This window comes from Coregonus clupeaformis, chromosome 26 (genome assembly GCF_020615455.1).
Source record: "Coregonus clupeaformis isolate EN_2021a chromosome 26, ASM2061545v1, whole genome shotgun sequence".
Taxonomy (NCBI): Eukaryota; Metazoa; Chordata; class Actinopteri; order Salmoniformes; family Salmonidae; genus Coregonus; species Coregonus clupeaformis.
Genome location: NC_059217.1, coordinates 35029492 through 35173279, shown reverse-complemented (window position 1 = coordinate 35173279; position 143788 = coordinate 35029492). Strand labels below are relative to the sequence as shown.

At 44.4% G+C, this 143788-nt stretch overlaps 5 protein-coding genes, 8 non-coding genes and 2 pseudogenes across 13 annotated transcripts in view; 4 read left to right on the top strand and 11 right to left on the bottom strand.

Annotated features, from left to right (window-relative positions):
- Positions 1-13524: 13524 nt before the first annotated feature.
- LOC121540952 lies at positions 13525-13687 on the bottom strand. Its single transcript, XR_005995600.2, has one exon. It is a non-coding gene; the product is annotated as a U1 spliceosomal RNA (small nuclear RNA).
- Positions 13688-15292: 1605 nt separating this feature from the next.
- Positions 15293-15456, bottom strand: LOC121540940. The gene has a single exon (XR_005995589.2). It is a non-coding gene; the product is annotated as a U1 spliceosomal RNA (small nuclear RNA).
- A 1606-nt stretch (positions 15457-17062) lies between these two features.
- On the bottom strand, positions 17063-17226 carry LOC121541061. The gene has a single exon (XR_005995702.2). It is a non-coding gene; the product is annotated as a U1 spliceosomal RNA (small nuclear RNA).
- Positions 17227-18830: 1604 nt separating this feature from the next.
- Positions 18831-18994, bottom strand: LOC121541049. The gene has a single exon (XR_005995691.2). It is a non-coding gene; the product is annotated as a U1 spliceosomal RNA (small nuclear RNA).
- Positions 18995-20597: 1603 nt separating this feature from the next.
- Positions 20598-20760, bottom strand: LOC121565408. The gene has a single exon (XR_006000538.2). It is a non-coding gene; the product is annotated as a U1 spliceosomal RNA (small nuclear RNA).
- Positions 20761-22365: 1605 nt separating this feature from the next.
- On the bottom strand, positions 22366-22529 carry LOC121565401. Its single transcript, XR_006000533.2, has one exon. It is a non-coding gene; the product is annotated as a U1 spliceosomal RNA (small nuclear RNA).
- Positions 22530-24137: 1608 nt separating this feature from the next.
- LOC123481972 lies at positions 24138-24299 on the bottom strand. Its single transcript, XR_006657485.1, has one exon. It is a non-coding gene; the product is annotated as a U1 spliceosomal RNA (small nuclear RNA).
- A 1603-nt stretch (positions 24300-25902) lies between these two features.
- LOC121541038 lies at positions 25903-26066 on the bottom strand. Its single transcript, XR_005995680.1, has one exon. It is a non-coding gene; the product is annotated as a U1 spliceosomal RNA (small nuclear RNA).
- A 1608-nt stretch (positions 26067-27674) lies between these two features.
- On the bottom strand, positions 27675-27797 carry LOC121540975 (annotated as a pseudogene).
- LOC121539979 lies at positions 27781-31432 on the top strand. The gene is made up of 8 exons (XM_045207628.1): positions 27781-28498; positions 28579-28948; positions 29101-29188; positions 29275-29519; positions 29694-30056; positions 30201-30391; positions 30483-30819; positions 30977-31432. The coding sequence occupies exons 1-8, from the start codon at positions 28239-28241 to the stop codon at positions 31208-31210; spliced, it is 2088 nt and encodes a 695-aa protein (XP_045063563.1). The 5' UTR covers positions 27781-28238; the 3' UTR covers positions 31211-31432.
- Positions 31433-38086: 6654 nt separating this feature from the next.
- LOC121540986 lies at positions 38087-38209 on the top strand (annotated as a pseudogene).
- Positions 38210-38962: 753 nt separating this feature from the next.
- LOC121540692 (aquaporin-9-like) lies at positions 38963-55722 on the top strand. Its single transcript, XM_041849726.2, has 6 exons — positions 38963-39238; positions 40056-40182; positions 41504-41641; positions 42709-42827; positions 53415-53632; positions 54697-55722. Exons 1-6 carry the CDS (start codon positions 39137-39139, stop codon positions 54905-54907), a joined length of 915 nt encoding a protein of 304 aa, XP_041705660.1. The 5' UTR covers positions 38963-39136; the 3' UTR covers positions 54908-55722.
- Positions 55723-73844: 18122 nt separating this feature from the next.
- Positions 73845-103466, bottom strand: LOC121540691 (disintegrin and metalloproteinase domain-containing protein 10-like). The gene is made up of 16 exons (XM_041849725.2): positions 103052-103466; positions 99901-100054; positions 92553-92671; positions 88516-88674; positions 85517-85617; positions 84513-84662; positions 84110-84202; positions 83633-83816; positions 82243-82406; positions 81728-81911; positions 81361-81511; positions 80380-80563; positions 79867-79978; positions 76804-77024; positions 75556-75682; positions 73845-74831 (listed from the first exon to the last, which is right to left on the bottom strand). The coding sequence occupies exons 1-16, from the start codon at positions 103116-103118 to the stop codon at positions 74611-74613; spliced, it is 2391 nt and encodes a 796-aa protein (XP_041705659.1). The 5' UTR covers positions 103119-103466; the 3' UTR covers positions 73845-74610.
- An 86-nt stretch (positions 103467-103552) lies between these two features.
- Positions 103553-130040, bottom strand: fan1 (FANCD2 and FANCI associated nuclease 1). Its single transcript, XM_041849724.2, has 14 exons — positions 129794-130040; positions 126132-127682; positions 125736-125876; positions 125077-125284; positions 119478-119711; positions 113934-114065; positions 113348-113456; positions 107132-107251; positions 106274-106438; positions 105789-105954; positions 105086-105189; positions 104679-104873; positions 104119-104247; positions 103553-103904 (listed from the first exon to the last, which is right to left on the bottom strand). Exons 2-14 carry the CDS (start codon positions 127555-127557, stop codon positions 103767-103769), a joined length of 3267 nt encoding a protein of 1088 aa, XP_041705658.1. The 5' UTR covers positions 127558-127682; positions 129794-130040; the 3' UTR covers positions 103553-103766.
- A 7957-nt stretch (positions 130041-137997) lies between these two features.
- LOC121540689 (amyloid-beta A4 precursor protein-binding family A member 2) overlaps positions 137998-143788 on the top strand; it is a 13455-nt gene continuing 7664 nt past the window's right edge. Inside the window, exons 1-5 of the mRNA XM_041849722.1 lie at positions 137998-138034; positions 138213-138348; positions 140185-140330; positions 140855-140941; positions 142807-142992. Coding sequence (XP_041705656.1) covers positions 138213-138348; positions 140185-140330; positions 140855-140941; positions 142807-142992 — 555 coding nt within the window. The 5' untranslated portion in view covers positions 137998-138034. The remainder of the gene's footprint in view (positions 138035-138212; positions 138349-140184; positions 140331-140854; positions 140942-142806; positions 142993-143788) is intronic.

Sequence of the window (143788 nt, the reverse complement as noted above, 5' to 3'; positions counted from 1 at the left end):
GCCCGTATCCTTAAAGATTCTGAGAATCCTCTCAGAGAGCTCCTAACTTAACCTAAAATTCCTTGCCAGGAGTTTTAGCTTAGAAGTGATTCCAGAACATTTTCAGTGAACTCTGAGCCAGGAATGGATGAAAAATCCTATCTTAGTGAGGAGGTGTGGTTGACCCTGTTGCTAGGTATGAGTCATCATTTCAAAAGCCGTGATTGGTTGATCCTACAAGTTTGATGAAAATGAACTTTTGGTGATAATGAGCAAAGGATGTACCCTCAAATCAATAAACATAATTATACACTCTAATCTTATGCAGACTATAATTGTAAATAATATTTCACATTCAAGAAAATATCTGGAAAATGAATAGTAAGCTGTAGGGGTTATAGCCTAACATTAGAATCTAAAATATGTGAAAACTTAAGCTCATTACACCCTGTTCAAATAATGATTTGTGTCTCATTTGCTCATATTAATATCCTAGCTGGCATATTTTGTACTTTCACTTCCATATGGACCCCATTGAAAACAAGATGGCCTATCTCAAGGGGCTGTCCTTAATGAAGTAGAAATTGCAACGTTACAACTCAGTGTGAACTTAACGAGGTAACACAGCTCAGCTTTTTAACAATGTCTGTGATTGCTGGCATGGTCTATTTATGAAGGCTTGTTAACAAATATCCTACAAACACAGAAAATGGAGAAAAAAAGGAATGCAAGGCGAACTGGACTGAGGAGCAAGGTTTGTTGCTGGCCCAGTTGGTGAACGAACATAAAGGTATGTTACGAGGAAAAATTTGGCCCAACTGTCACTAGCCAAGGCAAGAGGCGCGCCTGGGACACAATATCCCAAACAATCAATGCCTCTTTTCCACTGGTGGTGCGGACAGGCGTGATTGTGAGAAAAGGTGGTATGTGCTGCAGTCCAAGGCAAAAGATGAGATTGCAGCACACATAGCGGGAATCCTCACTCACAGGTGAGCAAAATACTATGGCCTACCACATAATCTGGCAATTTGCTCCCTGCTGGCAAAGTTAATTTACATGCCTAAGTACTGTGTTCATTGACTGTTTCTTTCTAGGGGGGTGGACCACCTGCAAAGCGGCTGTCCCAGGTGGCCGACACTGTCTTTCAAGTCCTGGGACACTCTGAGGTCAGTGTCACCGGGCTGCCAACAGGCATTGACACGTCAATGATGCAGGCCCTTGAAATGCAGCAAAGGTAGGACACAGGGTTATTCATATCAACAGTGTTTATTCATTGCAGAAGCCATTTCATGTGTTATCCATGCTCATTGTATTAAATTAATTTAATCAAAACAATAATTAAACTAGGCCTATGTATTTCTGTAGCATGGAGCCATCACAAGAACCGGCCCTCAAGTTTGCCGCCTGAACCATCTGCAGCTGCTACTCAGGATAGCCCGGCGGATCAAACACCATTCCCATCCGCAGCACCTGCTCCGTCAGCATCCCTGCAGGAGAGAAGATTGCAACTCACAATTGATGTGTTTGAACAACAACAAAAAAGTCCTTTCCCTTCAGGGAGGAGTACTACCTTTAAAATTGAACACCTAAAAAATAAACCATTTAGAGATTGTGTTCTGTGTCTTGCATTTAACAGTTGCAGGTGATGTGCAGTAAAACTGTAGTAGTTCTTAATACCATCACAAGTTCTCAAATGACATGGGGCTACAGCTTGCCTGAAATGTAAATTTGTGAAGTTTGCCCTGTAAGGCAGTCCACTCTGGGCTAGGTTCCCCTGTGGAATGTGAATATCTTCTTCACCACCATCCTCATCGTTGTCTCCATCCTCATCCTCATCGCCATCCTCCAGAGGTTCTGCAATCTGTCTAACCTTGCAAATATTGTGTAATATTGCACAGGCTATGATGAGTTTGCTGACTTTTTTCAGGCCTCAGCCGCACCTCTCCGTGGAGAACATGAAAGCGCCTCTTAAGCTGGCCTATGCCACGCTCCACCACCGCTCTTGTTGTCTTGTGGGCCCTACAATAGAATACAGACCTTTAATTATTTGATGGAAATATTGCACTACTTGGATGCTCTAACATATTGCTTGCATTTCATTTCCATGATTTTTGTATTGTTTGGCTTACCTGTTATAGTTTAGTTGGGGCCCTTGGCGTGGCTGGAGGTAAGGTGTAAGGAGCCATGGTTTGCATGGGTAGCCACTGTCCCCTAACAAGTTGCAATTAGCTGGCACATAGCGTCTCTCAAAAGCTGTCTGATGCCACTCTCGGAGAGCATTCTCGCATCATGTGTGGAGCCTGGCCATTTAGCCACAATGTCCAAAATCTTCCAGGCCGCATTGAACACTATTTGCACATTGATGCTGTGGAAATTCTTCCTGTTAACAAAGACAGCCTCGTCCTCTGATGGCGATTATTCTCACATGTGTTCCATCAATTACACCCACAACGCCAGGGAATCCTGCAATGTCCATAAATGCCCTTTTATGTGTGTGTAAAGTGCGGGCATCCAGCGGGAATGAAACAAATTGTGTCACAATATTAGGTTGTGACAAAGCTGTCAGTGTTTGGGTGATGACTCTGCTGACGGAGGATTGGGACAGACCCAAGTCATCACTGCTGCATTGTTGCATTTTCCCTGTTGCCAAATACCTCAGGGTTGTGATTACTTTCTTCTCCGGTGTAATAGCGTTGTGGCGTCGAGTTGGTGAAGTAATTGCATCTCTAAGGAGATCCACCACAAACATGATTCCTGCACGATCCAATCTGTAGCGTCTCAATAATTCCCTGTCATCCAGTGTTTGCAGGACATCTCTCCTGCCTCCTCTGTTGGCCATTTTGTGCAGCTGCTTAGGGTAACTCCTAAGCCACTAAAAAGTCCTCTTCCCTGCTCTTAGCAGATCTCGCCTTAGGAGCCCTTTTAAGCGCTAGGACTCTTGAGGAATAGCTTTTATATTAACTGGGATTTTCGTGTCACTTTTAGGGGAAATTCTAAGAAAACGTCATGCCTCTGAGAATTTTCTTAGAATTTGGCCGCTAGGAGCCACTTTTTGCACAAAAATTCTTTAGAGATACGGGCCCAGATCTTCTGAAAGGTCAGAGGGGTCAGCGGGAGGTCTCAACTGAACCACAAACCAAATGAAGATACTGTTCACTTACTCACCCATCCTTGAGGTAACACTGGACTAAATCAACCACTGAGTACTGTCATGATTATTTTACATATTTTACCTTTATTTTACCTGGAGGTTTTTGAGGTGTGACAGAACCTCCTTGGAAAGATGCCAGCGAGAATGTTTTCCCAAAGAGGGTTGGGATCAATTCCGATCCCATTCCATTCCAAGGATGAGAATTTTGAATTTCAGTTGACTTTTTGAATGGACTGAATTTAAAATGGAGCATAATGATCCTGATCCCAAGTGACCGTTACACATTTCTCATAACCTGTCTTTGATGATCTGAGGGAGAGAGTGTGACATAGCTCTGTTACAGTCTGATAAAGGATTGCTGTTTCAGCTGTGTGCGCGCACACACACACACACACACACACACACACACACACACACACACACACCCCAGTTCAGGAATGCAGACTACGATGAATTCCCTTACAAAGTGCTAACGATGGAATATCAGTTTCACCTCCGGTCTGTGGTGTATTTAAACTGGTAACAATGTTGAATACTATGAAGACACAACCCAAAAAACATCTGAAATACCACACTGTAATATGTTGGTCCTCGGTAGCTCAGTTAGTATAGCATGGTGCTTGCAACACCAGGATGGTGGGTTCGATTCCTGGGACCACCCTTGTGTAAAAATGTATGCACGTATGACTGTAAATTGCTTTGGATGAAAGCGTCTGCTAAATGGCTAATGTTAACATCACCTTTTGAAACATTTCAGTTTTAGTCAGGCGTTACCATTCTCCCAAGTCCTGAACGAACGTGAGGAAGCCTGGAAATGGAGGCTCTGTCTGTACCACAAGCTAAATCAATTTTAGCAACATTATCTTACATACAGAATACCTGCAGATTTCCAACACAGTATCTATATACAGTGGGGGAAAAAAGTATTTAGTCAGCCACCAATTGTGCAAGTTCTCCCACTTAACAAGATGAGAGAGGCCTGTAATTTTCATCATATGTACACGTCAACTATGACAGACAAAATGAGAAAAAAAATCCAGAAAATCACATTGTAGGATTTTAATGAATTTATTTGCAAATTATGGTGGAAAATAAGTATTTGGTCAATAACTAAAGTTTCTCAATACTTTGTTATATACCCTTTGTTGGCAATGACACAGGTCAAACGTTTTCTGTAAGTCTTCACAAGGTTTTCACACACTGTTGCTGATATGTTGGCCCATTCCTCCATGCAGATCTCCTCTAGAGCAGTGATGTTTTGGGGCTGTCGCTAAGCAACACGGACTTTCAACTCCCTCCAAAGATTTTCTATGGGGTTGAGATCTGGAGACTGGCTAGGCCACTCCAGGACCTTGAAATGCTTCTTACGAAGCCACTCCTTTGTTGCCCGGGCGGTGTGTTTGGGATCATTGTTATGCTGAAAGACCCAGCCACGTTTCATCTTCAATGCCCTTGCTGATGGAAGGAGGTTTTCACTCAAAATCTCACGATACATGGCCCCATTCATTCTTTCCTTTACACGGATCAGTCGTCCTGGTCCCTTTGCAGAAAAAACAGCCCCAAAGCATGATGTTTCCACCCCCATGCTTCACAGTAGGTATGGTGTTCTTTGGATGCAACTCAGCATTCTTTGTCCTCCAAACACGACGAGTTGAGTTTTTACCAAAAAGTCATATTTTGGTTTCATCTGACCATATGACATTCTCCCAATCCTCTTCTGGATCATCCAAATGCACTCTAGCAAACTTCAGACGGGCCTGGACATGTACTGGCTTAAGCAGGGGGACACGTCTGGCACTGCAGGATTTGAGTCCCTGGCGGCGTAGTGTGTTACTGATGGTAGGCTTTGTTACTTTGGTCCCAGCTCTCTGCAGGTCATTCACTAGGTCCCCCGTGTGGTTCTGGGATTTTTGCTCACCGTTCTTGTGATCATTTTGACCCCACGGGGTGAGATCTTGCGTGGAGCCCCAGATCGAGGGACATTATCAGTGGTCTTGTATGTCTTCCATTTCCTAATAATTGCTCCCACAGTTGATTTCTTCAAACCAAGCTGCTTACCTATTGCAGATTCAGTCTTCCCAGCCTGGTGCAGGTCTACAATTTTGTTTCTGGTGTCCTTTGACAGCTCTTTGGTCTTGGCCATAGTGGAGTTTGGAGTGTGACTGTTTGAGGTTGTGGACAGGTGTCTTTTATACTGATAACAAGTTCAAACAGGTGCCATTAATACAGGTAACGAGTGGAGGACAGAGGATCCTCTTAAAGAAGAAGTTACAGGTCTGTGAGAGCCAGAAATCTTGCTTGTTTGTAGGTGACCAAATACTTATTTTCCACCATAATTTGCAAATAAATTCATAAAAATCCTACAATGTGATTTTCTGGATTTTTCTTTCTCAATTTGTCTGTCATAGTTGACGTGTACATATGATGAAAATTACAGGCCTCTCTCATCTTTTTTAAGTGGGAGAACTTGCACAATTGGTGGCTGACTAAATACTTTTCCCCCACTGTAACTGGTATGTTGTTCTGTACAGTAGTTATATGACTGTGGTATGCTGGTGTCATTGAACTCATTGCGTCTGGTTTTGGTATTCCTTCAGGACCAATGATAAAACCTCCACCACTCAGAAGAAGGTGAACCTGGTGTTGGACAGAATCAGCCAACTGAAGTGGAAGTCTGCAGGGAACGTGGAGGAGGAGATCAGGGTGAGGTTGGATGACATGGCTCAGATGGTTGGCCGGACTGAGCTAGGGGATCTCCAGCCAGACATGACTCAGATGGTTGGTTGGACTGAGCTAGGGGATCCCCAGCCAAAACGTTTGAAAACCACTGCTCTAGTATACACAGATGGTTGAGACTGCCACATAGAAGCATTACGATCTTACTATCTTGTATGTTATACTAATGCATTCATATATTTGTAAATACCTATGTATTTCAGTGTAAAGGAAAGAAAAGTAAAGTTGGGTAACTTAATGTGTCTGTCTGTGAGGCGGGTTGTGATGAGAGTGTTGTTGGACCCGTTGTTGGACCTGTTGTAGGACCTGTTGTAGGACCTGTTGTTGGACCTGTTGTAGGACCTGTTGTTGGACCTGTTGTTGGACCTGTTGTTGGACCCGTTGTAGGACTATGCTGCTAAGGCCAAGGAGCTTCAGAAGAGAGGAGCCGAGGTGGAGAGAGAGGTGTCACAGCTGAAGACAGCTGGAGCATAAGACCATGCTACAGTACAACACAATACAGTACAACACAATACAGTACAGTACAATGCAGTACAGTACAGTACAATACAATACAGTACAATACAGTACAACACAGTACAGTACAATACAACACAGTACAGTACAATACAATACAGTACAATACAGTACAGTACAATACAGTACAGTACAGTACAGTACAGTACAGTACAATACAGTACAACACAGTACAGTACAATACAACACAGTACAACACAGTACAGTACAATACAACACAGTACAGTACAATACAATACAGTACAATACAGTACAATACAATACAGTACAATACAGTACAACACAGTACAGTACAATACAACACAGTACAGTACAATACAATACAGTACAATACAGTACAGTACAATACAGTACAATACAGTACAACACAGTACAGTACAATACAGTACAGTACAATACAACACTGTACAGTACAGTACAATACAGTACAACACAGTACAGTACAATACAGTACAGTACAATACAACACTGTACAGTACAGTACAATACAGTACAGTACAATACAGTACAGTACAATACAACACTGTACAGTACAGTACAATACAGTACAGTACAATACAGTACAATACAGTACAACACAGTACAGTACAATACAGTACAGTACAATACAACACTGTACAGTACAGTACAATACAGTACAATACAATACAGTACAGTACAATACAGTACTCCCAGCAGGAGATTTGTACTTGTTTTCTCCTTACGTACATGGAGTGACGGCCAGCTCGGACTCATTTCATCTTACTAGTACTGATTTTGCAGATGGCGTTATTTTTGGGGTGATCGTTAAATGTGGTTGTTTTACCTACTTTAGTTGAATGCACTGAGTGTGTATGTGTGTCCTGCAGCGTGGTCGGAGTCTGGCGGAGGTGTGTTACAAGGCACAGACAGACATGAAGACTGTTCAGGAGGAACTGGACAGGAGACAGGAAGAACTCTCACATTGAAATTCAAAGTCAATTAACTAATAATAATCAAGGTGGATTATGGTCCTAAACCAAATCCCGAGCTGGCCGTCACAGGCTGGCTCAGGTGGAGGCGAGCTTGAAGTCGCCATCGAGGAGGAAGAGCATTTCCACAAGTGCGTAGGGATCTAGAAGTCATTTTGGGATTTGGTTTAGGACCATAATCCACCTTGATTATTATTAGTTAATTGACTTTGAATTTCAATGTGTTGGCATGCAGAAGGTTGTGAGTTTGATCCTAGGTTGGGAAAGACAAACGCTGTTATATTTTTTTCTACTAATATTCCACCCATCTCCTGTGTATTCTAACCTCCTCTCTCCCTGCTAGAGTAACACAGTGCTGAGCCAGGAGAAGGAGGAGGAGGAGGAGGAGGAGGAGAAGGAGGAGGAGGAGAAGGAGGAGGAGGAGGAGGAGGAGGAGCAGGAGGAGGAGGAGGGGGAGGAGAAGGAGGAGGAGGAGGAGGAGGAGAGAGGAGGCCTGGGGACAGGTGAATGAGCTGATGCAGGAGAGGGAGGAACTGAGGGAACAGGTACTGGAGCTGGATGTACTACAGTACACATAATGCTCTGTACTACAGTACCCATAATGCTCTGTACTACAGTACCCATAATGATGTACTACAGAACCCATAATGATGTATGCAATACCATTAAATGCTATGTACTACAGTACACATAACAATGTACTAAAGTACCCATAATGCTCTGTACTACAGTACCCATAATGCTCTGTACTACAGTACCATAATGCTCTGTACTACAGTACCCATAATGCTCTGTACTACAGTACCCATAATGCTATGTACTACAGTACCCATAATGATGTACTACAGAGCCCATAATGATGTACTAAAGTACCCATAATGCTCTGTACTACAGTACCCATAATGATCCTTAATAAATACAAATAATGTTGTATTGCAAGACCCATAATGCTCTATACTACAGAACCCATAATGATCTACTACAATGCCCATAATCCTCTGTACAACATATCAGGGCCCATATTCATACAATGTCTCAGAGTAGGAGGACTGATCTAGGATCAATTGCCTCTTGTCCATTTAACATGATAGTAGTGTCCTGTCTCCTCACCGACCCAGGTGGAGGAGCTGGAGAGCAAGGTGGAGCAGCTGGAGAGCAAGGTGGAGCAGCTGGAGAGCAAGGTGGAGGAGCTGGAGAGCAAGGTGGAGCAGCTCAACCTCGTCATCAAGGACTCCAAAACCCTGCGGAGACAGCTGGTGAAATGCATAGAGCAACTCAAGGTGAGGTAGAGAGAGGGAGCGAAAGACAATCAGAAAAAGAAAGCTCACACATTAAGACAATTATAGACTGAATGAATTTAGGAGATATGTGAAAATGTATTCCACATACAGTGATTCGCATTGGAGTCATTTACATGACCTTGGAACATGTTTTAAAACCCACATTTTATGCAAATGTCACTTAAATATGAATCATTGTTCATGTTTAGACAATTATTGTTTACATATCATGAATGGTTATTGACAATTTTCTACTATTACGTGGGGGACTCGCTGTTTATTATCTATGCATAGTCACTTTACCCCGACCTACATGTACCTAGCCTCCTGTAGCTCAGTTGGTAGAGCATGGCGCTTGCAACGCCAGGGTTGTGGGTTCGATTCCCACGGGGGGCCAGTATGAAAAATGTATGCACTCACTAACTGTAAGTCGGTCTGGATATGAGCATCTGCTAAATATGTAAAATGTGATGTACAAATTACCTCAATTACCTTGACTAACCTGTACCCCCGCACATTGACCCGGAACCCCCTGTATATAGCCTCTCTTTATTGTGTAACTTTTTAACTTTACTTTATTTAGTAAATATTTTCTTAACTCTATTTTCTTAACTGCATTGTTGGTTAAGGGCTTGTAAGTAAGCATTTCACGGTAAGGTCTACACCTGTTGTATTCGGCGTATGTAACAAATACAATTTTATTTTATTTATTTAGAACATTTTCCAAAATTCTGTGACCCGGAATTATTATTTTTGTGTTGCTGATCATGTGATGAGTTCGCAAATCAAATGTCCACTTGTGCTGCCACTGGACAGCAAAAAACAAGTAAGTTAACGTTTATTTATTGTAATTTTAAATTTGTTTGTAGTAGGTAAGTGTTGCGTTAGATTACATACTGTAGCTACTGCAATCGTTATTTCAAATTAATTATGGTGACTTCACAGCAATCGCTAGCTAGCCGAAATGTAGCTAGCTAGCATGCTCAGCTAAATACAAATCCCCCTAGATACAGCCATGTCTCATGGTCACGTCACGAGATGTGTATTTGAAAGAGGAATATAATAATACAAATTAAATGCAGTTTCCATTCTCCCCATTTAGATTTTCTGGATCAGCACAGAAATGCCCTTATCCAGACGGTGAGACAAAGGCGTTTCCTAACAGACCTGCTAACTTTCTTTGTTGTTACTTTTAAGGTCAGAACCAAGATGCAGTGCCCTCCAGCAGGAAGAGAGGCAAGAACCAATCGTCCTCCAGCAGACAGAGAGGCAAGAACCAATCGTCCTCCAGCAGACAGAGAGGCAAGAACCAATCGTCCTCCAGCTCAGGGTCAAGCTGCACTATTCACAGCCCTGTGTAATGTTACACGTCATTGCATTGCTGGACTTCATGTATTTGTATTGTTAAAAAAAAAGTACAAATAAAAGGAAACGTATGGTTTAAACATGTCTTTTAATGTTTTATTTGATTTAGCTGTTAGTGATAATTCCTAAGTGTTAGTACAATTGTGTTTACATCATTAAGCCTTTGTGTTATAAATGACCAAAGGGGTCTGACCTGCAACAAGCCAACAGGAAACTAGAGAGAAAGGTGAAGCAGATGATGATGAGCACATATCAATGCAGAACCAGGAAGACCAGGTGAAGTGGAACACTTACGGTCGGTCAAAATAGTTACTTTAGCACTTTATTTGAACTGTACGTCATAAGTACTCCTGAGTGGCGCAGTGGTCTAAGGCACTGCATCGCAGTGCTAACTGTGCCACTAGAGATCCTGGTTCGAATCCAGGCTCTGTCGCAGCCGGCCGCTACCGGGAGGCTCATGGGCCGTGCACAATTGGCCCAGCGTCGTCCAGGGTAGGGGAGGGAATGGCCGGCAGGGATGTAGCTCAGTTGATAGAGCATGGTGTTTGCAACGCCAGGGTTGTGGGTTCGATTCCCACGGGGGGGCCAGTATAAAAAATATGTATTCACTAACTGTAAGTCGCTCTGGATAAGAGTGTCTGCTAAATGACTCAAATGTAATAAGTGTTGTATTACAGTCATAAACCTGACATTACAAATGTTTTAAGATGTCATGACATCTTTATGTCTCTGAACGTCAAGGGGCAAATTCAGATAAAGTGTTACCAGAGTTACAGGAAGACACAGGTGTAATTCACATCCATTGAGGACTTTGCATTGGCCAATACATGAACATCCTACCTATGAACACCTCTTATAGCTGACCCAGAATCTGAAGACGGACAAGTACTAATGTAGCCGATGTGAAACGTTGACGTCACCCGCTCTTGAGACCTTGAAGTAGTTGTTTCCCTTGCTCCGCAAGGACCGCAGCTTTTGTGGAACGACGGGTAACAATGCTTCGTGGGTGTGTTCAGAGGGTCCCTGGTTTGAGCCCAGGTTGGGGCAAGGAGCGGGACGGAAGCAACACTGTTACGCTAATACAGCCATTACAGACAGACTTAAAAACAACACATCAATGAATTTTTTTTTTTTTAAACGATGTACTGTAACTTCCTGTCCTCTCCATCAAGGGGCTGAAGACGTAAGTACTGATACAGCCATTACAGACACAACAATAGACGGACAAATTTACAACAACACATCATCAACTAACTGTAACCAGGGATGGAATTGAAGGATTTTGGGCACTGGGCAGCCTGGCTAGTAGACTGCGATTTTCTACTAGCCTGGATGACATTCAGGTCCAGAATTTGGGCCATGCGTTGTTCGAAAATAAAAAGAAACACTGGCCTAGTGGGCTAGTTTGGCACATTTTCGACTAGCCCGGTCTGAAAAGTACTATCTTTATTTCCATCCCTGACTGTTACCCACCCTCTCCTCTCCTAGCTGAACCAGAGGCTGAAGACTGCGAAGAGACCGATGGATGGGGCTGAGCAGGAGATAGAGCGACTGTAAAACTCGTAAAGAGGAAGTTACAGAGAGATCTGGATGAACAGATGGGAGATCAACGACCAGGTCCTCAGCCAGCTCAACGCCCTGCGCTCAGAGATGAGGTGAGTTGAGAGAAAGGTTGCGCGTTCGAATCTCATCATGGACAACTTTAGCTACTTTGCTAATAATTTAGATAGCATGTTAGCTAACCCTTCCCCTAACCCTTACACCTAACTCCTAAACTTAACCCTAACCTTAACCCCTAGCCTAGCTAACATTAGCATTAGCCACCTAGCTACCTAGCTGATGTTAGCCACAACAAATTAGAATTCGTAACATTTCATAAGTTTTGCAAATTTGCCACATATTGTACCTTTTTGTAAATTCGTAACATATTGCTGGTTTTACAAATTCGTAACATATCATATGAAATGGATTGTGGACATTCACCAATGTAATACATACCATATGAAACGTAACATATGATACTAAATGGAGTGTCTCGTAATTACGACCAGAAGAATAATACTAAATGCTCTGAGACCAGGTTGATGTTTTAATTTTTGACTTCAGTTTTTGTACCGTGCGTTATTGTCGTTTTATAATGCTTCTGGTCTTTTCCTTTTTCAGGCATAAGCAACAGAAATCGGCTCCTGAGGATCCTGAAGGATGATGATGCGGTCTATGAGGATGACATCAACTCTGACTGACTTGCTTACTTCTAGTCCCCTGTAGCTCAGTTGGTAGAGCATGGCGCTTGCAAGGCCAGGGTTGTGGGTTCGTTTCCCACGGGGGGGCCAGTATGAAAAATGTATGCACTCACTAACTGTAAGTCGCTCTAGATAAGAGCATCTGCTAAATGACAAAAATGTAAATGTTGTGACAAATTTGGTACACATGTTGCAAACAGTGTCAAGACTCAACATATGCAAGAACATTCATATCGACCACACGGTGGCGCTATAATAACATACTATGCCATTTAGCAGAAGTTTTCAACTTTTATCCAAAGCGACTTACAGTCATGTGTGCATACATTTTTACGTATGGGTGGTCCTGGGGATCGAACCCACTACCCTGGCGTTACAAGCGCCATGCTCTACCAATTGAGCTACAGAGGACCACAGGCACACGTTCATATCTCTTGATCTGTTTGACTCAAAGTGCTGAAATTTGGGCAAGCTATGTACATGCATGCATTGGACATGCGACTGAAATGTTGCAGGTAATGAGAGCGCTTGGCATGAAGCGCTAGTCTACACCCATTCAGCATGTCTCATTGATCTCTATTGTTCAAACCCATGGCAATAGCTTTCACTCTGGCAACTCAAATAGCTTCATGGTTTCCAGGGCTGAGAGTGAGACCAGGGGGGTAAAAGAGGCATTTTGGGCTAAAATGTGTTAAATAGCAATTGGAAGTTCTGGATGAAACTGGTAAAAGGAAAATGACATTAGAACATTTTAATACTTTCAAACGGTAACATCATTTAGTTTTACTTTATGATTTTCCAACATGCTGATTCTACCGTTTCAGTGGATTACGTTTCTAATTGCTGCAAATATTTCTAAAAACATGTTGTTAGTGACAATGTGTTATTGTACTTACAAAACAACACACAGCAGCAGAGACAGTTGATCATCTGGCAGAAGTGTGCCTGTTACAATGGGGACATAGCGCCTCCTACTGGATGAAATCAGGAAACGTTTACAAGGACTAACTAGGCCCGACCCTGATAAGCTTAATGAGTTTATGGTAAAGTATATAAAGTTATTGTCTTAAAAACAAGTAAATTGAACCAAACATAGCAGCATACCATTTTCATGAATTATGCTAAAATGTACAATTGACAAACAGTTGTATTTTACATCTTTTTCTAACAGTATAAATTCTTGAACCCCTGTTGCAAACACTAAAACCAGGAAGAGGCCGAACATTTCCCCACACCAATCAAGAAATTCGAGCATCAAAAAGACGAACCAGTCTTATCCACAATTTATTTTTTACAATGAAATCAGGGGAGAGCGCGAACGCAGTCCCCACTACCAGAAATTATGCAATCGAGATTTCCACATTTGGGAAATTCGCAAGGGGTCAGCACAGCCGGAGTGCAATGGCTGAGCCTCACCCTGGGTGAACCGCCTTCTTGATCACGGTATCTCCCTTGCCAGGTAAGTATGAGTTGTACACGGTCAATGTGGGATAGTCCTTCCCGTGCGAACGTTTTAGGTTCATGGTTTTAGCACCACGGCTATTGACAGAAAAACAAGTAATTTCAATGGACGTTCAGTGCTATTTTGTCTACTTGTAGATGGAGAGGTGAAAACACGTTTTAACTGTTATTTTACTCGTAAATGATGAGTGTTTCGCAATTTTCCCAGGATGCAATTCTGTAGAAATTATCGTAACAAAACATTTTTATTAAACGTCTGTCTGATAGCCGAAAGTACAATACATTATTATAAATAACCCTGAGTACAACCAAAACACACATAAAGCCAAGTGAATGGAATTTGTGATTTTATTTAGCTTTTCTCGTCTCGTGGTTCTTTTGTCTTCGAGAGATAAGCCAGACTGCAGTTCCACTATGGAACACTAGTGGGCACACTCCCCAGTCCCACACACTCACCCATACAGGCACATTGAAACAGGGACCACTGATAAAGCGTTAGAATTACAGAGTATAGTCAAAGATTACTTATAACTAAACCAAGATAGACCACAGCCTGACGTTTCCAATGGGAACTAATGAGCCACAGTGGGCAGAACAAGCAAGGAGGGGGCAGAGCCAAGCACGAGCTAGCGAGATCCTATTGGCGCGTTTCTAGCATTTTTTAGCACATTTGTACATTAATGGTTGGTTAAGACGGGACCCACGAGTGCACTTTGATAGCCTATGCAATAACTATTCAAATGACCGGTGATTTCTTGGTTCTTTGAGGTACACTGTATTTTCAGATGACAACGAAAGTATTTCGATGAAGTTTGGTGAAGAAATCTTTAATATATAAACAGTCATTTTTTCACAGAGCACATCCATAATGCAGAATGTCACATACATAATGGTACATTTTCCTCTCTAAAGTTTATATGACAATTTCTATATTTTCATCATTGTTGTTTTTGTGTGTTGCCAAGCCTTTATTTTCAAAGTGACTATTAATATTTTACCCTAAGACTTTGACATTCAAAGACGTTTGGGGCGCAGATTGCTTAGTGGTTAAGAGTGTTTTGCTAGTAACCGAAAGATCGCTGGTTCTAATCCCCGAGCTGACTAGGTGAAAAATCTGTTGATGTACCCTTGAGCAAGGCACTTAACCCTAATTGCTCCTGTAAATTGCTCTGGATAAGAGCGTCTGCTAAATGACTAAAATGTAATGTAAATATTTGCTGATGTGTCTATTCTCCCCAAAATGCCTGTCCATTTCCGTCACATCCATAACACAAGTTCTGTTGTTCTGTTACTTCAAACTGGTATTACTTAGAACTTTTTATTTTTATGTCTACACTTCCCCCATAATTAATAGCATACCATTTTCATTAATTATGCTAAAATGTACAATTGACAAACAGTTGTATTTTACTTCTTTTTCTAACAGTAGAAAACAGCACATGAATCGGATTCAGCATCGACAGACTGTTGATTCTTGAACCCCTAAACAGCAGAGCTGCTACAAACGCTAAAACCAGGAAGAGGCCGAACATTTCCCCAAACCAATCAAGAAATTCGAGCATCAAAAAGACGAACCAGTCTTATCCACAATTTATTTTTTTACAATGAAATCAGGGGAGAGCGCGAACGCAGTCCCCCACTACCAGAAATTATGCAATCGAGATTTCCACATTTGGGAAATTCGCAGGGGTCAGCACAGCCAGAGTGCAATGGCTGAGCCTCACCCTGGGTGAACCGCCTTCTTGATCACGGTATCTCCCTTGCCAGGTAAGTATGAGTTGTACACGGTCAATGTGGGATAGTCCTTCCCGTGCGAACGTTTTAGGTTCATGGTTTTAGCACCACGGCTATTGACAGAAAAACAAGTAATTTCAATGGACGTTCAGTGCTATTTTGTCTACTTGTAGATGGAGAGGTGAAAACACGTTTTAACTGTTATTTTACTCGTAAATGATGAGTGTTTCGCAATTTTCCCAGGATGCAATTCTGTAGAAATTATCGTAACAAAACATTTTTATTAAACGTCTGTCTGATAGCCGAAAGTACAATACATTATTATAAATAACCCTGAGTACAACCAAAACACACATAAAGCCAAGTGAATGGAATTTGTGATTTTATTTAGCTTTTCTCGTCTCGTGGTTCTTTTGTCTTCGAGAGATAAGCCAGACTGCAGTTCCACTATGGAACACTAGTGGGCACACTCCCCAGTCCCACACACTCACCCATACAGGCACATTGAAACAGGGACCACTGATAAAGCGTTAGAATTACAGAGTATAGTCAAAGATTACTTATAACTAAACCAAGATAGACCACAGCCTGACGTTTCCAATGGGAACTAATGAGCCACAGTGGGCAGAACAAGCAAGGAGGGGGCAGAGCCAAGCACGAGCTAGCGAGATCCTATTGGCGCGTTCTAGCATTTTTTTAGCACATTTGTACATTAATGGTTGGTTAAGACGGGACCCACGAGTGCACTTTGATAGCCTATGCAATAACTATTCAAATGACCGGTGATTTCTTGGTTCTTTGAGGTACACTGTATTTTCAGATGACAACGAAAGTATTTCGATGAAGTTTGGTGAAGAAATCTTTAATATATAAACAGTCATTTTTTCACAGAGCACATCCATAATGCAGAATGTCACATACATAATGGTACATTTTCCTCTCTAAAGTTTATATGACAATTTCTATATTTTCATCATTGTTGTTTTTGTGTGTTGCCAAGCCTTTATTTTCAAAGTGACTATTAATATTTTACCCTAAGACTTTGACATTCAAAGACGTTTGGGGCGGCAGATTGCTTAGTGGTTAAGAGTGTTTTGCTAGTAACCGAAAGATCGCTGGTTCTAATCCCCGAGCTGACTAGGTGAAAAATCTGTTGATGTACCCTTGAGCAAGGCACTTAACCCTAATTGCTCCTGTAAATTGCTCTGGATAAGAGCGTCTGCTAAATGACTAAAATGTAATGTAAATATTTGCTGATGTGTCTATTCTCCCCAAAATGCCTGTCCATTTCCGTCACATCCATAACACAAGTTCTGTTGTTCTGTTACTTCAAACTGGTATTACTTAGAACTTTTTATTTTTATGTCTACACTTCCCCCCATAATTAATAGCATACCATTTTCATTAATTATGCTAAAATGTACAATTGACAAACAGTTGTATTTTACTTCTTTTTCTAACAGTAGAAAACAGCACATGAATCGGATTCAGCATCGACAGACTGTTGATTCTTGAACCCCTAAACAGCAGAGCTGCTACAAACGCTAAAACCAGGAAGAGGCCGAACATTTCCCCAAACCAATCAAGAAATTCGAGCATCAAAAAGACGAACCAGTCTTATCCACAATTTATTTTTTTACAATGAAATCAGGGAGAGCGCGAACGCAGTCCCCCACTACCAGAAATTATGCAATCGAGATTTCCACATTTGGGAAATTCGCAGGGGTCAGCACAGCCAGAGTGCAATGGCTGAGCCTCACCCTGGGTGAACCGCCTTCTTGATCACGGTATCTCCCTTGCCAGGTAAGTATGAGTTGTACACGGTCAATGTGGGATAGTCCTTCCCGTGCGAACGTTTTAGGTTCATGGTTTTAGCACCACGGCTATTGACAGAAAAAACAAGTAATTTCAATGGACGTTCAGTGCTATTTTGTCTACTTGTAGATGGAGAGGTGAAAACACGTTTTAACTGTTATTTTACTCGTAAATGATGAGTGTTTCGCAATTTTCCCAGGATGCAATTCTGTAGAAATTATCGTAACAAAACATTTTTATTAAACGTCTGTCTGATAGCCGAAAGTACAATACATTATTATAAATAACCCTGAGTACAACCAAAACACACATAAAGCCAAGTGAATGGAATTTGTGATTTTATTTAGCTTTTCTCGTCTCGTGGTTCTTTTGTCTTCGAGAGATAAGCCAGACTGCAGTTCCACTATGGAACACTAGTGGGCACACTCCCCAGTCCCACACACTCACCCATACAGGCACATTGAAACAGGGACCACTGATAAAGCGTTAGAATTACAGAGTATAGTCAAAGATTACTTATAACTAAACCAAGATAGACCACAGCCTGACGTTTCCAATGGGAACTAATGAGCCACAGTGGGCAGAACAAGCAAGGAGGGGCAGAGCCAAGCACGAGCTAGCGAGATCCTATTGGCGCGTTCTAGCATTTTTTTAGCACATTTGTACATTAATGGTTGGTTAAGACGGGACCCACGAGTGCACTTTGATAGCCTATGCAATAACTATTCAAATGACCGGTGATTTCTTGGTTCTTTGAGGTACACTGTATTTTCAGATGACAACGAAAGTATTTCGATGAAGTTTGGTGAAGAAATCTTTAATATATAAACAGTCATTTTTTCACAGAGCACATCCATAATGCAGAATGTCACATACATAATGGTACATTTTCCTCTCTAAAGTTTATATGACAATTTCTATATTTTCATCATTGTTGTTTTTGTGTGTTGCCAAGCCTTTATTTTCAAAGTGACTATTAATATTTTACCCTAAGACTTTGACATTCAAAGACGTTTGGAGCGCAGATTGCTTAGTGGTTAAGAGTGTTTTGCTAGTAACCGAAAGATCGCTGGTTCTAATCCCCGAGCTGACTAGGTGAAAAATCTGTTGATGTACCCTTGAGCAAGGCACTTAACCCTAATTGCTCCTGTAAATTGCTCTGGATAAGAGCGTCTGCTAAATGACTAAAATGTAATGTAAATATTTGCTGATGTGTCTATTCTCCCCAAAATGCCTGTCCATTTCCGTCACATCCATAACACAAGTTCTGTTGTTCTGTTACTTCAAACTGGTATTACTTAGAACTTTTTATTTTTATGTCTACACTTCCCCCATAATTAATAGCATACCATTTTCATTAATTATGCTAAAATGTACAATTGACAAACAGTTGTATTTTACTTCTTTTTCTAACAGTAGAAAACAGCACATGAATCGGATTCAGCATCGACAGACTGTTGATTCTTGAACCCCTAAACAGCAGAGCTGCTACAAACGCTAAAACCAGGAAGAGGCCGAACATTTCCCCAAACCAATCAAGAAATTCGAGCATCAAAAAGACGAACCAGTCTTATCCACAATTTATTTTTTACAATGAAATCAGGGGAGAGCGCGAACGCAGTCCCCCACTACCAGAAATTATGCAATCGAGATTTCCACATTTGGGAAATTCGCAGGGGTCAGCACAGCCAGAGTGCAATGGCTGAGCCTCACCCTGGGTGAACCGCCTTCTTGATCACGGTATCTCCCTTGCCAGGTAAGTATGAGTTGTACACGGTCAATGTGGGATAGTCCTTCCCGTGCGAACGTTTTAGGTTCATGGTTTTAGCACCACGGCTATTGACAGAAAAACAAGTAATTTCAATGGACGTTCAGTGCTATTTTGTCTACTTGTAGATGGAGAGGTGAAAACACGTTTTAACTGTTATTTTACTCGTAAATGATGAGTGTTTCGCAATTTTCCCAGGATGCAATTCTGTAGAAATTATCGTAACAAAACATTTTTATTAAACGTCTGTCTGATAGCCGAAAGTACAATACATTATTATAAATAACCCTGAGTACAACCAAAACACACATAAAGCCAAGTGAATGGAATTTGTGATTTTATTTAGCTTTTCTCGTCTCGTGGTTCTTTTGTCTTCGAGAGATAAGCCAGACTGCAGTTCCACTATGGAACACTAGTGGGCACACTCCCCAGTCCCACACACTCACCCATACAGGCACATTGAAACAGGGACCACTGATAAAGCGTTAGAATTACAGAGTATAGTCAAAGATTACTTATAACTAAACCAAGATAGACCACAGCCTGACGTTTCCAATGGGAACTAATGAGCCACAGTGGGCAGAACAAGCAAGGAGGGGCAGAGCCAAGCACGAGCTAGCGAGATCCTATTGGCGCGTTCTAGCATTTTTTAGCACATTTGTACATTAATGGTTGGTTAAGACGGGACCCACGAGTGCACTTTGATAGCCTATGCAATAACTATTCAAATGACCGGTGATTTCTTGGTTCTTTGAGGTACACTGTATTTTCAGATGACAACGAAAGTATTTCGATGAAGTTTGGTGAAGAAATCTTTAATATATAAACAGTCATTTTTTCACAGAGCACATCCATAATGCAGAATGTCACATACATAATGGTACATTTTCCTCTCTAAAGTTTATATGACAATTTCTATATTTTCATCATTGTTGTTTTTGTGTGTTGCCAAGCCTTTATTTTCAAAGTGACTATTAATATTTTACCCTAAGACTTTGACATTCAAAGACGTTTGGGGCGGCAGATTGCTTAGTGGTTAAGAGTGTTTTGCTAGTAACCGAAAGATCGCTGGTTCTAATCCCCGAGCTGACTAGGTGAAAAATCTGTTGATGTACCCTTGAGCAAGGCACTTAACCCTAATTGCTCCTGTAAATTGCTCTGGATAAGAGCGTCTGCTAAATGACTAAAATGTAATGTAAATATTTGCTGATGTGTCTATTCTCCCCAAAATGCCTGTCCATTTCCGTCACATCCATAACACAAGTTCTGTTGTTCTGTTACTTCAAACTGGTATTACTTAGAACTTTTTATTTTTATGTCTACACTTCCCCCATAATTAATAGCATACCATTTTCATTAATTATGCTAAAATGTACAATTGACAAACAGTTGTATTTTACTTCTTTTTCTAACAGTAGAAAACAGCACATGAATCGGATTCAGCATCGACAGACTGTTGATTCTTGAACCCCTAAACAGCAGAGCTGCTACAAACGCTAAAACCAGGAAGAGGCCGAACATTTCCCCAAACCAATCAAGAAATTCGAGCATCAAAAAGACGAACCAGTCTTATCCACAATTTATTTTTTTACAATGAAATCAGGGAGAGCGCGACGCAGTCCCCCACTACCAGAAATTATGCAATCGAGATTTCCACATTTGGGAAATTCGCAGGGGTCAGCACAGCCAGAGTGCAATGGCTGAGCCTCACCCTGGGTGAACCGCCTTCTTGATCACGGTATCTCCCTTGCCAGGTAAGTATGAGTTGTACACGGTCAATGTGGGATAGTCCTTCCCGTGCGAACGTTTTAGGTTCATGGTTTTAGCACCACGGCTATTGACAGAAAAACAAGTAATTTCAATGGACGTTCAGTGCTATTTTGTCTACTTGTAGATGGAGAGGTGAAAACACGTTTTAACTGTTATTTTACTCGTAAATGATGAGTGTTTCGCAATTTTCCCAGGATGCAATTCTGTAGAAATTATCGTAACAAAACATTTTTATTAAACGTCTGTCTGATAGCCGAAAGTACAATACATTATTATAAATAACCCTGAGTACAACCAAAACACACATAAAGCCAAGTGAATGGAATTTGTGATTTTATTTAGCTTTTCTCGTCTCGTGGTTCTTTTGTCTTCGAGAGATAAGCCAGACTGCAGTTCCACTATGGAACACTAGTGGGCACACTCCCCAGTCCCACACACTCACCCATACAGGCACATTGAAACAGGGACCACTGATAAAGCGTTAGAATTACAGAGTATAGTCAAAGATTACTTATAACTAAACCAAGATAGACCACAGCCTGACGTTTCCAATGGGAACTAATGAGCCACAGTGGGCAGAACAAGCAAGGAGGGGGCAGAGCCAAGCACGAGCTAGCGAGATCCTATTGGCGCGTTCTAGCATTTTTTTAGCACATTTGTACATTAATGGTTGGTTAAGACGGGACCCACGAGTGCACTTTGATAGCCTATGCAATAACTATTCAAATGACCGGTGATTTCTTGGTTCTTTGAGGTACACTGTATTTTCAGATGACAACGAAAGTATTTCGATGAAGTTTGGTGAAGAAATCTTTAATATATAAACAGTCATTTTTCACAGAGCACATCCATAATGCAGAATGTCACATACATAATGGTACATTTTCCTCTCTAAAGTTTATATGACAATTTCTATATTTTCATCATTGTTGTTTTTGTGTGTTGCCAAGCCTTTATTTTCAAAGTGACTATTAATATTTTACCCTAAGACTTTGACATTCAAAGACGTTTGGGGGCGGCAGATTGCTTAGTGGTTAAGAGTGTTTTGCTAGTAACCGAAAGATCGCTGGTTCTAATCCCCGAGCTGACTAGGTGAAAAATCTGTTGATGTACCCTTGAGCAAGGCACTTAACCCTAATTGCTCCTGTAAATTGCTCTGGATAAGAGCGTCTGCTAAATGACTAAAATGTAATGTAAATATTTGCTGATGTGTCTATTCTCCCCAAAATGCCTGTCCATTTCCGTCACATCCATAACACAAGTTCTGTTGTTCTGTTACTTCAAACTGGTATTACTTAGAACTTTTTATTTTTATGTCTACACTTCCCCCATAATTAATAGCATACCATTTTCATTAATTATGCTAAAATGTACAATTGACAAACAGTTGTATTTTACTTCTTTTTCTAACAGTAGAAAACAGCACATGAATCGGATTCAGCATCGACAGACTGTTGATTCTTGAACCCCTAAACAGCAGAGCTGCTACAAACGCTAAAACCAGGAAGAGGCCGAACATTTCCCCAAACCAATCAAGAAATTCGAGCATCAAAAAGACGAACCAGTCTTATCCACAATTTATTTTTTACAATGAAATCAGGGGAGAGCGCGAACGCAGTCCCCCACTACCAGAAATTATGCAATCGAGATTTCCACATTTGGGAAATTCGCAGGGGTCAGCACAGCCAGAGTGCAATGGCTGAGCCTCACCCTGGGTGAACCGCCTTCTTGATCACGGTATCTCCCTTGCCAGGTAAGTATGAGTTGTACACGGTCAATGTGGGATAGTCCTTCCCGTGCGAACGTTTTAGGTTCATGGTTTTAGCACCACGGCTATTGACAGAAAAACAAGTAATTTCAATGGACGTTCAGTGCTATTTTGTCTACTTGTAGATGGAGAGGTGAAAACACGTTTTAACTGTTATTTTACTCAGTAAATGATGAGTGTTTCGCAATTTTCCCAGGATGCAATTCTGTAGAAATTATCGTAACAAAACATTTTTATTAAACGTCTGTCTGATAGCCGAAAGTACAATACATTATTATAAATAACCCTGAGTACAACCAAAACACACATAAAGCCAAGTGAATGGAATTTGTGATTTTATTTAGCTTTTCTCGTCTCGTGGTTCTTTTGTCTTCGAGAGATAAGCCAGACTGCAGTTCCACTATGGAACACTAGTGGGCACACTCCCCAGTCCCACACACTCACCCATACAGGCACATTGAAACAGGGACCACTGATAAAGCGTTAGAATTACAGAGTATAGTCAAAGATTACTTATAACTAAACCAAGATAGACCACAGCCTGACGTTTCCAATGGGAACTAATGAGCCACAGTGGGCAGAACAAGCAAGGAGGGGGCAGAGCCAAGCACGAGCTAGCGAGATCCTATTGGCGCGTTCTAGCATTTTTTTAGCACATTTGTACATTAATGGTTGGTTAAGACGGGACCCACGAGTGCACTTTGATAGCCTATGCAATAACTATTCAAATGACCGGTGATTTCTTGGTTCTTTGAGGTACACTGTATTTTCAGATGACAACGAAAGTATTTCGATGAAGTTTGGTGAAGAAATCTTTAATATATAAACAGTCATTTTTTCACAGAGCACATCCATAATGCAGAATGTCACATACATAATGGTACATTTTCCTCTCTAAAGTTTATATGACAATTTCTATATTTTCATCATTGTTGTTTTTGTGTGTTGCCAAGCCTTTATTTTCAAAGTGACTATTAATATTTTACCCTAAGACTTTGACATTCAAAGACGTTTGGGGGCGCAGATTGCTTAGTGGTTAAGAGTGTTTTGCTAGTAACCGAAAGATCGCTGGTTCTAATCCCCGAGCTGACTAGGTGAAAAATCTGTTGATGTACCCTTGAGCAAGGCACTTAACCCTAATTGCTCCTGTAAATTGCTCTGGATAAGAGCGTCTGCTAAATGACTAAAATGTAATGTAAATATTTGCTGATGTGTCTATTCTCCCCAAAATGCCTGTCCATTTCCGTCACATCCATAACACAAGTTCTGTTGTTCTGTTACTTCAAACTGGTATTACTTAGAACTTTTTATTTTTATGTCTACACTTCCCCCATAATTAATAGCATACCATTTTCATTAATTATGCTAAAATGTACAATTGACAAACAGTTGTATTTTACTTCTTTTTCTAACAGTAGAAAACAGCACATGAATCGGATTCAGCATCGACAGACTGTTGATTCTTGAACCCCTAAACAGCAGAGCTGCTACAAACGCTAAAACCAGGAAGAGGCCGAACATTTCCCCAAACCAATCAAGAAATTCGAGCATCAAAAAGACGAACCAGTCTTATCCACAATTTATTTTTTTACAATGAAATCAGGGGAGAGCGCGAACGCAGTCCCCACTACCAGAAATTATGCAATCGAGATTTCCACATTTGGGAAATTCGCGGGGGTCAGCACAGCCAGAGTGCAATGGCTGAGCCTCACCCTGGGTGAACCGCCTTCTTGATCACGGTATCTCCCTTGCCAGGTAAGTATGAGTTGTACACGGTCAATGTGGGATAGTCCTTCCCGTGCGAACGTTTTAGGTTCATGGTTTTAGCACCACGGCTATTGACAGAAAAACAAGTAATTTCAATGGACGTTCAGTGCTATTTTGTCTACTTGTAGATGGAGAGGTGAAAACACGTTTTAACTGTTATTTTACTCGTAAATGATGAGTGTTTCGCAATTTTCCCAGGATGCAATTCTGTAGAAATTATCGTAACAAAACATTTTTATTAAACGTCTGTCTGATAGCCGAAAGTACAATACATTATTATAAATAACCCTGAGTACAACCAAAACACACATAAAGCCAAGTGAATGGAATTTGTGATTTTATTTAGCTTTTCTCGTCTCGTGGTTCTTTTGTCTTCGAGAGATAAGCCAGACTGCAGTTCCACTATGGAACACTAGTGGGCACACTCCCCAGTCCCACACACTCACCCATACAGGCACATTGAAACAGGGACCACTGATAAAGCGTTAGAATTACAGAGTATAGTCAAAGATTACTTATAACTAAACCAAGATAGACCACAGCCTGACGTTTCCAATGGGAACTAATGAGCCACAGTGGGCAGAACAAGCAAGGAGGGGCAGAGCCAAGCACGAGCTAGCGAGATCCTATTGGCGCGTTCTAGCATTTTTTTAGCACATTTGTACATTAATGGTTGGTTAAGACGGGACCCACGAGTGCACTTTGATAGCCTATGCAATAACTATTCAAATGACCGGTGATTTCTTGGTTCTTTGAGGTACACTGTATTTTCAGATGACAACGAAAGTATTTCGATGAAGTTTGGTGAAGAAATCTTTAATATATAAACAGTCATTTTTCACAGAGCACATCCATAATGCAGAATGTCACATACATAATGGTACATTTTCCTCTCTAAAGTTTATATGACAATTTCTATATTTTCATCATTGTTGTTTTTGTGTGTTGCCAAGCCTTTATTTTCAAAGTGACTATTAATATTTTACCCTAAGACTTTGACATTCAAAGACGTTTGGGGCGGCAGATTGCTTAGTGGTTAAGAGTGTTTTGCTAGTAACCGAAAGATTGCTGGTTCTAATCCCCGAGCTGACTAGGTGAAAAATCTGTTGATGTACCCTTGAGCAAGGCACTTAACCCTAATTGCTCCTGTAAATTGCTCTGGATAAGAGCGTCTGCTAAATGACTAAAATGTAATGTAAATATTTGCTGATGTGTCTATTCTCCCCAAAATGCCTGTCCATTTCCGTCACATCCATAACACAAGTTCTGTTGTTCTGTTACTTCAAACTGGTATTACTTAGAACTTTTTATTTTTATGTCTACACTTCCCCCATAATTAATAGCATACCATTTTCATTAATTATGCTAAAATGTACAATTGACAAACAGTTGTATTTTACTTCTTTTTCTAACAGTAGAAAACAGCACATGAATCGGATTCAGCATCGACAGACTGTTGATTCTTGAACCCCTAAACAGCAGAGCTGCTACAAACGCTAAAACCAGGAAGAGGCCGAACATTTCCCCAAACCAATCAAGAAATTCGAGCATCAAAAAGACGAACCAGTCTTATCCACAATTTATTTTTTACAATGAAATCAGGGGAGAGCGCGAACGCAGTCCCCCACTACCAGAAATTATGCAATCGAGATTTCCACATTTGGGAAATTCGCAGGGGTCAGCACAGCCAGAGTGCAATGGCTGAGCCTCACCCTGGGTGAACCGCCTTCTTGATCACGGTATCTCCCTTGCCAGGTAAGTATGAGTTGTACACGGTCAATGTGGGATAGTCCTTCCCGTGCGAACGTTTTAGGTTCATGGTTTTAGCACCACGGCTATTGACAGAAAAACAAGTAATTTCAATGGACGTTCAGTGCTATTTTGTCTACTTGTAGATGGAGAGGTGAAAACACGTTTTAACTGTTATTTTACTCGTAAATGATGAGTGTTTCGCAATTTTCCCAGGATGCAATTCTGTAGAAATTATCGTAACAAAACATTTTTATTAAACGTCTGTCTGATAGCCGAAAGTACAATACATTATTATAAATAACCCTGAGTACAACCAAAACACACATAAAGCCAAGTGAATGGAATTTGTGATTTTATTTAGCTTTTCTCGTCTCGTGGTTCTTTTGTCTTCGAGAGATAAGCCAGACTGCAGTTCCACTATGGAACACTAGTGGGCACACTCCCCAGTCCCACACACTCACCCATACAGGCACATTGAAACAGGGACCACTGATAAAGCGTTAGAATTACAGAGTATAGTCAAAGATTACTTATAACTAAACCAAGATAGACCACAGCCTGACGTTTCCAATGGGAACTAATGAGCCACAGTGGGCAGAACAAGCAAGGAGGGGGCAGAGCCAAGCACGAGCTAGCGAGATCCTATTGGCGCGTTCTAGCATTTTTTTAGCACATTTGTACATTAATGGTTGGTTAAGACGGGACCCACGAGTGCACTTTGATAGCCTATGCAATAACTATTCAAATGACCGGTGATTTCTTGGTTCTTTGAGGTACACTGTATTTTCAGATGACAACGAAAGTATTTCGATGAAGTTTGGTGAAGAAATCTTTAATATATAAACAGTCATTTTTTCACAGAGCACATCCATAATGCAGAATGTCACATACATAATGGTACATTTTCCTCTCTAAAGTTTATATGACAATTTCTATATTTTCATCATTGTTGTTTTTTGTGTGTTGCCAAGCCTTTATTTTCAAAGTGACTATTAATATTTTACCCTAAGACTTTGACATTCAAAGACGTTTGGGGCGGCAGATTGCTTAGTGGTTAAGAGTGTTTTGCTAGTAACCGAAAGATCGCTGGTTCTAATCCCCGAGCTGACTAGGTGAAAAATCTGTTGATGTACCCTTGAGCAAGGCACTTAACCCTAATTGCTCCTGTAAATTGCTCTGGATAAGAGCGTCTGCTAAATGACTAAAATGTAATGTAAATATTTGCTGATGTGTCTATTCTCCCCAAAATGCCTGTCCATTTCCGTCACATCCATAACACAAGTTCTGTTGTTCTGTTACTTCAAACTGGTATTACTTAGAACTTTTTATTTTTATGTCTACACTTCCCCCCATAATTAATAGCATACCATTTTCATTAATTATGCTAAAATGTACAATTGACAAACAGTTGTATTTTACTTCTTTTTCTAACAGTAGAAAACAGCACATGAATCGGATTCAGCATCGACAGACTGTTGATTCTTGAACCCCTAAACAGCAGAGCTGCTACAAACGCTAAAACCAGGAAGAGGCCGAACATTTCCCCAAACCAATCAAGAAATTCGAGCATCAAAAAGACGAACCAGTCTTATCCACAATTTATTTTTTTACAATGAAATCAGGGGAGAGCGCGAACGCAGTCCCCCACTACCAGAAATTATGCAATCGAGATTTCCACATTTGGGAAATTCGCGTCGAGTCTACAGTAGCGCAACGACTGTAGACAGTTACGCGTTCTGTTTGGTCTAGAGTCTACAGTCACTGTAGACTCTAGACCAATCAGAACGCGTAACTGTTTACAGTCGCTTGCGTCACTTGAAAAAAAATCTCATTAGCAGCCTCGCAAAAATCGCATTAGCCCCGTATTTGGACCCCCCGACTTTCGCTCATTACTTTATTCGTATATCATTCATTGTCTTGGGATTTGGTGGAAGTTATCTGAGACCCTTGGAGACCTTAACCAACGTTTTTGTTTTGTGCGAATTGGTCTAGTTTTTCTCTTGATCGAGCCATTTCGGAGACCCACTGTTACGATCTTGCTGAGTTTACTGTCACTGTCAGTTTTGTATGTCAATGAAGATGGCGAGCCCAGTAATCCGCGTAATCAACCCAGATGCCCCTCCATATCGTCAGCAGGCCGTATTGGTGGCGACAAAGAGGCCCGTTACTATCGGGAGAAAAGGATGCTCTTTCCCAAACCTCCACAGGAGCTGCGGAACCAGGCTACAGCCTTGGCTCATGCAGAGAAGCTCCTTCGAGCGGAGGGTATCCACACTCCTTCGCGTCAGCTGTGCCTGGGAAAGCTGGTGAAGCTCCTTCGAGCGGAGGGTATCCACACTCCTTCGCGTCAGCTGTGCCTGGGAAAGCTGGTGATACCATTTGGCCAGTATGAAAACGCATCTTTTCACTGGCTTGTGGAAAACGATGTGGGCTACTTGAAGTAGTAAGTATATTATATTTAATACCATTGGAGGCAATGCATTTATTATACAATTTTAATGGCATGCTTATAATAAATGGCAGTATACTTGACAAGCACAGATCAGAGGAGACCACTCAACATAGGGAGGGAGAGAGAGTGAACCAGGGAGTGAAAGACTACCTCAATGAATATGCAGAGAGTTTCCCACAAGTCTGCATTCTCCTGGAGGCCAACATCGACAGGTGTATTTACGGTCAGAGAGGGTTTGAGGAAAGCACCTTTCAGGAGATGTGGACTCTCTACAGCAAGTACCCCACCCAAAAGGACAGGCCAGAGCTATTCAGTGAGGAGGAGAAGGAGATAATAAAGAAAGCATACAGTTCTGTGAGGAGGTGGCTGCACACACCAGTGACCCACATCACAAGTGTGCAGATGAAGCGGTTCAGGAAATATATTGTTGACAAGGAGCAAGTAAGTTGTATGTAATGGGAAGAGCAGAATAGCATGGTAAATTATTTTCATATTAGAGATATTTTAATCACTAAATGTTTTTGTTTGCTTTTGATAATTAAAAGCTGGTACATCATAAAATCTATATAGTTACAATACATTTTGTTGTCCAGCAACCGCAGGCAAGCACCTCCAAGTGTGATCCTTCATCATGGCCAGGGGACGACAGTGAACTGTTAGCTGCAAGCCAGGCTGTTGAAGGTAGGGGAGTTACAGAGTAAACAGACATGAAACCGTAAAAAATTTAAAAATTATACAAAACAACTTTGTTTGGAAAATTCCCACAGACACAATCAAACAGTTCGAGCCCCCTGTCCGGCCCAAGCAGCCCGAGCCGCCTGTCCGGCCCAAGAAGCTTGAACCCGCTGTCCGGCCCAAGAAGCCCGAGCCCGCTGTCCGGCCCAAACAGCCCGAGCCCCCTGTCCGGCCCAAACAGCCCGAGCCCCTGGCCAACCTCACAGAGTCCCCGTCCACAGCACAGGATCATGAGGGTCAGCCTTTTCCCACGGAATCACCTCTGAGTGACTCCCCTGTAAGTAAAATTCACATTATATGCAAACAATGTCAAGGAGAACAATTTGTTTAACATGTTGGTTTTTTTTTTTTTTTAATTGGTTGTATGTTTTGACATTCATTTGTACTAACCAAAGTAATGTAAAATAATAAGTAATAACTAAGTGTGTTTTGTATGTGTTGTGTGTTGCAGGTGGAGCTAGAGGGTTGGGTGCGTCTGTGGGAAAACCCCAATGGCATCCCATCTGCAGACATTTCCTGGCTCAAAGACCACAATGAAAGAGGGCTGTTCACACCCGTTCAAATCTATAAGGACAAAAGTGGTCTGTTCAGGAGGCGACGGGTGATGAAATCGGACCGCATGTGGTTTTACCCAGAAGAACCTCCCGGCTACGTCAGGGGTGCCCCGCCAACTCCACAACAGTTTTTTCGGAGTCGTGTTTTTGTGTGGCGTCCTGTTGGAGTGTGGAGGTACTCCCTGAAGTGTCCTCGAGGGGATCAGTGTCTGGGTAGAGGACGGAACGTGCACCTCTACAAGTCTGGCTATCACCACCGGGTATAACTCACTTCACCTTTGTTAGAGTTTTTACATTAGTTTATTACTATGTATGTAAACATGCAAGACAAAAAAGAGCACAGAAAGCCATATCCTGCTATTGGCCTTTTTTTAAATAAGATTTTCTCCCCATATGTACTTTAGGTACGTCACATCTGTGACGTGTCCACCTGGTACACCATGCTCACTGAGGTCCTGTGCTGTGGACCATGTACAAAAGCGGCCAGAAGCGGAGAAGGTGGCACAATGGGTCGGTGGCTTGCGTGGGATGCCGCTATTTTGTCCCAGCTTAGCGAGGCTCACCAAGCTATGTTCCCTGCCATCCTCACCAGCAAGTGAGTATACTGAACATAATGTGTGCGTTTGACAGACCTGGAAGTGTCACTCAAATCCACCTGAACATATTGATTGTGACTCTACTTATAGGCGTGGCGTGGATAGGACTGTTGTGCGCCTTCTGAGGGACCGGACGGAAGGGAACACCATGGTCAAGGTGTGGCGGCAGATACAGGAGAACCACGTTGAAGAGTACCTTCAGCGTAAGGACCTGTACACCACACTCCTCATGACTGTCGTGAAACCTGGAGGGATCGTTTCTGCACTAAGGCACACTTTCCAGGCTCCACCTCCTCCAAGAGAGCTCCCTTCCGCGCGGCTCCTGCGCCACGCCTTCCTGCTGGCGGAGGCCAACAACGTGCAGGATTACCGGAGCCAGATCCTCTCCACTTTTGGCACTGTGCTGAAAATGGATTCCACCAAGAAAGTATGTAAATCATGCAAAACATCTTGCAGTATTGTTTGGTTTTTTATTAAGTTTTAAATTGAACCCATTTTCACATTGTTGTAAAGTGATTAAGAAAAAATCACATATCAATAAAATCTAACAGGTTATCTCATTATGCACACTTGACATGTTTTAGGTGGTGAAGAAGCTGTCTGGGGAGGGTGGAGGCTCAGCTGAGTGGTTCACCAGCATCGGAAACGAGCACTCCCAGATAGTTTCATTTGTGCTGACCTGTGAGGAGTCCACAGAGAAGCTGAAACCGATGTGCCTTGGGGTCATGGAGAGGTTCCGGCTGGCCAATCAACCAGTCCCAAAAATTATATACGTGGACCGTGGGTGTTGCCGCGCGAGGGGATGCGCCGTAGAGTAGTGCAATTGCCCCTGATCGTGATTGGCTGGAAGTTTGGAGCGTGGGCTAAGTAATTATATGGTGTTTGTCAGTGTGTGAGTTAAACAGAATTAATTGAACTTCAGGACAGATTGAACTGATAGATGGCAATAACTGCTTCCATGCCTCCTATTTAGTTTTTTCCCAAGGAATTTAATGTTGTTTTGTGGCTTTACCTTTTCTACTAAAATATGTGCAAAATGATCTGATTTCATTGTGCTATTGGCACATTTCCTTACCTCAGTTACTTTATCTGTGTCTTTATGTTTTGATACATACAAATATAACCCCATTGTTCAATTCATTAATTGATATTCCACAACTGTTACTGTAGCACTGACCACTTTAATGAATAAAGTGCATGTATATTGGGGAACACTTATAAAAAAACACAGCACTACAGTGTAGACAATATAAGTTAGACAATATAAAATGTCATAAAATCAAAGCCTATTTACCATATGTACAATGCAACCGTCCCATATTTACAGATTTATTACAACATATTTATATTACTACAACTTGTCAACAACAGAGGTGAAGTGTTCGTAGCTGCTGTACACTTTGTTGTCCAGACCTTTTGATGGGGACATCATATTTGTAGGGCAGAAACTCTTTTTTTGTATTTTTTATGTCCCTGGGTTGTTTGGCCACAGAGTGTACAGACAGGGAGATTTTGCACCCTTGACACTTTGGCTCCTACTTCTGAGGAGTGTTCCTTATGCTTCCGCTTGAATTGCGTAGCTCTTGCCCAGAATGAAGTACTACTACTGTGTGCTGTGCCAATTGTAGTAGGCATTTTGGGCAGAGTTGGAGGGACTGATTTAGGTGGACCATCAATCCCTGGATTTGCCTCACTAGCAGGCATTATGGGCCATGTGGAGGGGCCAGCAATTCCTGGGGTTGCTGTAGATGCAGAGAGGGAGGGCACAGGTCTGTTGATGGTAGAGGGGGGCGTTGGGTTTTCTCACTGGTGGTGGCAGTAGCAAATGTGGCATCGGTGGCTGAGGCCGGGAGAGTGGTGCCATCATATCTGTCCTTCCCTTTAACACCTTGGTCCCTGCTGTGCTGGGTGTGGGCACATATTCCATCAGGGGGTAGTCTGGTGGAGGGAGGACTGCAGGCTGATGTGGTGCTGGTGGAAGGTCTGCAGATGAGATGGAGGTGGTCTTAGTGATGGTGGAGGGCTGTTTTGTGGCGTGCAAGTTGAGGAGCCTCTCTTGGCGACGGATAAAGTCCTGCACAGTCTTGCTGTTAATCTTGGGTAGAGGAATGCCTGCTTTGCACAGGACTGGATCCTCCACTAAAATCCGGTGCTGGACTCGCTCGTACGCCTTCAAGAGGGTTCTCTTCTCAGGACTGTTGCGAGAGCCTTGAGGTGAGCGCAACCACAACAGTTTCACCAGCGTGTACATCAGCCTGTTGTGCTGAGCACTGATGTCCTGTTGCGCTGGTGCGTAGCGCTTGGCCATCTTTACCCTCTGTATCAGAGCAGCGTCAACAAGATCGTCCCTTTTTGTGCGGCAGTAGAGGGTGTTGCCCCAGTGTGTTCTGTACAACTGGTTGAACTTTTGTGGCTGCTTGTCATGCTCCTCCACGGCATTCCAGGCTTTAAGGACCTGGTTTCTCTGCTCGGTGGTGAGTGACAGCTTTTTCTTCTGCCAGGCCAATCTCCACCAGCACAGAGCAGAACATTTCCAACTTAGGAAAGCCAGGAAGAGGGTTTGGACTGCAGGCATCCTCCTGTAAAAGAAAAAGCCATATGAATGTGGTAAGTTCAAATATGTTGTCTTTTTCAGTAACTGGTGCATTGTATTTCATTCTAGCAGACACACGGCTACTCACAAAGGCCGGAGGGGTGAACAGTGGCGGTTTCGTCGCTGGTGAGTGTGATGTGGGGCAGGACGGCATCCAGCGCACGGTCGTGTGCCTCCACATCGCTCTGGTACGCCTCGTCTGCGTCATCTGGATCAGGCTGCCCAGGTCGGAGCACCTCCTCTTCTGGACCAGGTCCATCGTTGACAATGTCCTGAAGAGAGAAGGGCCCAGATTCCCCCGTGCTCTGGCTGAACAGGTACTCCAACCCGAGCAGCTCGTTGGAAGAGACATCAGCAGGGGCCCGGAAATTCTCCTCCACAGTCTCTCCGAACAGCTGCTGACAGCGAGCGTTGAGGCGATCAATCAGCGGCGCCGAATAGGTCCTGTGGTGCCGTCTTTTGCCACCAAACACGGCATCCCCGCTCCTGTCAGAGTTCCACCGTGCAATGCCACTGATCAGGTAAACCTGATAGGGCCGTGCTGCACAGTGGGGACCTGAAAATCAAAATTGAAGGTATTATACAACAGTTAGTTCCACTTTTTCAACTAATTAGTTTGATTGGACAATGGGCATTCCATGAGTTCCTATATTGAGCGTTACTGCACGGGGACTTTTAACTACATGTATCACTCCGCTTTACAGGTGTTCTAATAAATGTTTTGTTTGTGTTGCTTGGCAAAAGTCAAGTCCGAAGTCCAGTTGCAGATCTTTTTGTGTTGGCGGAGGAAAATAAATGATTAAAAAAAGAAACAAATCATAATCTGTTGTGGCTTATTACTGTTAACTAATAAATGGCAATTGTAGAATGGTTGTATTAAAGCTATATCCAAATCACAGCTGTGATATATTCAGTACAATCGCACCCCCTCTCCTGTCATTATTGCTTAATGACAGGGTCACATATTTAATTTGTTACAAGTATAGAGAATACACCTGTGTACCTGGAATCATGTTCGGCAGAGCTTTGTGGAATCCTTCCAGGCTGTTGCTTCCACGCAGACATTTGTAGTAGGGTAGGTCCACATTGTTAATGGTTGTGGTACGCGCCACCCTATACATGTTCATGTCTGGTGGATCCTGGATGCACTCCAGGTGTCGCTGCTGGCCTGCCCACATCTCATCAATGGCCTCTGTAAATACATACATACATGCATGCATACAGTGAGTTATGTTCACTTTGTATGCAACTCTATCCGTATCAATGTTGTAATAACTTTTTTGAATGAGGTCTTTTATACCAGGTGTTTTGAAAAGGCTCACTCCGCTCTCGTCCAGCCCTGCGGGACCTTTCAGCTCCTCAATGGCCAGATGGATGAGCCGGAATGTTTCCTGAGCTCCCAGTGTGACCCTTCGCACGTGGTGTTTGAGGTGCTCCCTGGTAATGTAGAGGCGGACAATATCCTCATCTGACACAGTCATCAGCGTTGCCGGGTCCTTGGCTCTCATGGCCTTGATGAGCAGCTCCAGGTCTGAGCGGTTATAGGCCAGCACTCCCCCAGCTAGCGCAGACTTGAATGCAGCATACTTGAGTGGGACTCTGTGCGTATGGCTGCATCAAACCGGTGGATCCAGTGAAAGATGTCCAGACGCACAACCATCCCGTTGTCCACCCAAGGCTGGAACAAAATCCCCAGCGCTGTTGGGCCCTGCGCACGGCAACACCCACGGTCCACGATATAATTTTTGGGACTGGTTGATTGGCCAGCCGGAACCTCTCCATGACCCCAAGGCACATCGGTTTCAGCTTCTCTGTGGACTCCTCACAGGTCAGCACAAATGAAACTATCTGGGAGTGCTCGCTTTCCGATGCTGGTGAACCACTCAGCTGAGCCTCCACCCTCCCCAGACAGCTTCTTCACCACCTAAAACATGTCAAGTGTGCATAATGAGATAACCTGTTAGATTTTATTGATATGTGATTTTTCTTAATCACTTTACAACAATGTGAAAATGGGTTCAATTTAAAACTTAATAAAAAACCAAACAATACTGCAAGATGTTTTGCATGATTTACATACTTTCTTGGTGGAATCCATTTTCAGCACAGTGCCAAAAGTGGAGAGGATCTGGCTCCGGTAATCCTGCACGTTGTTGGCCTCCGCCAGCAGGAAGGCGTGGGCGCAGGAGCCGCGCGAGGGAGCTCTCTTGGAGGAGGTGGAGCCTGGAAAGTGTGCCTTAGTGCAGAAACGATCCCTCCAGGTTTCACGACAGTCATGAGGAGTGTGGTGTACAGGTCCTTACGCTGAAGGTACTCTTCAACGTGGTTCTCCTGTATCTGCCGCCACACCTTGACCATGGTGTTCCCTTCCGTCCGGTCCCTCAGAAGGCGCACAACAGTCCTATCCACGCCACGCCTATAAGTAGAGTCACAATCAATATGTTCAGGTGGATTTGAGTGACACTTCCAGGTCTGTCAAACGCACACATTATGTTCAGTATACTCACTTGCTGGTGAGGATGGCAGGGAACATAGCTTGGTGAGCCTCGCTAAGCTGGGACAAAATAGCGGCATCCCACGCAAGCCACCCGACCCATTGTGCCACCTTCTCCGCTTCTGGCCGCTTTTGTACATGGTCCACAGCACAGGACCTCAGTGAGCATGGTGTACCAGGTGGACACGTCACAGATGTGACGTACCTAAAGTACATATGGGGAGAAAATCTTATTTAAAAAAAGGCCAATAGCAGGATATGGCTTTCTGTGCTCTTTTTTGTCTTGCATGTTTACATACATAGTAATAAACTAATGTAAAAACTCTAACAAAGGTGAAGTGAGTTATACCCGGTGGTGATAGCCAGACTTGTAGAGGTGCACGTTCCGTCCTCTACCCAGACACTGATCCCCTCGAGGACACTTCAGGGAGTACCTCCACACTCCAACAGGACGCCACACAAAAACACGACTCCGAAAAAAACTGTTGTGGAGTTGGCGGGGCACCCCCTGACGTAGCCGGGAGGTTCTTCTGGGTAAAACCACATGCGGTCCGATTTCATCACCCGTCGCCTCCTGAACAGACCACTTTTGTCCTTATAGATTTGAACGGGTGTGAACAGCCCTCTTTCATTGTGGTCTTTGAGCCAGGAAATGTCTGCAGATGGGATGCCATTGGGGTTTTCCCACAGACGCACCCAACCCTCTAGCTCCACCTGCAACACACAACACATACAAAACACACTTAGTTATTACTTATTATTTTACATTACTTTGGTTAGTACAAATGAATGTCAAAACATACAACCAATTAAAAAAAAAAAAAAACCAACATGTTAAACAAATTGTTCTCCTTGACATTGTTTGCATATAATGTGAATTTTACTTACAGGGGAGTCACTCAGAGGTGATTCCGTGGGAAAAGGCTGACCCTCATGATCCTGTGCTGTGGACGGGGACTCTGTGAGTTGGCCAGGGGGCTCGGGCTGTTTGGGCCGGACAGGGGGCTCGGGCTGTTTGGGCCGGACAGCGGGCTCGGGCTTCTTGGGCCGGACAGCGGGTTCAAGCTTCTTGGGCCGGACAGGCGGCTCGGGCTGCTTGGGCCGGACAGGGGGCTCGAACTGTTTGATTGTGTCTGTGGGAATTTTCCAAACAAAGTTGTTTTGTATAATTTTTAAATTTTTTACGGTTTCATGTCTGTTTACTCTGTAACTCCCCTACCTTCAACAGCCTGGCTTGCAGCTAACAGTTCACTGTCGTCCCCTGGCCATGATGAAGGATCACACTTGGAGGTGCTTGCCTGCGGTTGCTGGACAACAAAATGTATTGTAACTATATAGATTTTATGATGTACCAGCTTTTAATTATCAAAAGCAAACAAAAACATTTAGTGATTAAAATATCTCTAATATGAAAATAATTTACCATGCTATTCTGCTCTTCCCATTACATACAACTTACTTGCTCCTTGTCAACAATATATTTCCTGAACCGCTTCATCTGCACACTTGTGATGTGGGTCACTGGTGTGTGCAGCCACCTCCTCACAGAACTGTATGCTTTCTTTATTATCTCCTTCTCCTCCTCACTGAATAGCTCTGGCCTGTCCTTTTGGGTGGGGTACTTGCTGTAGAGAGTCCACATCTCCTGAAAGGTGCTTTCCTCAAACCCTCTCTGACCGTAAATACACCTGTCGATGTTGGCCTCCAGGAGAATGCAGACTTGTGGGAAACTCTCTGCATATTCATTGAGGTAGTCTTTCACTCCCTGGTTCACTCTCTCTCCCTCCCTATGTTGAGTGGTCTCCTCTGATCTGTGCTTGTCAAGTATACTGCCATTTATTATAAGCATGCCATTAAAATTGTATAATAAATGCATTGCCTCCAATGGTATTAAATATAATATACTTACTACTTCAAGTAGCCCACATCGTTTTCCACAAGCCAGTGAAAAGATGCGTTTTCATACTGGCCAAATGGTATCACCAGCTTTCCCAGGCACAGCTGACGCGAAGGAGTGTGGATACCCTCCGCTCGAAGGAGCTTCACCAGCTTTCCAGGCACAGCTGACGCGAAGGAGTGTGGATACCCTCCGCTCGAAGGAGCTTCTCTGCATGAGCCAAGGCTGTAGCCTGGTTCCGCAGCTCCTGTGGAGGTTTGGGAAAGAGCATCCTTTTCTCCCGATAGTAACGGGCCTCTTTTGTCGCCACCAATACGGCCTGCTGACGATATGGAGGGGCATCTGGGTTGATTACGCGGATTACTGGGCTCGCCATCTTCATTGACATACAAAACTGACAGTGACAGTAAACTCAGCAAGATCGTAACAGTGGGTCTCCGAAATGGCTCGATCAAGAGAAAAACTAGACCAATTCGCACAAAACAAAAACGTTGGTTAAGGTCTCCAAGGGTCTCAGATAACTTCCACCAAATCCCAAGACAATGAATGATATACGAATAAAGTAATGAGCGAAAGTCGGGTCCAAATACGGGGCTAATGCGATTTTTGCGAGGCTGCTAATGAGATTTTTTTTCAAGTGACGCAAGCGACTGTAAACAGTTACGCGTTCTGATTGGTCTAGAGTCTACAGTGACTGTAGACTCTAGACCAAACAGAACGCGTAACTGTCTACAGTCGTTGCGCTACTGTAGACTCGACGCGAATTTCCCAAATGTGGAAATCTCGATTGCATAATTTCTGGTGGTGGGGGACTGCGTTCGCGCTCTCCCCTGATTTCATTGTAAAAAATAAATTGGGGAAAAGACTGGTTCGTCTTTTTGATGCTCGAATTTCTTGATTGGTTTGGGGAAATGTTCGGCCTCTTCCTGGTTTTAGTGTTTGCAACAGCTCTGCTGTTTAGGGGTTCAAGAATTTCTACTGTTAGAAAAAGATGTAAAATACAACTGTTTGTCAATTGTACATTTTAGCAAAATTAATGAAAATGGTATGCTGCTATGTTTGGTTCAATTTACTTGTTTTTAAGACAATAACTTTATATACTTTACCATAAACTCATAAAGCTTAGCAGGGTCGGGCCTAGTTAGTCCTTGGATGGGAGACCGCCTGGGAATACCAGGCACTGTAAACGTTTCCTGATTTCATCCAGTAGGAGGCGCTATGTCCCCATTGTATCAGGCACACTTCTGCCAGATGATCAACTGTCTCTGCTGCTGTGTGTTGTTTTGTAAGTACAATAACACATTGTTACTAACAACATGTTTTTAGAAATATTTGCAGCCATTAGCAACGTAATCCACTGAAAAAGTAGAATCAGCATGTTGGAAAATCATAAAGTAAAACTAAATGATGTTACCGTTTGTAAGTATTAAAATATTCTAATGTCATTTTCCTTTCACCAGTTTCATCCAGAACTTCCAATTGCTATTTAACACATTTTAGCCCAAAATGCCTCTTTTACCCCCCTGGTCTCACTCTCAGCCCTGGAAACCATGAAGCTATTTGAGTTGCCAGAGTGAAAGCTATTGCCATGGGTATGAACAATAGAGATCAATGAGACATGCTGAATGGGTGTAGACTCGTCTCTGCTAGGGGTGGAGGACGTGGGAGTGTCTGGAGGTGGTGGGGGTCTACCGATGCTCCAGAGACACTGAGACTGTTGGATAACTGTCAGGTTTGACAGCACGTTACCACGGTGATACATGGAGATGAAACACAGGAGAACTATGAGGCAACGCTATGCTCTGAAACATGGGATACTCAAGGAGTTCCTGGCTGAGTTCCTGGGGACTTTTATCTTGGTTGTAAGTACTGCTGGCTTCATAATCAATATCTGTTTTTGGTGAGAAATTACCTTAGATGGGCTACCTACTTAACCTCTCAATATGACTGATCTTATTGAGCAATTACATTTTAAAATGCACGCTGTTTCATATGATTACATTAGGGTTATGATTAAATTAGGGTTATGATTAAATTAGGGTTATGATTAAATTAGGGTTAGGGTTATGATTAAATGAGGGTTATGATTAAATTAGGATTAGGTTTAGGGTTATGATTAAATTAGGGTTATGATTAAATTAGGGTTATGATTAAATTAGGGTTATGATTAAATTAGGGTTATGATTAAATTAGGTTTAGGGTTATGATTAAATGAGGGTTATGATTAAATTAGGATTAGGTTTAGGGTTATGATTAAATTAGGGTTATGATTAAATTAGGGTTAGGTTTAGGGTTATGATTAAATTAGGGTTAGGGTTATGATTAAATTAGGATTAGGTTTAGGGTTATGATTAAATTAGGGTTATGATTAAATTAGGATTAGGTTAAGGGTTATGATTAAATTAGGGTTAGGTTTAGGGTTATGATTAAATTAGGGTTAGGGTTATGATTAAATTAGGATTAGGTTAAGGGTTATGATTAAATTAGGGTTATGATTATGATCAAATTAGGATTAGCGTTAGTAAAAAGTTGTAAAGTAAGTAAAGTGTAATCAGAATGAATTCTAATTCTTACAAACGAAATGTAACTGATAGTATTGTACTGAATGTGATTCATGTATATTCGCTTGACTAGACCTGGACACAATCTCTTCTTCCCCCTCATCATCTCTGTGTTTAGTTGTTTGGCGTTGGGTCTGTTGCTCAGACGGTCCTGAGTCGTAATACCATGGGGGAGACGCTCACCATCCACATAGGCTTCTCTGTAGGACTGATGATGGCAGTGTACGTGGCCGGAGGAGTGTCAGGTAATATCATATCACACTATAAAATCACACAACAATTGAGTGCGTTTAAAAATATACTTGTTCTAAAATGCCTGTTCTGAAGCAACGAGTACATTGTTAATGTGACAAACTCTCTCTGCCATTTTGCCAGAGTTTAATGTTGCAGTAAAGCTGTATCAAAGATGTCTACCTCCCAGTGAAATTATCAGCCAACCCAATACATGGCTGAATGAGGTACTGACAAGATCAGAAAAAGATTCACAGTGGGGTGGTGGGTGCATTTGCACTATTATGTAATGAATGGTGTTTTGGTATTCATTGGAGTTTGCAGAGATCAATGCCTTTTCAAATTAGATACTGGAATTCAGTTCAATCAATGAGGGATGCCATCTCAATTATACCAATAGTTTTATAAGTTCCTGGAACCTAAATATATATATATATATATATATATATATATATATATATACACATACATACACACACACACACACACACACTCACTCTGACTGGAGGCTTACTGAAGTGAAACGTTAAGACATTTGAATTGGTTGACGATACCATTGTAACATGCCGCATTCCTTTAGAGGAATTTAGTTTATCTAACAATATAATAACCCCCCTGCACCCTTGTCAACAGTCATGTTGTCACCTCACGTTCTAGACCAGTGCGGAACGTGCCAGCTCCAATCCACAGTTAATACATCTGAACTGGCCATTGATTTCTCATCCCTAGCTCCGTTGCGCCAGCCCCGATCGAAGGTCATCCATAACTTTGGGCAGTAAATGACCTACCAACTCCATTGATCTCAGGCTGTGGCCTCTCTGTGATAGAGACCTATCCCAGCCCCAACACGCTGCTAGGCTGATCGTGAATACAACAAATAGTTCACATGGAGGGATTGAAAATGGGGATAAAATTGCAGAACAACAGCAGCAGTAAACATCATGCATTCTAAATATTGTGAAGAGAGACGGAGAACATAGCTGGTCTAGTAGTAGATGTCACCTAGCAGACAATTTCACCCACTGGAATTACGTCATAGTGAGCGCATACATCTGTAATAGGTCTCTTCATCTAACCGTGTAGACGGCTGTCTTTCCAACCTCCCCACCCACACTCCTCTTTCACTGGCTCATTCACAGTTCACCGTCGTTCCTCCCATCCTTTTGCGACCTCGCTTCCTTCTCTTAAACCTTATTGGAGAAGAAAGATCCGAGGGGAAGAACCTTTGACCTTCTTCAATATGGTTGAGAAGGAGGCGAGCAGAAAGGATGGGGAGGAATCACGGGAAGATGAATTGAGAATGAGCCATCGCCCGGCTCTCTCTTGTCTCCCCAGGTGCCCATGTGAACCCTGCTGTCTCCCTGGCCATGGTGATCCTGGGAAAACTCAAGTTCTATAAGTTCCCCGTCTATGTCGTCGCTCAGTTCCTCGGTGCTTTCTCTGGAGCTGCTGCAGTGTTTGGGCTTTATTATGGTGAGTGGTGTGACCGTGTCTGCATTCTGTTACGCATGGAAAAAAAAGGGAACGTCCGCTCACTGTTTTCCTGCTCCCCAAAATGCGATGATTTAATAATGCTTATTACTGTGATACAACAAAACACATTTCTGCATTCTACTGTCACCGTGGTGATCCGTTGCTGCAGAGTTGTTGATGACCAAATGCACATGGAACCGTTCCAACAGATTGCACATGTTTAAAAGCCTTTGGGGCGTATTGTAACACATCAGGTCAACTGGCTTAACTCATATTCCCTGCAAAACAAACACATTTTATACTGTCTGTTATGAACTGCTGTTATCAACTGCTATAAACTGTTGTTATGAACTGCTGTTATGACCTGCTGTTATGAACTGCTGTTATGACCTGCTGTTATGAACTGCTGTTATGAACTGCTGTTATGAACTGCTGTTATGAACTGCTGTTATGAACTGCTGTTATGAACTGTTGTTATGAACTGCTGTTATGACCTGCTGTTATGAACTGCTGTTATGAACTGCTGTTATGAACTGCTGTTATGAACTGCTGTTATGACCTGCTGTTATGAACTGTTGTTATGAACTGTTGTTATGAACTGCTGTTATGACCTGCTGTTATGAACTGCTGTTATGAACTGCTGTTATGAACTGCTGTTATGACCTGCTGTTATGAACTGTTGTTATGAACTGCTGTTATGAACTGCTGTTATGAACTGTTGTTATGAACTGCTGTTATGAACTGCTGTTATGACCTGCTGTTATGAACTGTTGTTATGAACTGCTGTTATGAACTGCTGTTATGAACTGCTGTTAACAACAGTTCATAACAACAGTTCATATGTGCTCCGGAAGTAAAGATGCTGTCGATAATCCCGCTTTCTAACAAAGGTGCAATGGAAGATAGATTTTTGAAGCAAACGTCCATCGTCTTATCAATATCTGCTGTTATCTTTTCCTCTTCACCCTGGTGGTAAAAATGAACCAATCAAGGCATATTCAATGAATTCTGAAAGGCTAAATTGTCTGTTTTTATTTTCTAACGGTCACATTGTCATCCCCTTGTAGATGCTTTTATGGACTTCACCAACGGAATTTTATCAGTGACTGGTATTAATGCCACCGGTCACATCTTTGCCTCTTACCCTGCCAGGTCCCTGACCATCCTCGGAGGCCTCATAGACCAGGTAAGACGTGTGTGTGTGTGTGTGTGTGTGTGTGTGTGTGTTGCGTCCTACCGTGATAGGTCTCTGACCATCGTAGATGGCCTCATAGATCAGATGATACAAGGTCAAGGGTCACAGGGGGAGAGAGACCAGGGGGGAGAGAGACCAGGGGGGAGAGAGACCAGGGGGGAGAGAGACCAGGGGGGAGAGAGACCAGGGGGAGAGAGACCAGGGGGGGGAGAGACCAGGGGGGAGAGACCAAGGGGGAGAGAGACCAGCGTCATGTTCATTAGACACCACACAGAAGAAAATGGACTGAGGGACTAGCTACCAACACATTTTTATTTTCTGTTGCAAAACGTTTCAGTTGTTTGCCTTAAAGGACAGCAGCTAGACAGAACCAGACGAGCCCTCTGGTACTCCAGTCTGCTCTAGTTACCAGTAGTCACACAATGTTTCGTCAGAGTTAGCCATTAAACTCTTAAATCCCCACTTCTCTGGGAAATTTCGCTAATGCGAATTGATTGTCCCACTTTCCTACACATCACATCCCCTCGTTAGCTGGGTTTTGGGGCTAATGACCCTTGTTCTGATGTTCACACCTGACCACACTTACCTACTTAACACTTTAACATCAACACAGACACAACACAGTGACAGTCAGTCATGACAGTGTTGCATCCTGTCTAAGACAGTCAGTCATGATGGTGTTGCATCCTGTCTTAGTCAGTCATGATGGTGTTGCATCCTGTCTTAGTCAGTCAGTCATGATGGTGTTGCATCCTGTCTTAGTCAGTCATGATGGTGTTGCATCCTGTCTTAGTCAGTCATGATGGTGTTGCATCCTGTCTTAGTCAGTCATGATGGTGTTGCATCCTGTCTTAGTCAGTCATGATGGTGTTGCATCCTTTCTTAGTCAGTCAGTCATGATGGTGTTGCATCCTGTCTTAGTCAGTCAGTCATGATGGTGTTGCATCCTGTCTTAGTCAGTCATGATGGTGTTGCATCCTGTCTTAGACAGTCATGATGGTGTTGCATCCTGTCTTAGTCAGTCAGTCATGATGGTGTTGTATCCTGTCTTAGTCATGATGGTGTTGTATCCTGTCTTAGTCAGTCATGATGGTGTTGCATCCTGTCTTAGACAGTCAGTCATGATGGTGTTGCATCCTGTCTTAGACAGTCAGTCATGATGGTGTTGCATCCTGTCTTAGACAGTCATGATGGTGTTGTATCCCATCTTAGACAGTCAGTCATGATGGTGTTGCATCCTGTCTTAGTCAGTCATGATGGTGTTGCATCCTGTCTTAGTCAGTCAGTCATGATGGTGTTGCATCCTGTCTTAGACAGTCAGTCATGATGGTGTTGCATCCTGTCTTAGTCAGTCAGTCATGATGGTGTTGCATCCTGTCTTAGACAGTCAGTCATGATGGTTTTGCATCCTGTCTTAGTCAGTCAGTCATGATGGTGTTGCATCCTGTCTTAGTCAGTCATGATGGTTTTGCATCCTGTCTTAGTCAGTCAGTCATGATGGTGTTGCATCCTGTCTTAGTCAGTCATGATGGTGTTGCATCCTGTCTTAGTCAGTCAGTCATGATGGTGTTGTATCCTGTCTTAATCAGTCATGATGGTTTTGCATCCTGTCTTAGTCAGTCAGTCATGATGGTGTTGCATCCTGTCTTAGTCAGTCATGATGGTGTTGCATCCTGTCTTAGACAGTCAGTCATGATGGTGTTGCATCCTGTCTTAGACAGTCAGTCATGATGGTGTTGCATCCTGTCTTAGTCAGTCATGATGGTGTTGCATCCTGTCTTAGTCAGTCATGATGGTGTTGCATCCTGTCTTAGTCAGTCATGATGGTGTTGCATCCTGTCTAAGAATAACATTACTTTCTCACAACAACTATAAAGAATAACATCTCCACATGAATGACGTTAACTGTAATTATTTTTTCCCCTATTAATAATGTAAAATTAACAACTGTACAGAAAGACTCAATGTGAAGGCCAAATTACAGAGGAGGAACTTCTTGATGCAATTCATTCCTTTCAGTCCGGAAAAGTACTCAAAGATCCACTATTAGCATGTTTTAAACACTCCTATAAAAATGGTAGACCATCAGATACTCAACAAGAAGGTTTGATTTCCCTATTGCTGAAACCTAAACCCAGGTGGTAAATATAAAGATCCAGTCCATTTAAACACTTCAGTGTTGTGATGCAAAAGTTCTAGCAAAATGCAGGGCGCACAGAATTTAAAAGGGTTTTGTCGGATATTATTCATCCTGATCAGACAGTTTTTTTTTTTTTTTTACATGGACGATACATTGGAGATAATATAAGGCAAGTACTGGAAACAATAGAACACTATGAGAAAATCTGGGAAACCAGGCCTGCTATTCATAGCTGACTTTAATAAGGCCTTTGATACAGTACAACTAGAACTGATATGTAAATGCCTGGACTATTTTAATTTTGGAGAATCTCTTACACAAGGGGTAAAATATATGCATAGTAACCCCAAGTGTGGAATATTAAATAATGGTTACTTCTCAGAAAGTATTGTACTGTCAAGAGGAGTAAAACAAGGTTGTCCATTGTCTCAGTATCTATTGGTTCTGGCCATCGAAACGTTAGCTATTAACATCAGAACCAACAGTAATATCAAGGGGTTAAAGACAAACGTGTCAATCTATGCCGATGACTCAAGTTCTCTCTGAAGTCCGCAATCTGGATCACTGCACAATCTCATTGAGGATCTGGATAATTTCTCTAGCTTCTCTGGACTAATACCTAATTGTGATGTGAAGTGTACAATATTACGTATTGCATCATTAAAATACACAACTTCTACATTACCCTGCAGTTTATCGATAAAATGGCCTGACGGCATATCCCGAATGATATAAATTAACTCACTACAACAAATTTCAATAGAAAGGTGGCAAAAAATAGACAAGATCTTGTAACCATGGAGAGGTAAATACCTGTATTTAAGGAAAATCACACTGATTAACTCTTTAGTCATATCAACGTTTACTTATTTACTTATGGAGCTGCCAACTCCAGACTAATCGTTTTTGAAATTATATGAGCCAAAAATATTTAACTTGATTTGGAACGGCAACCAGACAAAATTAAACGTGCATGTTTATTATAATGAATACGAGTTTCCCACTAAAAGCTTCGGTCATACAAATGTTATAGTTAAACCCGGACTGGTTCTCCAATAGATTAGTAAGAATGTCTTAGGAGAAAACATGAGGATGGATCAACAACTTTGTAGTTACTCCACAATACTAACCTAAATGACAGAGTGAAATGAAGGAAGCATGTACAGAATAAAAATATTCCAAAACATGCATCCTGTTTGCAATAAGGCACTAAAGTAAAACTGCAAAAAATGTGGCAAAGAAATTAACTTTGTGTCCTGAATACAAAGCGTTATGTTTGGGGCAAATCCAACACAACACATCACTGAGTACCACTCTTCATATTTTCAAGCATGTGGGTGGCTGCATCATGTTATGGGTATGCTTGTCATCGTCAAGGGCTAGGGAGTTTTTTAGGATAAAAAGAAACAGAATAGAGCTAACCACAGGCAAAGTCCTAGAGGAAAACCTGATTCAATCTGCTTTCCAACAGACACTGGGAGACAAATTCACCTTTCAGCAGGACAATAACCTAAAACACAAGGCCAAAGTTGCTTACCAAGACGATATTGAATGCTCTGAGTGGCCTAGTTACAGTTTTGACTTAAATCAGCTTGAAAATCTATGGAAAGACTTGGAAATGGCTGTCTAGCAATGATCAACAACCAACTTGATAGAGCTTGAAGAATTGTTTAAAGAATAATGTGCAAATATTGTACAATCCAGGTGTGCAAAGCTCTTAGAGACTTACCCAGAAAGACACACAGCTGTAATCACTGCCAAAGGTGATTCTAACATGTATTGACTCAGGGGGGTGAATACTTATGTAAATGAGATATTTCTGTTTCATTTGAAACACATTTACATTACATTTACATTTTAGTCATTTAGCAGACGCTCTTATCCAGAGCGACTTACAGGAGCAACTAGGGTTAAGTGCCTTGCTCAAGGGCACATTTACGTCATTTAGCAGACGCTCTTATCCAGAGCGACTCACAAATAGGTGCATTCACTCTATAGCCAGTGGGATAACCACTTTACAATTTTGGGGGGGTAGAATGATTACTTTATCCTATCCCAGGTATTCCTTAAAGAGGTGGGGTTTCAAATGTCTCCGGAAGGTGGTGAGTGACTCCGCTGTCCTGGCGTCGTGAGGGAGCTTGTTCCACCATTGGGGTGCCAGAGCAGCGAACAGTTTTGACTGGGCTGAGCGGGAACTATGCTTCCGCAGAGGAAGGGAGCCAGCAGGCCAGAGGTGGATGAACGCAATGCCCTCGTTTGGGTGTAGGGACTGATCAGAGCCCGAAGGTACAGAGGTGCCGTTCCCCTCACTGCTCCATAGGCAAGCACCATGGTCTTGTAACGGATGCGAGCTTCAACTGGAAGCCAGTGGAGTGTGCGGAGGAGGGGGTGACGTGAGAGAACTTGGGAAGGTTGAACACCAGACGGGCTGCGGCATTCTGGATGAGTTGTAGGGGTTTAATGGCACAGGCAGGGAGGCCAGCCAACAGCGAGTTGCAGTAATCCAGACGGGAGATGACAAGTGCCTGGATTAGGACCTGTGCCGCTTCCTGTGTAAGGCAGGGTCGTACTCTCCGAATGTTGTAGAGCATGAACCTGCAGGAGCGGGTCACCGCCTTGATGTTAGCGGAGAACGACAGGGTGTTGTCCAGGGTCACGCCAAGGCTCTTCGCAATCTGGGAGGAGGACAAAACGGAGTTGTCAACCGTGATGGCGAGATCATGGAACGGGCAGTCCTTCCCCGGGAGGAAGAGCAGCTCCGTCTTGCCAGGGTTCAGCTTGAGGTGGTGATCCGTCATCCATACTGATATGTCTGCCAGACATGCAGAGATGCGATTCGCCACCTGGTTATCAGAAGGGGAAAGGAGAAGATTAGTTGTGTATCGTCAGCGTAGCAATGATAGGAGAGGCCATGTGAGGATATGACAGAGCCAAGTGACTTGGTGTATAGGGAGAAAAGGAGAGGGCCTAGAACTGAGCCCTGGGGGACACCAGTGGTGAGAGCACGTGGTGCGGAGACAGCTTCTCGCCACGCCACTTGGTAGGAGCGACTGGTCAGGTAGGACGCAATCCAGGAGTGAGCCGCGCCGGAGATGCCCAGCTCGGAGAGGGTGGAGAGGAGGATCTGATGGTTCACAGTATCAAAGGCAGCAGACAGGTCTAGAAGGACAAGAGCAGAGGAGAGAGAGTTAGCTTTAGCAGTGCGGAGAGCCTCCGTGACACAGAGAAGAGCAGTCTCAGTTGAATGACCAGTCCTGAAACCTGACTGGTTTGGATCAAGAAGGTCATTCTGAGAGAGATAGCAAGAGAGTTGGCTAAAGACGGCACGCTCAATAGTTTTGGAAAGAAAAGAAAGAAGGGATACTGGTCTGTAGTTGTTGACATCAGTGGGATCGAGTGTTGGTTTTTTTGAGAAGGGGAGCAACTCTCGCTCTCTTGAAGACGGAAGGGACATGGCCAGCGGTCAAGGATGAGTTGATCAGCGAGGTGAGGTAGGGGAGAAGGTCACCGGAGATGGTCTGGAGAAGAAAGGAGGGGATGGGGTCAAGCGGGCAGGTTGTTGGGCGGCCTGCAGTCACAAGTCGCAGGATTTTATCTGGAGAGAGAGGGGAGAAAGAAGTCAAAGCATAGGGTAGGGCAGTGTGAGTAGGACCAGCAGTGTCATTAGACTTAACAAACGAGGATCGGATGTCGTCAACCTTCTTTTCAAAGTGGTTGACGAAGTCATCCACAGAGAGAGGAGGGGGGGGGGGGGAGGATTCAGCAGGGAGGAAAATGTGGCAAAGAGCTTCCTAGGGTTAGAGGCAGATGCTTGGAATTTAGAGTGGTAGAAAGTGGCCTTAGCAGCAGAAACAGATGAAGAAAATGTAGAGAGGAGGGAGTGAAAAGATGCCAGGTCGGCAGGGAGTTTAGTTTTCTTCCATTTCCGCTCCGCTGCCCGGAGCTCTGTTCTGTGAGCTCGCAATGAGTCATCAAGCCACGGAGCTGGAGGGGAGGACCGAGCCAGCCGGGAGGATAGGGGACACAGAGAGTCAAAGGATGCAGAAAGGGAGGAGAGGAGGGTTGAGGAGGCAGAATCAGGAGATTGGAGGAGAAGGATTGAGCAGAGGGAAGAGATGATAGGATGGAAGAGGAGAGAGTAGTGGGAGAGAGAGCGAAGGTTGCGGCGGCGCATTACCATCTGTGTAGGGGCAGAGTGAGTAGTGTTGGAGGAGAGCGAGAGAGAAAAGGAAACAAAGTAGTGGTCGGAGACATGGAGGGGAGTTGCAGTGAGATTAGTAGAAGAGCAGCATCTAGTAAAGATGAGGTCAAGCGTATTGCCTGCCTTGTGAGTAGGGGGACGGTGAGAGGGTGAGGTCAAAAGAGGAGAGGAGTGGAAAGAAGGAGGCAGAGAGAAATGAGTCAAATGTGGACATAGGGAGGTTGAAATCCCCCAAAACTGTGAGGGGTGAGCCATCCTCAGGAAAGGAACTTATCAAGGCGTCAAGCTCATTGATGAACTCTCCAAGGGAACCTGGAGGGCGATAGATGACAAGGATATTAAGCTTAAATGGGCTAGTGACTGTGACAGCATGGAATTCAAATGAGGAGATAGACAGGTGGGTTAGGGGAAAAATTGAGAATGTCCACTTGGGAGAGATGAGGATTCCTGTGCCACCACCCCTCTGACCAGATGCTCTCGGGGTATGCGAGAACACATGGTCAGACGAGGAGAGAGCAGTAGGAGTAGCAGTGTTTTCAGTGGTAATCCATGTTTCCGTCAGCGCCAGGAAGTCGAGGGACTGGAGGTTAGCATAGGCTGGGATGAAGTCAGCTTTGTTGGCAGCAGAACGGCAGTTCCAGAGGCTGCCTGAGACCTGGAACTCCAGGTGTGGGGTGCGTGCAGGGACCACCAGGTTAGAGAGGCAGCAGCCACGCGGTGTGAGGCGTTTGTGTAGCCTGTGCAGAGAGGAGAGAACAGGGATAGGCAGAGGCATAGTTGACAGGCTGTAGCAAATGGCTACAATAATGCAGAGGAGATCGGAATGAAATGAACTAAACATCTGGGAGAGGAGAGAGCAGGGCCTCCCTCACCAAAACTTCCACCTCAGAAACTATAATTGTTTCACTGAACCACCCGAATAAAAACTCTCCCAACTTCCACCTTTAGAAATCAGAATTGTTGTGAACCACAGCGGTTCAATGTTTAAAGGAATAGACTCAACCCACTTTATTCAGCTAGCTAACTATGACACCATAGCTAACTAGCATGCTAGCATCCAATAACACACAGTTTAGCACCAACACTTGGTCACAACAAACCACCAATAGTGTGTTAACACACTAAGCAGATCTAATTAGAATTGCTAACATTTCTAAAAACATGTTTTCACTTTGTCATTATGGGGTATTGTGTGTAGGGCGGCAGGTAGCTTAGTGGTTAAGAGCGTTGTGCCAGTAACCAAAAGGTCGCTGGTTCTAATCCCCGAGCCGCCTAGGTGAAAAACATGTCGATGTGCCCTTGAGCAAGGCACTTAACCCTAATTGCTCCTGTACGTCGCTCTGGATAAGAGCGTCTGCTAAAATGACTAAATAAATAGATGGGTGAGAAAAAATACGGGGTGTGCCGGCTCAACGCTCCTGGTCTCCATTTTGAATTCAGGCACAACAACATGTGGAATAAATCAAGGGGTATGAATACTTTCTGAAGGGCGCTCTATACCAGTTTCATTTGAGGACCAAAATGTTGACAGCAGCGCCATTCAGGTTGCTGGGAAGAGATTTCAGATGTTCCGATTCCATGGCACATGGTTTAAGGAACCGATACACAAAGTAACGCTCAATTTAAATGATAATATAAAATTCTTGCCACCAACAGAATGTTATGTACTGTATATACAACCATTTATTTATTTATGTTTTAATTATTTATCTCAGCGCTGCAGATTTTGCTGCGAAGAGACAGAATCATTAGATCACTTATTCTGGTATTGCCCCTATGTAGCTTGTTTCTGGTCAAAGGTTCAAGAAAGGCTGAAAAATCTAAACATTTACCTGAAACTAACCCTACAAATAGCACTGTTGGGAGATTCGGAAAGCCATAGTCAATCAATCAACAATATAATATATACACCTTAGTAAAAATATTAATCTTTAATATACAATCTGTAAATACTATGCGACTATAAATGTTCAGAATATATGTTAAACATCACAGCACAGTTGAAAAATATATAGCACATGGAAATCATAAGACTGTGGTTTACAGAGATGGGTGGGATGGGCTGAGAGTAGCTTTACGGAGATGGGTGGGATGGGCTGAGAGTAGCTTTACGGAGATGGGTGGGATGGGCTGAGAGTAGCTTTACGGAGATGGGTGGGATGGGCTGAGAGTAGCTTTACGGAGATGGGTGGGATGGGCTGAGAGTAGCTTTACGGAGATGGGTGGGATGGGCTGAGAGTAGCTTTACGGAGATGGGTGGGATGGGCTGAGAGTAGCTTTACGGAGATGGGTGGGATGGGCTGAGAGTAGCTTTACGGAGATGGGTGGGATGCACTTGAAGTTTCTTCAAGTGCAGTCGCAAAAACCATCAAGCGCTATGATGAAACTGGCTCTCATGAGGACCGCCACAGGAATGGAAGACCCAGAGTTACCTCTGCTGCAGAGAATAAGTTCATTAGAGTTACCAGCCTCAGAAATTGCAGCCCAAATAAATGCTTAAAAGAGTTCAAGTAACAGACACATCTCAACATCAACTGTTCAGAGGAGACTGTGTGAATCAGGCCTTCATGGTCGAATTCCTGCAAAGAAACCACTACTAAAGGACACCAATAAGAAGAAGAGACTTGCTTGGGCCAAGAAACACCAGCAATGGACATTAGACCGGTGGAAATCTGTCCTTTGGTCTGATGAGTCCAAATTTGAGATTTTTGGTTCCAACCACCGTGTCTTGTGAGACGCAGGGTAGGTGAACGGATGATCTCTGCATGTGTGGTTCCCACCATGAAGCATGGAGGAGGAGGTGTGATGGTGTGGGGGTGCTTTGCTGGTGACACTGTCGGTGATATATTTAGAATTCAAGGCACACTTAACCAGCATGGCTACCACAGCATTCTGCAGCGATACGCCATCCCATCTGGTTTGCGCTTAGTGGGACTATAATTTGTTTTTCACAGGACAATAACCCAATACACCTCCAGGCTGTATAAGGGCTATTTTACCAAGAAGGAGAGTGATGGAGTGCTGCATCAGATGACCTTGCCTCCACAATCCCCCGACCTCAACCCAATTGAGATGGTTTGGGATGAGTTGGACCGCAGAGTGAAGGAAAAGCAGCCAACAAGTGCTCAGCATTTGTTGGAACTCCTTCAAGACTGTTGGAAAAGCATTCCAGGTGAAGCTGGTTGAGAGAATGCCAAGAATGTGCAAAGCCGTCATCAAAGCAAAGGGTGGCTACTTTGAAAAATCTCAAATATAAAATATATTTTGATTTGTTTAACACTTGTTTGGTTACTACATGATTCCATATGTGTTATTTCATCGTTTTGATGTCTTCACTATTATTCTACAATGTAGAAAATAGTAAAAATAAAGAAAAACCCTTGAATGAGTAGGTGTGTCCAAACTTTTGACTGGTAGTGTATATCAAATAACTATATTTTGTAACTACTGTGTAAAAAAAGTGGCATATATGTAGAATGTACATGTCACAAAAAACTAAAAAAACTCAAGATCGGGGCCAATAATAATAACAAATAAATAAAAAGAACAACATTACGTTCTCACAACAAATATAAAGAACAACATTACGTTCTCACAACAAATATAAAGAATAACATTTCAATGATTTTCTTTGTGTCCTGCTGGAATATCAAAGTAAATGAAAATATCACCAGGTGTGACTGAATGTCCTTTTATTTAAATTATCAACCAGGATCCATTTCCTTCCTGAATTGACCGAATTGAAATGTAATTGACCCAATGCTGTTGTCAACAATAAAATATATGTTTTAATCATCTTACCACAGACAGTTTCTAAACCCAGAGGCGCAACATTGAGAGACTTCCCGGGAACGCTTGCGGAACAGACCAATCAGACCAGGCCGGGGTTTGAGAAGTCAATGAGAGAAGTGAAAAGCTCTTCCTTAGTTGATAATTTTCTCAAAATCTAAAAAAGCCACAACCGAGATTCGAGCCAATATCATAAGTAGTTGAACATGGTATTACTCCAACCTCATGAGTGACAAACTGACATGTTTTCATTTTTGACAAAAATAATTATATATCGAAGGAGTGCCTTTAATTTGACGGCCTTCACATGCACAGTTCATCGTGAGACGACCGTTAGCCCCGATGACGTGTTTCTACACACGAGCTTAGCTAGCCAACGTCGCCATGGCATCGCCTACAAGTGTGATCAGGGATTCTTCATACTGTACTCTTTGATTGTACTCTCCAGGCAGTGGGAACAGGCATGCTGGTGTTGTGTATCCTGGCCATCATCGATGGGAAGAACATCGGCGCCCCTAGGGGCATGGAGCCACTGTGCATCGGCCTGGTCATCATGGCTATCGGGGTGTCCATGGGGCTGAACTGTGGGTACCCCCTCAACCCTGCCAGGGACCTGGGGCCACGGGTCTTCACTGCTGTAGCAGGCTGGGGCTGGGAGGTGTTCAGGTAACTCATAATATAATACTGTATAATATAATATATGCGGCTAGGGTTAGGGGTACATACCCCCTAAACCCTCCCAGAGACCCGGGGCCACAGCGCTTCACTGCAGTAGCAGGCTGGGAAGTCTTCAGGTAACTCATATAGAAGTGTTAATGTCACTCATATAGAAGTGTTACGGTAACTCATATAGAAGTGTTAAGGTAACTCATATAGAAGTGTTAATGTAACTCATATAGAAGTGTTACGGTAACTCATATAGAAGTGTTAATGTAACTCATATAGAAGTGTTACGGTACCTCATATAGAAGTGTTAAGGTAACTCATATAGAAGCGTTAATGTAACTCATATAGAAATGTTCAGGTAACTCATATAGAAGTGTTCAGGTAACTCATATAGAAGTGTTCAAGTAACTCATATAGAAGTGTTATGGCAACTCATATAAAACTATTCATGTAACTCATGTCGAACAAAGTCTAGGCCAGTGTTTCACAAACTTCTCCATTTAATTCCACTTGTTAGATCTATTCCATAATTAGCTTGATGATTAGTTGACCATTTTAATCAAATCGTCCTTTGATTGTCTGGTATTGATAGGTGAAAAAACAAGAAAGAACCTGTGTTGATTGGTGTTATATAACCTCACATGCACAGCAACACATCACCTCACATCACATCACATCACACGCAGTCAATGTTAGCTAATTATCTGTTGTCATGCTCTGTGCTATCCTGTTGGGTTACTGCCTGCCTACTATTGAATTGTACTTGGATTCTTTGAATTGAACTTTCAAAGCTTTGGAGCTTGGAAAGTAGACTGAGATTGAAATGATATAATACTAATAATGATGTAAAAAACGAACAGTTGTCCTTTTGGATAATGCTGTGACAGCCGCATCTAGCCGCACTTACAAGGTGGATGAACGCATTTATAAGTGTGGCTAGATGCGTCACAGCATTACCCAGAAGGACAGCTGTTCTGGATAATGTATAATGTGTTCTTATACCTTTAATCTATTGCATGTGTTATGTGTTTATGTAATATGTGTGTATGCCTACCTATACACAGCACATCAGACTACTGGTGGTGGGTCCCCGTGGCTGGGCCGATGGTAGGGGGCGTAGTCGGGGCCCTGGTCTACTTCCTGTTCATCGAGATGCATCACAAACAGCCGGAGAAACCCCACGAGGTGGAGGAGGAGGATGAAGAGGAGGAGGAGGAAGATCTGGAGGAGGACAGCAGTCTTAAGGACAAATACGAGATGATACCCATGAGTTAGAGAGTTACGGTTAGAGAGATTCATTCAGTTACAAGGACTATAAAATAAAACGTCTGTCTGGTTCACATCAATGTTACTGTAAAGTCAAATCAGGAGAGAAATGTCATGTGGGGAGACAAACACACACACACACAACATCACACACACACACACACACACACACACATCACACAGACCAAGGACAGGCTTGATCTCTGTGTGCTGTGGTTAAACCCTGTGGTAGAGGGAGTCGAAGAGTTATAGCCTGTTATTACATGTCATAGCCTTTAGTAACCAGACCGGTATGCTACGTATGAGTGACTGATCACAGTAAGAGTTATAGCCTGTTATTACATGTCATAGCCTTCAGTAACCAGGCCGGTATGCTTCGTATGAGTGACTGATCACAGTGCAAGGCCTTTTCGCTCAGTGCTGATGGGCTCCCCCGATAGTCAGTCTACATGGAGAAACACTGTAGAACAGGTTATTGTTACTTGTTAATAGGTAAAGATACAGAATGGTTAGTTCATAATGATCTGTTACTTGTATCGATCCACAACAACACTGGAAAAGTAATATTATGTATGTGATATTCCACCCCTTACGATTCCATTTGGACTACACCTCTTGTCAGTTTTCTGTAAATGAGGTTCATGCAGACAATTAACCCAGCCCATTTTGATGTTCTTTTGTTGTTGTAGTAATGTTTGCGTTGTAATTGCAGAAGGTATAGCTTCAACATAGGCTTTAGATTGCAATTTTGACCATACCACTTCATACTCTGTGCATTGAAAGAGACCGCGTGCGTATCTAAGGAAACCCTGAGAAATAACAAATAAATATAACAACAACTACTGTTACGGTTCATGAAGTTCATGTATGGCAGTTAAAAGTTTTGTCGCCGTTGTATAATATTACATTATTACGTTTATTTACTTGTTGTGCTTTTACTGTTTTTGATTTTGTATTGTTGTCATGGAAATAGTATCCAAACTACTTCAATGTGACAAATGTATTCCTGTTTGTGTAAACAAATATTATTACTTGGATGCATAATAAAAATGTGAAAATTGTGTATTGTATTTTTTTAGTAAAACTTGTTATCATAGCACTGAGGAGCGAAATAGCCTGGTCCCAGATCTGTTTGTGTTGTCTTGACAACTCCTTTGGGCATTGACATGACAACAACCATAGGAGTTGAATAGATATGGAACCAGGCTTGGCGCAAAACACACACTGATAAAAGTTTGTTGGTGGAAAACCTGTTGCATAATGCCATCACTTTTGGCCATTCATTTAACCAGCAGACAGACTCACAAAGGCTCCTGTTCTGTAATATGAGGGAATCCAATGACTGGCTGCTTTTAAAGCGTGTGCGAATAAATATTAATATTATTCAGAACACCACCTTGACAAGTGGGAAGTAAGAATTGTAATTTGTGAGCCATTGAATCATAAAAAAGGCTGTTATCACTGTATCATGCAATTGATGTCTCCATTGAATCCCTCTGTTCGTAGATTGACTAGTGGAATGTCTGTGATTAACCTGAGGATCACCAAGCCGAGCTGCATCTGGGAGGTCCTCAGCCCCAAGGAGTCGTCAAACACAGCATTCGCAAGACAAATCACTTTCTCGCTATTACAGGGCCTTCCTGTCCTCCTGTGAAGATCCATCCTCTCCCCAGCGCCAGTACTGTTTTCTGTTCAACCTCGGGGCAGTCTATGTGAATGCAGGTAAACCCCAGAAAGGTCTGAAGGACCTGGTGAGAGACTGTACGGCTGGACTGATGGCGATGGAGACCTCTATTTCAACATGGGCCTGGCCTACGAGGCACAACACAGGCTGGACAAGGCACTAATGTTCTTCCAGAGGGCAGTCAGGAGTTATTCAATCTTAGAAAAAAAGGGTTCCAAAAGTGTTCTTTGGCTTTCCACATAGGACAACCCTTTTTGGTTCCATATAGAACTCTTTTGGGTTCCATGTAGAACTCTCTGTGTAAAGGGTTTTACATGGAACCCAAAAGGGTTCTACCTGGAACCAAAAAGCATTCTTCAAAGGGTTCTCCTATGGGGACAGCCGATGAACCGTTTTAGGGTCTAGATAGTACCTTTTTTATAGCAGGTATGCAGGCTATGGAGAGGTCTGCGTCGGCCTGTCATACAAAGTATCATGGTAGGAGAGACCTCTTTTGTTTATTACTTTGTTTATTGAATCTATAATATTACAGTGCCTTCGGAAAGTATTCAGAGCCCTTGACTTTTTCCACATTTTGTTATGTTACAGCCTTATTCTAAAATTTATTAAATTCATTTTTTCCCTCATCAATCTACACACACAACAACCCATAATGACAAAATGAAAACAGGTTTTTAGAAATCTTTGCAAATGTGTAAAAAAAATATTTAAAAAATACCTTATTTACATAAGTATTCAGACCCTTTGCTATGAGACTTGAAATTGAGCTCAGGTGCATCCTGTTTCCATTGATTATCCTTGCGATGTTTCTACAACTTGATTGGAGTCCACTTGTGGTAAATTCAATTGATTGGACATGATTTGGAAAGGCACACAGCTGTCTATATAAGGTCCCACAGTTGACAGTGCATTTCAGAGCAAAAATCAAGCCATGAGGTTGAAGGAATTGTCTGTAGCGCTCCGAGACAGGATTGTGTCGAGGCACAGATCAGGGGAAGGGTACCAAAATATTTCTGCAGCATTGAAGGTCCCAAAGAACACAGTGGCCTCCATCATTCTTAAATGGAAGAAGTTTGGAACCACCAAGACTCTTCCTAGAGCTGTCCGCCCGGCCAAACTGAGCAATTGAGGGAGAAGGGCCTTAGTCAGGGAGGTGACCAAGAACCCGATGGTCACTCTGACAGAGCTCCAGAGGTCCTCTGTGGAGATGGGGGAACCTTCCAAAATGGTAGAGTGGCCAGACGGAAGCCACTCCTCAGTAAAAGGCACATGACAACCCGCTTGGAATTTGCCAAAAGGCAATCAGACCATGAGAAACAAAATTCTCTGGTCTGATGAAACCAAGATGTAACTTTCATTCAGATCATTTTTAAAAAATCTAAAAACCAGTTTTTGCTTTGTCATTATGGGGTATTGTGTGTAGATTGATGAGGGGGAAAAAAACAATTAAATCAATTTTAGAATAAGGCTGTAATGTAACAAAATGTGGAAAAAATGAAGTGGTCTGAATACTTTCCGAATGCACATTCTGATTGTGCCCATATTTCCAGAAATGTGTCTACACATGGTTTTAAAATGGTGTCTGTTATCCATCCACTGTGTCTGCATTGTGACCAGATTTCCTGGTCCGGCACTTTCCTTTATGATAATTATTTCACAGCTATTCTTTCAAAACATTATTTATTTATCGTAAGACAGATATTGATGAAATCAGTCAATGGTGCCACCTGTCAATAATTTTAGAGGGTGGGAAAAAAAATATTATTTAAAAATGGTTTCACTGTCCAGATCTGTCTACACTTGTAAGATATCCAGTCACAATGGCGTCTGATTTGCTCCGGAAGGTGGGCAGGATGATCTGATCAAACAAAAACAAAAAAATCACCCGCGGGCCACCAGTTGGGGAACCCTTCTCTACTGGGGTGGGAAGACATCCGAGAGATGGGTTATAGAGCTGCTGCAAGGGGGGGGTCTCCAGGACCGCAGAGAGGGAGTGACTGATGTCAGGCTGACAGGTATGGTGCAGATCTGTTTCCAGGATGCCAAGGGAAGCCAGGCTTCCCATAAACATTGACCAATATATATATATATATATTTAACATAAAATAATGTGTCTTTCATCTCTCTGTGTTCCATCATTTTCCTTCAATTCGGCAAAAGAGGCTGAACATTTCTCACAGGAGAAAGCATCAGAGCGTGCGAAACAGCGCCCCCTCTGTCTCTCTATGTGTAGGCCATCTATCTGATGCTGTCTGGTCCAAACTGGTATGAAATTGTTGCCGCCCATAGCATTGAAGGCAAGGGAAGCCAGCGAGCATCTGACCTCCCTTGATGAAAAAAGTATCAAAAATTAGCCAATCAGCATTGAGTTAAACCGAGCGAGCTCAACTGTGATTGGTCCTGGCGCACCAAAAAGAAAGTGTCAAGGGAAGCCAGTTTGGATTTGGTGTCACTCCTATCAAATCCCATTGAGAGCATTCGTCATTGACAGAACAATTTGAATTGTTGCATCTCGTTGTGTTGTTGTCCTCCGGTGGCTAGCTAGCCAGCTAGCTAAAATTGTCCCTTTCCTAAATTAGCCATGGGATGGAAATATGGATTTGGACTTGTGGTTTTACTTAATTCTCCGTACTGGCCAATGATTATATTAAATGGCGATTCTGATCCAACCATTAATTCATACATTGTTGTGCCCCTGGCCTGGGAGGATGGAAGTTCAATATGTAGCTAGATGTAGAAGGCTAATGTTAACTAGCTAACGTTGCCCATGAATGGAAGTTAGGCTAGCGAGCAAGCATCTTAGCCAGGTAGCCGAGGACAACACAAAATAAAAGCGTGTACTGTATGACAGAGTGATAGAGCGTTTCGTCAACATGAAAGAGAGGAGGATGGCATTGGTGTTTCTCTACAAGTAGGGTGAGTCAACATGTTTTCTACTTGTACGCACACACACACACACAGAAAACAGAACCATGGAAAGCTACATCATATTTAACTTGTTGATTGGGCTAAATGGTTTTTGGTAACTTTTAGTTGTGACTGTATTAGACTAAGCAGAGGTGATTTGATGATGTTGAAATGTTGAAGTTGAAATGGTGCTGGAGTAGTGGAGGCAGCTCCTGGTTTCTTTGCGACTTGCGGTAACTCTCTGTGGTTCTAAATCAATAGTTGTTTAGTGGTCCGAAAATGTCGGAAACATTACCTTGTTTGACCATGCTGTAGGTCATGTAACTGTCTGTTACTGTACATGCAATATGCTTTGTGGACTTCACCGGACAGGTGTTGCTATCCGTTTTTTTTGATAAAAACAAAAGGTGTGGTTGAATTTATTCTGCCACTGTGTCTTCTTATTGTCTCGGCCTTTAGGCCTATATATCACGGTGTCAAGGCATATTAACTAACTGTTTATAGAGCAAACAATGTAATTATCACAACACATAGGTTGTAATATGACCAATATGGCACCTCTACAGGTCTCTACCGTCTTCTTCCCTGGTCGGATGATGACTTCCCTACAGTACCATGGGTCAGTTCCCAGGCAGAGACCTGCTCTACAGAGGCATTGGAAGACTGCACCACAGACTGCACCACAGACTGCACTACCCAGACTGCACCACCCAGACTGCACTACCCAGACTGCACCACCCAGACTGCACTACCCAGACTGCACCACAGACTGCACTACCCAGACTGCACCCCAGACTGCACTACCCAGACTGCACCACCCAGACTGCACTACCCAGACTGCACCACCCAGACTGCACTACCCAGACTGCACTACCCAGACTGCACCACCCAGACTGCACCACCCAGACTGCACTACCCAGACTGCACCACAGACTGCACTACCCAGACTGCACCACAGACTGCACTACCCAGACTGCACTACCCAGACTGCACTACCCAGACTGCACCACAGACTGCACTACCCAGACTGCACCACCCAGACTGCACTACCCAGACTGCACTACCCAGACTGCACTACCCAGACTGCACTACCCAGACTGCACTACCCAGACTGCACCACAGACTGCACTACCCAGACTGCACCACAGACTGCACTACCCAGACTTCACCACAGACTGCACTACCCAGACTGCACTACCAAGACAACACTGGCAAACTGCACCACCCAGACTGCACTACCCAGACTGCACTATACAGACCACACCACAGACTGCACTCTACAGACCACAGTTTTTCGTAGAGACTGCACCACCACTACACAGACGAGACACAGTCCTCTGGTAGATTGTGCCACACGGTCTACAGACAGTCTTCTTCTGAGAGCCGTGTTACTGCAGAACCTAGGGGCCATCTACAACGTTCAGGGTCTCGTCTCCCCATCTCTGCCCTCCCTCGCTGAGGCTGCATGCTGTGTGTAGGTGCTTTAACAAACATGCACGCACACCGACACACTCACACACAGTTTGATAGCAATTAGAGCCATATATATATTTTAGTAACGGCTATGGGATTGGTTCTTCGAGCCAGATCACTGAATTAATTATGTTGTATGCACTGTCCTGTAGATGCTCTGGAGAGGACAAGAGCTGAGCTTGAGTAACCAGGCCTATTCTTACAGACACATGGACAACTACCAACCTGCTGCTGTGTTACAAGGAGGCTAGATTACGGTTAGCCTGGTCCCATACTCTGACTATCATGGTTAGCCTGGTCCCATAACCTGACTGTCATAGTTAGCCTGGTCCCATAACCTGACTGTCATAGTTAGCCTGGTCCCATACCCTGACTGTCATAGTTAGCCTGGTCCCATAACCTGACTGTCATAGTTAGCCTGGTCCCATAACCTGACTGTCATAGTTAGCCTGGTCCCATAACCTGACTGTCATAGTTAGCCTGGTCCCATAACCTGACTGTCATAGTTAGCCTGGTCCCATAACCTGACTGTCATAGTTAGCCTGGTCCCATACCCTGACTGTCATAGTTAGCCTGGTCCCATAACCTGACTGTCATAGTTAGCCTGGTCCCATAACCTGACTGTCATAGTTAGCCTGGTCCCATAACCTGACTGTCATAGTTAGCCTGGTCCCATAACCTGACTGTCATAGTTAGCCTGGTCCCATAACCTGACTGTCATAGTTAGCCTGGTCCCATACACCTGACTGTCATAGTTAGCCTGGTCCCATAACCTGAATGTCATAGTTAGCCTGGTCCCATACCCTGACTGTCATAGTTAGCCTGGTCCCATAACCTGACTGTCATAGTTAGCCTGGTCCCATAACCTGACTGTCATAGTTAGCCTGGTCCCATAACCTGACTGTCATAGTTAGCCTGGTCCCATACCCTGACTGTCATAGTTAGCCTGGTCCCATAACCTGACTGTCATAGTTAGCCTGGTCCCATACCCTGACTGTCATAGTTAGCCTGGTCCCATAACCTGACTGTCATAGTTAGCCTGGTCCCATAACCTGACTGTCATAGTTAGCCTGGTCCCATAACCTGACTGTCATGGTTAGCCTGGTCCCATACCCTGACTGTCATAGTTAGCCTGGTCCCATACCCTGACTGTCATAGTTAGCCTGGTCCCATAACCTGACTGTCATAGTTAGCCTGGTCCCATACCCTGACTGTCATAGTTAGCCTGGTCCCATACCCTGACTGTCATAGTTAGCCTGGTCCCATAACCTGACTGTCATAGTTAGCCTGGTCCCATACCCTGACTGTCATAGTTAGCCTGGTCCCATACCCTGACTGTTGTTATCCTGGATCATGGTCTCAGAGGCTGAGATGTTCATTGACAGATTTGAAGCCACTTTGGCCTGAAGAGATTCTCATACCAAAATGTCACATTGGGGAGAGGCTTTGGTGTTGACTGTGTTTTTCTGTGAATATTGGACATTATTAGTATAATTACTATTATTATTCAGTTTCAAGTTTTATTAGTCGTATGTACCGGATACACATGGTATACTCCGTCCAATGAAATGCTTACTGCAGGTTCCTTCTGGACAATGCAACAACAATAAGAAATAATAAAAGATAAGAATACGAACATAAAGTAAATGACTCAGTAGAATAGAATAAACATGTTAGCATCAGTAGAATACAGGAAGGAACCATTTATAGTCCAATATTTACACGTCTATTGGGGAAGGGGGGGATGGGGGGCAGTGTATACACCGAGCAGTATAATAAGAGTTTGGTAGCAGCAGTTGTGTGTGTGTGTGTGTGTGTGTGTGTGTGTGTGAGTGTGTGAGTGTGGTGAGTGAGTGAGTGAGTGAGTGAGTGCGTGCGTGCTAAGGTGCGGAGAATCAGAGCAGGTGGTCAGTCCAGTTCAAGTGTTCAGCAGTCTGACGGCTTGTAGATAGAAACTGCCTCTGAGCCTGTTGGTATCAGACCTCATGCTCCGGTACCGTCCGCCAGACGTTAAAGGAGAGTACATCTCGTGGCTGAGGTGTGTGTGGGGTCCTTGATGATTCTGCGTGACTTCCTCAGGCATCGTTTCGATTAGATGTCCTGGATGGGTGGGAGCACGGTCCCAGTGATGTCCTGGAAGGGAGGGAGCACGGTCCCAGTGATGTCCTGGATGGTAGGGAGCACGGTCCCAGTGATGTCCTGGAAGGGAGGGAGCACGGTCCCAGTGATGTCCTGGAAGGGAGGGAGCACGGTCCCAGTGATGTCCTGGATGGGAGGGAGCACGGTCCCAGTGGTGTCCTGGATGGGTGGGAGCACGGTCCCAGTGATGTCCTGGATGGTAGGGAGCACGGTCCCAGTGATGTCCTGGATGGGTGGGAGCACGGTCCCAGTGATGTCCTGGATGGGAGGGAGCACGGTCCCAGTGATGTCCTGGATGGGAGGGAGCACGGTCCCAGTGATGTCCTGGATGGGAGGGAGCACGGTCCCAGTGATGTCCTGGATGGGTGGGAGCACGGTCCCAGTGATGTCCTGGATGGGAGGGAGCACGGTCCCAGTGATGTCCTGGATGGGTGGGAGCACGGTCCCAGTGATGTCCTGGAAGGGGAGGGAGCACGGTCCCAGTGATGTCCTGGATGGGTGGGAGCACGGTCCCAGTGATGTCCTGGAAGGGAGGGAGCATGGTCCCAGTGATGTCCTGGAAGGGAGGGAGCATGGTCCCAGTGATGTCCTGGATGGGAGGGAGCACGGTCCCAGTGATGTCCTGGAAGGGAGGGAGCACGGTCCCAGTGATGTCCTGGATGGTAGGGAGCACGGTCCCAGTGATGTCCTGGAAGGGAGGGAGCACGGTCCCAGTGATGTCCTGGAAGGGAGGGAGCACGGTCCCAGTGATGTCCTGGATGGGAGGGAGCACGGTCCCAGTGATGTCCTGGAAGGGAGGGAGCACGGTCCCAGTGATGTCCTGGATGGTAGGGAGCACGGTCCCAGTGATGTCCTGGAAGGGAGGGAGCACGGTCCCAGTGATGTCCTGGAAGGGAGGGAGCACGGTCCCAGTGATGTCCTGGATGGGAGGGAGCACGGTCCCAGTGGTGTCCTGGATGGGTGGGAGCACGGTCCCAGTGATGTCCTGGATGGGAGGGAGCACGGTCCCAGTGATGTCCTGGATGGGTGGGAGCACGGTCCCAGTGATGTCCTGGATGGGAGGGAGCACGGTCCCAGTGATGTCCTGGATGGGAGGGAGCACGGTCCCAGTGATGTCCTGGATGGGAGGGAGCACGGTCCCAGTGATGTCCTGGATGGGTGGGAGCACGGTCCCAGTGATGTCCTGGAAGGGAGGGAGCACGGTCCCAGTGATGTCCTGGATGGGTGGGAGCACGGTCCCAGTGATGTCCTGGAAGGGGAGGGAGCACGGTCCCAGTGATGTCCTGGAAGGGAGGGAGCATGGTCCCAGTGATGTCCTGGATGGGAGGGAGCACGGTCCCAGTGATGTCCTGGAAGGGAGGGAGCACGGTCCCAGTGATGTCCTGGATGGTAGGGAGCACGGTCCCAGTGATGTCCTGGATGGGAGGGAGCACGGTCCCAGTGATGTCCTGGATGGGTGGGAGCACGGTCCCAGTGATGTCTTCACCACCCCCATTGGAGGGCCTTGCAGTCGTGGATGGAGCAATTTCCCGTACCAGGCTGTGATGCAACCGGTCAGGATGCACACAATGGTGCAGCGGTAGTATTTGGAGAGGACCCCCCGGGGTGGCATGCCGAATTCCTTCAGCCGCCTTAGGAAGTAGAGACGCTGTTGCGCCCTCTTGACAAGAGTGGGTGGTGTTGTTGGTCCATGACAAGTCCTCTGTGATGTGGCCGCCGAGGATCTTAAAACTCGTGACTCTCTCTACTGCAGTCCCGTTGATGCTGATCGGGGCATGTTCCCTCCCTCTGCTTCCTGAAGTCAACAATCAACTCCTTTGTTTTGCTGACGTTGAGGGAGAGGTTGTTGTCATAGCACCACAACGCCAGTTCACTTACCTCCTCCCTATTGGCTGACTCATCGTTGTTGGTTACCAGGCCTACAACCGTGGTGTCGTCAGCAAACTTGATGATGGAGTTGGTTTCGTGCAAAAGCCACGCAGTCGTGGGTGAACAGGGAGTACAGCAGAGGACTGAGGACACACCCCTGGGGAGGCCCCTGGGTTAAGAGTCAGTGTGGAGGAGGTGTTGTTGCCAATCCTCACAGACTGTGGTCTGCCCGTCAGGAAGTCCAGGATCCAGTTGCAGAGGGTGGTGTCCAGACTAGGGATGTTGCGGTGACCGAATTACCGCCACACCGGCGGTCACAATGAAGGCAGTCAAATTCCACGTGACCGTTTTTAGTCACGGTTATTAGGCTTCTCCAAGTTCTGATGATGCTGCTGCTGGTCATTAGTAGCCTACCAAACTTGCTAACTGCCTGGTACTCAGCTCTCTATTGTCCCTCTAATCACTCTGACTTCAATGCAAATGTTATTGAAAATCTAATCAAACACTTCATGAGAGCCCATGAGCTCACGTGGCGCAACATTTCTATAGGCTATGCAATTGCGCCAGAAAACAGTGTGATGGCCTCTACTAAAAAGAGGAGGAACCCATCAGCTTTCTATAGGCTAGGCCTACTATATTTATTTCTCAACTTTCCTAATATAAATGACTTAAATGTAAATGTACACAAAGTGGAACGTTAGCAGATCTGGATTTCAGGCTAATTTGATTTGTAGAATATGGCCAGACCAGCAACAGCCTACATACAGTAGATACATAACTGAAAAAAAGAGACTGCTGCTCCTGCAGTTTATCGAACCTATTCAATCGTTATGGGTGACATTGCAGCCACTGTACTGTTAAGTGTTTTGGAGGATCTGTATTGACAAATCAATGACGCACCACATGTCCTGACGCGCTATCGTCCGGTGGTTTCCATGGAAACCATACTGTATGGACACGATTCTATAGGTTTCTTTACAATACAATACATAGATATAATAGAAATGTTATTTATCACATACGCCAAATACAACAGGTGCAGACCTTACAGTGAAATGCTTACTTACAAGCCCTTAACCAACAGTGCAGAGTGAGGAAATATTTGCTAAATAAACTAAAGTAAAAAAAAAAAGTAACACTAAATAACAATAACGAGGCTATATACAGGGGGTACCGGTACCGAGTCAATGGGCGGGGGGTACAGGTTAGTCGAGGTAATTGAGGTCATATGTACATGTAGATAGGGGTAAAGTGCCTATGCATAGATAATAAAACAGCAAGTAGCAGCAGTGTAAAAAAAAGGGGGTCAATGCAAATAGTCCAGGTTATGGCTTGGGGGTAGAAGCTGTTAAGGAGTCTGTGACAATTTTTAGGGCCTTCCTCTGACACCGTCTGGTATAGAGGTCCTGGATGGCAGGAAGCTTGGCTCCAGTGATGTACTGGGCCGTACGCACTACCCTCTGTAGTGCCTTGCGATCGGATGCCGAGCAGTTGCTATACCAGGCGGTGATGCAACCAGTCAGGATGCTCTCGATGGCGCAGCTGTAGAACCTTTTGAGGACCCATGCCAAATCTTTTCAGTCTCCTGAGGGGGAATAGGCATGGTCGTGCCCTCTTCACGACTGTCTTGGTGTGTTTGGACCATGATAGTTTGTTGGTGATGTGGACACCAAGGAACTTGAAGCTCTTCACCTGCTCCACTACAGCCCCGTCGATGTGAATGGAGGTGTGCTCGGCCCTCCTTTTCCTGTAGTCCACAATCAGCTAATTTGTCTTGATCACGTTGAGGGAGAGGTTGTTGTCCTGGTACCACACGGCCAGGTCTCTAACCTCCTCCCTGTAGGCTGTCTCATCGTTGTCGGTGATCAGGCCTACCACCGTTGTGTCGTCGGCAAACTTAATTATGGTGTTGGAGTCGTGCTTGGCCACGCAGTCGTGGGTGAACAGGGAGTACAGGATGGGACTAAGCACGCACCACTGAGGGGACCCCGTGTTGAGGATCAGCGTGGCAGATTGGTTGTTGCCTACCCTTACCACCTGGGGGCTGCCCGTCAGGATCCAGTTGCAGAGGGAGGTGTTTAGTCCCAGGATCCTTAGCTTAGTGATGAGCTTTAAGGGCACTATGGTGTTGAACGCTGCGCTGTAGTCGATGAACAGCATTCTCACATAGGTGTTCCTTTTGTCCAAGTGGGAAAGGGCAGTGTGGAGTGCAATAGAGATTGCGTCATCTGTGGATCTGTTGGGGCAGTATACGAATTGGAGTGGGTCTAGGGTTTCTGGGATGATGGTGTTGATGTGAGCCATGACCAGCCTTTCAAAGCACTTCATGGCTACAGACATGAGTGCTACAGGTCTGTAGTCATTTAGGCAGGTTACCTTGGCGTTTTTGGGCACAGGGACTATGGTGGTCTGCTTGAAACATTTACGTATTACACACTCGGTCAGGGACAGGTTGAAAATGTCATTGAAGACACTTGCCAATTGGTATATATTTTATTTGGTTATAGGCTAGAATAACATCAGTTAAATACCCTCTCTAGGATATGGATATCTAGGAGATCAATGTGGTTTTAGGGTTGAAAATATCTTCCCAGCATGACCAAATATAACAAGCCTATAACAAAATAAATACAGGAAGCAGACAAAGCTACAACTGCATTCACACTGAAATACCATAGTCCAAACCTGAATTAGTCTGGTGAGAAATTACAACAGAACACCAATAGAACTAAATAAAAATCTTATTCAAATAATACATTAAAAAAATATATATATACAGTGAATCAGAATCCAATTTATTTAGAACGAGTCTTTTAATTAATGCATTTCAAGTACTCCAAAAAAATTACAATACATTTTTGAATTTCTTAGTAAAAATGTTCAAAGTGAACAAAAATGTTTGATACTGTATAAAACACAGTGAACATTAAAATCAGACAGTAGTTTTTACTTTTTAATCATCGTGTTCTTTCGGCCTACATCTTCATTTCACCTACAACATTTTCAACTCAATTTTGGACATTTCAGTGCACGTTTTATATTTAGAAACTTCATTTTTTTTTATCATGAAGACTACGAAATTAAAAAATTAAACCCAAACCATGCCACAGGATAACAGACATAACGAAATGTGAATGAATTAAACATTTAGTCCATCACACTGAATTGGTTTTTACCATTTTCATGATGGTGGAGAATAAAAATAATAATATTTAAAACTAATCCCATTTCAACTAGCACAGATAAGCGCATAACCCAGGCAAGGGAGGTCGGTAACACTTTATTTGAAGGGTACCTACATAAGGACTTTATAACACATCCATAATCCATAAATAACACGTTCATAATCAGTGTGTAAGCATTTAATAAATTATGTCTACTATGAAATACTTATGTACCGCTTATAAATGTGTTATGTATGGTTTATGAATAGGTTATAAAATACGTAGGTTCCCTTCAAATCAAGTGTTACTGAGAAGGTTTTGAGAAGGGGAGGTTTCGTCTCTGAACAGATTTTCTCTGGATTTAGAACACACAAAAAAAGACGTATCAAAAATTAAGATTTTTTTTATCTTAAAAAAAATTTGTTTTATCCAAGAACTGTACAAGTTTACAAGGAAATAAGTCTGGGTTAGTGTACTGTGGGGTGTGCTAGCTGGTCAGATGATTTTAAAAACGGCTTCATTCTCTACAGAAAAACTCTATGATGAATTTGGCGACCAGTCTCCCAGTCATTCAGCAATGAGAAAATACGGGATTCAAATGGAAGACAGACAAGCCCCTAAGTCCCCTATAGAGACAATTAACCCTTTTCACACTACCGAGCTGAACCGAGCTGAGCCAAACCAAGTTATGCTGCCCTGGCCAGGTTACACATCCACCATAGTTGCTGGAACCGTGCTGGAAATGACCCAGAACAGTATGGGTTGGGGTCAGCACGATAGTGTTAAAAAGAACAGATCTGACCCAGAACAGTATGGGTTGGGGTCAGCACGATAGTGTTAAAAAGAACAGATCTGACCCAGAACAGTATGGGTTGGGGTCAGCACGATAGTGTTAAAAAGAACAGATCTGACCCAGAACAGTATGGGTTGGGGTCAGCACGATAGTGTTAAAAAGAACAGATCTGACCCAGAACAGTATGGTTGGGGTCAGTGTGTGTGCATGGGCCCAGAACAGGAAGCACGCGAGTTAGCTAAAAAAGTTGTTTACATGATCTAGGCTATGTTCCAAATGTTGTTGCCACGTCAACCCAACCTACTGTCTTTGTAGTGTTAAGGGCAGGAGTAAACACCTAGTACTACTGCCTCAGTCTCTATCAAAACCTGACACTTCTATCCAGGACCCACAGCTGTTCGTCTTGCTAAAATCATAGTCAAATCACTGTTTGGCATGACGATTACCATAGGAGTTGGCCAGACAGCACTAGCTGATCTGGGACCAGGCTATGAGACTTCCGTTCAAACTAGTGCATGGCTTTTAGAGACCTTCCTACTGGCTTTTCCTACATAAAAAGGTAATGATAAAGAAAAGATATGACTCGTTCATAAATGAATGACTCACAAGTACAAAGACATGTATAGCACACCAATGTTAACTAATGTAAAGGCCCACAGTAACTCTTCACCTCTGTAAAGGACACAGTGGAGCAACACGACAGGGTAGTGTTCATTAGGGCACACGACAGAAAACGCCTTCAAAAACATTTTGTAATGGAAAAAACAAAAATTTCTTATTAGACAAATCCAAGTAGGCCCTCCCTTCTGCAGTCCGTTTTGTGCCTAATGAACCCAAACCAGGCATCCAAACACACTGTTGTTACAGGACAGGAGACCAACGCATGGAGACGGGGAAATTACCGTTCAATCCAGATTCTAGCTCTAAACATAGTGTTAGTGACAGTTTGGAATAACTCCTCACCCTGCCGTCTGTCCTACAGGTTAAAAAAGACCCAATTAGTCAACCGCAGCTATCACTGGAAAGTGATCAGCTAGCTGTGATCACTTATGTAGCAGACCTTTGTCAATCAACCGTAGTCACATAAAAATAAATAAAAAAATCATGACTGCATGCCCACATCGAAAAATGTCAGACTTAACGATTTGAAAACTAACAGTATGTCAATTTAACAAAAAAAAATTTTTCTTCATCCATTCTGGAATTGTTTTTATATGTATTTTCCTCACTTACGTAAAACCAAAGCAATGTAACATTATTAATGCACTCTGTACTAAAGTCGGTGTGTGTCCAAAATGGCACCCTAAACCCTACATAGTGCACTACTTTTGACCATGGTCCATAGGGCTAAATAGGGAATAAGGTGCCATTTTGAATAACGCACTATGCCTAGCCTAGCTCAGCCTGCCTTATACATGTCCCTTAAAACGCATCACTGACCTCTACTACAACAGGCAAGAATCAGCAGCTTTCCGTTAGTGGTTATTAGTTCTATTCTTCTGCATCAAAACATATCAAAGAAAAATAAAGTACAAGTCGTTACATCACGACGTGATCAGAGCAAGTAGTTACATAATGACGTGATCAGAGCAAGTAGTTACATCATGACGTGATCAGAACAAGTCATTAAATCATAACGTGATCGGAGCAAGTTGTTACTAGGGCTGTTGAGGTGACCGTATTACCGCCACACCGGCGGTCAAGAGTCATGAAGGCAGTCAAATTCCACGTGACCGTTTAGTCACGGTTATTAGGCTTCTCCGAGGTCTGATGCTGCTGCTGGTCATTAGTAGCCTAACAAACTTGCTAACTGCCTGGTACTCAGCACTCTATTGTCCCTCTAATCACTCTGACATCAATGCTAATGTAATCGGAAATCTAATCAAACACAATCATGTTGCGCAACATTTCAACAGGCTATGCAATTGCGTGAGAAAACAGAGTGATGGCCTCTACTAAAAAGAGGAGGATCCCTTCAGCTTTCTATAGGCTAGGCCTACTAAACTTATTTCTCAACTTTCCTAATATTAAGCACATTGCTTCTCTTTAAAACAGGAGTATAGCCTACCTGCCAGCCTACCTGGCTGGCATGAAAATAAACCATGGGAAAAGTGTCCTCCATTCGCTATTTAAGTGCATAGATGACATGTATTTTTTCCCGCTGCCCCTGTTTCAAGACAGGTGCATGATAATGGTCCATTCTAAATCAAAACAAATTTCACACATATATTATTTAGTAAATGTAAAAGACAAGATTAAATCAAGAATAGTGTGATGGGTGACAATATTAGCCTGTCACTTGTGAATGATATATTATCACTTGTGAATGATGCCCAGCATAAGAAACAATTTTTGCGACTTTTTCCGAATCGTAGTCGCACACCTCATGTAGCCGAGCCCATAGGCCTATATGTTTTAATAAGGTTTGTATCACAACTAAAGTGGCCAAATAACTTCTTAAAATTAAGCACATTCATCCGCTTTACAAGGGGTTTAGAGGCTAACTGGTATACATAAGCAGCGCATGAGTTTCAAGTTTGGAGAAGATAATTTTCACCATAAAAAATGCACCTTTATAATAAAAGCATTTCGTGCATAGTCGCATTTGCGGTCACTTTTGATAGTGTTTTCCCCGCTAATGGAACATTTGCGCTTATAGCCTACTGCCATGTGCGCATTGCTGCGCTTATAATGTGAAGAAATAGCTGAATAGTTTATCAACATTTTAAGCCAAACGTTCTGATCTGTTGCGTCAGGCTCATTGCTTAAAACAGGTTTTTTGATGCTAGTGGTTGTATTAATTTGGGATCTATCGCACCCCACAACTGTCCCAGACTATGTTTGGAAAATTAATTTATTGCACAGAATAGGTCATCTTTTGTACTATGGGGGGATAGTAGATTGACATAGGCTAGTGCTTTTGCTGTTCGTTAGGCCGACTCATCTTGTTGGCTGACGAAAAGTAAATGTGGACAGTTTTTCCAATATCTTCAATATGCACCTCGGAATTGGATAAGGACGCACGCAGTTGCATCCCCGATGTCTGTCTTCACTTGTAGCCTGTGAGAAAGACCCGATCGCGTGATGGAGAGCGGTGTGAGTGAGAGGCGCTTCGGATTGCGCAGCACTCAGGGAGAAGGGCACAAACCAGCACTCCAGGCTGCAAAAGGCATGGATTTTTTTTAGGGTGCATTACAGCCACAAAGGGGATGACGCCGTGAAATTTGAGGCATTATCAAGTGCTTGTCAAATTGTGAATGAGAGACTATTGCAGTGTGTACAGCCTGCGCAAAAAAAACAAAGCAGAGCTCATGCCTTTCAAGCGACTTTTTTCAAATCATCATTAGAGTCTCATCATGCAGTCTTACAATGTATAAAAAATCAAAACATATAGCCCAACGTTTGTAGAACAACTAAAGGTACATTAATAACTCTAAATTAACCATATAGGAATACCTATTTCTTTGTTAACCGCTCAACACAGAATAGCCGCACGTGCGCACTCCCTCAAACCGTTTGGAGAAAATATTTATATTTTATTCAGCTTTGTTCAATTGTAGTCTTCATACTATAAAATAATGCCACGGAATTCTAAGCAAATCTTGTCTGTTAAATTAATTAGTGTAGCCCACAGCCATATGGCATAGCCAGATCAGAGCCTAACATAAGGACAACTCAGAGTATGCTATTCTGTTCTTCTGAATTAGACTAGATTTTCTTCATATCATGCTTCTTTAGACCTGTAGAAAATAAATAATGGATTTATTGTGAAGGTGTAGGCTATATTACATGGATTTATTAGACTTTTTAAAATTGTAGATGTTCCAAAGGTCTGCATCACTGGCTATATGTGGAAGCCAGGAGATGCTAAATGTTTTTGTTAATTAACGGTCAATTACCGTGAGACCGACGGTTACTTGCTTGACAATCACCGGCTGACTAAATTTCGTGACCCGCCACAGCCCTAGTTGTTACATCATAAGGTGAGAGAGATCTTGAACGTCACAAAAAGGTCAAAAAGGTGAGAAGTTGCGGGATATGGTGGTGACCTTTTAGTTAAATCCCCTGAACCTAGCATCTGGCAACCGGACCCTAAACACATGGAGACCTCCATCCATATGATTCCATCACTGCAGTAAAAGGAGAACTTGATCGGGTGAAATGCTGTCAATTTCCAACTACAGCGTCCAGTCCACAGAACTCACCCATTTACTCTTCCAGATACCTTCATTTGTGTTACTGTCCTGAGAGTACAGTACTAACCAAAAACAGTAAAGAATCATACGTACATTGTTACTGTCCTGAGAGTACAGTACTAACCAAAAACAGTAAAGAATCATACGTACATTTACAGTAGAAGAAATAGTTGAGTCACATGCAGAAGACAGTCAGTCTACATGGAGAAACCAAGAGAAGAGCTGTGTGTCGTTTCGCAGTTTTGTTTGAAACGTTGTGTCGTTGAAACGTTGTGTCGTAATCACAAGTGCAGAAAATCTCCTAAGTGTGTTTTTTTTTACTTCACTTCCTGGCTAAGATGGCTGACAAAACATTTCGACCAACCAGGAGCCACGGAACGTACGGGTGTTCTCACTCAAGAGGAGGGACTTTGCAAATCAAAAGAGAAACATGACCGAAGGTACTAAAGCTACACGTGATGAAACCATTCCATTCCTCCACTCCTTGGCACTCGAGAGAGAGAGAGAGAGAGAGAGAGAGAGAGAGAGAGAGAGAGAGAGAGAGAGAGAGAGAGAGAGAGAGAGAGAGAGAGAGAGAGAGAGAGAGAGAGAGAGAGAGGAGACAGAGACAGAGACAGAGAGGAGACAGAGACAGAGACAGAGACAGAGACAGAGACAGAGACAGAGACAGAGACAGAGACAGAGACAGAGACAGAGACAGAGACAGAGACAGAGACAGAGACAGAGACAGAGACAGAGACAGAGAGAGAGAGAGAGAGAGAGAGAGAGAGAGAGAGAGAGAGAAAATTAAATTGATGGGAAAAGATGCAGACCACAGACCTACTGCATTGGAAATGGCCAATGGTCACATCCACTCCACAAAAAGACAAAATGGCAGATGATCAAATAAAATGACCATCCGCCAAAATGGCTGATGTTGGAATCCACTCCACCTAGAGAGCCACAGAAAACAGCTGGATGAAGACTGAAGAGGTCAGCCGTGCTTGCAGGTTCCAGTTGTGGTCGTTGGGAGGGGGTCCGTTTATTTTCGCTTTCTCAACTCTGTTTTGATTGTAGATGGAGGGTATGAGGAAGGTAAACAACCAGTTCAGGCTGTTCTTTGGATGGAGTGAAGCAAGTGTTTTATCCTACTGTTCGGTGTAAACGGTGGGATTCCCACCCAGGTCCACCCACCGACTCCTTCATTATTAGACTAAGAGGAAATCATAAAAAGTGTGTAGAAACCAAAGCCTTTCCCTTGATTCTATCTATCCTAATCCAGAAAAATCTAAAGAAAATCCTCTCGATCTAAAATGGTTAGGACGTCAGATTCCCACCCTGGAGACCTGGATTAAAATTCCACAAATCGGTTCAAATCCCAATCCCACCAGTTACATAGATAGGCACAAGGAGGAGGCAAGGCATGGCATGGAGCAGTCGGTGGAGGGAGCATCTTGTCCGAGCGGTCCCCACCCCGAGCGGTCCCCACCCCGAGCGGTCCCCACGGCTCATCGTCTCATCTGGCCCATCTGGTAGTTTTCCCTGGGCTGGCCCTGGCTGCGGTGGTGTCTCTGGGGCTGGGGCTGGCGTGAGGGCTGCTGCCGCTGGCCTCCAGAGACTGGGTGGTGCTGGCCGTGACCGACACCCCCGTGGTGGGGCTGGGACTGGTGCACCTGGGCGTCCCTGGCCTCCCGGGCGTGCTGCTGGGCTCTCCTCCTCTTTAGCGTACCTGGGGTTGAGGGAGGGAGACGGATTAGTTCAAAAGCTATCAACTATTCAATCGCCAGCTCTTATTTGTCTCATCTGCTCCAGTTCCCAAAACGTAACATTTTTTTTTACAACTCCATCGTTTTGAAGATTTTGTAGCGCACCCCCACAAAACTACCGCAGAGAAAAACAATACTAAGTAGCCGATAAGACCGTTGAGAAGATGGCTCATATCTCTAGCGGTTTGTGTGGGAGAGCTGGGTGGGACTACTGGCACTCACCTGGTAGTGGTTTGGGTGGGGGCAGCTTGGGGTTACTGGAGGGGGTGTGGAGACTCACCTGGTAGTGGTTTGGGTGGGGGCAGCTTGGGGTTACTGGAGGGGGTGTGGAGACTCACCTGGTGGTGGTTTGGGTGGGGGGCAGCTTGGGGTTACTGGAGGGGGTGTGGAGACTCACCTGGTAGTGGTTTGGGTGGGGGCAGCTTGGGGTTACTGGAGGGGGTGTGGAGACTCACCTGGTAGTGGTTTGGGTGGGGGCAGCTTGGGGTTACTGGAGGGGGTGTGGAGACTCACCTGGTAGTGGTTTGGGTGGGGGCAGCTTGGGGTTACTGGAGGGGGTGTGGAGACTCACCTGGTAGTGGTTTGGGTGGGGGCAGCTTGGGGTTACTGGAGGGGGTGTGGACACTCACCTGGTAGTGGTTTGGGTGGGGGCAGCTTGGGGTTACTGGAGGGGGTGTGGACACTCACCTGGTAGTGGTTTGGGTGGGGGCAGCTTGGGGTTACTGGAGGGGGTGTGGACACTGCAGATCTTAATGAAGCCAGCCATCAACATGATCAGAGCGATGCCCATCAACAGCACTGCCCACCAGTGAGCCTGGAATTAAGACATTGGAAAACACACATTCATACAAAAATACATTCAAGGGTATATCGTGACATCTACTGTAGTGGTTCCCAACCTTTTTTATCAACCGTGGCACACCTTGATTGGATAAACATTTCTGCGGCACACAAACTTTTCCTAATAATTTATTTCGTTTTTAATGACCTCCATCTCATCTGATCCGTACTGCAAATCATCTATTTTCTGTGCCAAACGTAAAAAAAAAAAAAAAAAAAAAGATTAAATAGGGTTTATTTGAACTATTTCCATAGTTCCTTACTCATGATGATTCATTTGTGTGTACCCCTTTAAGAGCATCCCGCGAATCCGCATCAGAAAGTAGCTCTGGTAAAAATATATATATTTTGTTTTGAACGGATTGAGCTAGGAGACAAGAGGTTTTTTTTCTTCATTGTGAAGGTGTAACCACGGACACAAAGCCATGCTCTGTTTGTTCCTATGGTAACCACGGACACAAAGCCATGCTCTGTTTGTTCCTATGGCGGAGGCTGTGGTACAGCTAAGCCTGTTCAGACTTGCCTGTGCTAAATGGTTCTCACAGTCTAAAGTACAATTGTGCAAATGACTTTGCTTTGTGACGCGCGCCCCCTCGAATGATACGGTACTAATATAAAACAACAGCCTGAGAACACTGGACTTGAAAACAGCGACACAGACGGAACCATGTGACATTCAATGTATTATCTGAGCTGGTGCTCCCAAGTCAACATTTCATGTGCATTCCCACAGGTCACGTTTATAAGTGAGTGTTAAATTTTTTTTTAAAATTAAGATTAGGATACGTTTTTCGCGGCACACATGAGAGTTCCCCAAGGGCACACCAGCGTGTCGCTTTACATCGGTTGAAAACCACTGGTCAGTTTTGAACACTCAAATACCCTTTTCACACCATCATGCCAACCTGACCAGTACTGTGCCTGCGCTGATATTTTATTTTCTAGCAATACGGTGTATACAAAACCAGGCCAGCGCAGTAGTGTGAAAATGATATGATATTAAAATACAGTCAAGTCAGCAACGACACATCACACTATCCATTGAGATGTTCTCATAGAGCTCAGGGTCGAAGAGTCAGTCAATAAGCTACGTACCACTATCCACTCTGCAATGTTCTCATAGAGCTCAGGGTTGAAGATGGCCTTCTTCAGCCTGGCCAGGGGGCCGTCAGCGTCCACCAGCCGACACTTCATGAACACGTCACAGTAGCCCTTGAAGTCGTTGCAGGGAGACCCCGCGGGCAGCGTGGTGACCTTCTTATTGAAGAACCGGGCCAGCTTCTCTGAGCCTGTACTGCTGCAGGTGTTGGGGTTCACTGCAACACAAGACAAATCACAGGAGTCAATAATAATTTCATATTTTCTAGCGCTATTCATATTCATTACATAAAGAATCTCAAATAGCTTTAAACATTGACATACAAGCTGGCAAGTAAGGTTGAACGATTCCAGAAAAGTTTCCTGTTTTTTCCCCCAGAAATCCTGAATTGGATTCAAGAAATCATGAAGGAATCCTCAAACTGGGATTTCTGAAACACCCAGGAACTTTTGGAATGCATCTGGAATTTAGCTAAACCTGGTAAGGACATAATACCTCTCCAATATAAGTCTTAAAACGACGTGAATGTCAGGATAGGACTGATGATGTGAATGTCAGGATAGGACTGATGATGTGAATGTCAGGATAGGACAGTGAGGATGTGAATGTCAGGATAGGACTGATGATGTGAATGTCAGGATAGGACTGATGATGTGAATGTCAGGATAGGACTGATGATGTGAATGTCAGGATAGGACTGAGGATGTGAATGTCAGGATAGGACTGAGGATGTGAATGTCAGGAAGTGAATGTCAGGATAGGACTGAGGATGTGAATGTCAGGAAGTGAATGTCAGGATAGGACTGAGGATGTGAATGTCAGGAAGTGAATGTCAGGAAGTGAATGTCAGGATAGGACAGTGAGGATGTGAATGTCAGGATAGGACTGAGGATGTGAATGTCAGGATGTGAATGTCAGGATAGGACAGTGAGGATGTGAATGTCAGGATAGGACAGTGAGGATGTGAATGTCAGGATGTGAATGTCAGGATGTGAATGTCAGGATAGGACTGAGGATGTGAATGTCAGGATAGGACAGTGAGGATGTGAATGTCAGGATAGGACAGTGAGGATGTGAATGTCAGGATAGGACAGTGAGGATGTGAATGTCAGGAAGTGAATGTCAGGAGAGGACAGTGAGGAAGTGAATGTCAGGAAGTGAATGTCAGGATGTGAATGTCAGGATAGGACTGTGAGGATGTGAATGTCAGGATAGGACTGAGGATGTGAATGTCAGGAAGTGAATGTCGGGATAGGACAGTGAGGATGTGAATGTCAGGATAGGACTGAGGATGTGAATGTCAGGAGGTGAATGTCAGGATAGGACAGTGAGGATGTGAATGTCAGGAAGTGAATGTCAGGAGAGGACAGTGAGGATGTGAATGTCAGGAAGTGAATGTCAGGAAGTGAATGTCAGGAGAGGACAGTGAGGATGTGAATGTCAGGAGAGGACAGTGAGGATGTGAATGTCAGGAAGTGAATGTCAGGAGAGGACAGTGAGAAAGTGAATGTCAGGAAGTGAATGTCAGGAGAGGACAGTCAGGAAGTGAATGTCAGGAGAGGACAGTGAGGATGTGAATGTCAGGAAGTGAACGTCAGGAGAGGACAGTGAGGATGTGAATGTCAGGAAGTGAACGTCAGGAGAGGACAGTGAGGATGTGAATGTCAGGAAGTGAATGTCAGGAGAGGACAGTGAGGATGTGAATGTCAGGAAGTGAATGTCAGGAAGTGAATGTCAGGAGAGGACAGTGAGGAAGTGAATGTCAGGAAGTGAATGTCAGGAGAGGACAGTGAGGAAGTGAATGTCAGGAAGTGAATGTCAGGAGAGGACAGTGAGGATGTGAATGTCAGGAAGTGAACGTCAGGAGAGGACAGTGAGGATGTGAATGTCAGGAAGTGAATGTCAGGAGAGGACAGTGAGGATGTGAATGTCAGGAAGTGAACGTCAGGAGAGGACAGTGAGGATGTGAATGTCAGGAAGTGAATGTCAGGAAGTGAATGTCAGGAAGTGAACGTCAGGAGAGGACAGTGAGGATGTGAATGTCAGGATGTGAATGTCAGGAAGTGAATGTCAGGAGAGGACAGTGAGGATGTGAATGTCAGGAAGTGAACGTCAGGAGAGGACAGTGAGGATGTGAATGTCAGGAAGTGAATGTCAGGAAGTGAATGTCAGGAAGTGAACGTCAGGAGAGGACAGTGAGGATGTGAATGTCAGGATGTGAATGTCAGGAAGTGAATGTCAGGAAGTGAACGTCAGGAGAGGACAGTGAGGATGTGAATGTCAGGAAGTGAATGTCAGGATAGGACAGTGAGGATGTGAATGTCAGGAAGTGAATGTCAGGAAGTGAATGTCAGGAGAGGACAGTGAGGATGTGAATGTCAGGAAGTGAATGTCAGGAAGTGAATGTCAGGAGAGGACAGTGAGGATGTGAATGTCAGGAAGTGAATGTCAGGAAGTGAATGTCAGGAGAGGACAGTGAGGATGTGAATGTCAGGAAGTGAATGTCAGGAGAGGACAGTGAGGATGTGAATGTCAGGAAGTGAACGTCAGGAGACGACAGTGAGGATGTGAATGTCAGGAAGTGAACGTCAGGAGAGGACAGTGAGGATGTGAATGTCAGGAAGTGAATGTCAGGAAGTGAACGTCAGGAAGTGAATGTCAGGAGAGGACAGTGAGGAAGTGAATGTCAGGAAGTGAATGTCAGGAGAGGACAGTGAGGAAGTGAATGTCAGGAAGTGAATGTCAGGAAGTGAATGTCAGGAAGTGAACGTCAGGAGAGGACAGTGAGGAAGTGAATGTCAGGAAGTGAATGTCAGGAGAGGACAGTGAGGATGTGAATGTCAGGAAGTGAACGTCAGGATAGGACAGTGAGGATGTGAATATCAGGAAGTGAACGTCAGGAGAGGACAGTGAGGATGTGAATGTCAGGAAGTGAATATCAGGAGAGGACAGTGAGGATGTGAATGTCAGGAAGTGAACGTCAGGAAGTGAACGTCAGGAAGTGAACGTCAGGAAGTGAACGTCAGGAGAGGACAGTGAGGTGTTGTAGCAGGACTCACTCTTGTCACTACAGCAGACGTGGCACAGCTCGTCAGTCTCGTCCTTTCCCTCCACGCTGGCACAGGTACAGACCTCCAGACCATACTTCTCACAGATGGAGCCAGAGCAGCCCTGGAGGAACACATGGAAGGGATGAGCTATCATTTGACATCGTAGTCATTTAGCAGACACTTATCCAGAGCGACTTAAAGTTAGTGCATTTAGCTTAGCTAGTCAGAGTAAGTAGATTTTTTTCTCAATAAAATAGCTATCAGCAAAGTCAGTGCTAGTAAGAAAATACATAACTTTTATTTCCCTGTGAGGAAAATTCATACGTGGTGACTGATTGGACAAGACACAGATCAACCTAGCAGACAACATACCCAATGAAAATGAGAAGCATTCCATTCTATCAGAAATAAAAAACAGCGCAGGTCAGAGCAGATTCTGGGCTGAGTTGAGGAGTTGAAGAGCCTGGAATACGTTGGTACAGAACTAGATGATAGGTTTATACACTACAGGTACCCACTCACCCCGTTGAGGCAGACTTGAGTTTCTCCGTGACAGGCGGTGAAGTTGGCCTTGGGTTCAGAGGTGGGGCACTGGGCCGTACCCCCGTTACACATGCCCTGGTGGGCACATTCAGACTCCTCACGACACTTCTCATTACGGCCCTTATAGAAGCACTCAGGAGTACAGCACGGGCCCTGGCTAGGACTGTTGGAGGGAGTGATGAAAGGTTTCAATGAGTATTATGGCAAATACACCCTTTCTGACACAAAATAACAAAATGACAGAAATAGGCCTCGGCACACATCAATCCACGTCATTTTGACACTGTTAGACAGAACCTAACACTGGACCACAGCTACTCTGTCAGGTTAACTTCCTGCACCACAGCTACTCTGTCAGGTTAACTTCCTGGACCACAGCTACTCTGTCAGGTTAACTTCCTGGACCACAGCTACTCTGTCAGGTTAACTTCCTGGACCACAGCTACTCTGTCAGGTTAACTTCCTGCACCACAGCTACTCTGTCAGGTTAACTTCCTGGACCACAGCTACTCTGTCAGGTTAACTTCCTGCACCACAGCTACTCTGTCAGGTTAACTTCCTGCACCACAGCTACTCTGTCAGGTTAACTTCCTGCACCACAGCTACTCTGTCAGGTTAACTTCCTGGACCACAGCTACTCTGTCAGGTTAACTTCCTGGACCACAGCTACTCTGTCAGGTTAACTTCCTGGACCACAGCTACTCTGTCAGGTTAACTTCCTGGACCACAGCTACTCTGTCAGGTTAACTTCCTGCACCACAGCTACTCTGTCAGGTTAACTTCCTGGACCACAGCTACTTTGTCAGGTTAACTTCCTGGACCACAGCTACTCTGTCAGGTTAACTTCCTGGACCACAGCTACTCTGTCAGGTTATCTTCCTGTCAGGTTATCTTCCTGTCAGGTTAACTTCCTGTCAGGTTATCTTCCTGTCAGGTTATCTTCCTGTCATCTTATCTTACCTGCAGACTTTGTTGGGTTTTAGTTTACACTTCCTGTTGTCAGGCTGGTCGGCGTCGTAGCAACACTGGTCTCTGCACTGATCGCTGTATCCACAGTCACACTCCTCCCCTGGCTCCACTAACCCATTACCACAGATGGGCTGGCCAGACTCTGTATGGGGGGGGGTTCAGAAAGAAAACACACGTTATGAAATGACATTCAAAATAACACATTTGATCTGTAATACAGTGTAGAATTTCAGAAACGTTCCCAAAATTCCATGGCTTTCCAGAAATCCTGGTTGAAGGAACGTTTACGGAATTCTACAACCCCTACATAGTACACTCCAATCTGAAACCAACGCCATAGACACCAGTGGAAACGTACCGACAAAGCAGCTTCCCCTCTTCTTCTCCAGGACCTGGCTGATGTTCCTGACGCTACAGATGGAGAACTTGTTGTTGTTGAGCTTGTCTCCTGACGTGGCCCGGGCGTACATGATGTAGTTCCCCTTCTCCTTCTTATCCTGGATCTTAGACTCTCCCGGGGTGCACTCTGACCCAGAGTCATGCTGCCGATGGGGGGAGTGAACAAGCGAAGGAAGAGCTAAGTTAGAATTTCATTGAATTGACTGGGTTACAAATAAAACATGCATAGACACAGAGAGAGAGAGAAAGAGAGAGACAGAGACAGACACAGAGACAGACACAGAGAGAGAGAGAAAGAGAGAGACAGAGACAGACAGAGAGACAGACAGAGAGACAGACAGAGAGACAGACAGAGAGACAGACAGAGAGACAGACAGAGAGACAGACAGAGAGAACACTGCAGGTCAGGATGAGGCAGGATTAAACGCTGTATTCCATGCATCTCCCATCAGCAGGCTAGGTTATCTAACTCACCGGCGAGCCAAAGTTGTGTCCGACCTCGTGGGCGAAGGTGATGTGGGAGACTTTAGGAGGGACGTGGGAGGCGTAGTTCTGAACAGTGATGATGCCGGTATTCAGGGACTTCTTCTTCCCGTCAGAGTACAGTTTACTCTTCTCACAGATCCCTCCAGAACTCCCTGTGGACACACAGACAAGGTGTTAGTGAGGGTCGGTCCATCTCTCCAGAACTCCCTGTGGAACACACAGACAGGTATTAGTGAGGATCGGTCCATCTCTCCAGAACTCCCCGTGGACACACAGACAGGTATTAGTAAGGATCGGTCCATCTCTCCAGAACTCCCTGTGGACACACAGACAGGTATTAGTGAGGATCGGTCCATCTCTCCAGAACTCCCTGTGGACACACAGACAGGTATTAGTGAGGATCGGTCCATCTCTCCAGAACTCCCTGTGGACACACAGACAGGTATTAGTAAGGATCGGTCCATCTCTCCAGAACTCCCTGTGGACACACAGACAAGGTATTAGTAAGGATCGGTCCATCTCTCCAGAACTCCCTGTGGACACACAGACAGGTATTAGTAAGGATCGGTCCATCTCTCCAGAACTCCCTGTGGACACACAGACAAGGTATTAGTGAGGATCGGTCCATCTCTCCAGAACTCCCTGTGGACACACAGACAAGGTATTAGTGAGGATCGGTCCATCTCTCCAGAACTCCCCGTGGACACACAGACAGGTATTAGTAAGGATCGGTCCATCTCTCCAGAACTCCCTGTGGACACACAGACAGGTATTAGTAAGGATCGGTCCATCTCTCCAGAACTCCCTGTGGACACACAGACAAGGTATTAGTAAGGATCGGTCCATCTCTCCAGAACTCCCTGTGGACACACAGACAAGGTATTAGTAAGGATCGGTCCATCTCTCCAGAACTCCCTGTGGACACACAGACAAGGTATTAGTGAGGATCGGTCCATCTCTCCAGAACTCCCTGTGGACACACAGACAGGTATTAGTGAGGATCGGTGCATCTCTCCAGTACTCCCTGTGGACACAGACAGGTATTAGTAAGGATCGGTCCATCTCTCCAGAACTCCCTGTGGACACACAGACAAGGTATTAGTGAGGATCGGTGCATCTCTCCAGAACTCCCTGTGGAACACACAGACAAGGTATTAGTGAGGATCGGTGCATCTCTCCAGAACTCCCTGTGGACACACAGACAGGTATTAGTAAGGATCGGTGCATCTCTCCAGAACTCCCTGTGGAACACACAGAAATATTTTTTGGGGGGTGTATGATCCCAGCGGGAATTTAACCCATGACCTTGGCATTGCAGCGCCATGGTATTACCAACTGAGCCAGACAGGATCAGTAGTTGTGTGTCAGTGTCTGGTACCTGCAGGAGCGCCGACCCAGGCCAGACCCAGGACACCGTCATCAAAGTCCCTGTCCGTGAAGACGTACGCCAGACAGTAGTCGTCATGGTTCTGCTCAGAGTTCAGCTCCAGGAACTTCTCCACGCCGATGTTAGCGAAGCGGAACGGGTTGGACCGGTCCCGCTCATCTGTAGTGGTGTTGATCTGGAGCAGGGTTAGTGGCCACATGTTAAGACATAACACAGGATATGTTAAAACGGGAAGTGACATCACGACAGACAACCGGAAGTGGTAACCGGAAGTTATAGTGATGACTGATCTAAAATGCCACTTAAGTTTAAAGAGGAGACTCAGAGGAGGCTGAAGGGGAGAACTTTTAAATTGGTAAAATGTGAAACAGTTTGTGACAACTGTTGATGAAAAAAGGGCTTTACAAATACATATTTATTGATTGAATTGAATGATGCCAGGTAGAAAACCACTGTCTAGGGACTCACCCGTATCCTCTTCACCATAAAGCTGATGTTACGGATTCCCATGAAGTCTGTTCCCTGGTAGATGGCATCAATAGCCTTGATGTGGCTTGAGATCTGGAACAACACAACAACAAGCATCAGTATTCAAGTCATTATTCCGGAATGGCAAAAACTGCAGCTTCTGAAAGCATCTTGTAACGCCAAGGTAGTGGGTTCGATCCCCGGGACCACCCATACACAAAAAATTTATGCACACATGACTGTAAGTCGCTTTGGATAAAAGCGTCTGCTAAATGGCATATTATATGAATATTATTTTCATCATCTTGACACACAGTTCTAAACATTGTTGACATGTTTCCCCATCCCCAAAGAACCCAGTATCACACACACACACACACCCGTGTTGTGTATCGTCCAGTACCTGTGCGATAACAGCCTGCCTGGTCTTATAGTACTTGAAGAAGAGGTGGTCTGTCTGGATGAAGAGCTGACAGGTGTTCTTCTCTATCTGAGTCATCCTCCTCTTCCTCAGCAACACCGGGTCACTGGACGCCTCCTCAGAATGGAGCTCCTGGGAGGAGGGTGGAGGAGGAGGAGGAGGAGGAGAAGAGGGGTGGAGCGGGGGATTAAATACTATTATTTTAGACTGTATTGTACCAACATCTCCCCATGAGGAAAATAAAGCCCTAATCTTATAGTTTCATAGTATTATACAAATATTTTTGGCTGAAGCACTGATGAGACGTTGAGTCGAGGATTTGATGCAAGATGCAGTATGTTAGTATCCACTCCAGTTAAAAATACTTACATGGAGTATCATCACATAGTTAAATACACACAGAGTATAACAAACATTAGGAATAACTTCCTAATATTGAGTTGCACCCCTTTTACCTTCAGAACAGCCTCAATTTGTCGGGGCATGGACTCTACAAGGTATCGAAAGCATTCCACAGGGATGCTGGCCCATGTTGACTCCAATGCCTCCCACAGTAAACTGTTGAGTGTGAAAAACCCGGCAGCGTTGCAGTTCTTGACACAAACCGGTGCGCCTGGCTCCTACTACCATACCCCGTTCAAAGGCACTTACATATTTTGTCTTGCCCATTCACCCTCTCTCTGAATGGCACACATACACAATCCATGTCTCAATTGTCTCAAGGCTTAAAAAATCCTTATTTAACCCGTCTCCTCCCCTTCATCTACACTGATTTGAAGTGGATTTAACAAGTGACATCAAGCTTTCATAGATGTCACCTGGTCAGTCTGTCACAGAAAGAGGTGTTCCTAATGTTTTGTACACTCAATGTATGTACAGTAGTGCGCTACTTTTGACCAGATCCCATAGGGTTCCTGGTCCAAAGTAGTGCACTATATAGGGAATTATGGTGCCATTTGGTACACCCCCCCAGTCTGTTAACTCACCTTGTTTGGCTCCTCCATGGCGGTGGCCTGATATTTCCTCATCCTCTCAAACACTGAGCGGTCGGCACAGCCCCCCTCTGAGCCGTACTTGTGAGGGTAGTCTAGGGGAGAGAGACAGACATGATTGTTTAGATTACCTGAAGTAACATTTGCCACCTTCACGACCTGCCACTTCATCATCTACTCTTGAATGTAACCAGAGAGCTACTCTTGAATGTAACCAGAGAGCTACTCTTGAATGTAACCAGAGAGCTACTCTTGAATGTAACCAGAGAGCTACTCTTGAATGTAACCAGAGAGCTACTCTTGAATGTAACCAGAGAGCTACTCTTGAATGTAACCAGAGAGCTACTCTTGAATGTAACCAGAGAGCTACTCTTGAATGTAACCAGAGAGCTACTCTTGAATGTAACCAGAGAGCTACTCTTGAATGTAACCAGAGAGCTACTCTTGAATGTAACCAGAGAGCTACTCTTGAATGTAACCAGAGAGCTACTCTTGAATGTAACCAGAGAGCTACTCTTGAATGTAACCAGAGAGGTACACTACCGTTCAAAAGTTTGGAGTCACTTAGAAATGTCCTTGTTTTCTAAAGAAAAGCAATTTTCTGGTCCATTAAAATAACATCAAATTCATCAGAAATACAGTGTAGACATTGTTAATGCTGTAAATGGCTAATGTAGCTGGAAACTGCTGATTTTTAATGGAATATCTACATAGGCGTACAGAGGCCCATTATCAGCAACCATCTGTCCTGTGTTCCAATGGCACGTTGTGTTTGCTAATCCAAGTTTTATTTTAAAAGGCTAATTGATCATTAGAAAACTATTTTGCAATTATGTTAGCACAGCTGGAAACTGTTGTGCTGATTAAAGAAGCAATAAAACTGGCCTTCTTGAGACTAGTTGAGTATTTGGAACATCAGCAATTGTGGGTTCGATTACAGGCTCAAAATGGCCGGAAACAAATAACTTTCTTCTGAAACTCGTCAGTCTATTCTTGTTCTGAGAAATGAAGGCTATTCCATGCGAGAAATTGCCAAGAAACTGAAGATCTCGTACAACGCTGTGTACTACTCCCTTCACAGAACAGCGCAAACTGGCTCTAACCGGAATAGAAAGAGGAGTCGGAGGCCCCGGTGCACAACTGAGCAAGAGGACAAATACATTAGAGTGTCTAGTTTGAGAAACAGGCGCCTCACAGGTCCTCAACTGGCAGCTTCATTAAATAGTACCCTACAGATGACTGATTAGTCTACAGTACAGATGACTATTAGAGGACACGTACCTTTATATCAGTTAACATCAAATCAAAATGTTATTTGTCACATACGCGTGTTTAGCAGATGTTATAGCGGGTGTAGCGAAATGCTTGTGCTTCTAGTTCCGACAGTGCAGTAATATCTAACAAGTAATATCTAACAATTTCACAACATATACCCAATATACACAAATCTAGTAAGGAATGGGATTTAAGAATATATACATATATGGACAAGCAATGACAGAGCGGCATGGACTAAGATACAGTAGAATATTATAGAATAGAATGCAGTATATACATATGAGATGAGTAGTGCAAGATATGTAAACATTATTAAAGTGACTAGTGTTCCATTTCTTAAAGTGGCCAGTGATTTCAATAGGCAGCAGCAGCCTCTAATGTGCTAGTGATGGCTATTTAACAGTCTGATGGCCTTGAGATAGACGCTGTTTTTCATTCTCTCGGTCCCAGCTTTGATGCACCTGTACTGACCTCGCCTTCTGGATGATAGCGGGGTGAACAGGCAGTGGCTCAGGTGGTTAATGTCCTTGATGATATTTTTGGCCTTCCTGTGACATCAGGTGCTGTATGTGTCTTGGAGGGCGGGTAGTTTGCCCCCGGTGATGTGTTCGGCAGACCGCATCACCCTCTGGAGAGCCCTGCGGTTGTGGGCGGTGCAGTTGCCGTACCAGGCGGTGATACAGCCCAACAGGATGCTCTCAATTGTGCATCTGTAAAAGTTTGTGAGGGTTTTAGGAGCTAAGCCGAATTTCTTCAGCCTCCTGAGGTTGAAGAGGCTCTGTTGCGCCTTTTTCACCACACTGTCTGCGTGAGTGGACCATTTCAGTTTGTCGGTGATGTGTATGCCAAGGAACTTGAAGCTTTCCACCTTCTCCACTGCGGTCCCGTCGATGTGGATAGGGGGGTGCACCCTCTGCTGTTTCCTGAAGTCCACGATCATCTCCTTTGTTTTGTTGATGTTGAGTGAGAGGTTATTTTCCTGGCACCACACTCCCAGAGCCCTCACCTCCTCCCTGTAGGCGGTCTTGTCATTGTTGGTAATCAAGCCTACTATTGTTGTGTCGTCTGCAAACTTGATGATTGAGTTCGAGGCGTGCTTGGCCACGCAGTCATGGGTGAACAGGGAGTACAGGAGGGGGCTGAGCACGCACCCTTGTGGGGCCCCAGTGTTGAGGATCAGTGAAGTGGAGATGTTGTTTCCTACCTTCACCACCTGGGGGCGGCCCGTCAGGAAGTCCAGGACCCAGTTGCACAGGGCGGGGTTCAGACCCAGGGCCCCCGAGCTTTAATGATGAGCTTGGAGGGTACTATGGTGTTGAAGGCTGAGCTATAGTCAATGAACAGCATTCTTCCATAGGTATTCCTCTTGTCCAGATGGGATAGGGCAGTGGGCAGTGTGATTAGTCTACAGTACAGATGACTATTGGGAGGACACGTACCTTTATATCAGTTAACATAAAAAGGCACACCACAGCAGCATCTCAGGTTGTTTTATTGAGCTGTGGTGTCTGAGAGAATGATTCCCAGTCACTCAGCTAATTGATCTCTCCTCTCCCTAGGGGGCAGCACTGAGCCTATCTCGATCCTCCAGATGGAATATGAACAGGCACTCACACACACAATTAAAAGATGACAAGAGGGTACGTCAAAAGTGTGTGTTTGTATAGTGAAAAGGAGCTGTATACTCCAGTACATACACATACTAGAGTACTTACTGATGTCATCCTCGTGGTAGATAACTGAGTGGAAGGGAACGTCCCGGTCCTTCAGGTATCTCTCAGCTGGCTCTACGTAGAAAGTCCCCTGGTACGTCTGGATGAAGCCCTCAAACAACCCATCCACCACAGACCCATGGCTCAAGGTACCTTTCTCACCTACGGAGAGAGAGAGGGTGGATGAGGAAGACGGAAACAACAACACATTTTCGAGGAACAGAATCAGAACCAGAAACGTAAGTGATCCATACTGTTCCGGAACAGAACCGTTATTTTAAAAAGCATGGGAACCGGTTACTAAATGTTATTTTACATTCCGGGTATTTTCCTCAGTCCACACAAAAAAACATAAAGCGCCTATGCAAAGCGCCCTCACTCAGTCACCCAGAAACGTATTCCAGTGTCTGTCTGCCAGCTGAACATCTTTACCAACAGAAACGTATTCCAGTGTCTGTCTGCCAGCTGAGCATCTTTACCAACAGAAACGTATTCCAGTGTCTGTCTGCCAGCTGAGCATCTTTACCAACAGAAACGTATTCCAGTGTCTGTCTGCCAGCTGAGCATCTTTACCAACAGAAACGTATTCCAGTGTCTGTCTGCCAGCTGAGCATCTTTACCAACAGAAACGTATTCCAGTGTCTGTCTGCCAGCTGAGCATCTTTACCAACAGAAACGTATTCCAGTGTCTGTCTGCCAGCTGAGCATCTTTACCAACAGAAACGTATTCCAGTGTCTGTCTGCCAGCTGAGCATCTTTACCAACAGAAACGTATTCCAGTGTCTGTCTGCCAGCTGAGCATCTTTACCAACAGAAACGTATTCCAGTGTCTGTCTGCCAGCTGAGCATCTTTACCAACAGAAACGTATTCCAGTGTCTGTCTGCCAGCTGAGCATCTTTACCAACAGAAACGTATTCCAGTGTCTGTCTGCCAGCTGAGCATCTTTACCAACAGAAACGTATTCCAGTGTCTGCCAGCTGAGCATCTTTACCAACAGAAACGTATTCCAGTGTCTGTCTGCCAGCTGAGCATCTTTACCAACAGAAACGTATTCCAGTGTCTGTCTGCCAGCTGAGCATCTTTACCAACAGAAACGTATTCCAGTGTCTGTCTGCCAGCTGAGCATCTTTACCAACAGAAACGTATTCCAGTGTCTGTCTGCCAGCTGAGCATCTTTACCAACATGTGTGCATGTAGGCTACCCGCCCCTCCCCTCTGAAGCATACTCTAGTAGCTTCTAACTACTAAGCGGCAAGTAACTTAGTGGTTAAGAGCGTTGTGCCAGTAACCGAAAGGTCGCTGGTTCTAATCCCCGAGCCGACTAGGTGAAAAATCTGTCAATGTGCCCTTGAGCAAGGCACGTAACCCTAATTGCTCCTGTAAGTAGCCTATTGACATTACAAGCATGATTAAGAAATTAGGGAGACATTTTTAAATTAGAGATGAATGGATTAACCTTTTCAATGCTAGTTAAGGATATTATAGTTATCACGTTTCACATTGGATTTATTAACTACAAAAAAGGTGAGATGTGTTTTTATTTTAATTCTGGTGCCAATCTGCACACACAAGCTTGTTAGCTAGCATGCTAGCTCTGGACCAACATTAACGGTCAGTGCTCTTCGAATGTCTCTGAAGTTCAAAGACATTCAAAGTTCCTTCATAGAAGCCGCTTCTCTGTAGGTATAATTCTGTGGGTCCTAATTCAGATAATGCATGTCGTAACGACAAGATGCCCAGCGCTTCAAGCCAAGCCTCCTCCACCCTCTCTCGCTCTCTCCACACCCGCTAAATTTCAGTCGCATCTCGTGCCCTACGCTTGTCTGTCCAATGCATGTAAATAGCTTGGCCGCTCCATAGCAAGCTTCTCTATCCGCACTGATCGGTGAAGTCATTTAAATTTGATTTCAGAGGTTTAAAAAGGAACAGAAATAAACAATATAGAAATGTATGCACTCACTAACTGTAAGTCGCTCTGGATAAGAGCGTCTGCTAAATTACTAAAATGTAAATACACACATTTATAATATAAACAGTTGTTTTTTTGGGTTAGAAAACTGTTCAGAACTTTATTTTGCTGGTCGGAACATAAAAAAAATTAAATAAAATAATAATCTGTTCAGAACTAAATAATTGAAAATAATTTAGGTTCCAACCCGTTAGAGACCCAAAGGGAAGAAACTGGACTGAAACAGGGAAGGGAGGAACGGATAGACTACCTGGACATGGCCAATAAGTTATTTTTACCTCACTCAGGCAATCTTCTCTTGGTTTAGATAGATGCATGGAACCGTGTTCTCCGGGAAGGGATTTCTCTTGCACATATACAAGCAACACACAGCTAACACAACACATCCAGCTGAACAGGCCTGTATATAGAACTCATAGAATGGACACACACACACACACACACACACACACACAATACAGTGCCTTCATGAAGTATTCACACCCCTCGACTTATTCTACTTTTTGTTGTGTTACAGCCTGAATTCAAAATGGAGAAAAATATATATAATAAATTCACCCATCTACACACCAACACCCCATAATGGCAAAGTGAAAACATGTTTTTAGATATTTTTAGCAAATGCATTGAAAATGAAATACAGAAATATCTCATTTACATAAGTATTCACACCCCTGAGTCAGTTCATGTTAGAGTCACCTTTGGCAGTGATTACAGCTACGGGTCTTTCTGGGTAAGCCTCTTAAGAGCTTAGCACACCTGGACTGTACAATATTTGCCCATTATTCTTTCCAAAATTCTTCAAGCTCTGCCAAATTGGTTGTTGATCATTGCTAGACAACCATTTTCAAGTCTTGCCATGGATTTTCAAGCAGAGTTTAAGTCACAACTGACTCAGCCACTCAGGAACATTCTTCTTGGTAAGCAACTCCAGTGTACTACTTGTGTACTACGTGTATTACTTCTCCAGTGTAGATGTGTTTTAGGTTATTGTCCTGCTGAAAGGTGAATTCATCTCCCAGTGTCTGGTGGAAAGCAGACTTAACCAGGTTTTCCTCTAGGATTTTGCCTGTGCTTAGCTCCATTCCGTTTATTTTTTTATCCTGAAAAACTCCCCAGTCCTTAATGATTACAAGCATACCCATAACATGATGCAGCCACCACTATGCTTGAAAATATGGAGAGTGGTACTCAGTAATGTGCTGTATTTGCCCAAAACATAAGACTTTGTATTCAGGACAAAAAAGTTAATTGCTTTGCAAATATTTTCTGCAGTATTACTTTAGTGCCTTGTTGCTAACAGGATGCATGTTTTGGAATATTTATATTCTATACAGGCTTCCTTCTTTTCACTCTGTCAATTAGGTTAGTATTGTGGAGTAACTACAATGTTGTTGATCCATCCTCAGTTTTCACCTATCACAGCCATTCAAATCTAAACGGTTTTAAAGTCACCATCGGCCTTATGGTGAAATCCGAGCGGTTTCCTTCCTCTCCTGCAACTGAGTTAGGAAGGACTCCTGTATCTTTGTAGTAACTGGGTGTATTGATAGACCATCCAAAGTGTAATTAATAACTTCACCATGCTCAAAGGGATATTCAATGTCTGCTTTTTTTTAAAAAAAATTTACCAATATACAAATCTGTGTTTAAAATTCACTGCTCGACTGAAGTACCTTACAGATATAATTGTATGTGAGGGGTACAGAGATGAGGTAGTCATTCAAAAATCATGTTAAACACTATTGTTGCACATAGAGTGAGTCCATCCAACTCATTAAGCAAATGTTTCACTCCTGACCTTATTTAGGCTTGCCATAACAAAGTGGTTGAATTGACTCAAGGCATTTCACCTTTTCATTTTGTATTAATTTGTAAAAGATTCCAAAAAAACAAAAAACAAAAAACAATTCCACTTTGACATTATGGGGTATTGTGTATAGGCCAGTGACCAAAAAAATTCAAAAAAAGTAATCAATTAAAAAAATTCAGGCTGTAACAATAAAATGTGGATAAATTAAAGGGGTGTGAAAACCTTGTGAAGGCACAGTGGAAACATCAGGTCCTCACCATATATTTCTCCGGTGTAGATGTGAGAGGTGTCATAGTTCACCTCCTGCCCTCCCACGTCCACTTTCAGGTCCTCAGCAAACAGACTGGTGTCTCTCTTCATCCTCAGGTTAAAGTGTCTGACAGACAGAAACAGAAGCAGTTTAGTACCACTTAATCCATGCCACATTTCTGTATGGTTTATTGGAGTAGGGACAGATACAAAACACATGTAGACAAATATGTTTAGTTACATTCAGTAGCTGTCGCAGCAGCTACTCTTCCTTAGGTCCACAATATGTCCATGAACAGAGCCAAAGAAAAAAAGACACAGGCCTAGTAACACCAGGACGAGGTGTTTTGTGCTTGTGGATAGTGAGAGACAGATCTGAACAAAGTAGCAAAGTTTGGAAGACACGTTCTGAAAACACCCGTCCTTCATAATGACTTGTTTATCGTTCTGAGTACACCATTGAGATTCAACGTTTCAGTTACATGGCGTTCCAATGACCCGTGATATATAGTCTCTTGTCTCAAACCCCTTTCTCCTGTGACCCTGTATTATGTTATAAACATGAGGCACTGAACGTGTGCCTCCAGGCCTGGGAGTGGGTCGGAACCGTTTAAATATCAAGCATAGAATGTCCGTTCTATAGAATCTATTTCTATGGTCTGAACACGGCAATACTATGGCTCAGGTTGTTATTGTACAAGAGAGTGTGTTTTTAATGTGTTCTCAATAACACAAAAATTACATAAATAAAAGGTAAAATAAATACAAATATAATAATCTCTGGACGGAACTAGGCCTTTATTTCTCAGGAGAAAATAAAATGCAAATGAAGCGAGATGCAGAGAGTTAAAAGACCATTGGCTCAGCTGAAAATTAAAACATTTATTCAATTTTTTCCCCCTGCATTTCTTTTTTTCTGCTCTGATCGTGAAAGAGCAGTAAACATTATTTCCATCTCCAACAGAGAAATGAGGTCATCTTAAAAAACATGCGGCTTTCCTGCATTTTAAATGATTTAAAAAAAATCAGCCTAAAAGTAACATTGTAAATAATTGAAGAACGAAATTCATTACGTTCTGTATGGCTCCTCAAACACTAGAACAGTGAAAGAAGAGAATTTTGAGTTGGCCAACATCAGTGACTTCTCCCAAAATAAAACTACAAAGAGGTGTATATTGCATAGGGACAGAGACATCAACAACTAGTCCACGGGCGCCCAGTGTGGCACCCCCTTCTCCAACCGGGCACCCAGCGTGGCACCCCCTTCTCCAACCGGGCGCCCAGTGTGGCACGCCCTTCTCCAACCGGGCGCCCAGCGTGGCACCCCCTTCTCCAACCGGGCGCCCAGCGTGGCACCCCCTTCTCCAACAGGGCGCCCAGTGTGGCACCCCCTTCTCCAACCGGGCGCCCAGCGTGGCACCCCCTTCTCCAACCGGGCGCCCAGTGTGGCACCCACTTCTCCAACCGGGCACCCAGTGTGGCACCCCCTTCTCCAACCGGGCGCCCAGCGTGGCACCCCATTCTCCAACCGGGCACCCAGTGTGGCACCCCCTTCTCCAACCGGGCGCCCAGTGTGGCACCCACTTCTCCAACCGGGCGCCCAGTGTGGCATAATGTATTTATTTCAATTGACTGATTTTTTATATGAACTGTAACTCATCAAAATCTTTGAAATGGTTGCATGTTGTGTTTATATTTTTGATTTGTGTTCAGTATACATTATGGCATGACCTGGAATGATACAGAGAAGTTTTCTAACGCTTCCCCGGTCTGGACAACCTGGAATAACTTCTTTTTGGAGGGGGGTAGAAGGATTACTTTATCCTATCCCAGGTATTCCTTAAAGAGGTGGGGTTTCAAGTGTCTCCGGAAGGGGTCAGTGACTCCGCTGTCCTGGCGTCGTGAGGGAGCTTGTTCCACCATTGGGGTGCCAGAGCAACGAACAGTTTTGACTGGGCTGAGCGGGAACTGTGCTTCCGCAGAGGTAGGGGGGCCAGCAGGCCAGAGGTGGATGAACGCAATGCCCTCGTTTGGGTGTAGGGACTGATCAGAGCCTGAAGGTACGGAGGTGCCGTTCCCCTCACAGCTCCATAGGCAAGCACCATGGTCTTGTAGCAGATGCGAGCTTCAACTGGAAGCCAGTGGAGTGTGCGGAGGAGCGGGGTGACATGAGAGAACTTGGGAAGGTTGAACAACAGACGGGCTGCGGCGTTCTGGATAAATTGTAGGGGTTTAATGGCACAGGCAGGGAGCCCAGCCAACAGCGAGTTGCAGTAATCCAGACGGGAGATGACAAGTGCCTGGATTAGGACCTGTGCCGCTTCCTGTGTAAGGCAGGGTCGTACTCTCCGAATGTTGTAGAGCATGAACCTACAGGATTGGGTCACCGCCTTGATGTTAGCGGAGAACGACAGGGTGTTGTCCCAGAGAAGTTTTCTAATGCTCACTAGCTTCGTCCTCCTTTTCGAGATCTTGCCCCGTGCTCTAATCAGGGTTTCCCAAACTCGGTCCCGGGGCCCCCCCTGGGTGCACGTTTAGGTTTTTGCCCTAGCACTACACAGCTGATTCAAATAACCAAAGCTTGATGATGAGTTGGTTATTTGAATCAGCTGTGTAGCTAGAGCAAAAACCAAAACGTGCACCAAGGAGGGGCCCCAGGACCAAGTTTGGGAAACAACTGGCTAGTTTGCCTGTCTGTAAAGAGAAGGGCGGGCTATATGTTGATCCTATTGCTCTGATTGGATAGGGCGAAGCGGTCTCCGTTCACTCGCTTCATATTTTACCCGATCACGTCTCATCGCATTTTTTTCAGTATTCACACGCAACAACTGTAGTTTAGACACTGACCACAACTACTGAACCATACACCTACTGACCACACCTACTGAACCTTACACCTACTGAACCATACACCTACTGAACCATACACCTACTGAACCACAACTACTGACCACAACTACTGAACCATACACCTACTGACCACACCTACTGAACCATACACCTACTGACCACACCTACTGAACCATACACCTACTGAACCACACACCTACTGAACCACACAACTACTGACCACACAACTAAGGACCACAACCACTGAAACACACAACTACTGATCACAACACAGCTACTGACCACAACACAACTACTGACCACAACTAAACAGCTACTGACCACAACAACTACTGACCACAACCAAACAACTACTGAACCACACAACTACTGACCACAACAACAACACAACCACTGACCATAACTACACAACCACTGACCATAACTACACAACTACTGACCACAAAAACACTTTTAAAGAGCTGTCATCACTAGATGCACCATCATATATATCTCGCCAAATAATAGCCTAAAACTTTCTAATCATCACATCACCATTCAACTAAAATCAAACTTCATTTACACTGAAAGTTTTACAAAAGTAAATTGTGCATCTATTTAATCGGAATGCCTCAGAGTTGCGTTGCTTTCCTAAGAGCGTTGTCCACGTGACCTGGTCTTTTATTTCCATTTCCTGACAGAAGATCTGTTTGTCCGATGTCTTTCTTCTTTCAGTTCACACACACAACAACTGTAGCGTCGACATGTTTGTGATCCAACTGCCCTACAATCCAAAGTAACATGGTTGATACACACTACCGGTCAAACGTTTTAGAACACCTACTCATTCAAGGGTTTTTCTTTATTTTTTTTACTATTTTCTACATTGTAGAATAACAGTGAAGACATCAAAACTATGAAATAACACATATGGAATCATGTAGTAACCAAAAACGTGTTAAACAAATCAAAATATGTTATATTTGAGATTCTTCAAATAGCCACCCTTTGCCTTGATGACAGCTTTGCACACTCTTGGCATTCTCTCAACCAGCTTCATGAGGTAGTCACCTGGAATGCATTTCAATTAACAGGTGTGCCGTCTTAAAAGTTAATTTGTGGAATTTCTTTCCTTCTTAATGCGTTTCAGCCAATCAGTTGTGTTGTGACAAGGTAGGGGGGTATACAGAAGATAGCCCTATTTGGTAAAAGACCAAGTCCATATTATGGCAAGAACAGCTCAAATAAGCAAAGAGAAACGACAGTACATCATTACTTTAAGACATGAAGGTCAGTCAATACGGAAAATGTCAATAACTTTAAAAGCCATCAAGCGCTATGATGAAACTGGCTCTCAAGAGGACCGTCACAGGAATTGAAGACCCAGAGTTACCTCTGCTGCAGAGGATACGTTCATTAGAGAGGCCAGGTCAACTGATGCAGCACTCCATCACTCTCCTTGGTCAAATAGCCCTTACACCGCTTGGAGGTGTGTTTTGGGTCATTGTCCTGTTGAAAAACAAATAATAGTCCCACTAAGCGCAAATCAGATGGGATGGCGTATTGCTGAAGAATGCTGTGGAAGCCATGCTGGTTAAGTGTGCCTTGAATTCTAAATAAATCACTGACAGTGTCACCAGCAAAGCACTCCCACACCATCACACTTCCTCCTCCATGCTTCACGGTGGGAACCACACATGCGGAGATCATCCGTTCACCTACTCTGCGTCTCACAAAGACACGGTGGATGGAACCAAAAATCTCAAATTTGGACTCATCAGACCAAAGGACAGATTTCCACCGGTCTAATGATTGCTCGTGTTTCTTGGCCCAAGCAAGTCTCTTCTTCTTATTGGTGTCCTTCAGTAGTGGTTTCTTTGTAGCAATTCGACCATGAAGGCCTGATTCACACAGTGTCCTCTGAACAGTTTATGTTGAGATGTGTCTGTTACTTGAACTCTGTGAAGCAGTTTTTTGGGCTGCAATCTGAGGTGCAGTTAACTCTAATGAACTCTGCAGCAGAGGTAACTCTGGGTCTTCCTTTCCTGTGGCGGTCCTCATGAGAGCCAGTTTCATCATAGAGCTTGGTAGTTTTTGAGACTGCACTTGAAGAAACTTTCAAAGTTATTGAAATGTTCCGTATTGACTGACCTTCATGTCTTAAAGTAATGATGGACTGTTGTTTCTCTTTGCTTATTTGAGCTGTTCTTGCCATAATATGGACTTGGTCTTTTACCAAATAGGGCTATCTCCTTGTCACAACACAACTGATTGGCTCAAATGCATTTAGAAGGAAAGAAATTCCACAAATTAACTTTTAACAAGGCACACCTGTTAATTGAAATGCATTCCAGGTGACTACCTCATGAAGCTAGTTGAGAGAATGCCAAGAGTGTGCAAAGCTGTCATCAAGGCAAAGGGTGGCTACTTTGAATAATAATAATATATTTTGATTTGTTTAGCACTTTTTTTTGTTACTACATGATTCCATATGTGTTATTTCACAGTTTTGATGCCTTCACTATTATTCCACAATGTAGAAAATAGTAAATAAAATAAAAATAAATCTGGAATGACTAGGGGTGTCCAAACTTTTGACTGGTACTGTATATATACACATACACAAGCACTTACACTGAGTGTACAAAACATTAAGGACACCTTCCTAATATTGAGTTGCACACCCCCGTTTTACCCTCAGAACAGCCTCAATTCGTCGGGGCACGGACTCTACAAGGTGTCGAAAGCGTTCCACAGGGATGCTGGCCCATGTTGAGGCCAATGCTTCCCACAGTTGTGTCAAGTTGGCTGGAATTCCTTTGGGTGGTGGACCATTCTTGATACACACAGGAAACTGTTGAGCGTGAAAAACCCGGCAGCGTTGCAGTTCTTGACACACTCAAACAGGTGCACCTGGCTCCTACTACCATACCCCGTTCAAAAGGCACGTACATATTTTGTCTTGCCCAATCACCCTCTGAATGGCACACATACACAATCCATGTCTCAATTGTCTCCAGGCTTAAAAATCCTTCTTTAACCTGTCTCCTCCCCTTCATCTACACTGATTGAAATGGATTTAACAGGTGACATCAATAAGGGGTCTTAGTTTTCACCTGGATTCACCTAGTCAGTCTGTCAGTGTATGTTAGGGACTCTGACTGATCGTTCTTATATTTCTTAATTTATTTGTTTTTATTTTGGGGGATTTGTGTGTATTGTTGGGTATTACTGCACTGTTGGAGCTAGAGACATAAGCATTTCGCTAAACATGCGATACCATCTGCAAAATATGTGTTCGCGACCAATTCAATTTAAATTTGAAATAGAACTCAATTGATTGAACAAATGTATTTCAATATGATTGGAATAGGCCTATAGCCTGCTCTTTCTATACGTCGCTTGTTTGTATCAATTGCAAGACATTGGTAACTTTGTATCTGTAGTCAACTTTGTTCTGAAGTTATCTGCGGTCACAGACACGGATCAACCATGTGATTAAATGTTTTTAGCGGAGATCTTCTGTGTAGAAAGTGACGCGGGAGGGCAAAAAAAAAAAGCATCTAACGACGCACTTCGCTGTTGTACGTGTGGCCTGAGGCTGGCGTTACATTACGAGCGTTTTCAAGCACAACGTTAACAACGATGGTTTTGGGACACAGCTCTGAGATTTAACGATGCTCCAACGTTAGCCTTAGCCTTAAGATGGTTTTGGGAAACTGGGCCCTGCTACCAGGCTAAATTAATTCCAAGCCAGGACTCCTCGAGCTTTAGAGACTCCTGCTTTTCAGAGCAGCTACAGACATCCTCCCCTCCTTTTTTATTTGTTTGTTTCCACAGACTATTTTCCCATCCCTGTTAAGCAGTAGCATCTGACACTAGGAGCAATGGGAGCACCAGGCTTTGCCACTGGCAGAATGAGAGAGGCCTTAGTCCCCTCCCTGCCAAGCTAGGAGCAGATCTGGGTTCAAATACTATTTGACGTTTTTCAAATACTTTGAGCGTTTGCTCTGGCCTGCTAGGAGTGCTAGATAGGCAGCGTTTGCAGTTTGGGGCCTACTCTAATGAGCCATTAAGCCAGGCAAGCTCAATCAAGCACAGATAAAGTATTTAAAAAATTTTTTAATTGTATTTGAACCCAGGTCAAACTAACAGCCAGATGGTCTCAACTGGGTCCCTAGCTCAGCCCTGGGAGAGAACAGAACACTACGCTCTCCCACAAAGCCAGGGAAGGCTCGTTTAGAAGATACAGGATATGAATAATGAATAATTAGGCTATGTTCTATGAAAATAATCAAAGATGAAAACAAGGCTAACCAACTTTCTTTAAAACAACAATTATGCCTATTTTATTGAGAACATCACGGTTCAGTTATTGAGGAACAAGACTCATCTTGAAGTTGAAGGTTCACACCTGGTACTTCACTTAAGATTTTTTCTAGTTTAAAAAAAATAATAATAATAAACTATATCACCAAAACGGACACAGAGACATACACGCACAATGAAAATGTCCGGGACACTAACCTTCCGTGTGCGTGGAAGTCCAGATGGAGAAACTTATCTTGGTGGTTGAGGGCCCTCTTGGCTCTCAGGTGCCTGTCGTGCAACTCATAGGGGTTATAGGACAGGCCCTCGTAGTGACGCACATATTCGTTCAGGGGGTTCCCATAATGATAACCTGGAGAGATGACAACACAGAGGAACTCAGACCACTAGAACACCTCTTCAAACCACAGGCTGTAAGCTGAATATTAACTACAATTATAGCATTTTTTTTATTTTTTTATTATTTTAATCTTCTTCTAGGCCTAGCTATATCAACAAGCCATATAAAGATAGTAGCCTATAACTTTAAAAATAGAGTGATAATGTGACAGCACACTGGTCCTCATAACATCCATGATCCCACATTATTCTAGCCAGGCCTGGAAACCCCAATACTCTACTCATTCAGGACAAAGGCACATTCTGTGTGGAATTACATAGGATTCCTTGACTTGTGGAGGCCACCATAACGTCTGGATTTTTTTTTTCTCCACCAATGACTAAAAACTAGCAAAGACAGCAAGTGCCGTCACATTGCTGCAACGGAGTGGTAGGTCACTGAGCGTATAGCCTAGTCTACATCCAGGGTTCTCCCAATGATGAAGGTAGTGCTGCTGAGTACACCTGTAACTGACAAAAACAATCTATTAGGGTGTGGTGCCTGTCCTTAAATGATAAATAAAGTGAAGGAAAAAACAAAACACTTTTTTTGGGGGGGGGTTACATAGTGGCGCAGCGCCCCACTTACATTCTTTGGGAAGAATCCTGGCATCCATACAAATATAATATATTATGGCACTATAATCTAGGCCTAATTCAATGTCTACATCCGTAAAGGCCTGGAGATTACTGCAATCTCAGTCTCAACCCTATAAATAAATCAACTGGGTGTCATAATAAAAGGCTTTAACATGGATTATAACTGAATTAGTATCACTCAGACCTGGGTTCAAACACTATTTAAAATCATTCCAAATACTTTATCTGTGCTTGGTTGAGATTACCTGTCTTCATGGACCAATAGAATAGTGGCAAAACTGCAATCCCCGCCCATCTAGCACCTCAGGCAGGTTAGAGCAAACGCTCAAAGTATTTGAATGATTTCAAATAGTATTTGAACCCAGGTCTGCCATCACTAACAGGAGCAGGTGTTCGCTGCCTGTGCCTGCTCCCAGCTACTGTCCGAGGCTAATCATTTTAGCTCATGATGTCATTAAGGTAGGTAGGCCAAACACTACATAGGATAGGAGGTTGATGGCACCTTAACAGGGGAGGATGGGCTCATGGCAATGGCTGGAGCGTAATGGTATCAAATAGTCCCGTGTAGCTCAGTTGGTAGAGCATGGCGTTTGCAACGCCAGGGTTGTGGGTTCGATTCCCGGGGGGCAATATGAAAATGTATGCACTCACTAACTGTAAGTTGCTCTGGATAAGATCGTCTGCTAAATGACTAAAATGTAAATACATCAAACAAATGGTTTCCATGGTTTCCATGTGTTTGATGCCATTCCATTCACTCCTTTCCAGACATTATTATGAGCCGTCCTCCCATCAGGAGCCTCCACTGCTATATAGCTATAGGCGTGGGCATACGCTTCTATTTTCTGCATAATGAAATATTAAACTCTGACCATTAAATGTTTCATTGCGGTTGTAATAGCTTTTAGAGACTAAGGATATTTCGTATTGGCCCCGTGTAGCTCAGTTGGTAGAGCATGGCGTTTGCAGCGCTAGGGTTGTGGGTTCGATTCCCACGGGGGGGCTAGTATGAAAAAATGTATGCACTCACTAACTGTAAGTCGCTCTGGATAAGAGCGTCTGCTAAATGACTAAAATGTAAATGTATTGAGTCGTTTCAGATTTTATTTGCCCAACTACCACCAAATCTGGATGCTGTTTGTTAGATACCAGTGGTCTATTTAACCTTATCTTATGATGGCTTAGTTTTCATTAATTTGACATCTGATCTTCTGCTCAACTTTTTCACAGCACTTGGCCCATATAGTATTAAGTGAACCATGAAACACATTCAAAGCTGTTCAATCACTTCTTCGTGTGATTAGCGTATGGAGGGAATTTCTAACTGACGCAAGGATGATGCAGCGGGTACAGTAGCATCATGTCAACAAGAACATCTCATTGAAAACATACCATAACATGCAGTGAGTTGCCTCTATAGATTACTCGATCAGAATGTGTCCATGAAAATAAGGAAATCGCTGTATTCACATGAATCCTATTGTATCGTTCAACCAGTGGAGGCTGATGGGGGAGTTAGGGGAGGACGGGCTCATTGTAACGGAACGGTATCAAACATCACAGATATGGAAACCATGTTTAACTCCTTTCCAATTATTCCATTCCAGTCATTACTACTGTATTCATCGAATAACTACAACATAATACCTTGTTGCTAGCTACTGCCATTGGAAAGCTATTAGCTAGTTAGCTAGCTAACTAGTAAGCTAACAAAGATCGAAGATGTTCTCACTAGAGAGCCATTGCCATTGGGTCAAAAATGTAAAAAAAAATAGTATAATATGTCAACAGGCATAGTTAGCTAATTACCAAGCAATATCCCTAGTTAGATAACGGTTGTTGCTAAAACGATGCTAAATTAACTGCTAGCTAATGTTGACAGAAAGTGGGACAGCCCATCATTGCAAATGTAGTTTTGACGTTGTGCAAAAACAATTAACCGAAAGCAATGCATAATATTGCAAGCAAAATCAGATAGCCCAAATCGCTTTGCTCGTTCGTGCCGTAAGACAACAGAATCCACCTTCTTTCTCATAACAATGGCACCTCCGCGAACTAGTTAGCTAGTAGCCTTATCGTAACCATCAATATAAATGGTAAATCATCGTTTTAAAGAAAACTAGTCTTCGCCGAGCTTAAAATAAAATATATTTCGACAACTATATAACTTTGTGGTTTGGAGTTTCTGTCAAAAAGGACACACGGCATCTTCACAACGACCAGGCCTTGGTCCGCTATGTTCGCTTCCTTCGCTAGCCTAGCCTGCTAGCCATTCGCTCGAACGCTGTCTTGGTTGGCTACTCTTCCCTTCGTGAATGTAGCCCGCTCATTCCTTCGCGATACATTATAAAATACACATGCTCTCACTCACCTTCGGTGTACTTTATTAAGTAGACGAAACAGAAGAATTTGACGAGAAGCATATCTGCTAAATCCATTGTTAGAACATTGATACCGTAATCACTTTATTGTCCTAGTTTAGGCTCAGACGCCCTGCCTGTGTTTATCGCGGCTTCCTCTCCTCTCCTCTCCGCCCCTCTCTCTTTCACGCCCTGACGTCAGACGCACCCTCTCTCTTTCACGCCCTGACGTCAGACGCAGACGCAGACCTAGGGATAAGGATTCTCCCTTCCCCCATCATCATGGAGTGATGCATTGGGAAAAGGGAATACCTAGTCATTTGTACAACCGAATGCATTCAACTGAAATATCGTAGCAGATACATCAGGTAATGTTTCAAAAGTAAAATGCAACTACATCATGTAATGTTCAGGGCATTCTTCTACTCATTGCTGAATAAATAGGGCAAAAGCCTTTTCCGGCATAATCAGACACTAAGAAAGTTAACATTTTCACATTCAACCAGAGTTAATACAGTTGTAGTACATTGATTATTTTATTTACATATTAGACAGTTATAGTATAAAATCCAGTCATTAAAGCTCATTGTGGGATTTTACCTCACCCTGTCTGTCCTGCAACAAACTATACAGAGTGCTATTTGTATAAAATCAGTTTCATTGAAATTCTGTCCTTTAGTGAGACGGTCAAAAGGTCAAGGCAGGTGTTTGCCAAGCTCATCAATCCTATTCCAGCCACGCTGCTCTGGCCCCGGTGGCAGTGACGTGACAGACCTCTACATCAGCCCCCAGTCTCTGTAGCTCATCCAACCAGATCTGCTGCTTCTGAGACAGCCTGTCGCTTGGGCCCTTCACCTCCACCAGCTGGAACAATAGAATATGATAGAATTCATAGAACATCTGCTGTTTTTCTGAGACAGCCTGTCGCTAGGCCCCTTTACCTCCGACCAACTGGAAACAAGCGAACGCACCTCTCATCAACATGTCAACATGGGACACTAACAGACCCTAGTCATCTCAAATAAATGTGTTTAAATTCCACAGCCCCGGGCAGGCCTAGACAGTCCTGTGGGCTCACCTTGTAGGTGTTGCTGGTTGTGTTCCACACCACCAGGTCGGGCAGTCCTGCTCGGCAGTGTCTGTAGTCCTTGGCCATCCTGGTGAACATCCCTCCCAGAAACGATCCACCCAGACACGACACGAGACTCTGCAAAAGAGAGGAGACCACAGAGGGTCAGAGCAGCTCGGTACCATTACAGTAGCCAGGTAAACAACAGGCTAGTTTAACCATGCTACAATTACATACGATTTACCATAAACACAATAACCATGTTACTAACACATTCTTATACATGAAATCATAGCATAGGCTTTATAATGACTATCTGAAAGTCATATTTCTTCAACTTAGCAGATGCTTTTCAACTTTAAAAGTACAGGGAGTGCAAAGTACATTTTTAGTAGGTGTATGTGATGCCTGCGGGAATTGAACCCACAACCTTGGCGTTGCTAGCACCAAAGCTACTCTTACCAACTGAGCCACACATGTCCACGTGGTTTAGTCAATGACAAACAAGATTTGTCTGTACCGACAATGCGTCATCCAATCGGTTTGAAGTGAGCCTTAACTGTAGTTACCTGTGCCCGCTGCAGAGATGAGAAGCGCTCCCAGTTGACCAGTGAACACACCCTCCCCTCCTGATTGGTCCAGGCCTCGGCCATCAGGTTGTGCAGCGTCTCATTGGACGCCTCACAGAGCACCTGCACACGCGTCTCTATCGCCTCCCTCCGGTTCCCATAGAAACAGTCTGTGAAGAGGTCCAGTGGGCAGGGCTAGGAGAGGGACAGGAAGGGCGAGGAAATATTAATACCGGTATATGCCTCGTAGCAGACACTTTTATACAGAGTCTTTCAGTACAGTGAGGGCATGCAGGTACAGCTATACGTGAGCCTTGTGGGGATTGAACCTTAAACCTTGACGTCATTACTGCCACACTTCAACCAACTGAACCACAAAGGACAGGTGTACGGTTGAGCATGTTTACCTGGTAGGGATTTCGGAAGACGTCTGGAATACCGTCCATGAAAATGACGTCCCATAACAGAAGACCAAACAGAGTGGAAAACGTGGAGCCCTCTCCATGGATCCCTATAGATAACCAAGAAAATGTTCAGTCAAACTTCACTTCCATCCATGTGGTAAGTAAGCATTTCACGGTCAAGTCGACACCTGTTGTATAATAATAATAATAATATAATAATAATAATAATATGCCATTTAGCAGACGCTTTTATCCAAAGCGACTTACAGTCATGTGTGCATAAATTTTTACGTATGGGTGGTCCCGGGGATCGAACCCACTACCCTGGCGTTACAAGCGCCATGCTCTACCAATTGAGCTACAGAGGACCAGTGGCTGATGTATTCGGCGCATGTGACAAATACAATTAGATTTGATTCATTAGGCTACACCGAATTACATTTCTAAGTACAGGTTCATGTGACAACAGGAGAACTTTACTGAACTTGCTATTTTCAATTGTGTTCTTTTTCTGTGAGAGCTCTGGTTTATATGTCAAATAAACTTAAAAACACGAAAACTTGACCATTTTAAAAGAAGCAACAAAAAAAAAAAAAGGAAACTTGAAAAGAAGTGAAGCAGCATACCTTGGTCACGAAAACTTGACAATTTTAAAAGAAGCAAAAAAAAAAAAAACTGACACTTGAAAAGAAGTGAAGCAGCATACCTTGGTCAAAGCCTTGGCGACGGTAGTGTGCCAGTGACAGCTCTTCCACAGAACACATGACAGTGGAGTATCCCCCCTCTCCCCCCCCCTCCTCCTCAGCAGGCATGAGGAACACATTCTTCCCTGTCCCCCCCTCATGGGGGAAGAGCTGCCCCCGGATCGTGACCTAATAGACACAATACACACAGACACAATACACACATAATATCACACACACAAAACGAGTCTGGTTTTAAAACTGGATGACGTTTAGAAAGTCAAAAGACGTTATCAGTGATGTAGTGAAGCATAAACTCAAGTACACCCAGTTTACCCTCCCTTTTTATTAGGGGAATAGAATTTACCCACCTCTTAACCAACATTTTAGTTTTTTGTATTAGCGTTTTACTTAACTTGCTAACAAAGATTGTCATCTCAATCGCCGCTTAGCATTTACCCATCTCTGAATATCATGTATATTTAAATCAGCGACAGAAGTGACTCACATGAGTGACATCGTTGACGTGGATGGTGGGCAGGTCACTGAGCAGGGGGCGGTACTTCTTGTAGCTGGGGGATTCCTTCATCCTATTGGCTCTTTGGTGGAGTGACAGCTGGTGGCCCGTCCTCACCAAGGGGTCAGAGAGACCGTCTCTGATGGAGCGGATAGCCTGGGATTGATACAGGGGGAATTTCAATTCAATTAACACTAATTACTGCTAGGACACAGAGAAAAAGACACACATTTAATAAATACCACGTATAAGATAGTGCAAAGTGAAATCCAGACAAACATTAACAAAGTGCAATAGTCCATAAAATACAGGATAAGTTCAGGAAGAACCATGGGACAAAGTACTTAAGAGACGGTGTGGTTGACTGACCTGTTCAGGTAGTTTGAGGTGCTGCTGGAGGTTGAGTGGTTGACTGACCTGTTCAGGTAGTTTGAGGTGCTGCTGGAGGTTGAGTGGTTGACTGACCTGTTCAGGTAGTTTAAGGTGCTGCTGGAGGTTGAGTGGTTGACTGACCTGTTCGGGTAGTTTGAGGTGCTGCTGGAGGTTGAGTGGTTGACTGACCTGTTCGGGTAGTTTGAGGTGCTGCTGGAGGTTGAGTGGTTGACTGACCTGTTCGGGTAGTTTGAGGTGCTGCTGGAGGTTGAGTGGTTGACTGACCTGTTCGGGTAGTTTGAGGTGCTGCTGGAGGTTGAGTGGTTGACTGACCTGTTCAGGTAGTTTGAGGTGCTGCTGGAGGTTGAGTGGTTGACTGACCTGTTCGGGTAGTTTGAGGTGCTGCTGGAGGTTGAGTGGTTGACTGACCTGTTCGGGTAGTTTGAGGTGCTGCTGGAGGTTGAGTGGTTGACTGACCTGTTCGGGTAGTTTGAGGTGCTGCTGGAGGTTGAGTGCCAGTCTGTCCCACCATCGCCCCCTGCTGTCTGGACAGTAGACTGACTGGCCCAATAGGGAGCGCAGCTCCTTCACCGCTTCCTGGAACACAACCGATCAGAATCAATACATTATACTACACACTGCTGTGTGTGTGTGTGTGTGCGTGTATATCGAGGTATATGAATGAGTGTGTGTATATCCAGGGTTTTTCTTTCTTTTTACTATTTTCTGCATTGTAGAATAATAGTGAAGACATCAAAACTATGAAATAACACATATGGAATCATGTAGTAACCAAAAAAGTGCTAAACAAATCAAAATATATTTTATATTTGAGATTCTTCAAATAGCCACCCTTTGCCTTGATGACAGCTTTGCACACTCTTGGCTGCTTTTCCTTCACTCTGCTGTCCGACTCATCCCAAACCATCTCAAATTGGGTTGGGGTCGGGGGATTGTGGAGGCCAGGTCATCTGATGCAGCACTCCATCACTCTCCTTTTTGGTAAAATAGCCTTTACACAGCCTGAAGGTGTGTTTGGTCATTGTCCTGTTGAAAAACAAATGATAGTCCCACTAAACCCCTTCGCTGCAGAATGCTGTGGTAGCCATGCTGGTTTAGTGTGCCTTGAATTCTAAATAAATCAGACAGTTTCACCAGCAAAGCACCCCCACACCATAACACCTCCTCCTCCATGCTTCACGGTGGGAAACACACATGCGGAGATCCAAGCAAGTCTCTTCTTCTTATTGGTGTCCTTTAGTAGTGGTTTCTTTGCAGCAATTCGACCATGAAGGCCTGATTCACAGTCTCCTCTGAACAGTTGATGTTGAGATGTGTCTGTTACTTGAACTCTGTGAAGTATTTATTTGGGCTTCAATTTTTAAGGCTGGTAACTCTAATGAATTTATCCTCTGCAGCAGAGGTAACTCTGGGTCTTCCATTCCTGTGGCGGTCCTCATGAGAGCCAGTTTCATCATAGCGCTTGATGGTTTTTGCGACTAGACTTGAAGAAACTTTCAAAGTTCTTGAAATGTTCCGGATAGGCTGACCTTCATGTCTTAAAGTAATGATGGACTGTCGTTTCTCTTTGCTTATTTGAGCTGTTCTTGCCATAATATGGACTTGGTCTTTTTTCTGAATACCCCCCCTACCTTGTCACAACACAACTGATTGGCTCAAACGCATTAAGAAGGAAAGAAATTCCACAAATTAACTTTTAAGAAGGCATACCTGTTAATTGAAATGCATTCCAGGTGACTACCTCATGAAGCTGGTTGAGAGAATGCCAAGAGTATGCAAAGCTGTCATCAAGGCAAAGGGTATATATTTTTATTTGTTTAACACAAAGAAAAAACCTTGAATGAGTAGGTGTTCTAAAACTTTTGACTGGTACTGTATATTTACATTTTTAGTATATCGAGGTATATGAATATGTGTGTGTGTATATATATATATATCGAGGTATATGAATGTGTGTATGTGTATATATCGAGGTATATGAATGTGGGTGTATATCGAGGTATATGAATGTGTGTGTATATATATATATATATATATATATATATATATATATATATATATATATATATATATATATATATATATATCTCAGGTATATGAATGTGTGTATATCGAGGTATATGAATGTGTGTGTGTATATCCAGGTACGGTGCCTTGCAAAAGTATTCATCCCCTTGGCGTTTTTCCTATTTTGTTGCATTACAACCTGTAATTTAAATTGATTTTTATTTGGATTTCATGTAATGGACATACACAAAATATTCCAAATTGGTGAAGTGGAAGCGGCACCATGAAGACCAAGGAGCCCTCCAAACAGGTCAGGGACAAAGTTGTGGAGAAGTACAGATCAGGGTTGGGTTATAAAAAAATATCAGAAACTTTGAACATCCCACGGAGCACCATTAAATACATTATTCAAAAATTGAAAGAATATGGCACCACAACAAACCTGCAAAGAGAGGGCCGCCCACCAAACCTCACGGACCAGGCAAGGAGGGCATTAATCAGAGAGGCAACAAAGAGACCAAAGATAACCCTGAAGGAGCTGCAAAGCTCCACAGCGGAGATTGGAGTATCTGTCCATAGGACCACTTTAAGCCGTACACTCCATATAGCTGGGCTTTACGGAAGAGTGGCCAGAAAAAAACCATTGCTTAAAGAAAAAAAAAGGCAAACACGTTTGGTGTTCAACAAAAGGCATGTGGGAGACTCCCCAAACATATGGAAGAAGGTATTCTGGTCAGATGAGACTAAAATTGAGCTTTTTGGCCATCAAGGAAAACGCTATGTCTGGCGCAAACCCAACACCTCTCATCACCCCGAGAACACCATCCCCACAGTGAAGCATGGTGGTGGCAGCATCATGCTGTGGGGATGTTTTTCATCGGCAGGGACTGGGAAACTGGTCAGAATTGAAGGAATGATGGATGGCGCTAAATACAGGGAAATTCATGAGGGAAACCTGTTTCAGTCTTCCAGAGATTTGAGACTGGGACGGAGGTTCACCTTCCAGCAGGACAATGACCCTAAGCATACTGCTAAAGCAACACTCGAGTGGTTTAAGGGAAACATTTAAATGTCTTGGAATTGCCTAGTCAAAGCCCAGACCTCAATCCAATTGAGAATCTGTGGTATGACTTAAAGATTGCTGTACACCAGCAGAACCCATCCAACTTGAAGGAGCTGGAGCAGTTTTGCCTTGAAGAATGGGCAAAAATCCCAGTGGCTAGATGTGCCAAGCTTATAGAGACATACCCCAAGAGACTTGCAGCTGTAATTGCTGCAAAAGGTGGCTCTACAAAGTATTGACTTTGGGGGGGTGAATAGTTATGCACGCTCAAGTTCTCTGTTTTTTTGTCTTAATTCTTGTCTGTATCACAAGAAAAAATATTTTGCATCTTCAAAGTGGTAGGCATGTTGTGTAAATCAAATGATACATACAGTTGAAGTCGGAAGTTTACATACACTTAGGTTGGAGTCATTACAACTCGTTTTTCAACCACCCACAAATTTCTTGTTAACAAACTAGTTTTGGCAAGTCGGTTAGGACATCTACTTTGTGCATGACACAAGTAATTTTTCCAACAAGTGTTTACAGACAGATTATTTAACTTATAATTCACTGTATCACAATTCCAGTGGGTCAGAAGTTTACATACACTAAGTTGACTGTGCCTTTAAAAAGCTTGGAAAATTCCAGAAAATGATGTCATAGCTTTAGAAGCTTATAATAGGCTAATTGACATCATTTGAGTCAATTGGAGGTGTACCTGTGGATGTATTTCAAGGCCTACCTTCAAACTCTCAGTGCCTCTTTGCTTGACATCATGGGAAAATCAAAATATATCAGCCAAGACCTCAGACATTTTTTTGTAGACCTCCACAAGTCTGGTTCATCCTTGGGAGCAATTTCCAAATACCTGAAGGTACCACGTTCATCTGTACAAACAATAGTACGCAAGTATAAACACCATGGGACCACACAGCCGTCATACCGCTCAAGAAGGACACGCGTTCTGTCTCCTAGAGATGAACGTACTTTGGTGCGAAAAGTGCAAATCAATCCCAGAACAACAGTAAAGGACCTTGTGAAGATGCTGGAGGAAACAGGTACAAAAGTATCTATATCCACAGTAAAACGAGTCCTATATCGACATAACCTGAAAGGCCGCTCAAAAACGGCCATAAATGACCATCGTTATGTTTGGAGGAAAAAGGGGGATATTGCAAGCCGAAGAACCCCATTCCAACCGTGAAGCATGGGGGTGGCAGCATCATGCTGTGGGGGTGCTTTGCTGCAGGAGGGACTGGTGAACTTCACAAAATAGATGGCATCATGAGGAAGGAAAATTATGTGGATATATTGAAGCAACATCTCAAGACATCAGTCAGGAAGTTAAAGCTTGGTTGCAAATGGGTCTTCCAAATGGACATTGACCCCAAGCACTCTTCCAAAGTTGTGGCAAAATGTCTTAAGGACAACAAAGTCAAGGTATTGGAGTGGCCATCACAAAGCCCTAACCTCAATCCTATAGAAAATGTGTGGGCAGAACTGAAAAAGCGTATGCGAGCAAGGAGGCCTACAAACCTGACTCAGTTACACCAGCTCTGTCAGGAGGAATGGGCCAAAATTCACCCGACTTATTGTGGGAAGCTTGTGGAAGGCTACCCGAAACATTTGACCCAAGTTAAACAATTTAAAGGCAATGCTACCAATGAGTAATTGACTGTATGTAAACTTCTGACCGACTGGGAATGTGATGAAATAAATAAAAGCTGAAATAAATCACTCTCTACTATTATTCTGACATTTCACATTCTTAAAATAAAGTGGTGATCCTAACTGACCTAAAACAGGCAATTTTTACTAGGATTAAATGTCAGGAATTGTGGAAAACTGAGTTTAAATGTATTTGGCTAAGATGTAAAGTGGGGAAAAAAGGATTTAGTCAGCCACCAATTGTGCAAGTTCTCCCACTTAAAAAGATGAGAGAGGCCTGTAATTTTCATCATAGGTACACGTCAACTATGACAGACAAATTGAGAAAAAAAAATTCAGAAGATCACATTGTAGGATTTTTTATGAATTTATTTGCAAATTATGGTGGAAAATAAGTATTTGGTCACCTACAAACAACCAAGATTTCTGGCTCTCACAGACCTGTAACTTCTTCTTTAAGAGGCTCCTATGTCCTCCACTCGTTACCTGTATTAATAGCACCTGTTTGAACTTGTTATCAGTATAAAAGACACCTGTCCACAACCTCAAACAGTCACACTCCAAACTCCACTATGGCCAAGACCAAAGAGCTGTCAAAGGACACCAGAAACAAAATTGTAGACCTGCACCAGGCTGGGAAGACTGAATCTGCAATAGGTAAGCAGCTTGGTTTGAAGAAATCAACTGTGGGAGCAATTATTAGGAAATGGAAGACATACAAGACCACTGATAATCTCCCTCGATCTGGGGCTCCACGCAAGATCTCACCCCGTGGGGTCAAAATGATCACAAGAACGGTGAGCAAAAATCCCAGAACCACACGGGGGGACCTAGTGAATGACCTGCAGAGAGCTGGGACCAAAGTAACAAAGCCTACCATTAGTAACACACTACGCCGCCAGGGACTCAAATCCTGCAGTGCCAGACGTGTCCCCCTGCTTAAGCCAGTACATGTCCAGGCCCGCCTGAAGTTTGCTAGAGTGCATTTGGATGATCCAGAAGAGGATTGGGAGAATGTCATATGGTCAGATGAAACCAAAATATTACTTTTTGGTAAAAACTCAACTCGTCATGTTTGGAGGACAAAGAATGCTGAGTTGCATTCAAAGAACACCATACCTACTGTGAAGCATGGGGGTGGAAACATCATGCTTTGGGGCTGTTTTTCTGCAAAGGGATCAGGACGACTGATCCGTGTAAAGGAAAGAATGAATGGGGCCATGTATCGTGAGATTTTGAGTGAAAACCTCCTTCCATCAGCAAGGGCATTGAAGATGAAACGTGGCTGGGTCTTTCAGCATGACAATGATCCCAAACACACCGCCCGGGCAACGAAGGGCCAAAATACCAGCAACAGTGTGTGAAAACCTTGTGAAGACTTACAGAAACTGTTTGACCTGTGTCATTGCCAACATAGATTACAGGGAAACTTTTATTATCCAAATACTTATTTTCCACCATAATTTGCAAATAAATTCATAAAAAATCCTACAATGTGATTTTCTGGATTTTTTTTTCTCATTTTGTCTGTCATAGTTGACGTGTACCTATGATGAAAATTACAGGCCTCTCTCATCTTTTTAAGTGGGAGAACTTGCACAATTGGTGGCAGACTAAATACTTTTTTTCCCCACTGTATGTAAACTTCCGACTTCAACTGTACCCCCCAAAAATACATTTTTATTCCAGCTTGTAAGGCAACAAAATAGGAAAAATGCCAAGGGGGGTGAATACTTTCGCAAGCCACTGTATATGAATGAGTGTGTGTATATCGAGGTATATGAATGAGTGTGTGTATATAGAGGTATATGAATTAGTGTGTGTATATATATCGAGGTATATGAATGAGTGTGTGTATATATCGAGGTATATGAATGAGTGTGTGTATATATCGAGGTATATGAATGAGTGTGTGTATATATCTCGAGGTATATCAATGAGCGTGTATCCACCTTGTAGCAATGTAGTCTCTGTAGTACTTCTACTCCCCTGGACAGGATGCGTGTGTAGGCCCACCCTGTGGTGAAACAGCGCAGGAACACTGGCAGCCCCTCCTGGTGGCTACACACACACACACACACACACACACACACACACACACACACACACACACACACACACACACACACACACACGCACGCACGCACGCACGCACGCACGCACGCACGCACGCACGCACGCACGCACACTTTAGGTTTGGCTGGCTTACGGCTGTCCTCTGTAGCTCAGCTGGTAGAGCACGGCGCTTGTAACGCCAAGGTAGTGGGTTCGATCCCCGGGACCACCCATACACAAAAATGTATGCACGCACGACTGTAAGTCGCTTTGGATAAAAGCGTCTGCTAAATGGCATATTATTATTTATTATTATTTATATTAACGTCGACGATAACGTCGCTATCAAGTGATTATTGTGGGGTGGGGGGGGGGTGGGGGGGATTGCATTTGGCTGTTCAGGCCAATGTGAGACCCGCCTGGACACAGATCAAAGATTGTCAAAGATGGATGAATATGACGCTAGTGGACCCCGCTCCCCACCTGAGGTCGTAAGTCTTGCTCATCTCCTGCCAGGTCGTCTTGGCTGCAGTGTAAAGCGCCAGAGCGTCCTCCCAGCGGCCTGCCTGCATGGCTGTGATCACCTCTTGCAGCGCTCGCATCGCCGCCTCATACCTGCCACGACAGATAGAGGGGGTGAGTCCAATGATGTTTATTGGTCGCGTGCACCGTTTTGCAGACGCTGGTGATCGAAAAATGGAAACGCTGATGTTTCCAGCTCCAACAATGCAGCAATATCTAGCAACACAATAACAATACACACAATCTAAAAGTAAAAAAAAAAACAAAGACATTAAGACATATCAGAAACATCAGACGTCTAGGACCCAGAGTCACAGTCCGGGAATATAAATACATCTACACTGAGTGGACAAAATATTAGGAACACCAGCTCTTTCCATGACATTGACTGACCAGGTGAAAGCTATGATCCCTCATTGATGCCACCTGTTAAATCCATTTCAATCAGTGTAGATGAAGGGGAGGGGAGATTATTAAGCCTTGAGACAATTGAGACATGGATTGTGTATGTGTGCCATTCAGAGGGTGAATGGGCAAGACAAAATATTTAAGTGCCTTTGAATGGGGTATGGTAGTAGGTGCCAGGCGCACCGGTTTGAGTGTGTCAAGAACTCCCAACGCTGCTGGGTTTTTCCCCACTCAACAGTTTTCCGTGTGTATCAAGAATGGTCCACCACCCAAAGGACATCCAGCCAACTTGACACAACTGTGGGAAGCATTGGAGTCAAAATGGGCCAGCATCACTGTGGAACGCTTTCGACACCTTGTAGAGCCCATGCCCTGACTAATTGAGGCTATTCTGAGGGCAAAATAGGGTGCAACTCAATATTAGGAAAGTGTTCCTAATGTTTTGACACTCAGTGTAAATGTTAATGGTTTATATAGACAGTATATGAATAGAACAATTATGTACAGCAGTAGTTATATAGGATGAGCCTTGACTATTTACCTATTATCTGCGTAGTAACAAACCCCCACCTCGCAACCCATGCGACCCCAAACTGTTCACACTCCTCTTGCAAAAACTAAAGCAGGAAGTACCAGTGAATCGCTCAATACGGAAGTGGTCAGATGACGCGAATGCTACGCTACAGGACTGTTTAGCTAGCACAGACTGGAATATGTTCCGGGATTCATCCAATGGCATTGAGGAGTATACCTCCTCAGTCACCGGCTTCATCAATATGTGCATCGATGACGTCGTGCCCACAGTGACCGTACGTACATACCCCAACCAGAAGCCATGGATTACAGGCAACATCCGCATTGAGCTAAAGGCTAGAGCTGCCACTTTCAAGAAGTGGGACACTAATCCGCGTATAAGAAATCCCGCTATGCCCTCAGACGAACCATCAAACAGGCAAAGAGTCAATACATGACTAAGATTGAATCCTACTACACCGGCTCTGACGCTCGTCGGATGTGGCAGGGCTTGCAAACTATTACAGACTACAAAGGGAAACCCAGCCATGAGCTGCCCAGTGACGCGAGCCTACCAGACGGGCTAAATGCCTTTTATGCTCACTTGAGGCAAGCAACACTGAGGCATGCATGAGTGCACCAGCTGTTCCTGGACAACTGTGGGTTCACGCTCTCCGTAGCCGATGTGAACAAGACCTTTAAAACAGGTCAACATTCACAAGGTCGCGGGGCCAGACGGATTACCAGGACGTGTACTCAGAGCATGCGCGGACCAACTGTCAAGTGTCTTTACTGACATTTTCAACCTTTCCCTGACCGAGTCTGTAATACCTACATGTTTCAAGCAGACCACCATAGTCCCTGTGCCCAAGAATGCGAAGGTAACCTGCCTAAATGACTATCGCCCCGTAGCACTCACGTCGGTAGCCATGAAGTGCTTTGAAAGGCTGGTCATGGCTCACATCAACCCCATCATCCCAGAAACCCTAGACCCACTCCAATTCACATACCGCCCCAACAGATCCACAGATGACGCAATCTCAATCGCACTACACACTGCCCTTTCCCACCTGGACAAAAGAAACACCTATGTGAGAATGCTGTTCATTGACTACAGTTCAGTGTTCAACACCATAGTGCCCACAAAGCTCATCACTAAGCTAAGGACCCTGGGACTAAACACCTCCCTCTGCAACTGGATCCTGGACTTCCTGATGGGCCGCCCCCAGGTGGTAAGGGTAGGTAACAACCGATCTGCCACGCTGATCCTCAACACGGGGGCCCCTCAGGGGTGCATGCTTTGTCCCCTCCTGTACTCCAGTTCACCCACGACTGCGTGGCCAAGCACGACTCCAACACCATCATTAAGTTTGCTGACGACAACAGTGGTAGCCTTGATCACCAACAACGAGACAGCCTCAGAGACCAGGCAGTGTGGTGCCAGGACAAAACCTCTCCCTCAACGTGAGCAAGACAAAGGAGCTGATTGTGGAATACAGGAAAAGGAGGGCCGAACACGCCACCGTTCACATCGAGAGCTTCAAGTTCCTTGGTGTCCACATTACCAACAAACTATCATGGTCCAAACACACCAAGACAGTCGTGAAGAGGGCACGACAACACCTTTTCCCCCTAAGGAGACTGAAAAGATTTGGAATGGGTCCCCAGATCCTCAAAAGGTTATACAGCTGCACCATCGAGAGCATCCTGAAGGGTTGCATCAATGCCTGTTATGGCAACTGCTCGGCCTCCGACCATAAGGCGCTACAGAGGGTAGTGCGTATGGCCCAGTACATCACTGGGGCCAGGCTTCCTGCCATCCAGGACCTCTATACCAGGCGGTGTCAGAGGAAGGCCCTAAAAATTGTCAAGGACTCCAGTCACCCTAGTCATAGACTGTTCTCTCTACTACCATCCAAGAGGCTCCTTAACAGCTTCTACCCCCAAGCTATAAGACTGCTGAACAATTAATCAAATGGCCATCCGGACTATTTACTTTGACCCCCTTTTTTTTTTTTTTTTTTTACACTGCTGCTACTCGCTGTTTATTATCTATGCATAGTCACTTTAACCCTACCTACATGAACAAATTACCTCGACTAACCTGTACCCCCGCACATTTACTCGGTACCGGTACCCCCTGTATATAGCCTCGTTATTGTTATTTTATTGTGTAATTTTATATTTTACTTTAGTTTATTTAGTAAATATTTTCTTAACTATTTCTTGAACTGCATTGTTGGTTAAGGTCTTGTAAGTAAGCATTTCACGGTAAGGTCTACACCTGTTGTATTCGGGCGCATGTGACAAATAACATTTGATATCTAGGAACCGCGTGCTGCCAGTTGAGCATGGGGGCATCCTATTGGATGACTAGAACGCAGTATATTCCGTGTCATCAGAAAGTATTCACACCCCTTTGACACATTTTGTTGTGTTTCAAAGTGGGACTAAAATGGATTTGTCATTTTTTTGTAGACGATCCTACACAAAATACTCTAATGTCAAAGTGGAAGAAAAATTCTAACATTTGTAAAAAAATATATAAAAAAATATGACACTAAACACTAATATAATCTTGATTAGATAAGTATTCAACCTTCTGAGTTAGTACATGTTAGAATCCCCTTTGGCAGTGATTACAGCTGTGAGTCTTTCTGGGTAAGTCTCTAAGAGCTTTCTACACCTGGATTGTTCAACACTTGCCCATTATTCTTCTTAGAATCCTTCAAACTCTGTCAAATTGATTGTTGATCATTGCTAAACAACCACTTTCAGGTCTTGCCACAGATTTTCAAGCAGATTTAAGTCAAAACGGTGGCTCGGTGGCTACCTATCCACGGTTTTTGGTTTGGATAAGTTCGGCGACGCGCAACATTTCCCAGTTCAAGCGATCAAAAACAGTCTTGATGCATAGATTCCGATTGGTCAGACCAATGTTGAACAGTCCTTACCACGGTTGCTTCCTGCTTAAAGTTTCTGCCTATAGGCGGGGAGGAGCAGGATGGAGGCGTCGTCTGATTTGCCAAAGGGAGGGGCGGGGGGAGGACCTTGCAGTCGTCCCTGAAGGGAGAGTAACAACAGTCAAGTGTGTTCTCTCCAAATGTAGCCTTGGAGATGTGTTGATAGATTTTCGGGAGTGTTTCCTCAGATTTCCTTTATTAAAGTCCCCAGCTACAATAAATGCGGCCTCAGGATATGTGTTTTCCTGTTTTCAGCCTCAGTTCCTCAGTTCCTTGCGAGCCGTCACTGTGTCAGCTTTGGGGGGAAATATACACGGCAGTGACAATAACCAAAGAAAATTATCTCGTGAGGTAATGCAGTCGGCATTTGATGGTAAGGTATTCCAGATCGGGAGAACAAAAGGACTTGAGTTCCTGTACGTTACCACAATCACACATTGAGTTGTTCATCATCAGACATACCCCTCCACCTCTGTTTTTCCCGGAGAGTTCTTTCTTCCTGTCCGGGCGATGAACTGAGAATCCCGCTGGCTGTATGGACGGGGACAATATATCCAGAGAGAGCCATGATTCCATAAAACAGATTATGTTACAGTCCCTTGTGTCTGTCTGAAAAGAGATCCTCACCCTGAGCTCATCTACTTTGTTGTTCAGGGACTGAACATTAGCGAGTGCTATACTCGGAAGTGGTGGGCGGTTTGTTCGCCACCTGAGCCTGACTAGGACCCCACTTCTCCCTCTTCTCCGGCGTCGACGTTTTGGTCTAACACCCGGAATAATTGGGTCTGCTTCTGAGAATCCAAACAAAAGGATCCGGGTCAGGGAAATCGAATTTCTTGGTGTGAAAGCCGATTTAATGTCCAAAGGTTATTTTGGGCTATAGGTAATAATATTAGAAACATTCTTATTAAATAATGTAAGAAGCACAACAACAACAACAACAACAACAAATACCGCAAAGTTGGCTAGGAGCTAGAAACAGGCTGACCGTGTCTGTCCGTGTCTGTCATCTTGTTAATATTGGCAGAATGTGTGCCAGAGTCTAATGGTAGTGCTGCTGACTACGGATTCCATATCCGCCCTGGTGTCTAGCCCCTTCTACATGCATCTCCCTTTCTCCTTTCTGATCTTTAAACAATAAAGGCATGAAAACCCAGGGATTCTTGTGAGAATAACACAGGACTAAGGGCTGTTCTTAGCACGACGGGAAGCGGAGTACGGTGGAGATAAAATACATTTTAAAAAAAGGCTACATTGTAGCACAGGTCAGAGAGGCAGGCAGCAAGGTTTTATACAAACACCTCACAGTTGCAAACCCAAAAAAATTACGTCTAGATACTTTTTCCCCATGAAGTTCATGAATTGCCTGGCCTGGACTGTGGGACAGTGGATGTGCATTGAACCGCTAACAGGCATTTCCTGGGGATTGTCGTGAATAACTCCCAGCTATCAATCGATCAGCATCCAGGATCCAAACAACCCATTTTATAGTAACACCTAGATAGCCTATAGAACTCACACTTAAATAAACAACATAAACATTAGAGGTTGATCAATCAGTGTCCACAGCACTGACCAATGAGATCTGACCCAAATATACACCGTAAGCCTACACTCTAACCTGATAAGATCTTCTCTATCCAGGAACAGTTTGGCTCTGCGCTGTACGGTGTAGTCAGGGAAAGCCAGTCGGCCAGAGTTGACCAGTAGGATGGTGTAGAGCTGACCCTGACCCCCTCCGGCCATCTCCTCCTCCTCCAGCCCGTCTGTCAGGGAGAAGAGGAGGAGAACCCGAGAGAACACGGCCCTGGGGCCGCGATGCAGACGTACACAGGAACCAGCTAGCTGCTTCGCCCTGGAGAGGAGAGATTATTAGTGTCGGAGTGTACCTGAGGATGGTTGTGTGTTTAAGGCAGCTGACCTCATCACATATGCAATCCCCTGCCTGCGTAGGTAAGAATGCCTGTCCCACTGTTCTGCCTTTCTGTACACTTTATCCCATTCCATCTGTCTCCCATTCCATCTGTCTCCCATTCCGTCAGTCTCCCATTCCATCTGTCTCCCATTCCATCTGTCTCCCATTCCATCTGTCTCCCATTCCATCTGTCTCCCATTCCGTCAGTCTCCCATTCCGTCAGTCTCCCATTCCATCTGTCTCCCATTCACTAATGTCTCCCATTCCATCTGTCTCCCATTCACTAATGTATCCCATTCACTAATGTCTCCCATTCCATCTGTCTCCCATTCACTAATGTCTCCCATTCCATCTGTCTCCCATTCCATCTGTCTCCCATTCCATCTGTCTCCCATTCCATCAGACTCCCATTCCATCTGACTCCCATTCCATCTGACTCCCATTCCATCTGACTCCCATTCCACCTGTCTCCTATTCACTAATGTCTCCTATTCACTAATGTCTCCTATTCACTAATGTCTCCCATTCCATCAGTATCCCATTTAATCAGTATCCCATTACATCAGTATCCCATTCCGTCAGTATCCCATTCCGTCAGTATCCCATTCCAGCTGTCTCCCATTCACTAATGACTCCCATTCCATCTGTCTCCCATTCACTAACGTCTCAGATTCCATCAGTCTCCCATTCACTAGTGTCTCAGATTCCATCAGTCTCCCATTCACTAATGTCTCCCATTCACTAATGTCTCCCATTCCATCAGTCTCCCATTCCATCAGTCTCCCATTCCATCAGCCTCCCATTCCATCAGTCTCCCATTCCATCAGTCTCCCATTCCATCAGTCTCCCATCCATCAGTCTCCCATTCACTAATGTATCCCATTCACTAATGTATCCCATTCACTAATGTATCCCATTCACTAATATCTCCCTTTCACTAATGTCTCCCTTTCACTAATGTCTCCCATTCCATCAGTCTCCCATTCCATCAGTCTCCCATTCACTAATGTCTCCCATTCACTGATGTCTCCCATTCACTAATGTCTCCCATTCTATCAGTCTCCCATTCCATCAGTCTCCCTTTCACTATGTCTCCCATTCCATCTGTCTCCCATTCCATCAGTCTCCCATTCACTAATGTCTCCCATTCACTAATGTCTCCCATTCACTAATGTCTCCCATTCCATCAGTCTCCCATTCCGTCAGTCTCCCATTCCATCAGTCTCCCATTCACTAATGTCTCCCATTCCATCAGTCTCCCATTCCATCAGTCTCCCATTCACTAATGTCTCCCATTCACTAATGTCTCCCATTCCATCAGTCTCCCATTCACTAATGTCTCCCATTCACTAATGTCTCCCATTCCATCAGTCTCCCATTCCATCAGTCTCCCATTCCATCAGTCTCCCATTCCATCAGTCTCCCATTCCATCAGTCTCCCATTCCATCAGTCTCCCATTCCATCAGTCTCCCATTCACTAATGTATCCCATTCACTAATGTATCCCATTCACTAATGTATCCCATTCACTAATATCTCCCTTTCACTAATGTCTCCCATTCACTAATGTCTCCCATTCCATCAGTCTCCCATTCCATCAGTCTCCCATTCACTAATGTCTCCCATTCACTAATGTCTCCCATTCCATCAGTCTCCCATTCACTAATGTCTCCCATTCACTAATGTCTCCCATTCCATCAGTCTCCCATTCACTAATGTCTCCCATTCCATCAGTCTCCCATTCACTAATGTCTCCCATTCACTAATGTCTCCCATTCCATCAGTCTCCCATTCCATCAGTCTCCCATTCCATCAGTCTCCCATTCACTAATGTCTCCCATTCTATCAGTTTCCCATTCACTAATGTCTCCCATTCCATCAGTCTCCCATTCACTAATGTCTCCCATTCCATCAGTTTCCCATTCACTAATGTCTCCCATTCCATCAGTCTGCCATTCACTAATGTCTCCCATTCACTAATGTATCCCATTCACTAATGTCTCCCATTCCATCAGTCTCCCATTCACTAATGTCTCCCATTCCATCAGTCTCCCATTCACTAATGTCTTCCTTTCCATCAGTCTCCCATTCACGAATGTCTCCCATTCACAAATGTCTCCCATTCACAAATGTCTCCCATTCACTAATGTCTCCCATTCACTAATGTCTCCCATTCACTAATGTCTCCCATTCACTAATGTCTCCCATTCACTAATGTCTCCCATTCACTAATGTCTCCCTTTCACTAATGTCTCCCATTCCATCTGTCTCCCATTCACTAATGTCTCCCATTCACTAATGTCTCCCATTCACTAATGTCTTCCTTTCCATCAGTCTCCCATTCACGAATGTCTCCCATTCACAAATGTCTCCCATTCACAAATGTCTCCCATTCACAAATGTCTCCCATTCACTAATGTCTCCCATTCACTAATGTCTCCCATTCACTAATGTCTCCCATTCACTAATGTCTCCCATTCACTAATGTCTCCCATTCACTAATGTCTCCCTTTCACTAATGTCTCCCATTCCATCTGTCTCCCATTCACTAATGTCTCCCATTCACTAATGTCTCCCATTCACTAATGTCTCCCATTCACTAATGTCTCCCATTCACTAATGTCTCCCTTTCACTAATGTCTCCCTTTCACTAATGTCTCCCTTTCACTAATGTCTCCCTTTCACTAATGTCTCCCTTTCACTAATTTTACATTTACATTTTAGTTTCCCATCAGTTTCCCATTCACTAATGTCTCCCATTCCATCAGTCTCCCATTCACTAATGTCTCCCATTCACTAATGTCTCCCATTCACTAATGTCTCCCATTCCATCAGTCTCCCATTCCACCAGTCTCCCATTCACTAATGTCTCCCATTCACTAATGTCTCCCATTCACTAATGTCTCCCATTCACTAATGTCTCCCATTTCACTAATGTCTCCCATTCACTAATGTCTCCCATTCACTAATGTCTCCCATTTCACTAATGTCTCCCATTCACTAATGTCTCCCTTTCACTAATGTCTCCCTTTCACTAATGTCTCCCATTCCATCAGTCTCCCATTCACTAATGTCTCCCATTCACTAATGTCTCCCATTCACTAATGTCTCCCATTCCATCAGTCTCCCATTCACTAATGTCTCCCATTCCATCTGTCTCCCATTCACTAATGTCTCCCATTCCATCAGTCTCCCATTCCATCAGTCTCCCATTCACTAATGTATCCCATTCACTAATGTATCCCATTCACTAATGTATCCCATTCACTAATGTCTCCCTTTCACTAATGTCTCCCTTTCACTAATGTCTCCCATTCCATCAGTCTCCCATTCCATCAGTCTCCCATTCACTAATGTCTCCCATTCACTGATGTCTCCCATTCACTAATGTCTCCCATTCTATCAGTCTCCCATTCCATCAGTCTCCCTTTCACTATGTCTCCCATTCCATCTGTCTCCCATTCCATCAGTCTCCCATTCACTAATGTCTCCCATTCACTAATGTCTCCCATTCACTAATGCCTCCCATTATATCAGTCTCCCATTCCATCAGTCTCCCATTCCATCAGTCTCCCATTCACTAATGTCTCCCATTCCATCAGTCTCCCATTCCATCAGTCTCCCATTCACTAATGTCTCCCATTCACTAATGTCTCCCATTCACTAATGTCTCCCCATTCCATCAGTCTCCCATTCCATCAGTCTCCCATTCACTAATGTCTCCCATTCACTAATGTCTCCCATTCACTAATGTCTCCCATTCCATCAGTCTCCCATTCCATCAGTCTCCCATTCACTAATGTCTCCCATTCCATCAGTCTCCCATTCCATCAGTCTCCCATTCACTAATGTCTCCCATTCACTAATGTCTCCCATTCACTAATGTCTCCCATTCCATCAGTCTCCCATTCCATCAGTCTCCCATTCACTAATGTCTCCCATTCACTAATGTCTCCCATTCCTTCAGTCTCCCATTCACTAATGTCTCCCATTCCATCAGTCTCCCATTCACTAATGTCTCCCATTCACTAATGTCTCCCATTCCATCAGTCTCCCATTCCATCAGTCTCCCATTCACTAATGTCTCCCATTCTATCAGTTTCCCATTCACTAATGTCTCCCATTCCATCAGTCTCCCATTCACTAATGTCTCCCATTCACTAATGTCTCCCATTCCATCAGTCTCCCATTCCATCAGTCTCCCATTCCATCAGTCTCCCATTCACTAATGTCTCCCATTCTATCAGTTTCCCATTCACTAATGTCTCCCATTCCATCAGTTTCCCATTCACTAATGTCTCCCATTCCATCAGTCTGCCATTCACTAATGTCTCCCATTCACTAATGTCTCCCATTCACTAATGTCTCCCATTCCATCAGTCTCCCATTCACTAATGTCTCCCATTCCATCAGTCTCCCATTCACTAATGTCTTCCTTTCCATCAGTCTCCCATTCACGAATGTCTCCCATTCACAAATGTCTCCCATTCACAAATGTCTCCCATTCACTAATGTCTCCCATTCACTAATGTCTCCCATTCACTAATGTCTCCCATTCACTAATGTCTCCCATTCACTAATGTCTCCCATTCACTAATGTCTCCCATTCACTAATGTCTCCCTTTCACTAATGTCTCCCATTCCATCTGTCTCCCATTCACTAATGTCTCCCATTCACTAATGTCTCCCATTCACTAATGTCTCCCATTCACTAATGTATCCCTTTCACTAATGTATCCCTTTCACTAATGTCTCCCTTTCACTAATGTCTCCCTTTCACTAATGTCTCCCTTTCACTAATGTCTCCCTTTCACTAATGTCTCCCATTCCATCAGTCTCCCATTCACTAATGTCTCCCATTCACTAATGTCTCCCATTCACTAATGTCTCCCATTCCATCAGTCTCCCATTCCATCAGTCTCCCATTCACTAATGTCTCCCATTCACTAATGTCTCCCATTCACTAATGTCTCCCATTCACTAATGTCTCCCATTCACTAATGTCTCCCATTCCATCAGTCTCCCATTCCACCAGTCTCCCATTCACTAATGTCTCCCATTCACTAATGTCTCCCATTCACTAATGTCTCCCATTCACTGATGTCTCCCATTTCACTAATGTCTCCCATTCACTAATGTCTCCCATTCACTAATGTCTCCCATTTCACTAATGTCTCCCATTCACTAATGTCTCCCTTTCACTAATGTCTATCCCTTTCAATTAAAAAAATAAAGGACAGTAGAAAAAGCTCCATATTGCTGTGAATGCCACTAGAGCCCTTCCCCTCTCCTCTCTATTCCTCACCTCTTTAGTATGACAGTCCCAGTGTTGTTCTGTCCTGGGGCCAGGGCGAACAGAGACCTCTGTCTGCTCAGCTTCAGGAGTCCCTCCACCAGCTGATGTTTCTGGGTGCCAGACCCAGGGCCCCCCAGGTGGAAGGTCTTAGCCAGGCTACGGAGCTCCGGGGCAGGCAGCAGGTCCAGCACCTCCCCCAGCTCCTGGAGGTCCTTGTCTGGAAAACAGTTGAGGATGTCGGGCATTGGATGGTAGGGGTTGAACATGAGTGACTTACCACTGTTAAATGTGACAAGAGTGGAAATTCAACCCTCCGCAGCGTAACACAACACACTCAAGAAGCACAGTCAATACTGACTCAGAAAAGAAAAGGCATGTCTGCATGCAGGGCTACAGTACCTCTAGATACCAAAAAGGCAGTAGCAATGCACATAGCCATCCACTACATTAGCATTTAGCATAATACCATTCAAGACCTTTCAACAGTTAGCATGTAGCATAATACCATTGAAGTCCATTCATCCAACTGTTCGTAGGAAGCCTCCTTTCACCAGGTCCTGAGCTACAGGTCCTAGATCAGCCTAGTGTTAAGCATTTAGTATAACATAATTCAAGTCCATTCAACAGTTAGCATGTAGCATAAAAACAATTCCAGTCCAATCATTCACCTGTCTGTAGGAAGCCTCCTTCCACCAGCTCCTGAGCTACAGGTCCCAGGTCAGTGCTAATCTCATTATAGTTCAGCTTGTTGACCTGGAGCCACTTCAGTTTCCTCTGGAACAGTCTCACGTACAGCTTCTGACCTGTCACTGAGAGGAAAGAGAGACAAATTAGCAAGACGGGTTGATGATAAAATAGTAGTTGAAATTCTAAAGGGGGTATTACTACATGTAATTGTATTGTAATTTGTGTATCGTGATTTTATATTATTCTTGTGTGTTATAAATAACCAGTGCTATTTTTTTGCAGAACACTTTCCTGTAGCCTCTCTTATGTATGCATTATAACAGCTACATGAGACATTATAACATCTGTCATTGGCAGTCGTGTTCTATTCTCCACACCTGACAGATGCTCAAAGCTGTGTATGGCTGAGAGGTCTTCTTGATTGAACAGCATCCTATCATCTTCATTCTCCAGCACTGCCTCTAGCACGGTCAGGAAGTTACACAGGTAGTACGGTAACCGTGGTGACTCGGAATCTTCCTTATCAGTTCTTCTGTCTGTGTCAGGCTCTGTCAGCTGATCACTGCTACCGGTCACTGTGGATTCTTGTTGTTGTTGTTGTTGTTGTTCTCCCTCTTCATCTAATTTTCCTTTTCTTTCTCTGGTGCTTCTCTCACACTCCTCCTCAGGCACCTCTGAGCTGCTCTTCAAAAGAGTGTCACAGTTACCAGCTGAAGATTCTTCTGTTCTGTGTTGCCGATCATCATCATCATCATCATCATCAGCTGTTGTTGTTGACGTAAGGAGTTTGTTTCTAGTGAGGTCCTCATCAGGTTCTCCATCGTCGCTCTTCTCATATCTGCCTTTCTTGCTGCGAGTAGACATCCTCCGTGTTTTAACAGAGACCTCTGCTTTTTCTACTTTCTTCCTCTTGTTCAGTTTGGATGGAGCAGAGGACAGAGGTGGCGGGGCCAGAGAAACTACTGGAGACAAGGATTCTGATTTAGAATCAGATTTGGATTCTAAATGTTCTAAAGGTTCTTCTCTGCTTTCTATCTGAGGTCTTCCCAGTGATATTGTACTGTGACTTTCCACTGTGACATTTGTTGTCTCTGTGGCCATTAAGCATGTTGTCTGGTCACCTAATCCCCGAGGGAGGTGGTTCTCCTTCTGAGAGCTGCTCAGTTCCTCAGACCTTCTGTCTTTCTCTGGGGAATTCTGGATGGTGATGATGTCATCAACCTGCGACTGTAGGTCCTCAGGGGACATCAGGCTTTGCTTCAGGCCCCTCCTGGAGAGCTTAGAGGACAGCCTGCTACCTAGGTCAATGGTCCTGACTACAGTCTTACTGCTCATCTCTCTGGTGGTTACCTGCTGAGAAGGAGAAGAAGCACCATGCTTTTTAAAGTATGGGCTGGTGTTGGTGTTGGCCTCTCGCTGAGGTTTTTCCTCCTTCGGAGAAGAAGGCCCTGTGTCTGGATTATGGACCTTACTGGCCTTCCTGGGAGGAGAGTGAGACGATGCCAGCTTTATTGTAGTAACAATGTTACTGGCTGAAGCAGTATCAATGGACGCACCATCTTCCCTCTGAAAGTTCTGACACTGTGAGTCAATGTGTTGGTTTATCCTGAACCGTGGCACCAGCTGACCACACAGAGGACATGCCAGTCTAGGTGGCGGGGTGTTGTTGAAGAACGATAAAATGGAGGCTGTACCAGGACTTGCAGTGACACTCTTCTTACCATCTTTACTACCGATGGATCCTTTTCTCTTTGTTACTGAGAGCGTTCTCTGATGTTTGGGTTTGCTTCCTTTCTCTGCCATGGTGTTTCAACTGTTGTGCTGTTGTTGTTGTTGTTGTTTTCACGTTTTGTCTAGAAAAACAGATGCTGATATTCCATTATGTAGCTATCTTGATAGTAACTTGCAAATGTAGGTCCACCACCAATCTGTAAAGTGAGAGAGAGAGAGGCATAGGTTACTGTTCACATAGCTGAGGAACGCTTACAGTGGGGAAAAAAAGTATTTAGTCAGCCACCAATTGTGCAAGTTCTCCCACTTAAAAAGATGAGAGAGGCCTGTAATTTTCATCATAGGTACACGTCAACTATGACAGACAAATTGAGGAAAAAAAATCCAGAAAATCCCATTGTAGGATTTTTAATGAATTTATTTGCAAATTATGGTGGAAAATAAGTATTTGGTCACCTACAAACAAGCAAGATTTCTGGCTCTCACAGACCTGTAACTTCTTCTTTCAGAGGCTCCTCTGTCCTCCACTTGTTACCTGTATTAATGGCACCTGTTTGAACTTGTTATCAGTATAAAATACACCTGTCCACAACCTCAAACAGTCACACTCCAAACTTCACAATGGCCAAGACCAAAGAGCTGTCAAAGGACACCAAAAACAAAATTGTAGACCTGCACCAGGCTGGGAAGACTGAATCTGCAATAGGTAAGCAGCTTGGTTTGAAGAAATCAACTGTGGGAGCAATTATTAGGAAATGGAAGACATACAAGACCACTGATAATCTCCCTCGATCTGGGGCTCCACGCAAGATCTCACCCCGTGGGGTCAAAATGATCACAAGAACGGTGAGCAAAAATCCCAGAACCACACGGGGGGACCTAGTGAATGACCTGCAAAGAGCTGGGACCAAAGTAACAAAGCCAACCATCAGTAACACACTACGCCGCCAGGGACTCAAATCCTGCAGTGCGAGACGTGTCCCCCTGCTTAAGCCAGTACATGTCCAGGCCCATCTGAAGTGCATTTGGATGATCCAGAAGAGGATTGGGAGAATGTCATATGGTCAGATGAAACCAAAATATAACTTTTTGGTAAAAACTCAACTCGTCATGTTTGGAGGACAAAGAATGCTGAGTTGCATCCAAAGAACACCATACCTACTGTGAAGCATGGGGGTGGAAACATCATGCTTTGGGGCTGTTTTTCTGCAAAGGGACCAGGACGACTGATCCGTGTAAAGGAAAGAATGAATGGGGCCATGTATCGTGAGATTTTGAGTGAAACCCTCCTTCCATCAGCAAGGGCATTGAAGATGAAACGTGGCTGGGTCTTTCAGCATGACAATGATCCCAAACACACCGCCCGGGCAACGAAGGAGTGGCTTCGTAAGAAGCATTTCAAGGTCCTGGAGTGGCCTAGCCAGTCTCCAGATCTCAACCCCATAGAAAATCTTTGGAGGGAGTTGAAAGTTTGTGTTGCCCAGCGACAGCCCCAAAACATCACTGCTCTAGAGGAGATCTGCATGGAGGAATGGGACAAAATACCAGCAACAGTGTGTGAAAACCTTGTGAAGACTTACAGAAAACGTTTGACCTGTGTCATTGCCAACAAAGGGTATATAACAAAGTATTGAGAAACTTTTGTTATTGACCAAATACTTATTTTCCACCATCATATGCCAATAAATTCATAAAAAATCCTACAATGTGATTTTCTGGATTTTTTTTCCTCATTTTGTCTGTCATAGTTGACGTGTACCTATGATGAAAATTACAGGCCTCTCTCATCTTTTTAAGTGGGAGAACTTGCACAATTGGTGGCTGACTAAATACTTTTTTTCCCCACTGTAACTCCGTTCTCTTATATCGAGGCGGAGTTGAGTTTTGAAAACCGGTCGCCCACCATCAGACGATTATTGTTAAAAAATAAATAAATACATCTGAAAACGCTTACTTGTACCTAAGTTTGTCCTGTACAACTAACGTTCATCCGCGGGGTGCTGAAATTCATCATTTTAATAAAAACGTTTATCTAATACAACCACCGATTTTCGCCCTCATTTGTGTTGCTCGTACTACGTAGACTGAGATTTAATTGGCACATGCACATTCGCGCTGAGTTAAGCAACACAAATGAGGGGAAAAGTCAATATTAGGAAGGTGTTCCTAATGTTTGGTAATGTGACAGTGAGAGAAACCTACTTGCTGAACATTGTCGTCATAAAGACTACACTACCACCAGATATTATTTAGTACAATGTCACATCATAAACGTATAATTCCTTCACATTATAGCTAATCCACTCACCACAGTGCCACCAGTGTCGTTCACCACCGATCTTTCATCTAGAATGGGCAATGCGCGGCTGAGCTAGCTAGATAGTTATCTTGTTCTCTTCACGTTACATTTGCAGGCGTCAGGCAATGGCAGAGAAATTGTCATACCGGTTATACATTGTGTTATAATATAATTATTTTGAGTTTTAGATGAGAAATGAAGCTCGTTGAGTAGCCCGTGTTTTGTTGTTACAGAACATCCGTGTTCGCGCTCAAGGCTGGAGCGATCGAGAAAGGAGACTAAATTAGACTAAAGTAGTAGATGACAAATCCATCGATTTTGGTGGATTTTCATATATTGTTGAAAGGGGAGGTAATTGTGTGTTTCACAAATTAATAATAACACAACATAAAACACTTAAAAAATATTTAATTGTTAAGGCTCTTATTAATTGGCCAATGAGGTGTAAGTAGCCTACCCCTTCTGTAGAAATAAATGTTGTTTCCTTTCTCAACTTCCTTTCTCAGCATCAACTGCACAGATTTTTTTTTACAAATAGACAATGCATTGACTATCTGGGAAGATGTCTTATAATGTTTTTTGACCCCAATGAAACAAATATATGTAATTGTTGCTATAGGCCACTCACTTTGACTCTGCCAATGATGTACGTTTAGCCTCATGTGGCATAAAGGATCTTTTTATTGAGATCAGATGGACAAGACCATTTCCTCAGGGTGCTGCCCGCACGTACTGAGGAGAGAATATAGCCTGCCTGGGGTATTCCTTACACACGTTCCAGGGCTACTTGCCCCTTTTCTTCCAAATTCACCAGATTCCGGGGTTTCTAAGGCAAATCTCTGATCCGGACATCAAAGGAGCCAAGATCCTATCATCAGTCGATGCTGGTAAGTCGGATATTAGCCTATATTGTTTTAATTGTGATGCTTTAATAGAAAGAGATCAGTAGCATATTCAGGTTGCAACCCTATATTTGAGGTCCCTATTATAAAGATGTGGTCTTAATGGCACAGAGGAATCATGGCACACACCACCAGCCTGATTAGCCTATAACACTACACCAGCGTGGTGCAGTCTCAATGAGAAATAATTCCAATCAAGGTCGTTGTTAATTGTGCCTATAAGAACTTAGCGGTTTGTCTGTCGGCGATTTACAAGGCTATAGATCAATGTGACGAATAGCGGTTTTCAGAGAATGGATGAGAAAACCAAACCCCTTGCGTTTTATGAAAGACAGAAAGAAGATGCTGAGTGCGTGAAAACCCGGATAGGATTTAAGAAATAGATTGAGATAGAACGAATGCGTGCGTGTCCCTGTCCTGTCCTCGAGGAACAGATTTGAAACAACACTACCCCTGCAGTTGCGGCAAAAGTTTGGCATGATCGTTTATCATCTGATTATCTGCAGTATGCAATTGAATAATCTCGCGTGAGATCTTATAGATGCACACTAGCAACAGCATTTGCAACGTCATAATGATCAACAAAAATTACTACTTCAAAAAGCATCAGTCATCCATACAGTTCAACACCATGGACAGGGACAGTTCGCATTTAGATGTGTGTGTTTGGCGGGTATTATTGAAAGCAGATGTGTAGTGACGCAGTTTTAGAAGAATAAACCTTTTGATTTCGCTCACTTGGGGATTGCATGCGTTCCCTTACTTCCTTATTTGGTCTAGTTATGTAAATAGAACTAGTAAGCTATATCCTAGGCATAGGTTTGGCATGTAAACCCGATATGCTATTCCAATTATAATTTGACCACGGGTTCACTGCTGTGCTTTTATAGGACTGAGGATAGTGTGGTGGGGAAACTGGGGGCCAGCCTGAGCCATGGCTCATGGGAAGAAGCCAGGGAAGATCACCAGAATCCTGGGACCCAGCCCTCCGTCCTGCCCAGGAGGATCCATAGAGAAGAAGCCAGGGACTATTAGAAGAATATTGGCCCCCAGCCCTCCGCCCAGCCCGGGTCCCACAGGATCCACAGAGGTGTCTAATGAAGGACCTCATAATGAAGGACCTCAGAAAGAAAGACCACAGAGTTTGAGGAGTAAGGGCCCTCTGCCCTGCCCTGGCCCCCTATCCACAGGGGAGCCTACTGATGAAGAACCCCAGGGTCTGAGCAGAAAAAGCCCAACTGAAGGACTTCATAATGGGACTCGGAGTCTGAAGACTGAGGGCCCTCCTCAGCACTCGCAGAGCACCAGCAATGAGGAGCTGGACAATAACAATGATGAGAGGACCCTTGGGCCTGCAGCACCTGTCCCTGTCCCTGCTAATGCAACACAGGCCCACCCAACCCAGGCCTGCAGCAACATGACCCAGGCCCACCCAACCCAGGCCTGCAGCAACATGACCCAGGCCCACCCAACCCAGGCCTGCAGCAACATGACCCAGGCCCACCCAACCCAGGCCTGCAGCAACATGACCCAGGCCCACCCAACCCAGGCCTGCAGCAACATGACCCAGGCCCACCCAACCCAGGCCTGCAGCAACATGACCCAGGCCCACCCAACCCAGGCCTGCAGCAACATGACCCAGGCCCAGAACTACCCTCGGCAGTCAGATGCACAGGCCCAGCCCCGACAAACCCAGCAGCATCGCAGAGAGAGTCCAACGAGCCCCGGCACCAGGCCCACTTCTGACTCCCCATCCAGCCAGGAGAGCCAGTCCAGGGCTGATAAACCATCACCTGTCCTTACCAGTGCTAGTCCTAACCAGCCGTGTCTGATTGGTCCCTCCAATTCACTTCTTCCTGTCCCTCCTAGAGCTAGTGTCTCACTGAACCAGCCCAGTGACACCACCAGCCCTGACAGCATGGATGAGGAAGAGGAGGAGGAGGTAGATGACAGCTGCTCAGAGTACGACAACGTGGGTTCAGACGTTGAAGGTGTGGAGCAGGTCTTTGATGAGGCGCTGCAGGTGGAAGACCAGGGGATGGAGGTGAGGTACGACGGCCACGACCTTGAGCCGCAAGATGTCAGCTACGTAGAGAGTGAGGATGGCATCTATGTGGAACACCTAGACGGAACCTACATGGAACACCTAGACGGAACCTACATGGAACACCTAGACGGAACCTACATGAAACACCTAGACGGAACCTACATGGAACACCAAGACGGAACTTACATGAAACACCAAGACGGAACCTATGTGAAACTCCAAAATGGAACCTATGTGAAACTCCAAGACGGAACCTACATGAAACTCCAAGACGGAACCTACATGAAACTCCAAGACGGAACCTACATGAAACTCCAAGACGGAACCTACATGAAACTCCAAGACGGAACCTACATGAAACTCCAAGACGGAACCTACATGAAACTCCAAGACGGAACCTTCGTGGAATGTGAAGACCGAACTTACATAGAACACGAAGACGGAACGTATGTGAGGAATGAAGATGAAACCTACGTAGAAGAATACAAGGATGGACCCTATTGCCCCAAGGATGCCGCCTATGTAGAAGGTGAGGATGGTACCTATGTGAAGGGTAGTGTGGAGGGGGACAGCCTGGAGGGGGACAGCAGCACCACTGTACAATACAAACCCACTAGACCAATGCACGGCCCTGAGTGCGAGGAGATGCAGGATGCAGATAGAAATCCCCGTAGCTCCTCTGAGCATCACCATCAGTTCAATGACAATCCACAACAGACACCCAAGGCTAGAGATGAGGAGGAGGAAGAGGAGGTGGAGGGGCAGGAGGAGGAGAATTTCCCAGATGAAAGTGGTGAAACAGAGGAAGAGCGGGATGTGACCACGTACACAGAGGAGGAGTCTGAAGAGACAGAGGACAGACAGCAGGAGGAACAAACCACAAGAGAGGGAGAGAGGGAGGGGGAGAGGGTGAGAGAGGGAGAGGGGGAAGGTGAGAGGGTGAGAGAGGGAGCAAGAAAGGGGGAGAGGGTGAGAGAGGGAGGGAGGGAGGGGGAGAGGGTGAGAGAGGGGAGAGGGAGGAGAAGAGGGTGAGAGAGGGAGCAAGAAAGGGGGAGAGGGTGAGAGAGGGAGGGAGGGAGGGGGAGAGGGTGAGAGAGGGAGAGAGGAAGGGGGAGAGGGTGAGAGAGGGAGAGAGGGAGGAGAAGAGGGTGAGAGAGGGAGCAAGAAAGGGGGAGAGGGTGAGAGAGGGAGGGAGGGAGGGGGAGAGGGGGAGAGAGGGAGAGAGGGAGGAGAAGAGGGTGAGAGAGGGAGCAAGAAAGGGGGAGAGGGTGAGAGCGGGAGGGAGGGAGGGGGAGAGGGAGGGGGGAGGGGGAGAGAGGGAGATAGGGAGGGGAGAGGGTGAGAGAGAGGGAGGGGGAGAGGGAGAGGGTGAGAGAGGAAGATAGGGACGGGGAGAGGGTGAGAGAGGGAGAGAGGAAAGGGGAGAGGGTGAGAGAGGGAGAGAGGGAGGGTGAGAGGGTGGGAGAGAGGGTGAGAGAGGGAGAGAGGGAGGGGGAGAGGGTGAGAGAGGGAGAGAGGGAGAGGGGGAGGGTGAGAGAGGGAGAGAGGGAGGGGGAGAGGGTGAGAGAGGGAGAGAGGAAGGGGGAGAGGGTGAGAGAGGGAGAGAGGGAGGGTGAGAGGGTGAGAGAGGGAGAGAGGAAGGGGGAAAGGGGAAGAGAGGGAGAGGGGGAGAGGGTGAGGGTGAGAGAGGGAGAGAGGGAGGGGGAGAGGGTGAGAGAGAGTGAGAGGGTGAGAGAGGGAGAGAGGAAGGGGGAAAGGGGGAGAGAGGGAGAGAGGGAGGGGGAGAGGGTGAGGGTGAGAGAGGGAGAGAGGAAGGGGGAAAGGGGGAGAGAGGGCGAGAGGGAGAGGGTGAGAGAGGGAGAGAGGGAAGGGGAGAGGGTGAGAGAGGGAGAGAGGGAGGGGGAGAGGGTGAGAGAGGGAGAGGGGGAGAGGGTGAGAGAGGGAGAGAGGGAGAGGGGGAGGGGTGAGAGAGGGAGAGAGGGAGGGGGAGCGGGTGAGAGAGGGAGAGAGGGAAGGTGAGAGGGTGAGAGAGAAAGAGAGGAAGGGGGAAAGGGGGAGAGAGGGAGAGAGGGAGGGGGAGAGGGTGAGGGGTGAGAGAGGGAGAGAGGGAGGGGGAGAGGGAGAGAGAGGGAGAGAGGAGGGGGAGAGGGTGAGAGAGGGAGAGAGGGAGGGGAGAGGGTGAGGGTAGGAGAGGGAGAGAGAAAGGGGGAGAGGGTGAGAGAGGGAAAGAGGGAGAGGGTGAGAGATGGAGAGAGGGAGGGGGAGAGGGTGAGAGAGAGAGAGAGGGAGGGGGAGAGGGTGAGAGAGGGAGAGAGGGTGGGGGAGAGGGTGAGAGAGGGAGAGAGGAAGGGGGAGAGGGTGAGGGTAGGAGAGGGAGAGAGGCAGGGGGAGAGGGTGAGAGAGGGAGAGAGGAAGTGGGAGAGGGTGAGGGTGAGAGAGAGAGAGAGGGAGGGGGAGAGGGTGAGAGAGGGAGAGAGGGAGGGGGACAAGGTGAGAGAGGGAGAGGGGGAGAGGGTGAGAGAGGGAAAGAGGGAGAGGGTGAGGGTGAGAGAGGGAGAGAGGGAGGGGGAGATGGGAAGAGAGGGTGAGAGGAAGGGGGAGAGTGTGAGAGAGGGAGAGAGGGGTGACAGGGAGGATGGTGAGGTCAGCTCTTTGGGAAACTGTAACACCCCAGAGGACAGTACAATCTCAGTGTGTGTCTCAGCGTCCCCACAAAGGGCCCCCTATAGGGGGAGTGGTGGGGAAAGCGATTGGACTTGTGAGGCCCCTCAAAGGGCCCATAAGGGGGTGAAGAGGCAGGGGAGGGGAGGAGGACGGGGAGGGAGGAGTGGGAAGGAAGGAGGAAGGGGCTGGAGGGAGACTGACAGGGAGGACGACACTGGCCAGATAGTGTCTGAGATAAAGGTATGCATGAGCAGCAGCAGCAGCTCAGAGACACAGGACTGCAGAGAGGCTGCCACCAGGCCCAGACCACCAAGGCCCAGGCCCAGGCCCAGATCCGGCCCCAGCTCCAGCACCCCACACCTTCACCAGACAGAATCCCACACTCAGCTGACCAAGACCCGCCCAAAACAAGCCTACCAGACCCACACCTACCTGACAGAGGTCCATACTGGCCCGACAAAAGCCTATCCAACACAGAAGCACCAGCTAGAGGCCCAGAGCGAAGCCCGACAGAGCCAGCAGACTAAGACACAGGACTGCAGAGAAGGTGCCATCAGGCCTAGACATAGATCTGGCTCTAACACACCACACCCTCACCCTCCCCAGGCCCTGGCCCAGCAGACACACACCCAGCCTCACCAGATCTGCCCAAAACAGGCCCATCCTGCAAAGACCCACAACCACCCGACACAGGCCCAGACACTGCAGCACCACAGAGAAGGTCCCGTCAGGCGCAGCCCTAGGCCTAGGCCCACCTCTGACTGCCCTCCCACCCACCAGACCCAGGTCCGGAACCACCAGACCCAGGCCCACATCCAGCAGACTCAGCATCGCAGAGAGAGACTCACCACTGAGCCTACACACAGCCAGCAGTCAGAGTCCCAGATCCAGCAGTCAGAGGCCCAGACCCAGCAGTCAGAGGCCCAGATCCAGCAGTCAGAGTCCCAGATCCAGCAGTCAGAGGCCCGGACCCAGCAGTCAGAGGCCCAGATCCAGCAGTCAGAGTCCCAGATCCAGCAGTCAGAGGCCCAGATCCAGCAGTCAGAGGCCCAGACCCAGCAGTCAGAGGCCCAGACCCAGCAGTCAGAGGCCCAGATCCAGCAGTCAGAGGCCCAGACCCAGCAGTCAGAGGCCCAGACCCAGCAGTCAGAGGCCCAGACCCAGCAGTCAGAGGCCCGGACCCAGCAGTCAGAGGCCCAGACCCAGCAGTCAGAGGCCCAGATCCAGCAGTCAGAGGCCCAGATCCAGCAGTCAGAGGCCCAGATCCAGCAGTCAGAGGCCCAGACCCAGCAGTCAGAGGCCCAGACCCAGCAGTCAGAGGCCCAGACCCAGCAGTCGGAGGATCGGAGAGGGAGTCCCATCACTTCTGACCCCCCTCCCACCCACCAGACCCAGGCCCAGAACCACCAGACCCAGGCCCAGAACGACCCTCGGCTGCCAGAGGCCTGGCAGACCATGCAGCACCGTAGAGAGAGCCTTACCAGCCCCAGGCCCGACTCCGACTCCCCACCCAGTAAGGCCCAAAATTACCAGTCTCAGGCCCAGCAGCACCACAGAGAGAGTCTCCCCAGACCCCGGACCACTTCTGCCTCCCCTCCCAGCCACAAGGCCCAAATACAGGACCACACTCCCCACACCCGACAGACACAGCAGCATCGCAGAGAGAGCACCACCAGTCCCAGGCTCCCCTCTGACTCCCTTCCCCAACAGGAGAACCACCAGGCCCACATCCAGGACCGCTCTTATCAGACCCAGACCCGGGGCAGACAGACCCAGCAGCATCGCAGACAGAGTGCCACCAGCCCCAGCCCAAGGCCCACTTCTATCTCCCCTCCCAGCCTGACGAGCCATCCAAGGGCTGTCAGTCTATCGCCATCACCAGTTCCACCAGCTCCACAGCAGATCACACAGCCACAGAGGGAGTCCCCAGAGGAGAGACAGACAAGGACACAGACACAGAGGGAGTCCCCAGAGGAGAGACAGACAAGGACACAGACACAGAGGGAGTCCCCAGAGGAGAGACAGACAAGGACACAGACACAGAGGGAGTCCCCAGAGGAGAGACAGACAAGGACACAGACACAGAGGGAGTCCCCAGAGGAGAGACAGACAAGGACACAGACACAGAGGGAGTCCCCAGAGGAGAGACAGACAAGGACACAGACACAGAGGGAGTCCCCAGAGGAGAGACAGACAAGGACACAGCCACAGAGGGAGTCCCCAGAGGAGAGACAGACAAGGACACAGACACAGAGGGAGTCCCCAGAGGAGAGACAGACAAGGACACAGACACAGAGGGAGTCCCCAGAGGAGAGACAGACAGGGACACAGACACAGAGGGAGTCCCCAGAGGAGAGACAGACAAGGACACAGACACAGAGGGAGTCCCCAGAGGAGAGACAGACAAGGACACAGACACAGAGGGAGTCCCCAGAGGAGAGACAGACAAGGACACAGACACAGAGGGAGTCCCCAGAGGAGAGACAGACAAGGACACAGACACAGAGGGAGTCCCCAGAGGAGAGACAGACAAGGACACAGACACAGAGGGAGTCCCCAGAGGAGAGACAGACAAGGACACAGACACAGAGGGAGTCCCCAGAGGAGAGACAGACAAGGACACAGACACAGAAACAGGTAACTGCCTGATGCTGCCAACTCAACAGGGTTTGTTTTATGTTATTCGTTTGACTTGACAGGGACCAGGCGCAACAAACACTGCACCAGATTTGACCCACGTACATGTAGCTAAGTCTCATCTGAAGTCCGGTCGTGTTTCTGTCTGTTAGTAAGATCTCCCCTCTGTCTGTTCCAGATGCCTCACGACGTCTCAGAGCAGCAGCCATGCAGGCCTCACTGCCCAGAGCCCCGGGCCCTAGAGGAGGACAGGAACAACGCACCTCCGCCTGAACCAACACAGAACAACGCCTCGTTCCCCAGCTTCGTGGATGGTAAATATACTTTTTCTGTATGGTTCATTTGAATCCATACCTGAGTAATGCACATATGATTGTGATATAACCGTTTAGGGCCCGTTTGGTCTCTGGTGTGGACACACCTTGAGGTTGCTGTACTGCTGCAACCATATTGCCCAGCAATGGGACAATAACGGCCTTCTGAATGTGAATCTGGATCTGAATGTGAATCTGAATCTGACTCTGAATGTGAATCTGGATCTGAATGTGAATCTGAATCTGACTCTGAATGTGAATCTGAATCTGAATGTGAATCTGAATCTGACTCTGAATGTGAATCTGGATCTGAATGTGAATCTGAATCTGACTCTGAATGTGAATCTGAATCTGAATGTGAATCTGAATCTGAATGTGAATCTGAATCTGAATGTGAATCTGAATCTGACTCTGAATGTGAATCTGACTCTGACTCTGAATGTGAATCTGACTCTGAACGTTAATCTGAATCTGAATGTGAATCTGACTCTGAATGTTAATCTGAATCTGACCGAATGTGAATCTGTATCTGAATCTGAAACTGAGTCTGAATGTGAATCTGACTCTGACTCTGACTCTGAATGTGAATCTGACTGAATGTGAATCTGAATCTGACTCTGAATGTTAATCTGACTCTGAATGTTAATCTGAATCTGACTCTGACTCTGAATGTTAATCTGAATCTGACTCTGAATGTGAATCTGAATCTGACTCTGAATGTGAATCTGGATCTGAATGTGAATCTGAATCTGACTCTGAATGTGAATCTGGATCTGAATGTGAATCTGAATCTGACTCTGAATGTGAATCTGAATCTGAATGTGAATCTGAATCTGAATGTGAATCTGAATCTGACTCTGAATGTGAATCTGACTCTGACTCTGAATGTGAATCTGACTCTGAACGTTAATCTGAATCTGAATGTGAATCTGACTCTGAATGTTAATCTGAATCTGACCGAATGTGAATCTGTATCTGAATCTGAAACTGAGTCTGAATGTGAATCTGACTCTGACTCTGACTCTGAATGTGAATCTGACTCTGAATGTGAATCTGAATCTGACTCTGAATGTTAATCTGACTCTGAATGTTAATCTGAATCTGACTCTGAATGTTAATCTGAATCTGACTCTGAATGTGAATCTGAATCTGACTCTGAATGTGAATCTGGATCTGAATGTGAATCTGAATCTGACTCTGAATGTGAATCTGGATCTGAATGTGAATCTGAATCTGACTCTGAATGTGAATCTGAATCTGAATGTGAATCTGAATCTGAATCTGAATCTGAATCTGAATCTGACTCTGAATGTGAATCTGACTCTGACTCTGAATGTGAATCTGACTCTGAATGTTAATCTGAATCTGAATGTGAATCTGACTCTGAATGTTAATCTGAATCTGACCGAATGTGAATCTGTATCTGAATCTGAAACTGAGTCTGAATGTGAATCTGACTCTGACTCTGACTCTGAATGTGAATCTGACTCTGAATGTGAATCTGAATCTGACTCTGAATGTTAATCTGACTCTGAATGTTAATCTGAATCTGACTCTGAATGTTAATCTGAATCTGACTCTGAATGTGAATCTGAATCTGACTCTGAATGTGAATGTGAATCTGAATCTGACTCTGAATGTGAATCTGACTCTGAATGTGAATGTGACTCTGAATGTGAATGTGAATCTGACTCTGAATCTGACTCTGAATCTGACTTTGAATCTGACGCTGAATGTGAATCTGAACCTGACGCTGAATGTGAATCTGAATCTGACCCTGAATGTGAATGTGAATCTGACTCTGAACCTGACTCTGACTGTGATTCTCATGCCCAGTCCCAGGTCCATGTGAGCCGGAGGACCTGATCGATGGGATCATCTTTGCTGCTAACTATCTGGGTTCCACCCAGCTGCTGTCTGACAAAAACCCGTCTAAAGGAATACGCATGGCCCAGGCCCAGCAGTCTGTCAGCCAGGTCAAGGTATTCTATTCAATTCTATTTTTTGCCTGCCTAATATTCTGATCGATCAATGAATGTCAGCTGAACTGAATATCCATTCTTCCTAACCACAATAAATATTTTTGCAATTGAAAAAAAAACTCACTGCTGGAGTACACTTTTTCAACCACATGATGGAGCTCTCTCATTCTTTTTCACCATGTTTTGTGTGTCTACCATCTATGGCAGTGGTTTTATATATATATTTTTTTGTTTGTTGAATTTTCATTGTTGGACATAAAAGACTTTTGGAAATCTGTTCCCAAGTATTCCCACACATTATAGAGAGACACGTGATTGTATACAAATGTAAGCAAGGTTTGAATTGATTATGTTTTAGTCAAATAGTAAATCTGTTTGGGATTTTTGCGGTCAATTTGCAGTCTACAAATTATTTGTAATTATGTTCCGGCCCCCCTCGACCATCCATCCATCGGCTCAAGAAAAAAAATCATCCCGCGGCAGAATCTAGTTGATGATCCCTTATCTATGACGTCTGCCCACAGAGCCGAGATGAAGACTCTCAGATGGTGACAGAAGTTGACCTCTTCATCTCCACCAAGGCAGTCAAAGTGCTGAATGCTGACACACAGGTGTGTAACTACAGTAGGAGCTATGTGTCTAGGGAAACACTCACCTCTGACCTCTCTGTGTTGCTTTGTATCTGCCACCGGGTTGGGGTTTCAATTCAGGAAGTTGACAGAAATTCCAGTTCCAATTCCTAATTTTCCTTATTGATAAAAATCTGATCTACTGTCATAAGAGTCCTATCTTTTCCTCTTATAACTTAAGGGGGCATTCCTAGTATTACCACAGCAGATACAGTTGAAGTCGGAAGTTTACATACACCTTAGCCAAATACATTTAAACTCAGTTTTTCCACAATTCCTGACATTTAATCCTAGTAAAAATTCCCTGTCTTAGGTCAGTTAGGATCACCACTTTATTTTAAGAATGTGAAATCAGTCAGAATAATAGTAGAGAGAATTATTTATTTCAGCTTTTATTTCTTTCATCACATTCCCAGTGGGTCATAAGTTTACATACACTCAATTAGTATTTGGTAGCATTGCCTTTAAATTGTTTAACTTGGGTCAAACGTTTTGGGTAGCCTTTCACAAGCTTCCCACAATAAGTTGGGTGAATTTTGGCCCATTCCTCCTGACAGAGCTGGTGTAACTGAGTCAGGTTTGTAGGCCTCCTTGCTCGCACACGCTTTTTCAGTTCTGCCCACACCTTTTCTATAGGATTGAGGTCAGGGCTTTGTGATGGCCACTCCAATACCTTGACTTTGTTGTCCTTAAGCCATTTTGCCACAACTTTGGAAGACCCATTTGCGACCAAGCTTTAACTTCCTGAGTGATGTCTTGAGATGTTGCTTCATTATATCCACATAATTTTCCTTCCTCACGATGCCATCTATTTTGTGAAGTGCACCAGTCCCTCCTGCAGCAAAGCACCCCCACAGCATGATACTGCCACCCCCGTGCTTCACGGTTGGGATGGTGTTCTTCGGCTTGCAAGGTACCCCCTTTTTCCTCCAAACATAACGATGGTCATTATGGCCAAACAGTTCTATTTTTGTTTCATCAGACCAGAGGACATTTCTCCAAAAAGTACGATCTTTGTCCCCATGTGCAGTTGCAAACCGTAGCCTGTTTTTTTTTATGGCGGTTTTGGAGCAGTGGCTTCTTCCTTACTGAGCGGCCTTTCAGGTTATGTCGATATAGGACTCGTTTTACTGTGGATATAGATACTTTTGTACCTGTTTCCTCCAGCATCTTCACAAGGTCCTTTGCTGTTGTTCTGGGATTGATTTGCACTTTTCCCACCAAAGTACGTTCATCTCTAGGAGACAGAACGCGTCTCCTTCCTGAGCGGAATGACGGCTGTGTGGTCCCATGGTGTTTATACTTGGGTACTATTGTTTGTAAAGATGAATGTGGTACCTTCAGGCGTTTGGAAATTGCTCCCAAGGATGAACCAGACTTGTGGAGGTCTACAATTTCTTTTCGGAGGTCTAGGCTGATTTCTTTTGATTTTCCCATGATGTCAAGCAAAGAGGCACAGTTTGAAGGTAGGCCTTGAAATACATCCACAGGTACACCTCCAATTGACTCAAACGATGTCAATTAGCCTATCAGAAGCTTCTAAAGCCATGACATCATTTTCTGGAATTTTCCAAGCTGTTTAAAGGCACAGTCAACTTAGTGTATGTAAACTTCTGACCCACTGGAATTGTGATACAGTGAATTATAAGTGAAATAATCTGTCTGTAAACAATTGTTGGAAAGATTACTTGTGTCATGCACAAAGTAGATGTCCTAACCGACTTGCCAAAACTATAATTTGTTAACAAGAAATGTGTGGAGTGGTTGAAAAACGAGTTTTAATGACTCCAACCCAAGTGTATGTAAACTTCCGACTTCAACTGTATATGTATTATTTATCCCCCCAGGAGACGCTGATGGACAGTGCGTTGCGTACCATCTCCTACATCGCAGACATCGGGAGCATCGTGGTTCTGATGGCTCGTACCCGTATGTCAGGCACGTCCTCGCAGGACTGTACTGAAGCTGATCTCTCCTCCTCAGAGGGACAGAGACACTACAGAATGATCTGCTATGTCTTTGAGTCAGAAGACGTGAGTACCGGACCGGCAGCCTTAAAATAAGATTCTGTTCTGTTCTGGTCTAGTCTGTTCTGGTCTAGTCTGTTCTGTTTTGTTCTGTTCTATCATGTTCTGTTTTATTCTGTTCTGTTCTGTTCTGTTCTGTTCTCCCACTCTTTCCATTTGAATACTGCTGAATGTTATTGATGGATTGGGGCATTGCTTTTGTTATTTGAGATTGTTTGGCACAGTGTTTGCTAAGGTCTATACACTATTACAGAACAATATTACTGAACATCATTTTAAAGCTTTGAAAATGGCTATGGCCTGTACAGAGGCCCTACCTTATTTAACTCTTATGTTGGCTTTCCTATAACATGTGTTATACCTTCCTATAACATGTGTTATACCTTCCTATAACATGTGTTATATCTTCCTATAACATGTGTTATATCTTCCTATAACACGTGTTATATCTTCCTATAACATGTGTTATACCTTCCTATAACACGTGTTATACCTTCCTATAACACGTGTTATACCTTCCTATAACATGTGTTATATTTTCCTATAACATGTGTTATACCTTCCTATAACATGTGTTATACCTTCCTATAACATGTGTTATACCTTCCTATAACATGTGTGATATCTTCCTATAACATGTGTTATATCTTCCTATAACACGTGTTATACCTTCCTATAACACGTGTTATACCTTCCTATAACATGTGTTATATCTTCCTATAACATGTGTTATACCTTCATTCATCATTTCAGTTGGTTCCTAACTGTGTGCTATCTCCCACCTCTGCATTGTTGTCAACTT

What these genes read in the sequence shown, in the direction of transcription:
- LOC121539979 (XM_045207628.1), top strand. Translation starts at nt 28,239, where the DNA reads ATGCTCTTTCCCAAACCTCCACAGGAGCTGCGGAACCAGGCTACAGCC. An exon ending in TGCAAGCCAGGCTGTTGAAG is followed by an intron (nt 29,189 to 29,274) that starts GTAGGGGAGTTA and finishes AAATTCCCACAG; the next exon opens with ACACAATCAAACAGTTCGAG. An exon ending in AAATGGATTCCACCAAGAAA is followed by an intron (nt 30,820 to 30,976) that starts GTATGTAAATCA and finishes GACATGTTTTAG; the next exon opens with GTGGTGAAGAAGCTGTCTGG.
- LOC121540692 (XM_041849726.2), top strand. Translation starts at nt 39,137, where the DNA reads ATGGAGATGAAACACAGGAGAACTATGAGGCAACGCTATGCTCTGAAA. An exon ending in CGTGGCCGGAGGAGTGTCAG is followed by an intron (nt 40,183 to 41,503) that starts GTAATATCATAT and finishes TTGTCTCCCCAG; the next exon opens with GTGCCCATGTGAACCCTGCT. An exon ending in AGTGTTTGGGCTTTATTATG is followed by an intron (nt 41,642 to 42,708) that starts GTGAGTGGTGTG and finishes ATCCCCTTGTAG; the next exon opens with ATGCTTTTATGGACTTCACC.
- LOC121540691 (XM_041849725.2), bottom strand. Translation starts at nt 103,118, where the DNA reads ATGGATTTAGCAGATATGCTTCTCGTCAAATTCTTCTGTTTCGTCTAC. An exon ending in CTACCACGAGGATGACATCA is followed by an intron (nt 85,618 to 88,515) that starts GTAAGTACTCTA and finishes TCTCTCCCCTAG; the next exon opens with ACTACCCTCACAAGTACGGC. An exon ending in CGTCTGCTGTAGTGACAAGA is followed by an intron (nt 77,025 to 79,866) that starts GTGAGTCCTGCT and finishes CTTGTGTTGCAG; the next exon opens with TGAACCCCAACACCTGCAGC.
- fan1 (XM_041849724.2), bottom strand. Translation starts at nt 127,557, where the DNA reads ATGGCAGAGAAAGGAAGCAAACCCAAACATCAGAGAACGCTCTCAGTA. An exon ending in GGGACTGTCATACTAAAGAG is followed by an intron (nt 119,712 to 125,076) that starts GTGAGGAATAGA and finishes TCTCCTCTCCAG; the next exon opens with GGCGAAGCAGCTAGCTGGTT. An exon ending in AGCAAGACTTACGACCTCAG is followed by an intron (nt 113,457 to 113,933) that starts GTGGGGAGCGGG and finishes GTGTGTGTGTAG; the next exon opens with CCACCAGGAGGGGCTGCCAG.